This window comes from Lactuca serriola, chromosome 7, assembly GCF_051521515.1.
Source record: "Lactuca serriola cultivar US96UC23 chromosome 7, Lser_US96UC23_V15, whole genome shotgun sequence".
Taxonomy (NCBI): domain Eukaryota; kingdom Viridiplantae; phylum Streptophyta; class Magnoliopsida; order Asterales; family Asteraceae; genus Lactuca; species Lactuca serriola.
In genome coordinates, this window is record NC_136414.1 from 81,335,463 (window position 1) to 81,479,641 (window position 144,179).

The 144,179-nt window shown below is 35.4% G+C and overlaps 6 protein-coding genes across 7 annotated transcripts; 1 reads left to right on the plus strand and 5 right to left on the minus strand.

The window, feature by feature from the left end:
- Positions 1-18,751: 18,751 nt before the first annotated feature.
- LOC145062646 (oxidoreductase, zinc-binding dehydrogenase family protein) lies at positions 18,752-22,856 on the plus strand. The gene is made up of 11 exons (XM_079010227.1): positions 18,752-18,885; positions 18,977-19,201; positions 19,585-19,680; positions 19,993-20,081; positions 20,751-20,879; positions 21,121-21,241; positions 21,482-21,569; positions 21,657-21,766; positions 21,844-21,989; positions 22,174-22,270; positions 22,372-22,856. Exons 1-11 carry the CDS (start codon positions 18,805-18,807, stop codon positions 22,687-22,689), a joined length of 1,500 nt encoding a protein of 499 aa, XP_078866353.1. The 5' UTR covers positions 18,752-18,804; the 3' UTR covers positions 22,690-22,856.
- Positions 22,857-23,173: 317 nt separating this feature from the next.
- On the minus strand, positions 23,174-25,731 carry LOC145062287 (4/1 protein short form protein). Its single transcript, XM_079009912.1, has 8 exons — positions 25,508-25,731; positions 25,304-25,409; positions 24,769-24,824; positions 24,567-24,644; positions 24,200-24,273; positions 23,985-24,118; positions 23,642-23,737; positions 23,174-23,441 (listed from the first exon to the last, which is right to left on the minus strand). Exons 1-8 carry the CDS (start codon positions 25,565-25,567, stop codon positions 23,302-23,304), a joined length of 744 nt encoding a protein of 247 aa, XP_078866038.1. The 5' UTR covers positions 25,568-25,731; the 3' UTR covers positions 23,174-23,301.
- Positions 25,732-37,170: 11,439 nt separating this feature from the next.
- On the minus strand, positions 37,171-39,432 carry PAP28 (purple acid phosphatase 28). Its single transcript, XM_079010333.1, has 4 exons — positions 39,187-39,432; positions 38,966-39,110; positions 37,850-38,253; positions 37,171-37,723 (listed from the first exon to the last, which is right to left on the minus strand). Exons 1-4 carry the CDS (start codon positions 39,370-39,372, stop codon positions 37,262-37,264), a joined length of 1,197 nt encoding a protein of 398 aa, XP_078866459.1. The 5' UTR covers positions 39,373-39,432; the 3' UTR covers positions 37,171-37,261.
- A 23,073-nt stretch (positions 39,433-62,505) lies between these two features.
- On the minus strand, positions 62,506-72,219 carry LOC145061816 (uncharacterized). The gene is made up of 15 exons (XM_079009390.1): positions 71,595-72,219; positions 70,437-70,683; positions 69,745-69,896; positions 69,267-69,311; positions 68,644-68,844; positions 68,252-68,423; positions 67,778-68,106; positions 67,591-67,702; positions 67,122-67,469; positions 66,206-66,537; positions 65,849-66,133; positions 64,657-65,509; positions 64,119-64,453; positions 63,842-64,019; positions 62,506-63,041 (listed from the first exon to the last, which is right to left on the minus strand). The coding sequence occupies exons 1-15, from the start codon at positions 72,072-72,074 to the stop codon at positions 62,662-62,664; spliced, it is 4,449 nt and encodes a 1,482-aa protein (XP_078865516.1). The 5' UTR covers positions 72,075-72,219; the 3' UTR covers positions 62,506-62,661.
- Positions 72,220-97,141: 24,922 nt separating this feature from the next.
- LOC145063295 (uncharacterized) lies at positions 97,142-99,815 on the minus strand. Its single transcript, XM_079010883.1, has 5 exons — positions 99,235-99,815; positions 98,771-99,017; positions 98,186-98,337; positions 97,835-98,075; positions 97,142-97,701 (listed from the first exon to the last, which is right to left on the minus strand). Exons 1-5 carry the CDS (start codon positions 99,574-99,576, stop codon positions 97,226-97,228), a joined length of 1,458 nt encoding a protein of 485 aa, XP_078867009.1. The 5' UTR covers positions 99,577-99,815; the 3' UTR covers positions 97,142-97,225.
- Positions 99,816-126,748: 26,933 nt separating this feature from the next.
- LOC145061621 (protein SHOU4-like) lies at positions 126,749-131,074 on the minus strand. Of its 2 annotated transcripts, none has more exons than XM_079009155.1 (5): positions 130,925-131,074; positions 129,290-130,233; positions 128,001-128,156; positions 127,604-127,815; positions 126,749-127,172 (listed from the first exon to the last, which is right to left on the minus strand). In XM_079009155.1, exons 2-5 carry the CDS (start codon positions 130,160-130,162, stop codon positions 126,980-126,982), a joined length of 1,434 nt encoding a protein of 477 aa, XP_078865281.1. In that variant the 5' UTR covers positions 130,163-130,233; positions 130,925-131,074; the 3' UTR covers positions 126,749-126,979. The 2 variants fall into 2 exon arrangements, with proteins under 2 accessions (XP_078865281.1, XP_078865282.1); XM_079009156.1 differs by having other exon boundaries at positions 130,811-131,061.
- Between the last annotated feature and the right edge of the window lie 13,105 nt (positions 131,075-144,179).

Here is a 144,179-nt window from a genome sequence, read left to right on the forward strand (position 1 = left end):
GGTAGTGGGTGGTGCCCTGCTAGCAAACCCTAATGGGCTTAGAGATTTATTTTGGGCCTATTGGGTCGCGTTTGGATGAGGAACCCTAATTAGGGTTTAGAAAACCCTAATTGTGAGTGTTTGGGCCTTAGACTTATTGGACCCACTTTTGGGCCATTGAGATGGGATTATGTATTAAGCCCAATCACTCCATCTCACTTATCTAGTAGAGTAAAGAACTTAATGGACCAAGTCCTTAATGAGCTAATTGAGAAAATACTAATATTTGAGAGATTATCAGCACACACACGAGAATTATTTAATAAGTGAATATTAAATAATAATCATTGGCAGGAATTAATGTAAGCAATAATGGACTTAATGGATTAAGTCCCTAGTGTGTTAAGTCCTTAGTGGGTTAAGTAAGAAACACTTAACCCTAGTTATCATTTGATGTGAAACCCTAATTTCACTTGGGCTTTGTGTTGGGCCATCCGAGAATAATCAAATGGGCTAGAGTAATTAGTTGGGCTTTAGGGTAAGGCCCATATGAAGGATTGGGCCCAATTTGGAAAATTGGGCCATAGTTGGGGCCTAGATGGTTGTATGATATTGGGCCCTAGAATGATACATGTTGGACTGGACTGATCAATTGGGCCTTAAGGGATATCCATGTAGAGGTTTGGGCCCAATTTGGAAAATTGGGCCATATGTTGGGCTTTGATCCCTAGTTGAATTTGGGCCTATGGATTGGGCCTTGGGCTTGGGTAAGCCAAGCTAGGGGTAATGTAGTAATTATCCAAAGCATGTATTTTTGGTTATGTGTTAGAATCCAATTATTAATTGGGTGTTAATTGGTGTTGACAGTTCGGGAATCTGTCAGCCAGCAGCTGGGGTGGAGTCTGCGGGACTTCAGCAGTGTGGGATTGTGTCTACGGGACTTCAGCAGTGTGAGGTGAGTTTCCTTCCAGTAGGAACGGGTCTACGGCCACAATGCCGGCCCGTTTAGTTAGCAGTAGTTCCGGACTTCAGTCCGATGCAGTAGTTCAGTATGCTTGGTGTCTTTGTGATACAGACAGGGTATGAGTTATGTGTTCCGGACTATGGTCCGATGCAGTATGCGGTATATGTGTTTAGATTATATGCTATGATTATGTTATGCTATGTTCAGTTAGTTTTGGACTTCGGTCCGATGCAGTAGTTAGAGTGCTTGATGTCTTTGTGATTCAAGCATGTTTTGTGTTATGTGTTCCGGACTCTGTTCCGATGCAGTATGCAGTATATGTATTCATGCTAGTTGATATGTTTATGCTATGTTATGTTCAGTCAGTTCCGGACTTCGGTCCGATGCAGGGGACAAGGTCCCAATCAGTTCCGGACTTCGGTCCGATGCAGTTAGTTCCGGACTTCGGTCCGATGCAGAGGGCAAGGCCCTGGTTAGTTCCGGACTCCGGTCCAATGCAGTTTCCGGACTTCGGTCCGATGCAGAGGGCAAGGCCCTGGTTAGTTCCGGACTCCGGTCCGATGCAGTTTCCGGACTTCGGTCCGATGCAGTGGGCAAGGCCCAGTAGATGCTTTATATGTTATGGTATGGTATTTGGTGGTTTGGTGGAGCTCACTAAGCTTCGTGCTTACGCTTTTCAGTTTTGTTTAAGGTACTCAGTTTTTCAAAGGAGGAGCTCGGGAAGATTGCAGTGCACACACCATTTGTTCAGCCTGGGATGTTTATACTCTGATATATTTGACAGTTGTTTGGATAATTTGAGATAAATTCTTTATGACTCTTATATGACGTTTGATGAATATGGTTTTATTTTTATTTTTTAAAGAAATTTTCAGACTGTATTTTTGGGATGTTACAAGTTGGTATCAGAGCTTTGGTTTGAGGGATTCAGACATACTTGAGAGTGTGTCTGGACTCAAACTAAGGAAGTGGTATAGAGTTTTCAAAGAAAAACCATGGTTACAAAAGGATTTTGAGAAAAGAAAACAATTTTAGAAAAGTATAAAGAAAAGAGTTTTAGAAAAAGCAAAAAGAGTTTTGAAAAGATAAAAGGGTGTGGTGTATGCAATCAACCGAGCTCAAGTAAGTACTCCCAAATTACCCATACAAGTTATGTTATGATTATCAGTTCCAGTTTCAGTTTCAGTTTCAGCTCCAGTTTCAGTAGAACAGCATGCTAGAATAGGACTAAGGATCTAGGATGATGCCTTATGTGCCTGCTTTATGTGTTTCAGCTTGATAAGAATTTCATGCTAGTAATGAGTAGACAGTAGTAGGATAGCCTGTGTAGGTTATGCCTAATAGTATGAGCTTAGCATTGTATGCTAGTACAGTTTCTCGTTATGAGAATAGTTTTGCCTGAGTATGTTTCCTTTATCCGAATGCTGCTTGCTTTGTGCTTTGTGGGACTCTGAGTGATGGGCGTTAGCCATTAGGTGAATACGTCACACCACATGTGATCAGGGTTGAATAATCTCAGAGTGTTGGATTTGGCCCTATTGCGCAGCTCTTGTTTAAGTCCAACCGTTGTAGGGACGAGACTTTTACTCGAAGGATTATCCGAGCCTCATTGAATGTGATGGTATTCAGGTGGTGGCTAATTGGCATTACAAGGAGGCCTTCAGCAGCTGAGGACTGGTTTAGGTGGAGTCAGAAGTTCCCTTAGGAAAGCCTAGGAAGATAGTAGCAGAGATCAGTAGCAGTAGAGTGACTTGGTGGAGTCTGAGGAAAGTACGGATAGATGTGGAAGGTAGTATGGGCTCGTACTATTGAAAGCAGAGGATCTGTACTCGAATCAAGGAAGGCTGAGATGAATCCAGGGAACTTGTAGTGTGTGAGATCCCTCGAGATTGGGTGAGTATTGTGATGTTAGTGATGGCAGGTTGCCGAGTATAGTGACGCTACGTGGTAGACCAGATGGTAGTTCTGGTGTCGACAGGGGATCAGGCTCGGACTCTGGAGCCGGGCAGATTGATGATCAGATGAGAGAGTTCATTTCATTTGAGAATTTTGCGCAGTATCACTGACCAGACTCCTGTGATCCTCAGTGTGATCAAGGAGGGCATTATAGAGATTTGTGATGAAAGGATGAGTGCATTTTGCACTGAGATAGTAGTCATGATAGAAACCCATACGTTGATGTTTCGAGAATTCAGAGTTTGTGAGGCTTTAGATTGTCATGGGGGTTAGGGACCCCGTTGTTAGCAGTAGATGGTTGGTAGATGTTGCCAACACTTTTTGTACCAGACGTTGTCTCGAAAGGAGACAAGATCTGACTTACTTCCTATCTCCTGAGGGTTAGAGCACGAGATTGATAGGAAGTGGTTGGTAGTGAGTTGAGTGATGACGTGGTTGATGTTATGCCATGAGATGACTTCCAGACCAGATTATGGGCAGAGTGTGCCCAGGCGATTAAGGCGCAGCAGTTGGCACAAGAGTTGTTAGATCTCCACTAGACGACTAAGATTGTGGTAGAGGTCACTACCAAGTCTCAGGAAAGAGCTTATATGGTACCACAGTATGTAGCAGATGAGGAAACGAAGAAGGTAAGTTATCAGAACATATTGTAGAATGATAGCAGGGAGATTGTGAGTATCTCGAGGTGCAAGACCCTGAATGATATGACTTCTAGAGCTCGAGAGTGGGATATTGACTTAGAGCACATTGTTAAGAGGGAACCAGATCAGTTGCTTATAGTAAAGGGTCTCGGGAGGAGACCGTAGATTTTAGATCAGCTTCTGAGAGGCCAGCGGGGTCATAATCGGTGCAGCACTTGTGGGAAACTGCACAAGGGAGCCTTTTGTTCCAAGGGTTGAGTAAGTGTAACCCTGTGTTATCCTCGGTTTGTGTCTGAATTACATTTTCAAGCGATGTCATATGCCAATTGCATACCGAGAAGCATTAGTGAATAGTGATAGAGCAATCCCCTAGATTATGGGATTGGGAAAGTACAACGTCATCTTGGTTTATTCCAAGACTGAGGAGCAGCACAAGAAGCACCTGCGGGAGGTGCTAGAGACTTTGAGGAGGAAGATAATTTTCGCAAGGTTCTTTAATCGTGAGTTCTGGTTGCACGGGGTGCAATTTCTTGGGGTACCTCGTCAATCGGAAGGATATTCTAGTCAATCCGGCCAAGATAGAGGCCGTGATAAAGTGGGGGATTCCGATGGTCTCCAATTGAGATTCGGAGTTTCCTGGGTTTAGCGGGTTATTACCGGAGATTTATTCGAATTTTTAGAGTTATGTGATCTTTTGGATTAGCTAGTGTTGAAACACTAGCAATGGTAAGCGTGGTTTCTAGCAGATTGGTCATGGGTGGTGAGAAGGAGTGGGAATTCTTCCAGTTTTGTGTGTTGTAGGGCATTAGCTGAATCAAAGTGGGGAAGAATCACCCAAGGATTCAGAAGCGAGGCAGTTTTGAGACTAGGATAAGTTTCGCATCCTTATTGGGAAGGAAGATAGCCCAAGTGGTTGTATGGTTTGAGGATAGTGTGAGATGGAAGTCAGAAAAGTGTGTGATCGATCCAGTATCAGAGTGTTGTAAGCCTGCGGGTGTAGCCGTAGCATTCACTAGTAGTCAGATAGCATCAGAGTGTTGTAAGCCTGCGGGTGTAGCCGTAGCATTCACTAGTAGTCAGATAGCATCAGAGTGTTGTAAGCCTGTGGGTTTAGCCGTAGCATTCACAAGATTAGCAGATAGTACTAGAGTGATGTGAGTCTGTGGGTGTAGTCGCAGCCCTCACTAGGTTGGTAGATAGCGTGAGTGCGTTGTTAGGACGTAGAAAGATCAGTAGTACTCACCATTTCAGGTATAGCAGTAAGGATATGGAAATCCATGGATTGGATTTCGGAGTTTCCCAGACGGATTAGACATGGTTAAGCCAGTGATAAGACTGTAGAAGCGCCACTACAGAGAAGAAAGCAGAGAAGCAGTGGACTGCTTGAGGTCATTTATGACATAAGGCTACCAATGATCATGTAGCAATCGCGTTTAGCGTTCGGGCAGTTCAGTGTTTAGGCAGTTCAGTGTTTCAGGCAGTTTAGCGTTCGGGCAGTTCAGTGTTCAGGCAGTTAGAGTTTCAGGCAGTTTAGTGTTTTCAGGCAGATCAGGGATTCAGACAGTTTTGGGTCTCCATCAGTGATGGTATTTGAGGATCTCACGTATGATAACCGTAAGAGATTGCTAAGTAATTCTCAGACACCCACTGCGGGGTTCAGTTATAATGATTCAGTATGAGTGGTCTGTTAGGGATTCAGATCATCAAGAGATAGCAAACGTCAGACAGAGTACATGAGAGCTTGTTGCAAGGGATTAGTTCGCCTGCAGATGTTAGGGCTTTGTGATGATTGGTCATAGCTACCCTGAGAAGCTAGGGTGTGCCTAGGATGGTGATCAGGTTACTAAAGTGGTTTGAAGTGAAAGGAACGATAATGAATGATTTCGAGGACGAAATCTAATTTAAGTGGGGGAGAGTTGTAACGCCCTGTTTATTTAAATAAATTAATAAATGAAAGTTTGGGACTAAATTAAAAAGGATTTCGGAAGTCAGGGTTTGTTTGGTAGTTAATGGACTTAAATTGAAAATATTTGAAAGATTAAGGGTTTATTGGTAATTTAGGGATTTATTATATAAGGAAATTATGGGATCAGGGTTTAAAAGGTAAGCTTTGGATTTATGTTGAAAATAATATGGGGAGGAGGGACCAAAAGTGTATTTCTGGTGGTGTAGTTTGGTTGGAGTCACAGGATGAATCTGATCCCTTCATCCTCTCGTCAAATGGATGCAGCCAAAGATCTCGATACCCCTCCCTCCCTCTCGTTTAATGAAACAGCAAACCCTAACCCTACTATGAAGCATCAACCGCCTCCACCTTATTTCCCCACTCCAGCGCCACCGTCCCCTTCGCTGAGTCGCCACTGCCGCTACTCCTCTTCCGACGATGACCAACGCTGCTAGGGAGGTCTCCGAGGCTGGAGCACCTATCGTATCTGTTCCATCGCGTTTTGTTGAAGATATTGTCGGCATGCGAGCTCGTTGTGACGAAGGTTCTCTCCGGCAGCCGTTTCTCGTCTTGAGGCTGCCGTGTGGGTTACAGTTTAAGTCGACGCCATTGAGTGACTATTTTTTTTTATGGCTCGCGAGGTGGTTTCACCTAGTGGACGGTCCAGTCGAGATGGGGTTGTGAAGAACCACCATGGCGGCCGGCCATGGTGGTTATCGTCGTCAATGCCACCGCAGACGATGCTGTTCCCGTTGAAGTCGGTTCGTTCCCGGTCATGGGTTGTATGCTCGTGTGTTGTGTTGTTGCTTTCCGGTGAACCAACAAGAGGACCGCCACCACCTCACGGTGGTGGCTGTCACCGCAAGAGGTCGTTGCTGCCGTCGCCTTGTGTCACCACCGCCATCGTATGCCGCCAAGTGGGTGGTTGGTTTCCTTTTTCTGATATGAGTGAAGATATATGTGTTGCAGTTAATGTATGATGGGTGTGTTTTGGGTTGGCCGGAAAAGTTGAGGAGAGGCCACCACCACCACCACCGTGAGGTGGTGGCTGCCGCCTTGTATCGCCGCCAACCACCATGGTGTGGTTGTGTGTGTGTATTAGTTAGTGTGTGTGTTAGTGAGTGTGGATTATTTTGGGTAAAGTTTGTAATTGTAATTAGCATTGAATAATAAAAAAATAATAACCACCACCGTAAGGTGGTGGCCGCCGCCGTGAGCCGCCATGGACCACCACTACCCGAGGTGGTAGTGGGTGGTGCCCTGCTAGCAAACCCTAATGGGCTTAGAGATTTATTTTGGGCCTATTGGGTCGCGTTTGGATGAGGAACCCTAATTAGGGTTTAGAAAACCCTAATTGTGAGTGTTTGGGCCTTAGACTTATTGGACCCACTTTTGGGCCATTGAGATGGGATTATGTATTAAGCCCAATCACTCCATCTCACTTATCTAGTAGAGTAAAGAACTTAATGGACCAAGTCCTTAATGAGCTAATTGAGAAAATACTAATATTTGAGAGATTATCAGCACACACACGAGAATTATTTAATAAGTGAATATTAAATAATAATCATTGGCAGGAATTAATGTAAGCAATAATGGACTTAATGGATTAAGTCCCTAGTGTGTTAAGTCCTTAGTGGGTTAAGTAAGAAACACTTAACCCTAGTTATCATTTGATGTGAAACCCTAATTTCACTTGGGCTTTGTGTTGGGCCATCCGAGAATAATCAAATGGGCTAGAGTAATTAGTTGGGCTTTAGGGTAAGGCCCATATGAAGGATTGGGCCCAATTTGGAAAATTGGGCCATAGTTGGGGCCTAGATGGTTGTATGATATTGGGCCCTAGAATGATACATGTTGGACTGGACTGATCAATTGGGCCTTAAGGGATATCCATGTAGAGGTTTGGGCCCAATTTGGAAAATTGGGCCATATGTTGGGCTTTGATCCCTAGTTGAATTTGGGCCTATGGATTGGGCCTTGGGCTTGGGTAAGCCAAGCTAGGGGTAATGTAGTAATTATCCAAAGCATGTATTTTTGGTTATGTGTTAGAATCCAATTATTAATTGGGTGTTAATTGGTGTTGACAGTTCGGGAATCTGTCAGCCAGCAGCTGGGGTGGAGTCTGCGGGACTTCAGCAGTGTGGGATTGTGTCTACGGGACTTCAGCAGTGTGAGGTGAGTTTCCTTCCAGTAGGAACGGGTCTACGGCCACAATGCCGGCCCGTTTAGTTAGCAGTAGTTCCGGACTTCAGTCCGATGCAGTAGTTCAGTATGCTTGGTGTCTTTGTGATACAGACAGGGTATGAGTTATGTGTTCCGGACTATGGTCCGATGCAGTATGCGGTATATGTGTTTAGATTATATGCTATGATTATGTTATGCTATGTTCAGTTAGTTTTGGACTTCGGTCCGATGCAGTAGTTAGAGTGCTTGATGTCTTTGTGATTCAAGCATGTTTTGTGTTATGTGTTCCGGACTCTGTTCCGATGCAGTATGCAGTATATGTATTCATGCTAGTTGATATGTTTATGCTATGTTATGTTCAGTCAGTTCCGGACTTCGGTCCGATGCAGGGGACAAGGTCCCAATCAGTTCCGGACTTCGGTCCGATGCAGTTAGTTCCGGACTTCGGTCCGATGCAGAGGGCAAGGCCCTGGTTAGTTCCGGACTCCGGTCCAATGCAGTTTCCGGACTTCGGTCCGATGCAGAGGGCAAGGCCCTGGTTAGTTCCGGACTCCGGTCCGATGCAGTTTCCGGACTTCGGTCCGATGCAGTGGGCAAGGCCCAGTAGATGCTTTATATGTTATGGTATGGTATTTGGTGGTTTGGTGGAGCTCACTAAGCTTCGTGCTTACGCTTTTCAGTTTTGTTTAAGGTACTCAGTTTTTCAAAGGAGGAGCTCGGGAAGATTGCAGTGCACACACCATTTGTTCAGCCTGGGATGTTTATACTCTGATATATTTGACAGTTGTTTGGATAATTTGAGATAAATTCTTTATGACTCTTATATGACGTTTGATGAATATGGTTTTATTTTTATTTTTTAAAGAAATTTTCAGACTGTATTTTTGGGATGTTACAAGTTGGTATCAGAGCTTTGGTTTGAGGGATTCAGACATACTTGAGAGTGTGTCTGGACTCAAACTAAGGAAGTGGTATAGAGTTTTCAAAGAAAAACCATGGTTACAAAAGGATTTTGAGAAAAGAAAACAATTTTAGAAAAGTATAAAGAAAAGAGTTTTAGAAAAAGCAAAAAGAGTTTTGAAAAGATAAAAGGGTGTGGTGTATGCAATCAACCGAGCTCAAGTAAGTACTCCCAAATTACCCATACAAGTTATGTTATGATTATCAGTTCCAGTTTCAGTTTCAGTTTCAGCTCCAGTTTCAGTAGAACAGCATGCTAGAATAGGACTAAGGATCTAGGATGATGCCTTATGTGCCTGCTTTATGTGTTTCAGCTTGATAAGAATTTCATGCTAGTAATGAGTAGACAGTAGTAGGATAGCCTGTGTAGGTTATGCCTAATAGTATGAGCTTAGCATTGTATGCTAGTACAGTTTCTCGTTATGAGAATAGTTTTGCCTGAGTATGTTTCCTTTATCCGAATGCTGCTTGCTTTGTGCTTTGTGGGACTCTGAGTGATGGGCGTTAGCCATTAGGTGAATACGTCACACCACATGTGATCAGGGTTGAATAATCTCAGAGTGTTGGATTTGGCCCTATTGCGCAGCTCTTGTTTAAGTCCAACCGTTGTAGGGACGAGACTTTTACTCGAAGGATTATCCGAGCCTCATTGAATGTGATGGTATTCAGGTGGTGGCTAATTGGCATTACAAGGAGGCCTTCAGCAGCTGAGGACTGGTTTAGGTGGAGTCAGAAGTTCCCTTAGGAAAGCCTAGGAAGATAGTAGCAGAGATCAGTAGCAGTAGAGTGACTTGGTGGAGTCTGAGGAAAGTACGGATAGATGTGGAAGGTAGTATGGGCTCGTACTATTGAAAGCAGAGGATCTGTACTCGAATCAAGGAAGGCTGAGATGAATCCAGGGAACTTGTAGTGTGTGAGATCCCTCGAGATTGGGTGAGTATTGTGATGTTAGTGATGGCAGGTTGCCGAGTATAGTGACGCTACGTGGTAGACCAGATGGTAGTTCTGGTGTCGACAGGGGATCAGGCTCGGACTCTGGAGCCGGGCAGATTGATGATCAGATGAGAGAGTTCATTTCATTTGAGAATTTTGCGCAGTATCACTGACCAGACTCCTGTGATCCTCAGTGTGATCAAGGAGGGCATTATAGAGATTTGTGATGAAAGGATGAGTGCATTTTGCACTGAGATAGTAGTCATGATAGAAACCCATACGTTGATGTTTCGAGAATTCAGAGTTTGTGAGGCTTTAGATTGTCATGGGGGTTAGGGACCCCGTTGTTAGCAGTAGATGGTTGGTAGATGTTGCCAACACTTTTTGTACCAGACGTTGTCTCGAAAGGAGACAAGATCTGACTTACTTCCTATCTCCTGAGGGTTAGAGCACGAGATTGATAGGAAGTGGTTGGTAGTGAGTTGAGTGATGACGTGGTTGATGTTATGCCATGAGATGACTTCCAGACCAGATTATGGGCAGAGTGTGCCCAGGCGATTAAGGCGCAGCAGTTGGCACAAGAGTTGTTAGATCTCCACTAGACGACTAAGATTGTGGTAGAGGTCACTACCAAGTCTCAGGAAAGAGCTTATATGGTACCACAGTATGTAGCAGATGAGGAAACGAAGAAGGTAAGTTATCAGAACATATTGTAGAATGATAGCAGGGAGATTGTGAGTATCTCGAGGTGCAAGACCCTGAATGATATGACTTCTAGAGCTCGAGAGTGGGATATTGACTTAGAGCACATTGTTAAGAGGGAACCAGATCAGTTGCTTATAGTAAAGGGTCTCGGGAGGAGACCGTAGATTTTAGATCAGCTTCTGAGAGGCCAGCGGGGTCATAATCGGTGCAGCACTTGTGGGAAACTGCACAAGGGAGCCTTTTGTTCCAAGGGTTGAGTAAGTGTAACCCTGTGTTATCCTCGGTTTGTGTCTGAATTACATTTTCAAGCGATGTCATATGCCAATTGCATACCGAGAAGCATTAGTGAATAGTGATAGAGCAATCCCCTAGATTATGGGATTGGGAAAGTACAACGTCATCTTGGTTTATTCCAAGACTGAGGAGCAGCACAAGAAGCACCTGCGGGAGGTGCTAGAGACTTTGAGGAGGAAGATAATTTTCGCAAGGTTCTTTAATCGTGAGTTCTGGTTGCACGGGGTGCAATTTCTTGGGGTACCTCGTCAATCGGAAGGATATTCTAGTCAATCCGGCCAAGATAGAGGCCGTGATAAAGTGGGGGATTCCGATGGTCTCCAATTGAGATTCGGAGTTTCCTGGGTTTAGCGGGTTATTACCGGAGATTTATTCGAATTTTTAGAGTTATGTGATCTTTTGGATTAGCTAGTGTTGAAACACTAGCAATGGTAAGCGTGGTTTCTAGCAGATTGGTCATGGGTGGTGAGAAGGAGTGGGAATTCTTCCAGTTTTGTGTGTTGTAGGGCATTAGCTGAATCAAAGTGGGGAAGAATCACCCAAGGATTCAGAAGCGAGGCAGTTTTGAGACTAGGATAAGTTTCGCATCCTTATTGGGAAGGAAGATAGCCCAAGTGGTTGTATGGTTTGAGGATAGTGTGAGATGGAAGTTAGAAAAGTGTGTGATCGATCCAGTATCAGAGTGTTGTAAGCCTGCGGGTGTAGCCGTAGCATTCACTAGTAGTCAGATAGCATCAGAGTGTTGTAAGCCTGCGGGTGTAGCCGTAGCATTCACTAGTAGTCAGATAGCATCAGAGTGTTGTAAGCCTGTGGGTTTAGCCGTAGCATTCACAAGATTAGCAGATAGTACTAGAGTGATGTGAGTCTGTGGGTGTAGTCGCAGCCCTCACTAGGTTGGTAGATAGCGTGAGTGCGTTGTTAGGACGTAGAAAGATCAGTAGTACTCACCATTTCAGGTATAGCAGTAAGGATATGGAAATCCATGGATTGGATTTCGGAGTTTCCCAGACGGATTAGACATGGTTAAGCCAGTGATAAGACTGTAGAAGCGCCACTACAGAGAAGAAAGCAGAGAAGCAGTGGACTGCTTGAGGTCATTTATGACATAAGGCTACCAATGATCATGTAGCAATCGCGTTTAGCGTTCGGGCAGTTCAGTGTTTAGGCAGTTCAGTGTTTCAGGCAGTTTAGCGTTCGGGCAGTTCAGTGTTCAGGCAGTTAGAGTTTCAGGCAGTTTAGTGTTTTCAGGCAGATCAGGGATTCAGACAGTTTTGGGTCTCCATCAGTGATGGTATTTGAGGATCTCACGTATGATAACCGTAAGAGATTGCTAAGTAATTCTCAGACACCCACTGCGGGGTTCAGTTATAATGATTCAGTATGAGTGGTCTGTTAGGGATTCAGATCATCAAGAGATAGCAAACGTCAGACAGAGTACATGAGAGCTTGTTGCAAGGGATTAGTTCGCCTGCAGATGTTAGGGCTTTGTGATGATTGGTCATAGCTACCCTGAGAAGCTAGGGTGTGCCTAGGATGGTGATCAGGTTACTAAAGTGGTTTGAAGTGAAAGGAACGATAATGAATGATTTCGAGGACGAAATCTAATTTAAGTGGGGGAGAGTTGTAACGCCCTGTTTATTTAAATAAATTAATAAATGAAAGTTTGGGACTAAATTAAAAAGGATTTCGGAAGTCAGGGTTTGTTTGGTAGTTAATGGACTTAAATTGAAAATATTTGAAAGATTAAGGGTTTATTGGTAATTTAGGGATTTATTATATAAGGAAATTATGGGATCAGGGTTTAAAAGGTAAGCTTTGGATTTATGTTGAAAATAATATGGGGAGGAGGGACCAAAAGTGTATTTCTGGTGGTGTAGTTTGGTTGGAGTCACGGGATGAATCTGATCCCTTCATCCTCTCGTCAAATGGATGCAGCCAAAGATCTCGATACCCCTCCCTCCCTCTCGTTTAATGAAACAGCAAACCCTAACCCTACTATGAAGCATCAACCGCCTCCACCTTATTTCCCCACTCCAGCGCCACCGTCCCCTTCGCTGAGTCGCCACTGCCGCTACTCCTCTTCCGACGATGACCAACGCTGCTAGGGAGGTCTCCGAGGCTGGAGCACCTATCGTATCTGTTCCATCGCGTTTTGTTGAAGATATTGTCGGCATGCGAGCTCGTTGTGACGAAGGTTCTCTCCGGCAGCCGTTTCTCGTCTTGAGGCTGCCGTGTGGGTTACAGTTTAAGTCGACGCCATTGAGTGACTATTTTTTTTTATGGCTCGCGAGGTGGTTTCACCTAGTGGACGGTCCAGTCGAGATGGGGTTGTGAAGAACCACCATGGCGGCCGGCCATGGTGGTTATCGTCGTCAATGCCACCGCAGACGATGCTGTTCCCGTTGAAGTCGGTTCGTTCCCGGTCATGGGTTGTATGCTCGTGTGTTGTGTTGTTGCTTTCCGGTGAACCAACAAGAGGACCGCCACCACCTCACGGTGGTGGCTGTCACCGCAAGAGGTCGTTGCTGCCGTCGCCTTGTGTCACCACCGCCATCGTATGCCGCCAAGTGGGTGGTTGGTTTCCTTTTTCTGATATGAGTGAAGATATATGTGTTGCAGTTAATGTATGATGGGTGTGTTTTGGGTTGGCCGGAAAAGTTGAGGAGAGGCCACCACCACCACCACCGTGAGGTGGTGGCTGCCGCCTTGTATCGCCGCCAACCACCATGGTGTGGTTGTGTGTGTGTATTAGTTAGTGTGTGTGTTAGTGAGTGTGGATTATTTTGGGTAAAGTTTGTAATTGTAATTAGCATTGAATAATAAAAAAATAATAACCACCACCGTAAGGTGGTGGCCGCCGCCGTGAGCCGCCATGGACCACCACTACCCGAGGTGGTAGTGGGTGGTGCCCCGCTAGCAAACCCTAATGGGCTTAGAGATTTATTTTGGGCCTATTGGGTCGCGTTTGGATGAGGAACCCTAATTAGGGTTTAGAAAACCCTAATTGTGAGTGTTTGGGCCTTAGACTTATTGGACCCACTTTTGGGCCATTGAGATGGGATTATGTATTAAGCCCAATCACTCCATCTCACTTATCTAGTAGAGTAAAGAACTTAATGGACCAAGTCCTTAATGAGCTAATTGAGAAAATACTAATATTTGAGAGATTATCAGCACACACACGAGAATTATTTAATAAGTGAATATTAAATAATAATCATTGGCAGGAATTAATGTAAGCAATAATGGACTTAATGGATTAAGTCCCTAGTGTGTTAAGTCCTTAGTGGGTTAAGTAAGAAACACTTAACCCTAGTTATCATTTGATGTGAAACCCTAATTTCACTTGGGCTTTGTGTTGGGCCATCCGAGAATAATCAAATGGGCTAGAGTAATTAGTTGGGCTTTAGGGTAAGGCCCATATGAAGGATTGGGCCCAATTTGGAAAATTGGGCCATAGTTGGGGCCTAGATGGTTGTATGATATTGGGCCCTAGAATGATACATGTTGGACTGGACTGATCAATTGGGCCTTAAGGGATATCCATGTAGAGGTTTGGGCCCAATTTGGAAAATTGGGCCATATGTTGGGCTTTGATCCCTAGTTGAATTTGGGCCTATGGATTGGGCCTTGGGCTTGGGTAAGCCAAGCTAGGGGTAATGTAGTAATTATCCAAAGCATGTATTTTTGGTTATGTGTTAGAATCCAATTATTAATTGGGTGTTAATTGGTGTTGACAGTTCGGGAATCTGTCAGCCAGCAGCTGGGGTGGAGTCTGCGGGACTTCAGCAGTGTGGGATTGTGTCTACGGGACTTCAGCAGTGTGAGGTGAGTTTCCTTCCAGTAGGAACGGGTCTACGGCCACAATGTCGGCCCGTTTAGTTAGCAGTAGTTCCGGACTTCAGTCCGATGCAGTAGTTCAGTATGCTTGGTGTCTTTGTGATACAGACAGGGTATGAGTTATGTGTTCCGGACTATGGTCCGATGCAGTATGCGGTATATGTGTTTAGATTATATGTTATGATTATGTTATGCTATGTTCAGTTAGTTTTGGACTTCGGTCCGATGCAGTAGTTAGAGTGCTTGATGTCTTTGTGATTCAAGCATGTTTTGTGTTATGTGTTCCGGACTCTGTTCCGATGCAGTATGCAGTATATGTATTCATGCTAGTTGATATGTTTATGCTATGTTATGTTCAGTCAGTTCCGGACTTCGGTCCGATGCAGGGGACAAGGTCCCAATCAGTTCCGGACTTCGATCCGATGCAGTTAGTTCCGGACTTCGGTCCGATGCAGAGGGCAAGGCCCTGGTTAGTTCCGGACTCCGGTCCGATGCAGTTTCCGGACTTCGGTCCGATGCAGAGGGCAAGGCCCTGGTTAGTTCCGGACTCCGGTCCGATGCAGTTTCCGGACTTCGGTCCGATGCAGTGGGCAAGGCCGAGTAGATGCTTTATATGTTATGGTATGGTATGTGGTGGTTTGGGGGAGCTCACTAAGCTTCGTGCTTACGGTTTTCAGTTTTGTTGTAGGTACTCAGCTTTTCAAAGGAGGAGCTCGGGAAGATTGCAGTGCACACACCATTTATTCAGCCTGGGATGTTTATACTCTGATATATTTGACAGTTGTTTGGATAATTTGAGATAAATTCTTTATGACTCTTATATGACGTTTGATGAATATGGTTTTATTTTTATTTTTTAAAGAAAATTTCAGACTGTATTTTTGGGGTGTTACATTGGGAGCCTGGTGAGCATATAGGGTTTTCGACCCACAATAATATAATTATTATATTCAACCATTAAACAATCAACCCAATTACCCATCACCATTATCTTCTTTATTTCTTAAGGTTTTACCCTATTAATCAACTATCCTTCCTTCATTCATTCCTAAGGATTGACCTAAGGAATTAGCACAAGCTTCCATTTCTACATAAGGCGCGTCTGCCAATATTATCCTTTAAGCGCCTCTGCCAGGATTACGTCATACACTATGAGGCGCGACTGCCAGGTTTATGACATTCTCTTTTAGGCGCATCTGCCGACATTATCTTATAAGCGCATCTGCCAAGATTATCCTATAAGCGCATCTGCCAAGATTACCCTATAAGCGCATCTACTATTGTTACGACAATCTCTATTTGGCGCGTCTGCCAAGATCACGACATTTACTACTTGGTGCATCTATCGATATTATTCTCAAGCGCATCTCTACCAATATCATTCTTAATCATCATTCATACCTCATCATTTTATCACATACCAACTATCTCATCTACCCATGTTCTACCCAACATATTTGTAGATATAAAATACATATACAGTTTAACTCATTTAAAAACTATATAAAACATTCATTCCATACTCATCTCAAATAAACAACAATATATAAACACATAGCACGTATTTTATAACAAATACTTCATATTTATGTGTTAGAAGAAAGTAACCACACACTCTCCCAAACATATATACTTAATACATTCAAACAATACTTGTATTATACCCGTGTTTATGAAAGGGACTATACACCCACACGTATAAACAACTTTATATTATACACATAGCACGTATTTTATAGAAAATACTTAATATTTATGTGTTAGAAGAAAGTAACTACACACTCACTTGATCAGAAGATGATCGGACAGCACTACGGCTTGTAGAAGTAGTATCTCTCCGCAGATCTGGAAGATCTTCACAAAAATCGAACTTCTCGCGGGCAGAGCTTCGGCTCGGGAATCACGCTCTTTAGGATTCTCGGGGCTTCGGATCTTGCTTCGGGACTCGGGAATGATACCGGGGCTTCGGGGTACTTCTGGCATGCAAATCGAGGTAAAACGGGAGAGATAAGAGAGAAAATAGCAACCCTAAACGGCTGGCCCTTCAAATCTTATTATAAGGCAAATTTGGCCCTTGCCACGTCGTGGCAACCTTTTTCCACGTCGTGGGCTTGGTCGTCACTGCATGCGTTATCCCAAGTTGCATTTGGGGGACTCCCGGAGGTGTCAGGAGACTTGCCACGTCGTGGCACTGCTTGCCACGTCGTGGTCTCTGACAGTTTTGGGGTTTCGCGCCCCGAACTTCAGAAATTCATAACTTTCGCATACAAACTCCGTTTTCGACGTTCTTTATATCGACGCGAAGGTGAGATTATGCTCTACAACTCTCGTTTAGACTCCATTGGCTAATTTTGACTTTATTTTTAATAGATTATAAGTATATTACTTATATATTATCTTTAGTAGGCCGGGACAGGAAAACTCCGTTATAAACTCATAACTCCTTCATCTGAACTCCATTTTCGTCTGTCTTTTTATCGTTGGACTACTATCGAAGAAATCTTCGACTCTCGTTTAGATCACTAAGGATAGATATCTATCTACCTTAAATTCACTATTTACGTCGCGCTGGGTCGCGCTTGGTCGTGCCGGTTCTGTCGCGAAACTTCGACAAGTCATAACTTCTTCGTTATAACTCGGATTTCAGCGTTCTTTATATGCACGGAAACCTTGTGACATATACTACAACTTGGTTAAGATTAATCCTTATAAATAATCTTCCATCAAAAAGTCATTTTTGATGCTTATCGTCTCTAAATTGACTAGCCCTAATCTACGGGCGTTACAACGGCCCAAGCATAGTCTTGGCCGTAAACTCCCCTTTTAGGCTCTAAAATGTGTTGCTTAATGGCCTTAAGCATTTCCTAAGATCATATCTAAATTCCAACATGCCTTAGATGAGTTTTTGGGGCCATTTAACATTGAAATTGGGTGTTTACGGCCTAAGCACAAGCTTGGGCCGTAAACCCTCTTTTAGACCTTAAAAGCTTGTGTTTTCATGTCCAAACTCATCTAGGCTATTTCCTTAATTAGTATACAAGCCTAAGGGAAGGAAAATGAGACTTTTAACATGGAAAAAGGGTGTTTACGGCCTAAGCATGTGCTTGGGCCGTAAACCCTTTTTAGTGCTCTAAAACTTATGGTTTTGATGATCAAAGGCTCCTAGGTATAACCCCTAACTAGTATCCAAGCTTAAAAGAAGAAAAATGGGGACTTTTGGCCATCTTTAGGGTGTTTACGGCCTAAGGAGCTTCTTAGGCCGTAAACTCCTTGATCATGACTCATTCACACGATTTTTGAGCTATAAACAAATTGATGCATGTTTAGAATAAGTTAGGGAAGAAACTCTTACGTTTGGAAGCCGAAATTCGCGGTTTTGGAGTCGGAATCGGGTCTAGAGAGAGAAAGTAGTGAGAGAGTGTATGTTTGGGGTGGTAAAAGGGTGTAGAGTGGCATTCAATTTCCTTAAGTATGCCTTGGGTATTGCACCCGGTACACGGCTACCCGATGCTAAAGTTTAACGGGGTTAAAACTTTTTACCCGGGTGAAGTGGTTGAAAGATAATATAACTTTATTTGGTTAAACGGGGTTAACACTTACAAGTTATATTTACTTATACTAAAATGATACTGCCAAGAAAATATAAGTAAACAGATATTTATTTATTGACGACTCCAAATATTTCGGAAATTAATACATAACGACGAATTCCGTTAGTGAAAACGGGATTATGTAACGACAATAAATTTGGGTTGTCACAAATATAATATGTGACAAGTGTTATTATTTTTTTTAGTTGGACTGAACTTAATTTTTTCACATACATAATCCACTTTACCCAAATGTCTGGCCATAAAGTTTTGGTTTCTTTAGAGTACCAAACTACCTTGGTATTCTTGGTAGGGGTGAACAAACCGGTTTTTTTTTTCAAACCGAACCGGTTCAGTAAACCGGTTCGGTTCACTCTCTAGCCAAGCAAAACCGGTTCAGCCTCAAACCGGTTCGGTTCAAATCGGTTCACTCAAAAAATTAGTCGAACCTATCTAAACCGGTTACACCGGGTCTAAACCGGTTCGGTTCGGTTCTATACCGGTTCACACGATATAAACCGGTTCTAAACCGGTTTCAACGACTAAAATCTCGAACGGATGTAAACCAGTGGTTCGGTTCTCAAACCGGTTCGGTTTCACTGTGGACCGGTTTACCGGTTCTTTGACCGGTTCGGATCTTGAACCGGTTTTTTTGTACATGCCTAATTCTTGGTATTCTTCGATCATTGGGCCTAATCAAAAGCCCACTACCTACTTTAGGTGAAGTTCAATATATGAGCCCAATTAATTTCGTTTCGAACAAAACCGAACAGATTGGTATTTGATCAAGTGCAGAGGACGACGGCGACGATGGTGAAAGCGGTGGTCGGAGAAGAAATCCAGCTCAAATCCGTTGAAGACCGCCTCAGCCATTCCCGTCTCTCCTGCCAGGTAATCCTATCTTCTTCTCTGTCATTGTGTATGTGTTGACTGACGCACACATATACACGTAGTTTGTTAACAATTTTGGTGATTTTGACAGGTAGGGCTGGTGATTGGGAAGATAAGTACAAGTTTGGATAGAGGTTTTGTGTTTGATTTAGTCCCCACGCCGTTAAACGATGCCGGAGAAGCAGCTTCTTGGATCATCGAGAGCAAAGATGATAATAACAACAAGAAGAAAGGAGGATCAAAATCCAAAACGCAATCGGATTCTTCTTCGTCTTTGTCCATTGATAAGGATTGGGTCGCTGAACATGCTCGTCAGGTTTGGTTCGATATCTTCAACTTAATTCTTAGCTTTGATCGGTTTCTTATTTTGGGCAGCTACAAGTATAGTGCTTGAAACACAATTATATGAATCACAGTGTTAGAACAATATGAGAAAGGTCACATGCATTTTGAAGAATGAAATGTAGATATACTAGATTGACTCAATTGTGAAACTAACAATTCAACTCAAGCATCTGACTACTAATATAAAGCAGCTAAAGATCCATGATTTACTTGGATTTTGTGAATTGGATGTATGCTTGAATTTTGTATCATACATGTTTTCATTTCTGTTATAAAATTGAGTGGTCTAAATCTGTTTATTCTACTTGAGCTTTTATGTTTGACTGTTTGAGTTGCCTTTGGAATTGTGAACAGGTTTCAAAAATGCTAGTTGGTGGCATGAAGGTGGTTGGCATCTACATATGGATGAATGAAAGTTTGTTCAAGAATTCGACTTTAGTGCTCTGCCAGGTTTAATTTCATTCTATTAAAAACTAAACTTTGTGTCTACTCATGTTCTTTCCTTCAAGTCACAGTTCTTAGTATCTTTTTGACTTGATGAAGAAAGAACGACTTAACAGAGAAAGTCAGAGAAATGAGGATCATTCCCATTAAGTTCTAACTGTTTACAAACTTTCCCTTAACTTGTAATATCTTTTTCTAAAATGATTTTTACATGTCATTTATCGAGAACATAGAAACAGGGCCTATATGTATATGTGTGTGTGTTTGGTATGTATATATAGATGCATATACCTGTTGTTGATGTAATTTCTATTGCAGACTGTTAAAGGAGTTGCAGATGCAGCACCGATAAGAGATATTGGTTGGGATGAGAGACTGCTTATTCACATAAGCTATAGTCCAAGCAGGTAACTGAAAATTTTAGAAACAATTTGGGAAAAAAATATGTTTTCTCTTTGAGATGAGTCCTTGTTATATCTAATTAGCAGCCTATAATTGCAGATTCTTAGGGGTCATTTCTTCTTTTTCCCATTAAGTCTTGTATGGATAAAGTAGCTAAAGTGTTGTATACATGAGGTCTGTTACTCTGTTTCTTTTCCAGACTAATGAGACTAATGACCACACATTCCAACAAACAATATTGATCAGTTTTAATGTGAGAGTAGTTGGGACTAGGGAAAAAGAAGGACAAATAAGTAAAAGGGTTGTTGGCTGAATACATTAAGTCAGGGTTTTTTTGGCTTAACCAATAAAGTTATTCTGTCCAGATCAAGTTAAATAGAAATGTTCTGATTAAGTGTTTAACTCATTAAGTCAAAAAGAAACAGCCTTGCCTATAAAAAAATCTTACATATCCTAATATATGAAAGCTAAATATTTAAAAATAATGATAATGGAAACATAGCATTTCTTGCTGATTTGATTTTATTCATATTATCTGGTGGGGATTGATTTGCAAATTTCAATTTTAAATCTGATAAACTAATAGTAACTTCATACATTCTTTTTTTACACAATTATGAATGTATATAAACAAAGTTGTTGTATTGAGATTGTAGCATTGTAATGTTGGTTAGGTGGACATGTCGAAATTGCTCTTTGTCTTCAAATATAACCTCAAGCAGCCTACGCCCATGCGACTTCAAAATGGGAAGAGTTTTTTCCACTCTTCAGAAGTTTAGATGCATTTACAACTTTGATATAAGGTATGAATTTAGACCTATTGTTTGTCATATAAAAAGTCAGTTTTCTTGCATTGACTTCTCAAATCTGATTGTTTGGCCTTAAAAATTCGATAAATCAGCATCAATATCAAATCTTTCAAACATTGCAAAACTGAGCAACTAGGTTTGGAGCACTTGCTTAGGGTCTGTTTCGTTGGATGGTCTTATATTTGTGTGTTTTATTTTAATAATTCACGAATAACAAAAAGTTGTCTTTTCCCAGGTTTCCAATATTTCATGAGAGCATTTCAAATCCCAAAAAATTTGCTGGAATTGTTCGTGATGTAATATCAAGTCATGCTGAAGAACTGAAGGGGGCAAAGGCTTTGATTAATGGGAATTTGGTATGCATCTATCTGTTACTTACCATTCAAACTCAACACCTCTGTTTTTGCCTATTAACACCTTACTATAGTTTGTTTAATCATTGATAGAATACGGATGATTTTTTTGCATTCACTACCATTTATAAAAATTTTAAGGGTAAAATTGTCTTCTAGAAATAAATGAAAATATATTGCTTTGTTTCTATTTCATGCATTTAGCCCAATAAAATATGACCATAATTTTTTCTATTTGTGAAGGTGAATGCGGATGAGCAATGTTCGTTTGATGGTGTGTTGCATGAAGTTGAATTTCTTATACCTTTCATGCAGCATACATCTTTTCAAGGTATTTATCTGACCTTCCCTAAGGCCTAATCACCTTGTTGTGAAATTATTGTTAACATATGTGATATGTCACTCTTGTTTTCTTAAGCATACAGTGAAGAGGAGGTTGTGGGTATTTTGGTCTTTACTGGTTCAGTCTGTTCTTATGCATACTCTAATTCCAAAGAATCCATTTCACAAGCTTTGGCTGATTTAAAGGTATGAGAAAATCAAAATATCAATCTACTTACTTTTTACTTATTTTGGTTTTATTAAGGGTGTTGTTTGTTGTTTAGGGGGATATCGTTTCAAGCCTACATAGTAGATTAGATATCATCTGTGATGAGGCTGATGGACAATTGGATTCGGATTCTGTTGCAGATGTTGGTGGGGAGGTTTCAACTCAGACACCTATTCCGCACCTTCAACTTCAGTCATTAAGGTCAGCTAGTATAAATAAGTATGTTATGGTTTTATAAAAAGACCAAAATACCCTCGTTATATACTAATCAAAGGCTCCCTAAGTGTGGTGTTATTTTCTTAAATTGTCTTTTTAAACCTGGTTTATCAGGAGATGACATAATGTTGGTTGATTAATATTGTTTTGTTTTGTTTAACTAAAACAGGAAAGGATGCAGTCTTTGTTTCCCTCGAAGAGTTTTTGTCCCTTGGCTGGGTGACACGTATATATGTGACTACCTACAGCCTTCTGAAACACTTGAGGTTTTTCCTTTTTTTTATGAATAAGCCCCCTTCCCCCTTTTTCTTTTTTAAAGTTCAAACAAAACAGGTCTAACTAAATTGTGGAATATTCTGTTTATTAGGTTGTTAAAGACCATTGTGTTGAATTGATGTCTATGGAAGCTCTAACCGACACATCCATGGTTTTGGAGCCAGAAGCAGAATCAGCAACTTCCATGAAATTCTCCACCAATTCCAATTCAAATTCCTTCTGGGAAACAGCAATGCCAGTGTCCCCAGAATTGAGATCATTATCCTTGAACAACAACAGTGGTGACAAAGGCTCAGTTTCTGGGAAACAGTTAGAAAAATCCCGTAGTAATATTAGCATCATAGCTGCACTGTTGGTTCTTTTTATCTCTGTTTTAGTAGGTCTTTTCCTTTTTGCTTTCAGGACATGACAGGGTCAGGGTCAACTGTTTTTTTTCTTCTTTTCTTGGTGTGAATTAGAAATGTTGTGTTGGTAGAGTCCAAGTATTAACAAAAATGCAGCGGATTATATTTATATGTAGACTATGTGCTATTATAATGATCGGAAATCAAGCTTAGCTTTTTTGTTTGGTGAGAAGGGTATGTTTCTAGTGGCTATGATTTTTTGGTAGAATGGAATCAGGGAGGGAATGGAAAAAAAAAACATGTTGGGTTTGCTAATGCTAGATGGAATTAAATGGACCATTTATTACGATTTCTTTCAATTTTGTTCATTCGTTAGTCATGGGGTGTATTTTTCCTTCCATGGGATCTAATGAAGAATTTTATATATAACCCATTTTGTTTATGTTTATAAAATTGAATTTGTAAAAAACAGCTGGTTAATCGTAACTTAAAATAATTTATAGAATAAGTTAAAATTATATATTTACAAATAATAATAAAAAAAATCCATTTTATTGAAGCATGGCATGTTCTATATTCACACACTTAGTAGATTTTAGTAATTGAAAATTTGATAATGGACTTATTTTGTATATGAGCAGATATAAACGGAAGATGAGCCAGAGTCTTGTTTAGAATCAAGTAGTTAGTTGTCTTTTAAGAACCTCATTCTCCTTCCTTAGTTTCATTACCTTCTGCTTCAGAGTTTCAACGTGCCTATTTGAACTCATTTCCTGTTTGTTTTCAGCTTCACCCAATTTTGTTCTGCTAATCAGTACTGCAACACACACACACACACATTAACCAAGTATATCATTGCCATTATTGTATATGATCAAATGTGTGAAATAGCAACCTACTTTTATTGAAAGTACAGTATTGTAACAGAAAAAAAATGAAAGTAAGATGTTATAATAGAAAGTATGTTGCTATTGTTTTTTGAATTTAGCCCTTATCATATATGAAATATGAACATACATTCTTTTTCTAGACTCTGGAGCTTCCTGTTCAACCCGTTCTTCTCTTCCTGCTCCATCATAAGACAATCCTTCAAATCCTGTATCTCATTTTGATCTAGGAACAGCAGCAACATCACACTTTTTAGTTTTTAGGTGTTGTTTCTTCTTTTTTACTTAATAAACTTAATGGGGACATGACTTGATCTGGTAAGCTATATATTAGTGTTTCTTTTACTAAATACATAAAGAATGACTTAATAGAAAAAAGTGAATTTTCTATTAATTCAACTTTTACAAATTGCACTTGCATTTTTGCAAGTTTGTCGTTATTTTCTCAGATATCTTTTAAATGTCAAACTCACATGTCATTTCCACATCGGAATGGACTCGATCCAATCTTTTTGATAAAGCTTCAACATGGTTTCTATGTGCACCTAAATCTTGGTGGAGTTGATTAATGGTCGATTCGTTTGCTGTTTTCTGAGCTATGGAATCTCTGGTCAACAATAAATTTTAAAAAATTCAAATAAGATGTCAATATGGTTAAGAAAAATAGTCTTTATGAGTGAAAACTCACTTGATTTGAATCTCTAGCTCTTTTATTCTCTTCTCATAATCATGCTTAAGCAGACTCATTGCATTTCTTAACTCCTGCTTGCAAAACCAAAGCTTAACTTTCAAGGTCAAAGAAATCAACTTTCCACTTAGAAATTTAAAGCTAAATGCAAGAAATAGCAACCTAATTTTACAAAATGTTGTAAAACTGGATACCCCATAGCTATGATTGGGTAGATTTCTCAAAGCACTATGCTTAATAAGACCTTGGCCCTTTACTTATGTAAAGGCCAAGAAATAGGGGACTTGCAACAGAATTGCATGCAATAACACAATGTTACACCTAGCTATATGTCAAAATAACATGTGGTTATCAAATGCTCACTTACATTCTCTTTCCTGATATATTCATCATTCACCCTCTTCAGTTCCTCTTTCAAGCTGCGACAGTTATTCCTACATTCAAGCTGTCTCATTGAATAAAAATTGTAAGATGCAAAAGAAGTTCAGAATTAAAGCGGTCATTCTCACTTAAGCCTCAAATTATACTACAAGCAGAAGTTATCTGACTCAGCAATTAACATTGTTCACCTGATTAGCCAGTTTGTTGATGGATTCTGTATACAGCTTCATCACTCTCTCATTTTCTAAAAGGAGTAGATATTAGTCAAATAGGTCGTTTACAAGTTCAAATCTAGACAAGTAACTTTTCAAATAGCACAAGAAGATTGCAATATACATGAGCTATAAACAATGGAAGCTCAAAGATCGGTGGTGTTTAATAACAGATGGATAGAGTAATCTCACTCCTCCTTAAAATACAATTGAGAAAATTAATGGCTCTTATGCCATTAGATTTTCATTTCGTTAGTTTTGAACTCCCCTTCAAATTTGGAGTATGGCATATCCCTCACGTAAAGTAGAATCACAATTTAAGTAATTTTTGTACGCCTAAATAACAGAGTTCATATTTAGAAATAGAAAACGAAAACAAAAAGTAACATCCACAAACTTTCATTAAATTTCGTAAATTTGATGATTCATGATAGTAATCGAATAATTACCTTCTAATGTGCGGAGAATATAGTAAATTAAAAGTGATGTTGCTTTTGATCATAATACACACCTGATTTGAGAGCGTTGGCGGTGAATTCAAGCGCTTCTCGCTTTTTGATTTCGGATTTGCAGCTTGATTGAAGAGATTGAATCTTAACGATCCCCTCGCAGAAATCCTACGTAACACGATGATGAAATTTAGGTTATGATAAGCTGTGAATCGATTTGATCCGAAAAAAAAAATTACAAGGTGAAGATTAAACGTAGTAAGTACATTGTGTATCTCATCGAAATCGGATAGAAGTGACTCCAATGCTTCATCAGTTGCCGCCATCTTGAAACTACCTCCTCTTCTTGGGTTCTTCTTACCGTTTGGTTTGTTTTCAATTTTCAAAGAACCAGGGAAAAAGGGAGGGTAACGCAACGTTGGGTGTTAATTGAATGTATTTTGCACTGCTATTTTGGATTTTGATTTTGGATTCATAATACGGACGTATGCTGCAGGTTATGATTTCTTGGAGCTTTTATTAAATCTCCGCTCTAATAAATGAATCTATCATAAATGAAAATATTTTTTTATTTTACCATTTCTTAAGTTTTTATTTATTTTGAATTAACTTTCTTTCAAAAAATCTTTATGAGTTTTTTATTTTATTAAATTTTAAACAATATTTTAATGTAATAATTGTAATAAATATAATAATAAATGGATATAAATTTCATTAATGAACTTTTTTTTAATTTTAAAATTCTTAAAATTAAAGCTCATTAGTTTATTTTATTTATTTAAATTATTTTTTTAAATTTAAATGATAAAAACATTTACATTATAATAATTCATAATTTTTCTTATTTTCTTATAAATTTAAAGTTTTCAAATATTTATACTTCTATATCTATTTTTTTTTTAAATTAACTCATTTAAACATAAGTTTCACAACTAGTTAGCATAATATTACATAAACTAAGTTTAAACCTATTCAAATCGAAAGAGACAACCAATATTTGCAAAGAAAAAATTTTAAATTTACAAATTTAAAGTTTTGCAAGTAAATTTATAATTTTTTTTAAAATAAATATACATATTGTTATTAATATTGAATTACTTTTTGTAAGTTCAGATATTTGGTAGAGTAAATTATATGAATCGTCGCTTGCTTGCATGTGTCAAAATAAATGTTTAGTTTTTATTTTCAAAAATTAATTCGGACCATCTCTGGTTTGTTTAAAAATTACACACTTCATCTCTCCAGACATATTTTAATTTTTCTCTTATTTGTTTATTATTTTTAGATTAATAAAAAAAAGAAAAAAATATGTCCACCCTCCCTTTTCTTTCCCAAGTTTGTTTCGTTCTCCATAACCTTTCAACTACAACCAAAAATCACCGCCACCACCGTATATTCATATCTAGAAACTTGTAAAAAGTAAATCACATAATCAAATTACAATTTAGAACTGTTTCTACCGACCATTTTTTAAAATTTATACTTTTAGCCATTTTATTTAACATAGATTTTCATTTTTTTATTCTTGTCAGTTTAAAAAAATTACTTTTACTCCCTGTTATATATATATATATATATATATATATATATATATATATATATATATATATATATATATATATATATATATATATATATGTTTTTTATAAACCAATTTCTATTTTAACCTAAAACTATTTTTCTTTCAAGCCAATATATATATATATATATATATATATATATATATATATATATATATATAAAATCCATGTTAAAGAAGAAAAATGTGAATAATATATCAACTCTTCAAACTATATACAACGCATACCAAAAAATTCGGAGGACGGAGAGTGCAGGTAAGACTAAAATGCAAGTTCTGCTCTCATGGATGAAAGATAATGCTTATATTTATGAGAGTTGTGCAAATACATTAACGAACGAGCTAGAAGATTTGTTTTCTGCCCACCCACTTTCAGTTAAATTATGACATGGATTTCCACACGCGATGTTGATAGAGACAACATATAAAACAAATAGGTATGATATGTTAGAGAAAAAGGGGATGAATAGATTGCCTGGAATCTCTGAAAGTTGTGATTCACTATCAAATTGAAGTATTTCGATGGTACAGATCGAACACTCAATTGGATAAAATTCAGAGAATGAAATCTGAGAATGTATATGAAAATGTTCTTTAAGATGTACCAGAAAAATGACCAAAAAACGGATATATAATTCCTGTCTGAAAACTGTCAACCGACAGTTACAAACTGTCATAAAACTACCAAACTGTCATTAAACGGATCTCAAGGAAAAAAGGGTCAACTTTCGATCCTAGCCAGGGGCTCTGCCCCTTGGACCCCGCCAGGGGCGCTGCCCCCGGACCCTCGTTCGTTTAGGGACTTCGCCCCTAAATAACAATGTACTTTGAATCTTGAAAAACTTGAACAAGTGTGCACTCTTACACCATCCTAACTTGTTTAATATTCAACAATATCACTTTTTGTCAACAAATTTAATCCTATTACCCTTAAATAATATTTGATGACATAAAATCACCAACAACCCTCCCCATTTAAGTGTAATCCTTCTTAAACTTAAAACAAACACAAACAACAACAAACTGATGCATAAATGAAATGTCGTAACGATTGAATTTCATATTAGTATATTACTCAATCTAAATATTCGAATATCAGGGTGTCTCTAAGGATTGAACCCTTTCTATTCAAAGTGAATACATGAAGATAATACACAAAAGTTTACATTCTCATAATTTCTAACTTGACACTATATTTTACTAGCTTGTGTCCCATCCTTCAATAAGCATATCAAAGCCAATTCCCAACTTTTTGAAGTAGCTAAACTTCATGCTTATATAAGTAGTTCTTTTATTCTTGCACCTGCAAATGCAATTTTTCGAAGAACTATTAAGAAATAAATTTTCAACCTCCTTAACTTGCAGTACTGAACACATACCTTAGGATGATCATAAAATTGTGTTCCAATCTTCAAGTATCAAGCTTTCCACATTGAATTCAACATCTAATATTGCATTAGATGGGAATTGGGTATCTTAATATAAAAAAGTGGACTTTAAACCCATCCCTATAGCCGCCTTGTGCACAAGATCTCTTGATAACCCTTTGGTTAGATGATCGGCTAAATTCAACTGAGTTCTTACAAACTCCACAGATATCACACCAGTCATGATTAGCTCACGAATCATGCTATGTCTAACACCTAAATGTCTAGACTTTCCATTGTACACTTGACTATAAGCCTTAGCCAAGGTTGCGGCACTATCACATCTGATAGAAATGGTAGATATCGGTTTGGGCCACAATGGAATTTCATAAATCAAATTCCTTAACCACTCAACTTCTTTACCAACAGTAGACAATGCAACAAACTCAGACTCCATGGTTGAGTTAGTAATACAAGTTTGTTTCTTAGATGCCCAAGAAATGACACCTCCTCCAAGAAGAAACACCCAACCACTTGTAGAGGAGTGATCCTCTAAGTTGTTAATCCAGCTGGCATCTGAATAACCTTCCAAACAAAAGGATATCCACTATAAGTTAAACCATAATTAATGGTCCCTTTCAAGTACTTGAATACTCTACTCACAGCTTGCCAATGATGTGAACTATGATTACTAGTATATCTACTAAGCCTTCCCACAGCATATGCTATATCAGGCCTAGTACTAATCATGGCATACATTAGACAACCAATAGCCCTAGAATATTCAAGTTGAGATACTAGAGATCCTTTATTTGGCAAAAGCTTGAGACTAGGATCTATAGGAGTGCTAACAGGAGAACAATTCTCAAAGTTAAACTTTTTCAATATCTTCTCAATGTAATGAGATTGAGAAATTGAAATCCCATTGTTTCCTTGTTTAATTCTTATACCAAGAATTACCTCAGCCTCCCCCAGGTCTTTCATTTCAAAACTGGATGATAAGAATTTCTTGGTTTTATTAACTTCTTCTAAATCAATACCAAAAATTAACATATCATCCACATATAAACAAATCATGACTCCTTTACTAGAAGTATCAAATTTGCTATATACACACACTTGTCAGCTTGGTTTAATGCAAAACCATTAGACAAGACAACATCATCAAAATTTTGATGCCATTATTTTGGTGCTTGTTTCAAACCATATAATGATTTCTTCAACTTGCACACTTTGTGTTCATTTCCAGGCATCACAAACCCTTCAGGTTGTTTCATGTATATTTCTCATCCAAGTCACCATTCAAGAATGCAATTTTCACATCCATTTGGTGAATCACAAGATTATGTATAGCTGCAAGAGCTAATAATAATCTAATAGTATAAATTCTGGCAACAGGAGCATAAGTATCAAAGAAATCAAGGCCTTCCTTTTGTCTAAAGCCTTGGATAACCAATCTGGCTTTATACTTATCAATTATGCCATCCACCTTCATTTTTATTTTGAGGATCCATTTACATCCTAATGCCTTGCAACCAGGAGGTAAATCAGCCAATACCCAAATATTGTTATGCATAATAGAATCAATCTCATCATGAATTGCCTCTTTCCAGAAATGAACATCCCTAGAAGCCATAGCTTCACTGAAAGTCTTTGGATCCTCTTCAATAGTAAAACAATATTGATGTTGAGAAATAGTTTCATTCCTTGTTCCTTCAACTAAATATAGTTGAAAATCATATCCAAAAGACTTAGCTTTTCTAGCTCTGGTGCTTTTCCTAGGTTCAGGTACAGAAGTTGCACCACTAGAAACATCTTCATCTTGAGTAATACTCTTGTTGGAAGATTGATGAATCATGTCCCTTGGTCTAGGTATAGATGTAAATCTTTCTTCATCAAAGATAGCATCTCTTGACTCTATCACTGTGTTTATAGACACAGAGTCATTAGATTCTAAAACATAGAATCTATAAGCTTTGGAATGCTCAGCATATCCAATAAAGATACAATCTATACCTCTCTCACCCAATGTTTTCCTTTTGGGTTTAGTGAGCCTTACAACTTGCTCTACAACCCCAAATTTTGAGATAACTCAAATTTGGTACCTTTTTACACCAAAGTTCATAAGGAGTATTCTTACTCCTTTTATTTGGAGTTCTATTCAAGATGTAACATGCAGTTAACATTGCCTCACCCCAAAACCCTTCACTTAAACCAGAATATGACAACATGGAATTAACCATTTCTTTCAAAGTCCTATTCTTCCTTTCAGCTACACCATTTTGTTGTGGTGTATATGGAGCTGTGGTTTGATGTATTATTCCAGTTGATTCAAAATAAACTGGATCATAATACTCACCACCTCTATCAGTACGCAATACTTTTATTAATTCATTTTTATGAAGCTCAACTTGTTGTTTATAAATTTTAAATTTATCAAGTGCTTCATCCTTAGAATGTAGCAAATAGATATAAAAATATCTAAATGCATCATCAATAAAAGTAACAACATACTTCTTGTTTCCAAGGGAAGGTGTTGCATGGAAATCACATAAATCACTATGTATAAGATCCAACACCTTGCTTTCCCTAACAACATCTTTGAAAGGTTGTCTAGTGATTTTAGTTAGCATGCATGTTTTACATTTTTCATTATTTTGCATATCAAAAGCAGGAATTAAACTCATTTTAGACATGTCTTTTAATCTCTTATAATTAATGTGTCGATAGATTGACCAAGTCTGCACACTTCCTGCCTATCAAAGAAACCGACAAAATGGAGAAACTTACGAGAACATACATTAAGGAAATCGTACGGCTACATGGTGTACCTATGTCCATTATCTCCGATAGAGATAGTAGGTTCACCTCAAGATTCTGGCAATCACTACAACATTCCTTGGGAACAAGGTTGGACATGAGCACAACCTACCATCCACAGACCGACGGACAGAGTGAGAGGACCATCCAAACACTGGAAGATATGTTGCGAGCCTGCGTGATTGACTTTGGGAAGGCATGGGATACTCATTTACCCCTTGTCGAGTTTTCCTATAATAACAGTTATCACACGAGCATCAAGGCTGCTCCATTTGAAGCTCTCTACGGCCGAAAGTGCAGGTCTCCTCTGTGCTGGGCTGAGGTGGGTGATACCCAATTAGCCAGGGGCAAGCTTCCGACAGTACTCTCACCGGTCCGGAGATCATTCGGGAAACGACAAAGAAAATCGTTCAGATCCGTGAACGATTAAAAGCCTCTAGAGACCGACAGAAGAGCTACGCTGATAAACGAAGAAGACCTTTGGAATTTCAGGTGGGAGACCGAGTCCTTCTCAAAGTCTCACCCTGGAAAGGCTTGATACGCTTCGGCAAGCGTGGGAAGCTTAATCCGAGGTACATAGGGCCTTTCGAGATTCTTGCAAGAGTCGGCCTCGTAGCTTACAAACTCGACCTACCTGACGCACTTCATAACGTACATTCTACATTCCACGTATCTAACTTGAAAAAGTGTCTGTCCAACGAGACTCTTGTAATCCCACTCGACGAGATCGAGATCAACGAGAGCCTCAACTTCGTGGAAGAACCAGTAGAGATCATGGACCGTGAGGTCAAGCAGACGAAGCAAAGCCGTATCCCTATCGTGAAGGTTCGCTGGAACGCCAAGCGAGGACCGGAATTCACTTGGGAACGCGAGGATCAGATGAAACTGAAATACCCTCATCTTTTCGCTTAATTATTTGTAACATCTTGTTTGCTTAAATTCTAATTTCAGGATGAAATTCCTTCTAACGGGGGGATGATGTGACAACCCGAAATTTCCACTTTGTACGAACATTAACTATTCAATAGAAGCTAGTCCAGTTTCAATGAACTTAAGACTTTTCCGAATAAGTTTGTGTACGCTAGGGTTTACATTTAAGGAGGTATCAGGAGAGTGGATGCTCTTGGGTTTGTGAAACTTGAGCATTTCAACACTTCATAATGTTAGAGTCCAATTCCAGAATAAAAGTATTTTCTGCCAAAATATTTCAGGACTATAAATAGATTTTTGAACTAAATTCATTCATTATTCACATTTCCAACTAGAGAAAAGCCATATTCTCTCTCACGGATCTTCGGGTTTTCATCCCAAATCGTGAGTACACTTCTCTAGTTGTGTTATAACATTTGTTTTATGCTTATTAACATAGATTATATGTCTAATATATGAGATCCGGGAGTTTACCGCCCAAGAACGTTCTTGGGGAGTAAACTCCAAAAAGGAGCTTTAAGGCTATCTAGTCCCAATTCCGTGTTAGGCAACTAGTTTAGCATAATATGTAGGATCATTTGAGGCTATAAATCAATCAAGAACACCAAGTTTTAGGAGTTTACGGCCCAAGAAATTCTTGGACCGTAAACACCATTTTCAAGGGCAAAATGAGCCCTAATCACCCCCTAAGGCTTTAGACTATTACCCTCAAATACTTGTAGCTAAAATGGGGACTAAAACACATCAAAATCATCCCTAAAAGGGAGTTTACGGCCAAGAAATGCTCTTGGGCCGTAAACTCCAAGTAAAGGCACCAAAGTGTGCCTAAAGTCCCCCTTAGCCTAAATCAAAAGCCTAGAAATTATCCTACTTGTGCAAGAGACTTAAAAGAATTAAAACATCCACCCCATGAGAGTTTACGGCCGTAAACTCTAAGGGGTATGGTCTTTAGGCCGTAAACTCCTCAAAGGAGTGTTATCTATGCCCTAAACTACCCAAAGGATTAAACCACCAAGCTAGGCTTATTCTAGAATTCATTTAGCACCTTAAAACACCCAAAACCACCAAGAGTGGAGTTCACGGCCGTAAACTCAAGGGTTTACGACCGTAAACTCCTTGGGTGGGGTTTATTGGGTAGTAAACTCTTATACAAGGTCCTTGGAAGCTTTAAACCCCTTTAGCTTGTCCCATAACAACTGAGATGCAACCATTAGGACCTATAACAATTATACAAAGTGTTTACATGTTCCTAAGTGTCCCAACTTATTTCATTAAGTTATTATTTGGCTAATTAGTTATATATATGCTTATTATATGATAACTAGGCTCGTGCGTGTGAACAAGTCTCCGTTTGCCACCTAGCACGGTATCCGACACTACAATCCAAACCACTCACCACAAGTGAGTTCATACCCCTTTAATTAACCTTTGAAATGCTTTTAAATGTTTTAAATACTTTATGGGGGGGGGGGGATACAAGTTCAATGCTTATAGTTATTGAAATCAATCACATGTGATTGCATTAATCACATGTGATTAATAACTAGAAAACCAATGATTTTATCACTGTTCAAACTGTTTATCAAACTGCTTTACTTCGAAATGTTTTACAAACTCTTTTACTTATCAAATACTTTTATTTAAACCTTGTTATACTTCTTATAAATTGCATGCCCATATATGTATAGATATATAAGAAATGTTTAAAGGGCTTAGGAAGGCCATCCGCCCCATTTCCTTTTTCTCGATTTGGATGTGGTCTGGTGGGATTTCGGGTGACCATCCGAAGGTCGTTTCAATATTAATTATATATCAAATATACATATATAGACATAAAAGTACTTCCATATTCATGCGTACTATTCACATCACTAGTAAGTTACCATCGGGGTAACACAGGATCATACTACTACAACTTCTAGATCAATGAGTCAGTTCATTCATGAGTCTATACATTACATTACTACGAGAACATATACAGCTATACTAGAAAGAGAACATATACAACTATACTAGGAAGAGAACACATACAACTATACTAGAAAGAGAACATATACAACTATACTAGGAGGAGAACATATACAACTATACTAGAACGAGAAACATTACACTACATATACAAGAATACGTTATTAATTGTGATCCACTGGATCGGAGCATGCCTTAAATGTCATGGCCCGAGTTGTAGCCATAATTCTCTTGGAGGGAGAGCGTGAGTTTGCGTATAGATCTATACTGGATTGACTATCCTACACCTTGCTGCTAGCTACAGCCGGACCTGCAGTTCTGCGGGTGCCAAACGTCATTCCGTTATTACGACCATTCGTATGTCGTTACCAGTCGATAGTATGGTGCAATTATCACATTATACCTTAATATAAATCCGGTTTAAGGTAGTTAGTACAACAGTAGTTCCTATAATACAAAACTACAGTACTACAATGATTTACCCATTACATATTTTTAGTGATAACCTCACTTAAACATTAATGTACAAACTATATTCGTTAAATGATAGTTACACTTTTACAACAAACGAGCATACAAAACAGTTAAGCCTTGGTAGAAGGCTACTTTAATAAAAAATATAGGTTTTTTTGAGAGATTCAAACTTTTACAAACATTTACATACATTTTACAAACTTATACTTGAGACACGTTCAAACGTTTTGATAACAAACACCGACACTAAAATACTTATGAACTCACCAGCTTAATGCTGATAAACTCTTTCAAAATAACTTGTATTCTCAGGTCATCAGTAGACAGGTACCGATGCCAGCTTTTGAGAAGATGGAGTGCATTCAAGAATCATCATATTATTTTGATTTACATTATATTTTTGGTGTCTAAAACTGTACAGAACACGCTTGTATTAAAATTATATATTTAATGCAATGGATGATGTTGTTTGCTTATTTACATTTACTGTGTTGTGATACTATACATGACATCCTCCGCCCCAGAACGTTTCCGCCGTTCTTGGTTTTGGGGTGTGACACGCTGCCCCCGGACCCCCGTTCGTTTAGGGGCTTCGCCCCTAAATAACAATGTACTTTGAATCTTGAAAAACTTGAACAAGGGTGCACTCCGACACCATCCTAACTTGTTCAATATTCAACAAGATCACTTTTGGTCAACAAATTTAATCCTATTACATTTAAATAATATTTGATGACATAAAATCACCAACATGATATGCCTCTACTAGAGATTGTTGGTGTAACTCCAACAAATATGACATTTGCAATTGCATTTGTTTATATGCATAAGAAAAGGGAATGCAACTATACTTGGGTATTAAATTGTCTAAAATCGATTATGGACAACTGTTTGACACCATGTGTTATTGTAACAAATAGGGAAATGACTCTCATTAAAGCAGACAAAATTGTGTTTTCAGAGGCTAAATGTTTACTTTGTAGATGTCATATATATACAAGTATTATGAAGAAATGGAAACAAAATTTAAGTTTGAAGAAAATTTCTGATGCTTTTTACAAATTGTGGACTATATTGATTCAATTGGACACAAAGGAAGCATACAAGATCAACTTGGCCTAGATGGAAACATTGATGCTCGATTGTCCATGCATCTTTAATATATTTGAAAACATCAATGTTTTATATATCTTTACTAAAAAAGTAATTTGTATCTTGTTTTAGACGTCTTGAGATATTTAAAGAAAGTGTGGTTGAAACCATATAATGAAATGTATGTATCTGTTTTGATTGATAAATTTCTTAACTTTGACAATCACACAACTAATAGAGTGGAAAATCAACATGCCAAATGAAAACAATATGTCATCGCATCAAAATTCGATTTCATGAAATCTTTGTTGCGTATTCATGACATGGTTCAATCGCAAGAAATAGGTACCAATGCAAGTATTGAGGAAAGTAGAATTCATATTAAGCATTGGTTCGTCATGTTAACATTTTCAGAAACTCAACACTTTTGTTTCAATTTAAGCACTTATATAATTTTCAAAGAATATAAGCGCTCCAAAGATGCTGGGTTACTTGCTAAAAAGTGTGGTTTCCAAGTACGTATAAGTTATGTATTGTCTTGTGTGCATGAACAAGCCATACTTCTTAATAAAGGTATTCCTATACATCTTAATTCAATTGACAAGTTTTGGAGGAAGCTTGATTTTTTTTTCGTGCACATCATTGGAAGATGATGATTTTGGTTGTGAAGCCAAGGTAAACATGCATAAGGAACAATTCAAAACACAACCAACTGGTAAGTTTAGTTATATACGACAATTAAAGAACATAATCACGCTATTAACAACATCGTTACACGAAGCTGTTGTTACCAAAATACTTGTGGCCGTCCTTCTTCAAAGAATAAGCTTTTTAGAAAAAGTCATGCCGATCCACTTTCAAAACCTAACAAACAACGTATGCGTTATTGTTCGCCGCTTAATTGAAAATGTCGACCGAGATATTCCCAAGTACCAACAACCAACTAGACATAGTACTCATGCATACGATAAACACCCTAAAATAAGTTATTAATCATGTTGTAAAATTTATAATTTTATGTTTTCTTAATTAAATTATATAAGTGACATGCATATATTAAAAAAATATTTGTAAATTCAAACAAGCACATGACAAGTTTTGTTTGATGAAATTAGATAAGAATCTAAGAGTATCTACAACAGTAAGTTCAATGAGAGAGTTGAATGATGTGACAAATCTAGATGTCATTTAATGGATGAAACTCTATAAATATTCCATTAAACTTTATCTCATTCGGTCCAACTGGGATCGTGTTAATCACTTAATCCCAGCTGATTGTTTACATGGGTTTTGTACTCTTGTAAACTTGTTTATCATTTCGTGTATTTTCACTTGATATTTATTTATTGTAAGAAAGAAAAAATGGGTTCAATAAACTCATTAAATTGATACAAGGATAATTGAAATGCTTAGGGAGTAGAGATATCTTTTCCTGATTTCTTGTACTTGTTAGCCTATATAAAGCTCTCTATCTATCTTGGAATAATAATATTCCATCGAAAGAAAACCATTTTGAGTGCAAGACGTACAAGGTGTAACCTTCTTTTTCCTCTTTTATTTTTCTTTTGTGAGTACCATGCATTAGTCAGTTGTACATTCCTTCACAAGTGGATTGTACACCCAACTACAAAGAGTAATACTTCCTCTGTATTTCTTACTTGTATCTACTAGCAGTTCGTATTTTTTTTTCTTTTGGAAATTTGGTTTTGTAATGGTGACCATGTCATTCACATTAAATGTCTCAAGCAAACGTGTCATTATACAAACATTGTTCATCTACAAAATCCATATCAAAATGGATGTCCACTTGATGTCCACAAGATCTGCTCATCAAATTTCGTCAACTTTTTGTCATCAATACGTTTCCATGTCTTAATACTTCCAACTCCCATCCATTCACTCTTCCCCTTTTTCAATTCAGCAAGTATAACCCTACCTCTTCTAGGCCACCCGGCCCTACCATAACCATGATACCCAAACCCACCACCATAACAAAACCATACACCATCTAAATTCCCACAAAAATCATTCAAATGGTCATGGCCTATAAAAACCGCCTTCACATCTCCCATTGACACAAGTGTCTTCAATACTCCAGAGTTCACCATAGAACAGGCTACGTGTTCAGAATACTGCCCGAAAATTTCCCGGAACTGCCCGGAACGGATTTCAGGGATGGGGATATGGAAGAATGCTAGTGATGGAATTGGAGATGTTGAAACTTCTGATTCATGGTTTTCTTGATTATGTTCCTGTTAGCGACACCTGCAACAAGTTAATCAAATCTAAATCTAACAGTGAAAATCCACTCGATCTCAATGAGATTGTTATATTTGGGTTTTGTAATACGAGAAATCAAAGTATGTTGTTATAAATACCTTAGAAGCACCACGTAGCCAACTAAGTTGAGACTCCTTGATCCATCCATAAGTTTTAAAACCATCAACCACAGCTCGGTCTCCACTGTCTAAAAAGAAGAGATTGAGGATGGTTTGGTTGGCTAGGTGGGACCCGGGTGGACCCCGTACTCTCAGATCATAATTCCCGAACCCATCGATGTTTGTTGTAACTTGTTGTTTAGTGGGGTCCAATGGGTTTGGTTGTGAAAGGGAATAGTCCATGAGGGAGATGAATGACATTAATTCTTCACGAGTCATAGTTGACTCCTGATCATGGTTGCCCAAAACTGCAGCCCATGGAAGTCGGGCAGCCATGGCTGGACCAAAAGCTTTGAATAAAGATTCTGCTGCATCGTTTGTACTTGACCCGAATATGTTGTCCCCTAGTTTCCAAAACTACACAAAATCAGCTGAAGATATCTGTGTATATAACTATATATAATAGGAATAAAAGAAAGCTAAATTTAGTTATATACATCACTCTCTGAAGTCTGATCAACATTTATTTTGGTAATTGGCATTTGGGGAAAAGCTAAATTTAGCCATATAAATTCAATCCCTTTTTTGTGTTTGCATCAGACTGTGCGCTAAATTACACATGAAAAATGACATATATTTTAAGTAAAATATTTCTATATTTGTCAACTATCTGAGCTATGAATCTTGTAGACTGCGTCAATAGCATCAATTATGATTCTTGATACTAGGAAAAACAAGTAAATCTAACTCAATCTTTCCAAACAAGAAAGTGTTATAATTTCATAACTGCATTTGAATGTGAACAATAAGCAGAAACCATTTGTGATGATCTTAAAATTAATATTTCACTATAACAAACCAGACTATGTTGCCAAATTTCTACTTATTACAAGGGCTTTCTAAAGTCAACGTGTAGATTCTTTCTCATGGAAAAGGGTGTAAAAACTAAAGCAAATTTCTTCAGTTATGCAGAGTTTATCCTATCTGAGATCATAAGTTCACTAACTCACGAGATTAACAGTCTATTTTGCATTGATAAACGATGTAATTTTAATTCTTCCAAATTAAAACCTCACAAGAAAATGATAAAAACATAATCTCGAAAACGAAATCCACCTGTAAAAGCAATAAAATCAGGCTTCTCGGCATCAATCATCCGCTTTAGAAATAAAGTAGTGTTAAGATCAGAGCACCATTCAAACTCGGAGGTCAAAACATCTCTACACCGAGTCAATCCAGTTCCATAATGCATATCAGCAACCTAATCAACACATACGGCCAATTATTTTCATTCCCTAACAGAACTTTAAAACTCTGACTTGAATTTGAAAGTTAACCTGAAGGATCTTAAAAGTGCCGTCGGAATTGAACCTTAGAGGGAGATTAGGATGTTTCTTGAGAGTAACTTTGTGATGCGACACTATTAATCTATCCGATAGAATATAAAACTGAAGAAAATATAGTGAAACTGTGATGAGAGCAAGGTAGAACAAGGCTTGAATCCATGTTTGGCTCGATTGCATCGTTTGTGTGCGTGTCTGGAAAAGTCAGAGTGGGAGAGTGTTCATGGGGACTTTTGCTTTGTCAGAAGGGCGAAAATAGAATTAGCATTTTTGGTCAATCAAATTAAGGAAACTTCATCTAAGTCCTCTGACTAATGAACAAGACAAAATGAGTCCCTTAAAGCTAGGATCCATTTAATTTTAATTAGTCATATACTCGTACATATGGAAAGATCGCTTATATATAAACAATATATTTTGATTAATTAAACAAACAAAGACGAACAATAGTTATTTGCCTTCATTTATATGTGTTCATTAACGATTATTATCAATATTCGTTTATTTTCGTTCATTTATGTTCAATTATTATATTGTATTTTAGCATTTGGAGATAATGTTTGGAAAATGACGATAACACTTAAACTTTATTTTTTAAAGTATTTATGCATTTTTGAATGTTTTGTATTGTAGGATTTTATGTATAATCATATTTTTATTTACATACAGTGTTGGATATGGATGCTTATATACATACATGTTCATTATGTGTGTTTGGTTATCATCATAGTCAACAAACACAGACAAGAATATTAGATCGTTTATGTATTCACATTCATTTGTTTGATTAAACTTAACAAAGGAACATAAATAAGCCATTGTTCATGTTTAGTCAATTCATTTGACCTTACTCGGAACAAAACTAACAAAGGCTTAGAAAAACGATAACATTAATATTTTATTACAATATCATGCCTATTGAATAGCATGTTTATAACCACGGACAAGAACAACATGTATTTATTTTAAGTATCATGTTCATATGCATATAACTTGCCTGAAATACTACACGCGTCACTGCGTTGCCTTCATTAATGATTTGGCGAATGAGTTTTGACAATGGGGGTAATTCATTTACTTTTCAAATTAGTTCAAGTCATGATCATGCATATCCATTCATTGGGTATAATTGGAGACTTGTGAGATTCAAACACTTCATGAAATGATTTTGCAAATTAGTTTTTATAACTTTTGAGGTTTTATTTCTGAAAATAATTGTTTTATGTAACTTTACGGTCAAAGGTTTTAATTTGATAACAGTTGGTTTTTTTTATTACTTTCTAATCAAGATTTTAATCTTACATTAAGATTATATAATACATTAATACCCTTTGTCATACATAGAAAATATAATAAGATGACAATAATATAATACTAGATTATGACTTCGCGTAAAACGCGGGGGAACATATAAAAATGTACATGTAAATGTATAAAAAGGTTGGCACTATAAAAAAATAAAGTAACATAAACAGACTTAGCGTTACTGCTAACATTTAAATGTTTGAAAAAAACAAAGAAACACTTGAATATCTATAATAGTTGAAGGACCTCTTTTGTAAACATAACTTTTTGTTTTATTAGTTGGACAACCTTCCTTGTAATATATGAGTACCTTCAATCCCTTTTCACCTGTGACGCGAGACACAAAAAATATATAATTGAAAATGAGTGAAGACAAGCTTATGCAAGTATAATCCAACATTTGATAATTATTGTCATTGACTTTTGTTAGTGGCCATAACAAAATAAACTACTATAGGGAATTGCCTCCGCTGAAAACAGAATGAGATTCTTTCATTAGACGGAGTTAAATTCATGCAAGGTATATAAGTAGTCTCCATAAAGAATCTATCATATATGATTCAGGCTTCAATGACGTTTCTTCCAAGCCTAACAATCTATAATCTAGTACAATTTCATAGTCCTTTGGTTTGGTCGATATTACAAAGTAATATGACTGGAACACCTATTTTTAGTGTAAGTTTATGGTTGGTGTGACATCCCCAAAATCACGGCCAGAAAAGACCGGTTTGTTTATGCTTTGTAAAAATCAGAGTACTTCTTTTAATGAAAGTGTTGCGGAATTTGATCCCAGAAAAACACGATAAATACGTTATTAAAACATTTTCGAAGAAACGTATTTTATTCACCTTAAAACATTTGGGATGTCATCGTTAATACAGAAACATAAGCATAAACATAACTTACTTTTGTTTACACTAGTGATCTACATCTCTTTAAATCTCTCAGTGTAAAGTGACTTCATATCAACACCTGTGATATAAATAAACTGAGTGGGTCAGGTTGGGAAACCTGGTGAGTACATAGGTTTTTCAACCCACAATAATATAATTATTATGTTAAACAATCAAACAATCCACCCAATTACCCATCCCCATTATCTTCTTTACTCTTAAGGATTTAACATCTATCCTGCATTCGTTCATTCCGAAGTTCCTTACTTCCAGGGTTATAGGATTGGCACTAAATCCACAGCTGCCAATGTTCGTTCGTAAAGCACTAATTCCATAGCTGCTATAGTCTACTCATCGGGTACTAAATCCATAGCTACCAGTGTTCATCCAATAGGTACTAAGTCCATAGCTACCAATTCCTAACAGGTACTAAATCCATAGCTACCAACGTCCAACTAATAGGTACTAAGTCCATAGCTACCAATTCCTAATAGGTACTAAATCCAACGTCCAACTAATAGGTACTAAGTCCATAGCTACCAATTCCTAACAGGTACTAAATCCATAGCTACCAGTGTCCAACTAATAGGTACTAAGTCCATAGCTACTGGTGTTCGTCCCATAGGCACTAAGTCTATAGCTGCCAATGTATACTCACATCATCTTCTATCTCTCATCATTCATCTACCCATCTCATACCCAACATATTCGTATATATAAAATACGTATACAGTTTAAATCCTTTAAAACATGTATAAAACGTTCATCCAGCATAGACAACAAATATTCAGATAATATGCACACATAGCACATAGTTCATATAAAATACTTCATATCTATGTGTAAGATGAAAGTGACTATGCACTCACTTGAAAGGTGGTGACTCAGCACTCGGACAGCGCTTCGATACTCTCAAAACGATTTTCCTTCGATAAAACCTAGTACCAACACCACTAGGGTTTAGTCTAACGATAACCGCGACAAATTAATAGTCTAGCTATTATTATTATTATTATTATTATTATTATTATTATTATTATATAGGCGTTAAATAACACTCAATATACTCATAATAATAGCCCAAATACTCATTATAAGTTCCTAATAACGTTACTATATTAAAACATAAGCTATACTAAAGATAGGGTAGGTACAACTCACTTACAGCGGGTTTTTCGCAAAACCAGGCTTCGCTGGAGCAGCGTTCCAGAGCCAAAAGGCTCTTTTCTCGAGGCTCTGGGAGCCTCGGGGCTTCCTTCGGTGCTAGGGGGTTTACCCTAGGCTTTAGGGGGTTAGGGAGGCTTAGAGAGAGAGTTTAGAGAGAGAAAGAAGAGGGTTGAGGGGTGAGGAAGTTGGAATGCCCGGCACCTCTATTTATAGTGAAAATATCTGATGGACTCGCCGAGTAGGGGGACCTATTCGCCGAGTTGGTCCATGTGGTGGCCTTCTAGTGGTGCCACGTGTCCAATTCTGGTGGTGCCACGTCACCCCCTATCGCGTATCAGCCTTCGAACTTAGAAAAATCATAACTCTCGCATACGAGCTCCGTTTTCGACGTTATTTATATCCATGCGTAGGTAAAATCAAAATATACAACTTTCATTTAGACTTCGTCGGCTAACTATCGACCGGTCTCAAATTTAACAGTAGGAGGCGTTTAGACTGTTAAATGACCGGCAAGAATTCGTAACTCCTTCATACGAACTCCGTTTTCGTCCATATTTTTACCGTTGAGTTCCTATTAATGAGATCTTCAACTCTCATTTAGGTCGCGTAAGCCAAAAACCGCTCGAACTAAAATTCGAGTTTCGGGTCGTGCACTGCTAAGCCGAATCTTAGAAAAATCATAACTTCCTCATACGAAGTCAGATTTGGGCGTTCTTTTTATGGATTTTCTCGGTTTAACATATTCTACGACTTTCGTTTAGATCACTAAGGCTAAAAAGTCATTCATCGTAAATTCACTATTTACGTCTCCCGGTGTCGTGCCGATTTTGCCATAAAACTTTGGCGGGTCATAACTTCTTCGTTATAACTTGGATTTAGGTGTTCTTTATATGTACGGAAACCTTGTGACATATTCTACAACTTGGTTAAGATTATTTATTCTAAATAATCTTTTGTCGAAAATTCGTTTTCGACCCCTATTGCCTCTAAATTGACTAGCCCGGATCTGCGGGCGTTACAGTTGGAAATTATAGATGCCTTAAAATCATTCAACACAACTGAAGAGTAAATTGATTCCTCAAAAAAACCTGGTAAATATGTATCACGTAAAGAATTTGAACTCATATGTTTTCCCTTAATCTTTCATCAATCCTAAAATGTAGTCATTGGTAGCATCAAATTCTTCATTTGTAGGGACCAAAATAGCTTTATCTTGAAAATATGATTGATCATCAAGATGATTTTCAAAGGATAGATAAATGATGGATACAATTGAATGAATATGGTCACCTATAGAGCGAACAACAACGTCTTCTGAAAATTCAATTTCAGTTTCACCATCATTAGGGCCGCCAATATTACCATCACCAATTTAAACAATCCACTCATCAAATGCTTTTTTCTCATCCAAATCTTAGTTATACAACCAAAATAAATCTCATGTTTATGGTTAAACGTAAAACTGTACATCACGCCGTAATTTGGACGAATATGATACATGCATAGTATCTGAACAATTGCCTCTTTGTATTGCTAGAAGAATTTGTCTAAAGCCATCTCCATATAAAATGGTCTTTCCTCCAAACGATTCTTAAAGATAAATACCTACAGAGCAATGATATCCTCTTTGTTGACCATATTTGATGTATAAACTTCATTGTCGTTGAATTGTTCGTCAGAGTTCACTAATACTTTTGTATTGGCACGCGATATCCCTCTAAACAATGCCACATAAAGTTGGCCATGCGTGAAACCGATTTTGGGAGATAAATACCTACATTTGGAATTTTTTCTCCGTAAGTTTTATTGATTGTCATCGCAAAACATGATTTGATTAGAAATTGTTTTCTTATCAGCTTGAATGGTAACATGTCATCTTCATGTGGACATAGAAGAAACCTTGGACCAAATCTCTAGATAGTTTATTTTGACTATTAGTGATGCAACGATACCAAATAGTTTCTTTTGATGATAAGTTTCAGACGACTATTTAGGGGCTTAAGGTTTACAGGGAGGGTGTGTTGCAATAAATATTAGCAAATTGGTTAAAAAAATGAGACTTATTTATGAATGCAAATTTTCATATGTTCTTAGCAGGAACATGCTATACTTTAAAGAACACGTAATATATTGTTCTTGTATTATCTCTTATTCATATATAAGTATACATTAATCCTAAAAAAATAGTTATTTTGTCAAAATATCTGTTTAAAAACTAAAATAATATGTGAAATTCATTTTAAAACGAGTAGGTGCTAACACTCTTTTTCGTAATATGATTTTCATATATGAAAAACATAAACCATGATTACTTTTATAATTTGAAAAATTAAAACATGATTACATTTATATATCTGACAAAATTTTCGTATAACAAAATTTTAGAACATAATTAATCATTTAAAGATAATAATGAAATATTTAAATAAAGAATCAATTAACTGGAACTATCTTATTTTTAATTTTATAAGGTGATAATCTCGTTATGTCTTATTTAAAAATTTATATTATAATATAACTTTTATATATATATATATATATATATATATATATATATATATATATATACACAAAATAAATTAATATATTGTTATCATTCTACTTTTTCTTTTTTTACAAACTTCAATACTAAAAACAAATTTTTCCTAGAAAATTGTCATATTAAAGACCTACTAATTAATGATTAAATTTATATATTACATAAATGGTTCACATGTGAACAAAAGTACACAAATGGTCCATATTTGAAATGTTTTTCTTACATAAATGGTCTATTACGCGAAAGAAAATGAAAATGTACTTTCCATTAATAAAATGTTTTCAAAAACATCCTATTAATTAGCTCTAATGTAGAAAAAAAAATTGTTCTAGATTAGCCAAAAAGAATATGTAAAAGTCATTTTTTGAAACTACGATGCTATTAATGAACTTTTTTGCAAAGTTTAATGCTATTAATGATTTTCTTTTCCAGAAAACAATCGTTTAAATGAGCTTCAATATACAAAAAATATAACTTTCCATATCAACTAAAAAAATCCAAAAAAGTCATTTTTTTAAGAGTATGATGCTATACATGAACTTTTTTTTTTCAAAGTTTAATATTAAAAGCAATTTTTTTTTCCAAAAAAGGTTCTAATATAAGGTTAAAAGAACATATTGTAAAATATTTATCGATCTACATAAGCAAGAATTAAACGTTTCCATCAATTCCCAATAAAGTATATAAATCATGTCTCCTTCTGTAATAAATTCCAATGCCCCACAATGTGAAATCCTCTCAGTCGCAGCATTCCATAACTCAAACCACATCCGATAATCAATATGAAGAGAAGCCGCAATAAAAAATAATAATTGTCACCATCTTATACAAATATTAGAGATTATTGGGGTATTAGATAGTGTAATAACTTGCAATTAAATATAATTTTCAAATAAAACTTAGTATGAGAAACTAACCAATGTGATCAAGGGTCAAAGAAGGCATTATAACTAAAACATAAACAAAGAACTATTAGGGATGAAACATGAAACTTTAAAGAGAAACATACAAATTTAAACCGTGAAGGATAACAAAAATCGACAAGTATATTTTTTAAGTAATTTAAACCAATATATTTTTAAAGTAATTTAAACCGGGCTGCAAGTTTATCCCAATATTGTTCCCTTAAGCATTTCATCGAACAGGTAGTAGACAGGTAGACCAAACAAAATTTCCAAGTATCCAAATCAAGGTCTCAAATCCTAACACATAAAAAAAAAAAAAAAAAAAAAAAAAAAAAAAAAAAAAAACCAAATTTGTGATTTTAACAACCAAAAGCAAAGGATATGACATACATTGTGTATGAGTCTATCGTTTATAATTTGATTGCTCAACTTATTGAACAATTCGTCAAAAGTATGAAAAAAATGGGAAATCCCATAGAAAGATCCGTTTCAAATTTCTAAATAACACAACTGTGACAATTAATTTTCAAACCACAAAATTTGACACCCTCATAACATAAAAATCAAAATATATTTTACTTACGTTCACAAGAACCCAGATGAATTCGACCATTTCTGTTGTTTGTCAACTCCAATTACGACCTACAAGAAATCTAAAAAAAATCAAGCAACTTGAATAACAATCATTTTAATGTTGTCACAACTTTAGCATAAATATCGATAAATAGTAAAAATATTAGTTATCAAGAAATAAGCATATATGAGATGACTAAAAAGTTGTCAAGTGGAATTTGAGTTACTTGTTTTCTTACCTTTATTTGATGTATTTATAATTCCAGTCGTTCGACTACAAATCTAAATCGTTAAGTAAAAATCAAAACAACATGTTTTCCTCCATTTTCTTCTCCACTACAAAACTTAGGTTAGATATATTATGTAAAGAATTGAGGGAGGCGGGGTATTTTTGTATTTTATTTTTTTGTGAGATTTAATTGTTATTAATAGAATTCCTAATTTAATTCATTTTATTTTTGGTGATATTTAATTGTCATTAGTAGAATTCCTAATTTAATTCATTTTATTTTTGGTGAGATTTAAGTGTCATTAGTGAAAGTCTAATTTAAAACGTAATGTACGTTTTATAAAATCTATTGACAAAAATAAATGGGTTGACAAAGATGATGTCATCAAATAATCCAAAGGTGGAAAATATATGATTGGAATGCAATCAATGGTTCTGATTTCTTCAGTTTAGAATTAAAGGTTTTCTTTTAATAATATTTAGAGATTATATATCAGATAAAGAGGTTTTAGTAAAATAATAATAAGAATAATACTCTTTGTATTTTTTTTTATTAATAAACATGGTTATATTGTTAATAAGTCTAAAATATAAGGAATTTGAAGATTACTTGCTAAAATTAAAGATTATCGACTAAAATCTCAAATGTGTATTACTGACTAAAATCTTAAATGTGTAATTTTGTCATTTACTTTAAATAATTGTTGGTTTTGTTATATTTTGGTAAAAGAAAAAGTCATGAATTTATCTTGAATAAGCCTAAAATGTAGCGATTTTTTTTAAGATAAGTTTCAGCTGTAAAGTCTATGTTACTTCAAAAATAAGGAAAAAGAAATTGTTTATATCCTTATAATCTTTCATAATTACGTCTATATCTTTGAATAAATTATTACTAAATTACTAAAATACCCATTTCGAATCCCTCCCATAAACAATTTCTTTATTCACAATATGATTCTTTGTCACTTCATATGCTACATAATAAATTAACAGAACCCAATGATTGCATATTACTAATTGTTTGGTAAACAATATATTTCTACAATCGGCTTATGAGACCTGCAATTATTCTCTTCTAAATAATTTTGTTTTTCCTTTAGTTCTTCAGTTACAAGTAAAATTATGGAAAAACTAATTTCAATGTGGATGTCAATATTATTAAAGTACAACACCTCTCACGTGTTAGTGGTTAGTTCTCTTTTTATCCTTATGTCAGATGTTAGTGGGACAATTCTCTGTTTGCAGTTCGTTTATATGTAAGCTTTATGGGTTCCTAGTTTCCATGTTCATGTAATTTGCTTTTTTAAGAATATATAAAATACACAACCTTTGTGTTATTGTTCTCCGCAAATACTTCATTTAGGTTAACAAATATTTTGTAAGGATTTATAAAATAAATATGTCGAGAATAGCAATGTGTGAGAAATGTAATATTGTAATGTTAAAAGTTAATTATTTTCTTAATAACAAAAAGTCAGTATAAATATAAAGTTTTTATTTTTTTAATATATCAAATAATGATTAAATTAAGTGTTATATATATATATATATATATATATATATATATGAGTTTATAGGTTTTATAAGGATATATATGTAATTTGAAATTATACTGTAACATCCCAAAAATACAGTCTAAAATTTTCGTTTTAATTTAATAATAAAACCATAGTCATCAAACATCATATAAAAATCATAAACAGTGTATCTCAAGATATCGTAACAATTGTCAAAATATCAGAGTATAAACATCCCAGGCTGAACAGATGGTGTGTGCATTGCAATCTTCCCAAGCTCCTCTTTTGAAACCTGAGTACCTGAAACCAAAACTGAAACTGTAAGCACGAAGCTTAGTGAGCTCCCCCAAACTATCACATACCATACAATAGCACATAAAGCAAATACTGGGCCTTGCCCACTACATCGGACCGAAGTCCGGTATAACTTGGCCCTCGCCCACTGCATCAGACCGAAGTCCGGATGTAGCACCTGGTTCCTGGTATGTGAAATTTATCTAAGTGTTTTGCATTATTAGTCTTGGAATCGACGAGTTGTAGGCCCGACTCGCCGAGTAGGGATGGGATATGGAGCACGTTTAAGTTGGCGACTCGGCGAGTCCATATTCTGGACTCGGCGAGTCCCCGCTATCTGATGAAACCCTAATTCCAAGGGCTTGCACCCTATTTAAACCAACCTTATGCGCCCCAAGCTCGCCCCCTTCACCCTCAGAGCTCCCTATGTCGTCCAAACCTTGTTTCTTGTGAGATTGAAGTGCTTTGGTATGTTTTCTTGAAGATCTTGAGAGAAAAAGGAGAGTAGATCAAGAAGAGAAGAAGGAGGCCAGACATCTTGGTGTTATTTCAGTGATTCCTTGAGGTATAACTCAGTTTCCCTCTGTTTTCATGCTTATAGTCCCTTAAAGCTCCATTAAAGTCCTTCTTGAGCCATTTCCCAAGCTTAGGTATGATTTTGGGTCCGTAATAAGCTGATTAACCTTTAGATCTAGGCATGATTGAGCTCCAGGAGCTCGGATCCACTGCCTTTATGAAGCCATATTGCATGAAAGCCCTAGATCTACTCTTTTAGTGCATTTTGAGCCCTAAAACCTTCATTGGTATTTATTTACACGTAAAGTTGGAAACTTTACGTGTTAATCAAGCCCTAGAAACCCAGATCTAGGTATGGCATGAGATGGATTCAAGCAAAATCGAGTATATAGTATTTGCATGTGAAAGACTCGGCGAGTCGGGTCGCGAGTCCCCGAGTTTTCCCCCTTTTCGTGTTTGTTGGGTGGAGTAGTGAGTCATAGGGTGTGACTCAGTGGGTCGGAAGCCAGACTCACTCATGAAGGAACTCGGCGAGTCAATACCCTGACTCAGCGACTTCAAGGAAATCTTTTTGCCTCAAGAACAGACTCGGCGAGTTGTTCATACAACTCGGCGAGTCTCAACATAGAATATTCTTCGGATGAAGATGAACTCGACGAGTTGTTTGTACAACTCGGCGAGTAGGATGAAGGACTATTGGTCATCAGTTAGAAGAAAACTCGTCGAGTCAATGCCTAACTCGATGAGTAGAGACAAGATTATGGTCAATCGAATGAATAGGGACTCGGCGAGTTGGCAAGCCAACTCGGCGAGTCGGGTCAACTGGAAGTTGACTTTGACTTTGACTCTTGGCTTGATTAGGGATAAATAGTCATTTTACCCCGAGGTCGGTTGGCCGTATTTGACTGAGTGTTTTGTGGGAATTATAGCCGGAGGATTTCCGGGGCAGCAGCAGCAAAAGATAGTCAGTTCCCACGTAGATCAACAACTACTTTGAGGTGAGTTACCTTCCAGTAGCGGTGGGTCTACGGTCACAATGCCGGCCCACCAGTAGGAGTTGAATGATAGATGATTGTCTCTGTGATATTCATCTAAGGTTGCTACTACCTGTGTTATGTTTATGTGCTAGTATGATATGATGCTATGTGTTACGTGGTAGCTGTAGGGGGTGAAATAGTCCCCAGTATCTAGTCGTGAGGACCGAAGGGGAGGCCAGCACCCAGATATGCTAGGCAGTATCCGGTCGTGAGGACCAAAAGGGAGGCCAACACCCAGATATGCTAGACAGTATCCGGTCGTAAGGACCAAAGGGTAGGCCAGCACCCAGATATGCTAGGCAGTATCCGATCGTAAGGACCGAAGGGGAGACCAACACCCAGATATGTTAGTCAGTATCCGGTCGTGAGGACCGAAGGAGAGCCCAGCACCCAGATATGCTAGGCAATATCCGGTCGAGAGGACCGAAGGGGTAGGTCGGGCACCCAGATATGCCTGGCAATATATGCATGTTATGTAATTATATGGTATGTGGTACAGTGGGGGAACTCGCTAAGCTTTGTGCTTATAGATTTCAGTTTTGGTTTCAGGTACCTTTTCGTCGAAGGGGAAGGAGCTGGCGCGGTAGCGGCACATCACATACATGCTTTGTATTCCGCACTATGAGATCTTCCTGAGGATTTGTTCTCTGACATTATTATGTTTTATAAAATGTTTTTCTAGACACGCGATATCTTTTATGAAAGGACATGTTCGGTGAATGTTTTATTTCCAACGTTTTGCTAAGTATATGTTTTAAAAATGAAATTTTTGGCTCGTATTTTTGGGACGTTACACCGGAACTAACTTACGCCTCGCCCACTACATCGGACCGAAGTCCAGAACTAACTAGTACCTTGCCCACTGCATCGGACCGAAGTCCGGAACTAACTAGGGCCTTGCCCACTGCATCGGACCGAAGTCTGGAACTGACTGAACATAGCATAACATAATCATAACATATAACAATAACACATATACTGCATACTGCATCGGACCGCAGTCCGGAACACATAACACATAGACATGCCTGAATCATAAAGACATCAAGCATACTGAACTACTTCTCAGGACCACTCCAGCATCGGACCCCAGTCCGGAACTACTGCTATCTAAACAGGCCGGCATTGTGGTCGTAGACCCTTTTCTACTGGAAGGAAAACTCACCTCACACTGCTGAAGTCCCGCTGACAAAACCCTAGCTGTTGGATGACAGATTCCCGAATCTGTCAATTATCAAAATAACACCCAATTAATAATTGGTTTCACTACATAACTATAAATACATGCTTTGGATAATTACTACTTTACCCCTAGCTTAGCTTACCCAAGCCCAAGGCCCAATCCATAGGCCTAAAGTCAACTAGGGATCAAAGCCCAACATATGGCCCAACTTTCCAAATTGGGCCCAAACCTCTACATGGACTTCCCTTAAGGCCCAATTCAGTCCATTCCAACATGTCTCATTCTAAGGGCCCAATATCATACAACCATCTAGGCCCAATCTATGGCCCAATTTTCTAAATTGGGCCCAACTCCTCATATGGGCCTTACCTCAAAGCCCATTAATTATTCTAGTCCATTTGCATGATCTTGGATGGCCCATTGATACTCAAACATCAAGGCCCACTAAAAAGGCCTAACTTAAGGCCCAAGTGAAATTAGGTTTTACGTAAAATGATGATTAGGGTTAAGTTTCCTACTTAACCCATTAAGGACTTAATCCACTAAGTACTTAATTTATTAAGTTCAATATTGCTTAGATTAATTTCTGCCAATGATTATTATTTAATATCTTCAGTTATTAAATAATTTCCGTGTGTCCCGATTAATTCCCCAAATTAGGGTTTTATTGGCATTATGGTTTTTCCAACCCAAATACTAGCCCATTTATCAATTTGTTGGGCTTTTAGGTCAATTAGGGCTTTATTGGGCCTATTAGGCCCACTAGAATATCATTAAGCCCATTAGGGTTTTATTGGGTCAATTAGGGTCCATTAAGCTTCATTGGGCCTATTAGGGCTTACAAGGCCCACTAGGGTTTCAAGAACCCCAAATGAATCGATCATAACGAGGCAAAACACACCGCCACCCGACACGGCAGTCGGTGGCGGCAGGAGGCGGCAGCCACCACCTTAAGGTGGTGGTTTTCAATTTCTTTTCATTATACTTTAGCTAATTACACTTTACAATGCCTTAACCAAAAATAAACACACACTAACTACATTAAACACACACAATGGTGGTTCATGGCGGCAGCCACCACTTCGCGATGGTGGTTATGTTCTTGGGCCAACACAACACCAAAAGCACTCCAAACATCAATCCAAACGTACCCGAAAGCCCACAGCCACCCGAGATGGTGGCCAACAGTGGCGGATCAGCGGCAGCAGGTGGTGGTGATGAGTTTTCTTCATTTTTTTCCTGTCCAAATATCCATACAACATTAAATTTACAAACTATACCTACACACACACACCATCACGCACACAGCCACCTCCTCTCGGTGGCTGGTGGCAGCAGGAAGGGATGCTATGGCGGCAGCCACCATGGTTGGCAGCCATGGTGGGTTTTTCTCAGGTTTCTATGGCCAAACAAGCACCCACAACCACCTCGTTGTTCTAACAACAGCTTAATCTCTTCCAGGTACAAGACAAACAGCTCCCAACCACCAAGTAGGTGGCTGAGGAGGCTGGGATCAAGCAAAATGGCGACCACGGTGCTTCCGGCGGCAACAACGACTCACATGGCGTCAAACCACTTGAGGGAAACGAAAATATGAGGCGAGGTTGATCTTACCAGGGGATTATGGTTGCTCGCAACCATCTCTTCATTGTTCACGACTCCAACTCCTATCTCGGTCGTCCTCTTGGCCGTTCACGGTGTCACCGATAGCGGAGTTGTGGTGGTCGGCTCGGGCTCGCAACCCCTTGGCTTCGCCGGCAAGGAGATTGACGGCGGCTGGAAGGTCTCCTCATGGCGGCGGCTAGCGATGCATTAGGTTTAGGGTTAAGATGTTGCCACAGGAGGAAATGTAACGCCCGTAGATCCGGGCTAGTCAATTTAGAGACGATAAGCATCAAAAATGACTTTTTGATGGAAGATTATTTAGAAGGATTAATCTTAACCAAGTTTTAGTATATGTCACAAGGTTTCCGTGCATATAAAGAACGCAAAAATCCGAGTTATAACGAAGAAGTTATGACCTGTCGAAGTTTCGTGTCAGAACCGACACGACCTAGCGCGACCCAACGCGACGTAGATAGTGAATTTAAGGTAGATAGATATCTATCCTTAGTGATATAAATGAGAATTGAAGATCTCATAGATAGTAGTGCAACGACGGAAAGACGGACGGAATCGGAGTTCAGATGAAGGAGTTATGAATTTCGAACGGAGTTTTCCTGTCCCGGCCTACTAAAGATAATATATAAGTAATATACTTATAATATATTAAAAAATAAAGTCAAAATTAGCCAATGGAGTCTAAATGAGAGTTGTAGAGCATAATCTCACCTTCGCGGCGATATAAAGAACGTCGAAAATGGAGTTCGTATGCGAAAGTTATGAATTTCTGAAGTTCGGGGCGCGAAACCCCAAAACTATCAGAGCCCACGACGTGGAACAAGGTTGCCACGACGTGGCAAGTGTCCTGACACCTCCGGAAGGCCCCCAGATGCAACTTGGGATGACGCATGCAGTGACGACCAAGCCCACGACGTGGAACAAGGTTGCCACGACGTGGCAAGGGCCAAATTTGCCCTATAAATAGAGGGATTAAATAGGGTGCAAACCCCTGAAACTTAGGGTTTCATCAAACAGCGGTGACTCGCCGAGTCGCCAACTTAAAACATGTCCCGGGTCTCGTCCCTACTCGGCGAGTCGGACCTATAACTCGCCATGTCCAAGGCTAAAAATGAAAATACTCAAGGAAATTTATGTACCCGGAACCAGGTGCTACAAGTTGTTTAACCAACAAACAAGTATATATGTTGATCATTCTATGTATAGGTTCTTCTATTTGTTCAAAAAAGAAACGAGAGACAAGAAAACATCTTTGATTACGATTAAAAGGAACAATCTAAAATAGACCAAGATCTATCTAATTTCAGGTCATTTCTTGGTGAACATGATCTGCCATAATCTTTTCGATCACTTCATTTATGTGCCAGAATAAAGAGAGATTTGGTAGGAAAGTGGAAGATACTTTTTTTTATATGATAATCAAAGGGAGTGGGAAAGCTGGTATTTCAATTTCATAGTTTTTTTTCTATTTAGATTGTTAGATTTTTTTTAATGCATCTTAATGTCGATCATTCTACTAGAATGGAATTTCGAATTCTAATATTGTCTGAATAGAATCTTGAATTCCTTGTCACCTTAAGCAGTGAATTAACGTAACCAATTCTGTCAGAATAAAATTGGTTTCTATTCTTGTTATTGGTCTTGATTCTTATAAAATGACATCCTAAATAATGAAACTTTACATTCTTTCAGAATAATATACATTGCAAGTTTACGGATGATTGTTAATGTTGGCTTGTAGAAATTATAGTTATATTCTATTTGAATGTATATCACATTCTATTAGAATTTATTGTTTTATTCTATTTAATGCACTCAAAAATTTAATATTTTGAAAGTTGATTATGTTTCCTTGTGAATTTTAGGTTTCAAAGAGGTTGTCACTAATGTGGAAAATGAAGAAAACAGGAAGAACGATATTTGTATTATAACAATATGTAGAACTTGACATTATACACTTTGCTCAACATAATACAAAGTGTTATAAAAATTATAAGCTGTTAACAAGTTTTCAGCCTTTCTACACTGTTTTTGAAAATTCATAGAAAAATCATACGAAGTCGAAAACTAAATCCGTAAATTCTGGGAGTTCCCAAAATGTGTCTAGTTTACTCATAATTTTTATCATGATTTTTAATGACCTGAAACTTAGGTGGAAAAGTCCATAATCACAGACTGGTCCGGATTGGTGTTTGAAATGATAGGCAGTTTTGTAAAAATCACCATAAATTGTAGAAAAATCGTATGGAGGTGTGCAAGTAGTCATTTTAAAGCTAAGAAGTGGAACTACATGCACCTAAAACAGTTTTGAAAACTAAAATGTTTAAGAGGTCCAAAACAGTCCGTGAATGGAGTCCAACTTTTCTGATGAAAGCTGTTAGAAGAATTTATTTATGTTCTTGGTGTTTTAACTTGTATTCCCCCCCTAAAAACTTGAGAAAACATGAAAATGTAGGGGTATGAACTCACCTTAAGTGTTTTCAGTAGATGATTGTTGAATAATGGAGGTGCTTAACTCAAGGACACTTAGAAATGTCTTGAAGATTTTCGAGAATCTAGCATGATAGTTATGGAGTTTGTATGAGCTATCGGTGATTTGAGTGGAAATAATTGAGATAATCTTAAAGGAAATGGATTATGCTTACCAAAGGTGGAGGAAACTCTCAAGATCAGCCCTTGAATCTCGGATTTCTAGAGAGAGAAAGTGAGAGAGAAAGGAGTTTGATCTTCTTGTAAAATGAGAACAAATGAGAGAAAATGAGGAGAGAGGATGAATATCCAGCTCTCAAAACATGGAGATGGCTTGTGAGGGAGGTAAAAAGTACAAGGTATGGTGGGGAGGAGTGTGGGTTAATCATGGAGTGGGTGTGGGGGTTGCTTGCGTCATAAACTAAGGTAAGGTCAACACTCTTCTTTTGTACTTTACCAACTCCTTTTTAGATAAGATTTTATCCTTAAAATGTGATTAAATCATTAATTTAGGGGTCTTATAATTAAAAATAAAGTTTTGGGTGAAAATCCTATGTTAAAATAATTAAAAATGGGTTTAAAACGCAAAAATACGCAAAAACAGGTGAAAAATGGGCTTTCCCAGCGAGACTCCTCGGATCTCGGCCGAGGTTCGGTCTCTGGGCCGAAGTTCGGTCAGAAGAGGCATGGTTCGGACGCGAGAGGCTGAATCCGGAGGCGGGAGGCGAAGCGAAGGCTCGGTCTGATGAGAAGCAGTCCGAAGCGAAGGCGAGAAGCGACGTTAGGAGGTTCGGTCCGAAGGGGAGCCAGAACCGAAGGAACTGTTGTGAACAGTAATGAACAGTAACTTCGGGTCGGACCTTCCTTCTATGCGAGGCTCGGTTCGGACCTTCCTTCTATGCGCGATTCGGCTCGGATGAACAGTGATCTCGGTTCGGTTGATGAACAGTACTCTCGGTTCGGTTTATGAACAGTACTCTCGGTTCGGTTGATGAATAGTACTTTCGGTTCGGAGGGTTCGTTTCCTTAAGTCCGTTTTTCGCGTAGACTTTCGATTTTGGGCTATTTTTCGCCAAATTCGAGGGTCGGGATGCCCCGAGTGATTATAGAAAGTTGGGAGAGATTTCGAGAGAGATTTGAGAGAGATTCCTCGTTCTCAGAGAGATTTGGGAGAGATTTGACATACTTGGAGAGATTTCACATACAAAGAGATATTTGAGAGAGATTTCACATACTTAGAGAGATTTGGGAGAGATTTGACATACTTGGAGAGATTTCACATACAAAGAGATATGTGGGAGAGATTTCACATACTTAGAGAGATTTGGGAGAGATTTGACATACTTGGAGAGATTTCACATACAAAGAGATATGTGGGAGAGATTTCACATACTTAGAGAGATTTGGGAGGGATTTGACATACTTGGAGAGATTTCACATACAAAGATATATGTGGGAGAGATTTCACATACTTAGAGAGATTTGGGAGAGATTTGGGAGAGATTTGACATACTTGGAGAGATTTCACATACAAAGAGATATGTGGGAGAGATTTCACATACTTAGAGAGATTTGGGAGGGATTTGACATACTTGGAGAGATTTCACATACAAAGATATATGTGGGAGAGATTTCACATACTTAGAGAGATTTGGGAGGGATTTGACATACTTGGAGAGATTTCACATACAAAGATATATGTGGGAGAGATTTCACATACTTAGAGAGATTTGGGAGAGATTTGACATACTTGGAGAGATTTCACATACAAAGAGATATGTGGGAGAGATTTCACATACTTAGAGAGATTTGGGAGAGATTTGACATACTTGGAGAGATTTCACATACAAAGAGATATGTGGGAGAGATTTGACATACTTAGAGAGATTTGGGAGAGATTTGACATACTTGGAGAGATTTCACATACAAAGAGATACGTGGGAGAGATTTCACATACTTAGAGAGATTTGGGAGAGATTTGACATACTTGGAGAGATTTCACATACAAAGAGATATGTGGGAGAGATTTCACATACTTAGAGAGATTTGGGAGAGATTCGACATAAGAAGAGATAGAGTGAAAACGATTGAGAGAGGTTTCATTGGTGACCTTTTTGAGTGTTCGGCTTTGCAATGCAGGGTCCGTAAACCCCATTAAGCCTTGTTTAAGGATCTTGCATACTCCCGATGAGTATGCACATTGTTTTATCGGTTTGGCTCGCCACGTACCACTGTTTTAGGTTAAGGAGATCTAGATGTACGCACTTTTCGATTTACGATCTCTCATTAGAATTGAGAGTTGTTTAGAAATTACATAACGTAAACTCTAATACTCATGGCAAATTGAGTTGACCGGTTTGACTTGTTGACTTTAGTTGACTTTGACTTGATTGAAAATTGACGGTTGTCACATCGCCGAGTTGTATGAACAACTCGCCGAGTTCATCTTCATCTGATGAACATTTTATGCTGTGACTCGCCGAGTTGTATGAACAACTCGCCGAGTTTGTTCTTGATCTAAGAAGATTGCCTTGAACTCGCCGAGTCAGGGCGTTGACTCGCCGAGTTCCTTCATGGGTGAGTTCGGCTACCAACTCACCGAGTCCACCCAGGACCCACTACCCAACTCGACACAACGAAAAGGGGACAAACTCGGAGACTCGCGACTAGACTTGACGAGTCAGACGAGCGACTCGCCGAGTCTGCTTCATGCAAAAGCCATATACGCGATTTTGCTCGAATCCAGTCCATGCCATACATAGATCTGGGCTCCTAGGGCCTGGTTTACACGTAAAGTTTCCAACTTTACGTGTAGATCATCACCAATAAAGGTTTTAAGGCTCAAAGTGCACCAAAAGGAGTAGATCTAGGGCTTGTGTGCAATATGACTCCATAAAGGCAGTAGATCCAGGCTCCAGGGACTGAATAGGGCCTAGATCTAAAGGCTAACAACTTAAATCAACCAACAATGCACAACCAAACTTGGGAAATGGTTCAAGAAGGGTCTTTGTGAAGCTATTAGGGACTATAAGCTCAAAAACAGAGGGGAAACGAGCTATACCTCAAGGAAAACGTTGGGATGACACAGAGATGCTTGGCCTCATTCTCCTCTTCTTGATCTCCTCTTCTTTCTCCTCAACAACTTCAAAAACACACCCAAATTACTTCAATCTCTCAAGGAAAAAGGGAAAGAACGATGTTGGGGCTCTGAGGGTGAATGGGGGCGAGTTTGGGGCGGAATGAGGGATTAAATAGGGTGCAAACCCCTGAAACTTAGGGTTTCATCAAACAGCGGTGACTCGCCGAGTCGCCAACTTAAAACATGTCCCGGGTCTCGTCCCTACTCGGCGAGTCGGACCTATAACTCGCCATGTCCAAGGCTAAAAATGAAAATACTCAAGGAAATTTATGTACCCGGAACCAGGTGCTACAAGTTGTTTAACCAACAAACAAGTATATATGTTGATCATTCTATGTATAGGTTCTTCTATTTGTTCAAAAAAGAAACGAGAGACAAGAAAACATCTTTGATTACGATTAAAAGGAACAATCTAAAATAGACCAAGATCTATCTAATTTCAGGTCATTTCTTGGTGAACATGATCTGCCATAATCTTTTCGATCACTTCATTTATGTGCCAGAATAAAGAGAGATTTGGTAGGAAAGTGGAAGATACTTTTTTTTATATGATAATCAAAGGGAGTGGGAAAGCTGGTATTTCAATTTCATAGTTTTTTTTCTATTTAGATTGTTAGATTTTTTTTAATGCATCTTAATGTCGATCATTCTACTAGAATGGAATTTCGAATTCTAATATTGTCTGAATAGAATCTTGAATTCCTTGTCACCTTAAGCAGTGAATTAACGTAACCAATTCTGTCAGAATAAAATTGGTTTCTATTCTTGTTATTGGTCTTGATTCTTATAAAATGACATCCTAAATAATGAAACTTTACATTCTTTCAGAATAATATACATTGCAAGTTTACGGATGATTGTTAATGTTGGCTTGTAGAAATTATAGTTATATTCTATTTGAATGTATATCACATTCTATTAGAATTTATTGTTTTATTCTATTTAATGCACTCAAAAATTTAATATTTTGAAAGTTGATTATGTTTCCTTGTGAATTTTAGGTTTCAAAGAGGTTGTCACTAATGTGGAAAATGAAGAAAACAGGAAGAACGATATTTGTATTATAACATAACGATATTTGACTTTTTGTCATTCTGACAGAATAAAATCGGTTATTATTAAAAGTAATATTAAAATTTAATTAGAATTAATTTAAAAATTCAGATTTTTTAAAAATAAGGGTATTAATGATCCCTTAAAATCCAAAAATTTCCTTTTTTAAAATAGGTTAATTGACCAAAATACCCTTTTGCTGATATTTGTGTGATTATATGATACATGCTACCCTATTGTAATATCTTAGACCCTCAGATCATGATTGTTGATTCTATTCATCTGATGGTCCAAATCTGTGCATTCTGGCACACAATATATATATATATATATATATATATATATATATATATATATATATATATATATATATATAATGAAGGCCCCAAATTTTTTCCCCGGGCCCCAAATTGTCTAGGATCAGCCCTGAGTGTGTCAGGTAAGATGATTAATTAAAAACAAACACTCAGGCCTTTTTATCAATATTTTATTTGGACTATGCAATCTCATTTAGAAAGTTTAGACAATGTTAGACAATCAGCGTGAGGGGGTGACTCAATGTTCTCAGTAGATGGTCTCGATGATGAGAGACTCATAGAGATTTTAGTCGCATACATCAACATGCTTCTAGGGACGATGATTTGTCAAAAGTTGCATACTAGGCTTATAATTGCCACCGTGAGATCCTTTTTAAAAGAAATGGTACAAAGTAATAAATAAGATTAAAAAATTAGTCAAACAAGAAAATAGTTTAAACAGCAAAATATGTGCAGCTTTTTCATAAATGGTACAAAATATGATTGCATCGCATCCACCGGTGTTCCACATTTTATGACTTGATTTGTACTCTGATAACTATTAATACTATTTTATTGATGGATTTTGGAAATAAATGAATGAATGGTTGATATTGTCGATTTAAAAATAAAACTTTTACTTAGACTTTTTTGGACGTTACAAGTTTGGAGGTGCAGAGTGTACACTTGTATAAAATGAGTTTAATATTGGTTTGACCAAAATGGAGGGATCAAGAGTTGCGAGTTCCAAACAAAATCAACATTTAATACTGATTGATCTTATCTTCAGTAATCAGAAGAATTTGAATTATATATAAATCCCTATTTTGTGATTTCTAATCAGTGCCTTGATCTGAAGTTGTTCCTTGAAGGATTATCCCTGTAATTTGGACTTCGTGATACCCAGGCATAAGGTCGAAGTATTAGATTCAAAAAGAGATCACACCATCCTTCAAGTAGATTTATGATACCTTTCGATTTCATAAACATTCTTGTCCTACCAACCCCAACACCCCCTCAAGGGGAAGCTCTTAAGTTAGAATCGCCAAAGGATTTGTTGCCCACCCCCTCACTCCTTCCAGAGGGAATGCTCACACCACTATGGCTCTCGTGCTTTTCCACGAGAACCACTCACCCCACTTGAGATCTCTTAAGTTAGTCTCTTCAAGGTTGTGTCTTGCTCCAAACAAGGTTGGGCAAAGTAAAACTTCAAACTTTGTTCAAAAAATTCACGTACACCGGAGTGGAGTCCAGTTAAGCTTGAACTACTTCCTTTATCCACTCTTTGTCCACTAGATTGACTTTCAAAGTTCGGTTGTATAGGGAAGAAACCCTAACATGCCAGCTCGATCTAAGGTTGGACGGGATTGAGACATTTCTCGCGGAGATAGTCTTCTAAAGTTTGAAAATCTCGACTTTAAGACAAAACTACTTTTTTTCCTCCATGGTGTCATCGAAGGCCATGACTTGGGACTTGCAGCACAAGAAAGATAGTAGTATTCAAACCTACACTATAAGTTTATAACCATGTCTCATCAACTACAACCCATTAGTCTCTATTACAAGGTGAGGTCGAGGGCTTCAACTCAGTTTGGAACCAAATCCGAAGCAAAACCAAACCTCTGAGGCAAAAAAAAAGTTGGGACCCAACATTTAGATTACACCAAACCATAAGGACCATTTATGTAATTTAGTCTATCTACTATAATAAATAACTTTTTTTCACATGTCATATTTTCATTTATTTTGCCACATGTCATTCTATGGATATTTTAAATTAATTTTTATTCCACATGTTATTTTATGGTTTTTCTATTTTTATAAAATTCAACATAGTATTTAAATATAATAATAAATGCATATAAATTTCATTAATGGACTTTTCTTTTAATTCAAAAATTACTAAATTAAAGTCTCAATAATTTGTTTTGTTTATTTATCTAAATTATTTGTTTAAATTTAGAAAGAAAAAAAAACACTTTAATTTTAATAATTCGATATTTTTCTCAATGTTCTTATAAATTCAAACTTCTCAAATATTTAGAATTTCATATTTAATTTTTCTTTTACATAAACTCATATAATAGTCTCACACATACTATTATATCATCTTATGTTTGTATCTAAATCAATTATTAGATTTAAAGTGGAGCCAATATTTTACAAGGGCAAAGCATCAAACAATGGACCCTACAACTGTTTATCTACATTTAAAAGATATAGACTGCTCAAAGTGGAGCTTGTCATGCCTACTTAGAATGATTTTGCCGAGTGTAACATTGGGCCTTGTCAACGGCATCGAGCAGCAATGATACCCACTCTCACCGGTCTTAGAAGCTTGTTTTCATAAATCAAAATACTTGGAGCAATAAAAATTGCAAAGACAAACTGACGTTGTTCTTCATTTCGTGTTTCTTTGTCTTCCTTGTATTGCTCTTTCTGCATCTCAATTCCCTCTCAACTCGATATATATTTGTCTCACGTACTTCCACCACCTCTAGTTTTTGTTTTATTTATTAATATATTTATTTACGTTTTTATTTTAGCTATCGATTATTGTAACAAATCACATCACCCGAATCACTAAAATACCAACCAAAATGGTGGATCCATTTAATAAAGTGGTATTGTTTTGAAGTTTTAAGAAAATGGCTATATATACCAATTGATATTCACATTTATACAATCCCAGCAACAAACTATACCGTAAAATAAAACCCATCAAACTTAACTACTAAAGGAAGTTTTTACTACGTCCAATCATTCTAACCCAATTAGCACACCTTTTTGGGTCTAACTTCATCCATAATTCCCTATACTTATCGTTTTCCTCACAAAAAATTGCATATGCAACTTCATGTAGTGGATCATCTTTGCGCCAACCAAGCTGGTTCAACTTCTTTTCACAATCTTCAAATGTCGGTTTTGAAGGTGGTTCAGGTTTGTTCATCTTTTCAGCTATCATCTTCAAGACACCCAATATTTCTTCTTCAAAAACTGACATTGTCCTTTTAGTCTCTATTGTCACAGACGCAGTTGCAGGTTGTACTTGAGGCAATTCTGGTGGTACTTCAACCATCGCTTCTTTCTGTGGTACTTCAAGGGATGCTTCACCTGAAGGATCCATGAATATAATTTTCTTCTACAAATCAAAAGGCTTAAATGCAAGGAATAGCAAGGTAGTTTAGTCAAGTTTCTTATTATAGCATCCTACCTACTTTCATTTCTTCTTATTAATTATAGCACCCATGTACTTTATAAAATAAATCTACCTCAAATTATAGCAATGTCTCGTCCAAATACAATACAAATTTTCACTCCTATAATAATTGGGTAAACTTAGTTTTTTAAAGTATAATGTGGTAATAATTAAAAGTGCAAAGCTATAATTAGTTAGCTTTATAAAAGCATAATAAGAAAAACAACACTGCTGTCACAAAAAGAAATGAAAGGAAAATGCGCTATAATAAATAAATAAATGAAAGCACAATGCTATTTCCTGCATAAAGTTGCAAACATATAGTCTGCAGATTTGATTTGTTCATAGAATCATAGCTAATATATTTGACCAGATTTTTAGTTACTGTTTTCCTAGGATGCAGTGCTCTCATAAGGGATTGTAATTGTATGAACAGAACTTACTTGTAGATTATGATGCTTGTTATTTAAAGTTGGGTTAAAGGCAATAAATAGCAATGTAGTTCAATTGTGTTGTTTATTATTGCATCTTATTTTCATTACTTACATCATACTTTGAAAATTCTACCCAATTCTAGCAATGTCATCCACATAGAAAGCAAATTAAAATAAGTAGGTATAATGCTATATCTAAAATAGATTATCAAAGTACAATGCCTTAATGAGAAAAAATTAAAAGTAAAACGTTCTTACAGAAAATGAAAGCAAGAAGTTACCTGATGGGCCTCCAGCAACCTTACAGTGGCGCTTCTTAGGGTGAAAGGCCGGTCCAGTCAAAACCTGGTCAACACCGGTTTGAAAATAACCCGCAGATAAAGCACCGTAAAAAAGTTGTGCACAAAGATCTGGAAAAGGTAGGGGTGCATCCCTCAATGTTCCTATGCACTTATTTTTCTGTGTGAAATAGTTTAACAAATTAGCAACTAACACAAATATATGTGAAATATATACGTACACTTACTTTAGCAAACGAATATGATTTATGAAATTTACCATCAATTCAGTCTTCCATTCCTTGTCCGTCAAATTAAACATGTTGGTGGATGGATCATATTTGTTGCCAGCCTTGTTTCTTAGTGATACCCATGCTATGTACTTGGTCTTGAGTCCATCAAAATAGTTATCCATTTGTTTAGTATCAACAGAAAAGTTATGTCTAGCTTTAAGCATCTCCCCAACTTTCTTCCATGACATTGGTTTTAAAGTTAAATTACAACCATCCCAACCGTTGATGGTGATTTCGTGAATGCATGCATCAAGAAATGTTTTAACTATGTTTACATTCCAATAAACCATATTTTGTTTTGATTCCTTGTTACTTTCCGTACCTACACAAGAACAGATGAATACAAGATCATGGCATGCCATTGCTCCTCTAGCATAAAGCACGTAAACATCCCAACAATTCAAGACTTTACTAATTACAAATCATTTTTATATGCAATGGTTCAAGGATCATATATAATGGAAACTGTCAACTTCAAATCACAAAGACAAACCAAAAAAGATGTATTTATACCAACAAACTCACCAGTAGCACACAAAGATGAAGCAGCTGTAGATTGTGGTGTGGTAGCAGCTACAGTTTTAGACCCCAAAAAGGAACTTGATGTTCCAGTAGTAGTAGTAGTAGGGTTTGCGAATTGAGGAACAGATCCAGTAGCAGTTGTAGTAATAGATGAAGATGTTACTCCAAATGCTGGGAATAACAGAGTCTTACTAGCAGTATTCGTTGTAGTTGCTGCCGTAAAAATGGGATTTGGTGATGATGATCCAAATAAACCTGAAGAAAAAGGCCAACTAACCACAGTAGATGTGGTCGAAATGGAAGCCCCAAAATTGCTACTAGTTCCAAAAGTAGAAGTCGAACTGAATAAAGTTGCACCTCTGGAAGTAGAACTAGAGCTGAAACCAAAAGTGGGTGATGGAACAGAAAATGGCGAAGATGTTGTAGCAATAGACAAAGATGTTACACCAAATGCAGTAGCAGCAGTTGTAGCAATAGATGAACGTGTTACACCAAATGAAGGGAGTGACAGAGTCTTAGTAGCAGTATTCATTGTAGTTGGTGATGATAATCCAAAGTAGCTTGTAGAAAAAGACGAACTAACCCCAGTAGTTGCATTCCAAATCGAAGGTGAAGTTGAAGAAGCCCCAAAAATGCTACTACTTCCAAAAGTATAAGGCAAACCAAATAAACTTGTAGCACTAGAACGAGAGGAGGAGGTGGAGGTGGATCCAAACAAACCAGATCCACTAAACACCGATGCTGCACTGAAACCAATAGTGGGTGATGGAATGGAAGAAGATGCAAATGCAAATCCAAGCAAAGAAGATGATGGTGTGGTCAGGTCTGAAAAAGCCCCATCAGCTGCAGTCTTGGCCTGGTAGGAAAAAAGGTCTTAACTTGTGAACGTTTAAGAATACTTAAATAACTATTTTGTAAAATAAAAGGTAACATTCTTAGGCTATTCCAGCATTGTACTTTGAAGAAATCTACCTACCCATTTACGGCAATATGAACCAAATACAAAGCAAAGTGGATAAAACTTTTGTTCTGATAAGAAAATATAAATCAACAATACAATGCTATAATTGGGTAAAGTTTTTAAAGTACAATGCCTTGATAAAAAAAAACAAATAAATATCTTGCATTTAGCCCTACAAACTATCTTCCTAATCCTAGGCCTAGCTATGAGAAAGTTATAATTAGGAGCACTGACCTGAGTTACAAAAGGAACAGTAGGACATTTTGTAGATAACCCCGGATAAAATCCAAAACACGGAAGCCCAGATGAAGAAAACTGTGAATCTTTTTGTTTGTTTTTAATAATAATGGATGAGGATGGAGATGCTAAAGACATGGTGTCCTTTTGGATGTTGGTCTCTGGTATATGTTGAGAAAAACTCAGTCCCCGACTTCCAATGCCCATGGATCCAAAAACTTGTGCACAAAGATCTGGAAACGGTAGGGGTGCATCCCTCAATGTTTCTATGCACTTATTTTTCTGTTTAAAATAAAAGGTTAGTAACTAAAACAATAACAAAAAGATACTTTAGCAAATGAATACGAAACTCACCTTGATTTCAGTCTCCCATTCATTGTCTGTCAGATTAAACATGTTGGTGGACAGATCATAACCATTGTGGATCTTGCTTTTGAGTATGAGCCAAGCTCTGTACTTGATCTTGAGGCCATCAAAATAGTTTTTCATTTGTTTACTATCAGCAGAAAAGTTATGTCTAGCTTTAAGTATTTCCCCGACTTTCTTCCATGACATTGCTTTTAAACTACCATTTTCTTGGCCATTGATGGTGATCTCATGAATACATGCATCAAGAAATGTTTTAACTACATTTATGTTTTCCCAACTAACCCTAATTCGTTTTGGTTCCTCGATACTTTCCACACCTACACTCAAACAGATGAACATGAGCATAAACAAATCGTATGGTACCATTTACAAGATTAATAATGCCATCTTGTGCTTGTGCTTTGACCCTAAATACAACCCATAAACAAAAATCTAACACTTTACAAGACAGAGAACACCTACTAAATCCTAAAACAAATGCATGTCAATTTTGGTATTTATGGAAAGTTTACCATCATGGAACAAAAGGTATAAAAACTGAAGAAAACTTCTTCAATAATGCAAAGTTTACCATTATCAGTGATTAAAAGTTCACTTGGGACAAAATTGATAGTCTATTTTGCATTAATCTTTTCTTCATATCAAATACGTTTTGTCAACTTACTTGGGTCAATCCCATAGCAAATGTTATACTTACACTGCAAAATTAATTTTACTCCATGAATGTAGCATACAGTAATTGCATTTTCACAATAACTAGGTTGTTGCCAATGGAGATAGAAAACTCTTGAATTTCAATCAATAGGTCCCAGTTTATATTGTGATAAGCAATGGATATGATAACCATAATCACTTATGGAGATGAGAAATGGACAAATAAAGGAGGGACACAAACGTTTACCTGATTGGGTGGCAGTGACTTGGGGTGGCAGTGACAGCAACAGGGGTTCCATCTTCATTGCCTCCTCAACCACATTCGAATCACCAGTAGAAACAGGCACCACGGGTCCCTCAGCTTTAGTCTCTATTGACTCAAGTGCACTTGCAAGTTGTACGTGAGGCAATTCTGGTGGTACCTCTACTGCCTTGGATTCACTTGCAGGTTGTACTTGAGGCAACTCTGATGGTACTTTAGCCAAAGAGCTACACACCATCGGTTCTTCCTGTGGTATTTCAGTAGCGGCTAACAGCGGTGATGTTTCGGATCCGGATGATGGTGGAATGACAGGTACCGCTGCTTGAGGTTCACCTGAAAGATCATCCATGTAAAACAATACAATTTTCTTTTACAAATCAAAAGCTTATAATTCTATTGTCTTACTGCAAAATTAAATTTACTCCATGAATTAGGACGAAAAATGGACACAAACCTGATGGGCCGGTTTGAAAAAAGCCCGTGGATATAGCACCGTCAAAAAGTTGTGCACAAAGATCCGGAAACCGTAGGGGAGCCTTTCTCAATGTTTCTATGCATTTATTTTTCTGTGTGAAATGGTTTAACACATTAGTAACTAGAAACAACAAAAAATTACTTTAGCAAATGTATATGAAATTTACCTTGATTTCAGTCTCCCATTCTTTGTCCGTCAAATTAAACGTGTTAGTGGACGGATTATAAATGTTGGGGGTTTTGTTTTTTAGTGATACCCATGCTGTGTACTTCCTCTTGAGACCATAAAAATAATTAATCATTTGTATATGATCAACAGAAAAGTTATGTGTAGCTTTGAGCATCTCCCCGACTTTCTTCCATGACACTGCTTTTAAACCACCATTTTCCCAGCCATTGATGGTGATCTCGTGAATACACGCATCAAGAAATGTTTTAACTATGTTTACATTCCATCGAACCATAGTTTGTTTTGATTCTTTGTTTCTTTCCGTACCTACAGACGAACAACATAAACAAATCAAACCATTTGCAAAATTACTAATGCCAACTTGTAGTTTCAATTCTTAGGTCCTATTATATATGGTGATGGAAACCACAAAAATATCCGAATAAATGATGAACATGACACAACTGGTTACCTGGTGGCAGCAATTGGTGACTTGCAGGTTGTACTTGAGGCAACTCTGGTGGTACTTCTTTCTGTGGTTCCACTTCCACGGGTGTTTTAGTAGCGGCTGTGATTCCGACTTGCGGGTGAGAATTCCGCTTGTTGAGGACTGCTGGTCTATCTCGGTCCTTTACACTCTTGACCTGGTAAACAAACAAAAAATGTATCCTTTTAAACTTAAATTTACACATGCATCACATACTTAAATAATAAACTAAAAGAAACAACCTTATATATCAGTCCACATTAACTCCATAATAAAATCAAAAAGAAACAGCCACCAAACCAAGTCTAATCCCCATCATGTGATGTCCATCAACACCCCCAAGTTGTAAAAAAGAGGGAAAGAAAAGAGTCTCTTGCCTGAATATGTAAAAGTTGTCCAGCAGTCTTAACTTGTGAGTGGGTCCCTTTTATTACAACTGCAATTTCCTTGTGTAAACCTTTTCTCTCCTGAACTGTAAGAATTGCACCACTCCTAAGACCAATATTTGCAATATTCATCCCTCCAATGCCAATGATATCTACCACTTTACGTATTGATATCGCTATCTTTTGAGTAACCTACTCAGACACGATCAAAATGACAGACGTCTAATAAGAATCTTAACAACGTATACTGCAAATGCTTGAGTAATTACTGGAGTATATTCCTCAACTTTCATTTGGGTTAAATACAAGAAATACCAATATACTTTCATTGGTTTGTTTGATATAGCATCCTATTTTCATTTTTCTTCATATCACAGCATTTGAACTTTGAAAAATCTGCCCAGATAAAGCAATCTTATCCAAATTCAAAGTATAATGTTCTAATAAGAAAAAGGTTTTCAAAGTACAATGCCTTGAAAAGAAAAAGAACAAAATTTTGAAAGCATATGTTGCTATTTCCTGCATTTAACCCTGTTCATTTCATACTTCCAAGAAAGTGAAATACACAAAACTACCTTCCTACATTTTTGAAAGTTAGGATTAGGACAACTCACCTGAGTCAGCACTTGATGTTTTTCTAGTGTGGATGTGGCATTGTGCTGTATAAGGCAGCAAAATATTAGTCACATAACCTTATGATGTGGTGTTACAGTAGAGTGTCAAATGAAAGAAAATGTACTTTCATTGATTTTTTTATCGTACCATTCTACTTTGATTTCTTCTAAACTTCTTATTATAATATTGTAGTTAAAAATTTTGCCCAATTATAAGAGTGTCATCCAAATACAAAGCAACTTTCGCTGCTGTAATCAGGTAGATATTTCTAACAATAATGTTTGAATAAGAAAGAAAAAGATTGAAAACGTGATGCTATAATTGGGTATATTTTTCATAGTACAATGTCTTATTGTGAAAATTTTGGTGATGGAAATAAATGTATGTAAGGTGCTAATAATAAACAAATGAATGAAAGTAGGTTGCTATTTCTTGCATTCAGCCCTCCAATAAAATGATGAAATGAGAATAACATACGGTCGCTATAAAGAGAGGAGGGATGCTATGATCAACCAAAAACATGCGCAGGTGTTTGAGAACAGCTTCTAAAGCTTGCAGAACCTTGAGACCTTCTCCCTTTAAATCGACAACTCTATCATCTGAGTTGGCAGATAATGTTGACACTTCATCTGGCAGAAAAAAAAAAGTAATGTGGAAATAATAAATATTTGAAAGTTGAAACCAATACAAATATAAAAGGAAAACAGATTCTTGACGACAAAGGGAGAGTGAGTTAAGAAGCAACCACAAAAAATCATAGATATCAAAATGTTTCTAAAAAGTTGAAGCATATATATCAAATCTGTTATGGAGCTAAATGCACAAACTTTTTAGAGTTTAGTGTTAAATGCAAAAAATAGCAATGTACTTTCATTAATTTGTTTATTATGGAGCTAAATGCAAAAACTGGTAATGCACTTCCATTTATTTGTTTTAGTATAGCATCCTACTTTCATTACTCTAAAAAAAACATCTTATTAAGGGATTGCACTCTGATTAAAGCAATCTACTTTCAAAAATCTAGCAAATTATATATAGCAGTGAAAAATTCTTTATACTCGGATGACATTGCTCTAACTAAGTAGAATTCACAAAGTACAATGTTTTAAATTTGTCAGCTATAATACACAATTAATGAATAATCATTCGATTTAGAAAAGAATTTATACCACTAGGTAGGATACGAACAGAACAACCTATGTTCTGTTGTATTGTATTGACTGAGGATCCTTGATTCCCAATCAGACTCGTGGCTTGCATTGATGTTAACAGTAGTCGAATTGAGGAAAATGGAATGGATGCTAAACCATCACTCTCATTTTCTGGAAACCCATTAACAACTTTGAATACTCTTATCACAGCATCCATTGCAGGCGACAAGGGTGCCTCTATTTCTTCCTTGCCAGATATTAGGACCTAAAAACATTACAAAAATAGTAAGTTTGTCACATTAAATGGTTAAGAAGTATGTTGCATGAATTGGTAAAACAAAAACATATTTTGCATGGATTAAAGGGGTAACTAATTGGCAGAAAATGAAGTAATGGAATAAAGTAATAAACATCAATTGGTAACTACTTCCAAGTATTGAAAAGAAACCATAGTTAAACTATGCTCCAAAACAAGTAATAAGCCTAAAGCACTTACCAAAACCATACAAAAGAAAAAAGACTAGAGGCCAAACTTCACTGAACCATAATAGAATTTAGGCAAAATTCGATGTCCTCAACAAACTAACACGAAAAAGCATAAATTGCCATGATACAACTCTCGCATGCATGCGAGTTTACAGAAATGCTGATACATCAACAATATGAACAAGGCTATATGGTATCTTTTTTAAAAGAAGGAAGATAAAAAAAGGACGATGTCATAAATAACAACATACTTTTTTATTTTTCCAGCTTGGTTGCTATTTTTCTAAGTACCTAGTCCTCTACTTTCAAAAACTGTTAAACTCAAGTCATCTAGTAACGTGTTTATGTGACCTTTTCAGCTTGTGATTGTGCTCATGGGTTGACATGTATGGGTGCACAATCAGTCAATTTTGGTCGAATGCAAGTGATTATGAACATGGAACATCACTTTATTTGAAGCAATGGAAATCTAAGATTGGGTTATTACATGATCTCCGTTCATGTTTGTCGTTGATATTTTGTTCATGTATGACGGATACCATTAAGGCTAAATCCATGGTCAATAAACATGTTACTAAATTACCATATGAACAAGGTACGGAGAAAAAGTATGAAAAAACCACAATGACCTGAATCGAAAATACTTTATCCAAAACAAAAAGAAGCAGAATCTCAAAAGGAACAACTTACAATGCGGTCAGGATGCCAAACAGGTCCTTCCAATACAATAATGTGAGCTTTAGTCTCTTCGCACATCTTCTTGATGAGATTTCCATTCCGTCCAGTTATATTCTTAGCTTTAAGCGCGGGCACTATAACACGAAACAGGCAATCTTCCTTCTTAGGAACTGTCGTTTCCGCAGCCGGAGCTGGGCGATCAGCTGTTGGTTTCACCTCCTTCTCCGGGGCCACTTCCACGGCGGTGGCGGGAATCTCGGTTTCAGGGGATCCGGCTGCGGTCCCGTTCCCTGGATGTATCTTAGAAGCCATTGGTGAATGTACCTTCTCATGTATCGTCGTAGCCGGAGCAAAATCCGTACGTGTTGAATGATCAGCTACTGGCTCCGCTTGCGCTTCCACCGTCTGCTCTGTTTCTACAGCGGCAGTGGCGGGAAGCTCAGTTTCGACAGCAGTTCCGTTCGATGAATGTACCTTAGAATACATTAACATATGATGTGTGAATTAGGGTTTTACAATATAAGAGGGTTTAACGACCCGATAAACCACCGTGCACATCAATTATCCTTTTCCTTTTACAGGAATCTGCATATTCCGCACCTCGCACACATCCCCTCGCCAACCGCCTAAATCACTTTTCTTTCTCGGTAATCAAAATTCGATTTTAATATTCTATTTCAGTTAATTAATCATGCTTATGAGCTTAATACAACGCAAATGGAGTAATCTATCCACTTTGGTGAACTATTGAAAAAAATAATTTGTATAGTTTTTTTTTTTTTCAAAATAACCATTTTTTCGGAATGGAGTCTATTTCGAAATAAGTATATGGTTGGCCTATCAAAGACCGTCTGGAATATACATCCCAGACTAAAACGGCTTATTCTGAAGTTCAATTTTGAAAATCACTTTTCGGATTATATCTCGACACATTTTGGATCTCCATTTACAAACACATTCCGACTCATTATGGGCACTAACACTAATACACATTTCAGACTTAAGATATGGAACATGATCATAGAGACATCGTTGTTTTACAGGTAAGTTCTTTGCTCTTACACTTTTAGTAGTTTAATTTAAACATTTGTATACTTAGTAAGTTAGTCTGGAATATGAAGAGCGTCTCTGAAATGCATAGAATACGTTCCGGAGTCACATTACATTAGGAATAACACAAAAACTAGTTTAATTATGTGTGTTCGGGTATTATATGTCCTAAATTAGTAATTCGAAACAAAAAACAATTGTTCCGCAATGTAATGATCTTGCTCGGAACACAAAGAACAGCCTGGAATGCGAAGAACATGTCTGGAATGTTCTTTGATTTCTTTACGGAATACGATTTTAACTTGCTTTGTATTTGCAGCACAACAAGATTTTTAATGTATCATTTACACTTTCTTGCAAACCCCAAACTCGGTTTTCGATATTCGTGAAAAACTTGAAGGAAAACTGATATGTAAGACTATGTTCCAGAATTCATGTTTTGGGAAGTGGTTAAATATTCATGCGGTATATGGAGATCCTTTACTTTTACATTATATGTTTTGCCACGAATTTATCACAAACCCTCAAAGTAAAGTAAAGGAAATGGTTTTTAAGATTGGGATTATGACCTGTCTTTCATAAAAAAGAATTTTGTCTTCGAACCGGCTTCCACTTTTGGGACTATTTTCTTGCCTCCGTTTTCAGAGTCACCTTCCCATCCCTTGTATTTCCTATGGTTTCGAGCAATGTCTTCATGAAATTAGACGATGTGGTTAATGTGTTTAAACATTAGCTTAATGAGTTATTAGACGAGGATACGGTCCATGTATGTCTTTTATATCTATTAGAGAAGGCTTTCAATGGGCGGTTGTCTTGTCAGCCTGTCATAGAGGAGTATTTTGTTTTGCTATCCAACCTTAATGAATTCAACAAATATCATGTCACTAATCTATAATTAAATTATTATTATTAATATTTCTTAAAAAATTAATTTGTAAAAAAAATTATGTCATAGATATCTATCATAACGTCCGAGTCACTAGGTATTTCCCTTCGATTTATTTAAGTGTTTAATACATTGTAATATTGAGAAAAGGGCGTACGTTGGGCGTACATAGTGTACGCACGGCGTACATGATTAAGGCGCGAAGCGGGGTGAAGCCTTGCGTACGTTGGGCGTAACCTGTCCATTTGCAAACCCAAAATTTTAGGGTTTGCACCCTATATAAAGACATTAACTCTGTCCCAAAACTCATTCCCTCAACCTCCATTGTCCCTAAAGAGTATAAATCGAACCCTAAACCTCTTGCATGCTTTATGAGCTAATTTGGTGCGCTTTTGGGTGATTTTGGTGGTTTTGAATAAGAAGAAGTTAGAAGAAGGAGAAAGAATGTGAAAGGGGCTTGTAGATCCAGGAGTTTGGCATCTTTTTCTGAATCATTTGAGGTATCAAGCTTCAAACTTGACTTTCACATCTATCCATACTTTCCTCAAGAACTGCCTTGACTTCCACCAAGTCACTTCTACTGTTATTGATCTCTGATACTCTCATCCTAGGCTTGCCCTAGGGAAATCTCTGACTCCACCCAAACCAGTACGCAGCTGCTAAAGGCCTCCTTGTAATGCCAATTAGCCATTACCTGAATATCATCACATGTGACGAGGCTCAGATAATCCTTCGAGTAAAAGACTTGTCCCTACAATGGTTAGACTCAGACGAGAGCTGTGCAATAGGGCCAAACCCAACACTCCGAGATTATTCAACCCTGATCACATGTGGCGTGACGTATTCACCTAATGGCTAACTCCCATCACTCGGAGTCCCACAAGGCACAAAGCAAGCAACATTCGGACACAGGAAACTACTCAAGCAAATCTATCCTCATAACGAGAAACTATACTAGCATACCATGCTGAGCTCATACTGTCAGGCATAACCCAAATAGGCTATCCTACTAATGTCTACTCAATACTAGCATGTAATTCTCATAAAGTTGGAACACATATAGCAGGCACATAAGGCATTCTCCTAGATCCTTAGCCCTATTCTAGCATGTTGTTCTACTGAAACTGAAACTGATAATCATAACATAAACTTGTATGGGTAGTTTGGGAGTACTTACTTGAGCTCGGCTAATCGCATGCACCACACCTTTTTCTTTGCTTTTTCCAAAAACTCTTTTCTTTTTAAGTTTCTTTTTCAAAATTTTCTTTCAAAAATGTTTTTCTTTTGAAAACCTTATACCAATTCCTTAGTTTGAGTTCAGACACACCCGAGAGTGTGCTCAAATCCCTCAAACCAAGGCTCTGATACCAACTTGAAACATCCCAAAAATACAACCCAAAATTTTTTGTTTTAACATTATTAAAACCCACAACATCGAATGTTATATAATAAGACCATGCAACGTATGTCTCAAAATGCCATAATAATGTATCAAATCAAAAACTGAAGTTAATATCATATCGAAACATCTAAATAAACTCCCAGGATAAAACTGTAACTATAGTGTGTGTCATGCCATCAACCCGAGCTCTTCCCTTTACTTGCGGAAGTACCTGAAACCAAAAACTGAAACTATAAGCACAAAGCTTAGTGAGCTCCCCCAATCTACCACATACCATACAATAACATATAAACACATATTGGGCCTTGCCCACTACATCAGACTGAAGTCCGGAAACTGCATCGGACTGAAGTCCGGAACTAACCAAGTCCTTGCCCTCTGCATCGGACCGAAGTCCGGAAACTACATCGGACCAAAGTCCGGAACTAACCAGGGACTTGCCCTCTGCATCAGACCAGAGTCTGGAAACTGCATCGGACCGTAGTCTGGAAACTGACCGAACATAGCATAGCATAATCATAACTACTAGCATAAATACATATACTGCAAACTGCATCGAACTGAAGTCTGGAACACATAACACAAAGACATGCTTGAATCACAAAGACATCAAGCACACTAAACTACTACATCGGATCGAAGTCCGGAACTACTGCTGACTAAACGGGCCAATATTGTGGTCGTAGACCCGTTCCTACTAGAAGGAAAACTCACCTCGTGACGCTAGCTGCTGAGACGCTAAATTTGAAACTACCTGACCGTTGCTCCAAAACTCCCCGGCTACAAATCCCATAAACACTAAATCAAATATTGATAACTATTCACAGGGTAAAATGACTATTTTACCCCTGGTCAAAGTCAGCATCCAGGTCAAAGTCAACTTTCAGTTGACCGTACTCGCCGAGTTTGACCGCCAACTCGCCGAGTCCCTATCATCCATTCTAATCCTCTATCCGTTTCTACTCGTCGAGTTTGGCAAAGACTCGACGAGTTCTTCTTCGATACTAACATTGAGTCGAACTTCATCCGACTCGCCGAGTTGTATAAACAACTCGTCGAGTTCTCCTTCATCATATGAACACGCTCAGTCTGTGACTCCCCGAGTTGTATGTACAACTCGTCGAGTCTGTTCTTGAGCATGAACCGACTCACCGAGTCCTAAGGACGACTCGTCGAGTCTCATGCATGCTAATACTATACAGTCAATTCTAGTCGATTTCGGTGCTTCCAAATCATAGATCTAAGCTTCTAGGGCTGGTTTTACACGTAAAATTTCCAAATTTACATGCATGCACAAGACAATGGGGCTTAAACACCAAAATCCTCCAACAATAAACACGTAGGGTTTGGAACAAGGCTATGTTTGCATAAAGGTGGCTATATTCAGCTCATAGAGCTCAATAACGTCCCGATCTATGGTTTCCATCCAAAGGAGAGTTCAAATTCGAGTTTGACTCAAACCAACATTCCAAGAGAAGCATAAAAGAGGGTTTAATGGAATAATAAGAAAGGTGTTAACTTTATTACCAAAGTATGCAGCAAATGGAGACTAGAATCTGAACCTCCTTTCTATTCTCTTGATCTTCTTTCCTTCCTTTTCTTCCAAAGCTTCCAAGCTAGCACAAACACACTCAAGCTCAACAATGGGGGCTAGGGTTTACAGGGGAAATGCTCTAAAGGTGTTGGAGGCTGGAATGGGAGGCTATAATGACGTTTAAATATGATACAAACCCTGGGATTTAGGGTTTCATCCAGACCAGCGGACTCGCCGAGTCCGGAATATGGACTCGTCGAGTCGCTCGCTAAAAACGCGAGCAAATCGTGTCTCTACTCAACGATTCGGGCCACTAACTCGTCAAGTACCTCTTTAGGAAGGGAAAAACTATATTTAAATTACATACCAGAAATTGGGGCGTTACATTTTCATATTAATATAACCATTTATTTCAAGGGTTAAATACTTATAAATATAATAAAAACATTAATAATTAAAGTACATTGATATTTAACTATATTCAGGAAAAGGAGGCCACAGTTGGAAGGAGATGATAATGGACTGCAGACTGAACCTGCTATTTTGTCTGTAGATGTATATTATAATATTATATTAATATATTATAAAAAATAAAACATAAATGATTATTTTTTATTCACTTATCTTTAAAATATATTATTTCAGAGTAGAGGCTTTAATGTACAAATTTTTTACATTGGGGAACCTGTTTCAGACTACCTTCAAGCTACTGTTTCAACAGTAATGTCAATTCATGATAAGGTACACTACACCAGTTATTATTTTATACAACATTTGAAACAAAATATATAATAATTCATTTCTTTTAATTATTTTATATACATTTTTTTTGTTTGTAGGAGCCAATGGGGGATATTCTTGTCTTTTTAACAGGGCAAGATGATATTGACACTACAGTTCAAAAATGGAATATATAATGATATAATGATATATGCATGAGAACTCAACTGTAAAAAATGGAAGAACAAGACTCGGAAGATGAACAAGGATCTTCATGTGGATATGATTCAAAGTGTCATCCAAGAGCTCTTCTATTAGGTCAATCATAATTGATAATGGTTCATGTTCGAATTTTCTTGAATTTTTGTATTTGTCTGAATCATGGTGTGACGGTTATAAGTAAATCACATGTAATACATATGTGAATTACATGTGATTCACATGTAAATCACATGTAATTCACACATGATGCATATGTAAATCACATGTAATTCACACATGATGCATATGTAATTCACATATGAATTACGTGTGATTCACATGTAAATCACAAGTGATTCACATATGAATTACATGTAATTCACATATGATTCACTTGTGATTCACATGTAAATCATAAGTGAATCACATATGAATTACATGTGATTCACATGTAAATCACTAGTGAATCACATATGAATTACATGTGATTTACATGTATATAATATTTAATTCACATATGAATTACATGTGATTCACATGTGAATCACATGTAATTCATATATGATTCACATATAAATTACATGTAATTCACATATTAATCACATGTAAATCACAAGTGAATGACATATCAATTACATGTGATTCACATATAAATCACAAGTGAATAACATATGAATTACATGTGATTCACATGTAAATCACTAGGGAATCACATATGAATTACGTGAATATGCACACATGCATTTTCTGTGAGTGGTTTTTGTTAATTTTTTTTTAATTTTCTTGTGATTTTGCATTTGAATCTTAAAAGATACAATCACATGTGAATATCATATTATATAATCACATTTGAATCTTACATGATATAATCACATGTGAATCTTATATGATATATATACTTGCGCATTTTTCTGAGTGTTCTTGCATTAATCATTTTTTTAATTTTCTGGTAGGTTTTGAAGAATTTGTTGAAAATATTGAAGAGGTGAAAAGTGATAAATTGAAGAAAATATGGAAATCTTGATATGAAGAAATGATAACACTGTGAATCTTTGTAGTTTTTTTATATTTTATTTTGTATCGAATAAAATACTTGTATTATGTTTATAGATTGATTAATGAAAATGAGATTTTTTATAATTTACTTACGAATATTATAGTATAAAAAGTATGCATATATGCATTTGAAAAAATATAAATATATGCACCTAAAACATTGATTTTTTAGTTAAAAAAATGCAGTTTCGAAAAACAATTGCACTTTTTTATAAAAATTGTAGTTTTTTTTTATTGAAAAAAATTGCAGTTTTTCTGAAAAGAAAAATGCAGTTTTTTTTTGAAAAAAAAATACAGTTTTTTTCTAGAAAAAATGCAGTTTTTTTTTCTAGAAAAAACGCAGTTTTTTTTAAAAAAATGCAGTTTTTTAAAAATACATTTTTCATTTTTTTTTGAAAAATTCATGTTTTTTGAAAAAAATTAAAAAATCTCCATTTTTTTAAAAAATCAAAAATTATTTTTTTTTTAAAATAAATCCGAAATTTTGAGTTATTTTGTTAATTTTTAGACATTTATATCAATATATTAAATAACACAAAAAAATTAAACATTAAATGAGATTGGTAAGATGACGATCATCTCTTTAACGAATTATTTTTGATCCAACGCTCCACTTTTAGTTCTCGGGAAACTTTGAGTTCTCAACCGATCTCAACCATATATATATATATATATATATATATATTATTTTAGTTGAATTATAAGAAAAATGTAAATATTGTCTATATAGTTTGAAAAAAAAAGTTTAGGTTTAGGAAAAAAAAAGTTTAGCTTTAAAAATAAAAAATGTGAAATTGTAATCTTCGACATTTTCACTTGTTTAACTCCTTCAGTTTTTGGATGGAATTTAACTCATTTAAGTATCCAAATCCTTTTAAAAGTTGGAACCAAACATACAAGGTGCTGGAATTGGATTATAATTCTTTCTAATTTCAATGGATTTCAGCGAACCATACGATACCCATGTGTCTTCAAATTCAATTTTGGTTAAATCGATATTGATAACTTTACGGATCAATAACACATGATGTATAAACTATAAGAATATGAATTACCTAATAACTCTTATAAACTAGAACTTTGAATAAATATTCATAAACATACACACTAACATACGGGAAAATAAACATGAGAAATTTACAAAAATAGTCATTTACACTAATGACATTACAAAAATAGCCAAAAAAAAAATCGAAATTACAAAAATAGCCAACGATTTCGCAGATGGAGATGCCCCATCTGCGAAATGAGCTTCTCATCTGCGAAAGTACAAGCACCTAAAGCACAGTTATGCTTTAGGTGCTTGTACTTTCGCAGATGAGAAGCTCCATCTGCGAAATGGAGGCTCATCTGCGAAATACCCTCGTTTTTTACTATATAAACGTTTTTTTCTCCATTTTTCACCCTTCTCTACACAAAAACTCTCTCTATCTTTGGGCTTCTCTCGGAATTTTGGCTTAGTTTTTGAAGAAAATGGAGGATTATGTCAACAATCCCGCAAATATGGTTAGATTTTAACTCTTTTAATGTTTAAAGTTATTTTTTATTTTATCATTTGTTGTATTATTTAGTGTTAAAAAAGGATAATTTTGTTGTGTTTGATAGTTTTAATATTTCTTTAGTATACTTGAAGTTTAAATGTTATTTTGTTAGTGTTTGTTTGAATGTACAAGTAGAGACTGCGTAGATAATGTTTACAATTTGTTATTTTAGTTGTTTGTTTAGTTGTTGTATAACCTAAAAACTTGTATATTCTTATCGTATAATTGTTTATATAAAGCGAAAAATAGTTAAATTATAGTATGTGCAAAATAGTCGTTTGTATATATATTTGTCGTATAAGTATAACATTTGTATAAGTTGAAAATTTGTCGTATATATATTGTTAGAAATTGTTTGTGTTTGTCGTATAAGTTGAAAATTTGTATAAAGTTGTTGTCGTATAACTTGCGAAATTGTTAATTTGGTTGTCGTTTTATTTGAAAAATTGTTTGTTTATATGGTTATAAAATGTTAGTTTTAATTAGAAAGATAAAAATTGTTTATATATTTGTCGTTTAAGTTGAAAAATTGTTTAATAAAATGTTTTTATAATTATGTATGATATTGTTTTTTATCGTAAACATATTTGTTGTATAACTTGGAAAATTGTTTATATATGTGTATGTTATTGTTTTTTATCGGAAATATATATATATATATATATATATATATATATATATATATATATATATATATATATATATATATATATATTAGTAATTAAGAACTTGTATTTGCATTACTAATTGTTTATGTACTTATTGCAGTTCGTAATCATATATTTTAAAAAGAAAATATTTTTTAGTTCTCTAATTTGTTTTTGTGTTTTTTTTGCAGCATGATTTAAGTTTTATCAATACGAAAGCCTTTGCGAACTTAAAAGGCTCGGGCGGTAACATATGGGAAGTATTTGAAGTTTTAGATGATGCCAGACGTGTCATTTTCAGAGATATTGTCTTTGGTTATTTTATTGATGTCCCTCGTTTACAAGGGGACGCATTATTGTTTCATAAAATGTTCCTTCATCAGATCCGGTCGGACCCTGTTTTATCTCCAGATGGAATAAAACGATTATATTTTCGAGTAGGCAATACGAAAATGGTTTATGGGCCGGAAGAGTTTTGTTTGATTACCGGCTTCAATTTTGGGGAGTATCCAAAAAACATTAGGAGAAAAGGGTCGGAAAAATTATTAAGCAGTAAAAAAAGGTGTTTATTGCGTGAACGGCTATTTCCGGACCATACTAATAGTTCGGTGAAAATCGGCGACCTGAAACGTTTAATTTTAAATCGAACATTCCTAGCTCTTGACGACGTTGATGCAGTTAGAGTATGTTTGATATACATTTTGTGTGAAGGTTTTTTGGGTAAAGAAGTTAATGATCGGGTGCCACAAGATTGGTTTTTTTTGGCTGAGAATTTGGATCTCTGGAACAGATATTTTTTGTTTACGTTAAAAGTTCTATTTTATTAAAGTTATAATTTATATAATAATCATTTTTGTTTTTTTGTTTTGTTAGCTTCGCTTGGGGTAGCTATCTCTGGGATTTTACTTATGTTGACCTTGAGGATACATGGAACAAAATACATAATTATTTATCACTTTTTGAGCGTGGTCAAACTTTAAAGTACTCCGTCTCAGGATTTACGGCTCCAATAAGGGTATAAAAATTTTCTTATATTTAAATTGTTTTATTGTTATGTTTTTTATTTTAATTTTAACTTTTATTATTGTAATTGTAAAAAATTATAGATATGAATATATGAGATGATTCCGGCTGTTCGTGCATGTGGATTTGCATCGAGAAAAAATAAAGACTTGCCTCGGATGAAACGATGGAGTGGAACAAAAAAATTGAAATGGGTTGATGTGAACAAGATTTGGTCAAAGATGCAGGTTTAAAAATATTTCGTTTATTATTAATAAACTTGATTATTATACTTTTATATGCATTTTTAATATGTTTAATTTTTTAGGAGGGGCACCCACCAAGACAAAACATGTTACCGGGTGATGGTGAGATGACATCTTGTTATTATATGTCATTTCAAGAGTATGTATATGGTGAAGGGAAAGCAGTTCCATCCCCAGTACAGGACCATTTTAGGAGACAAGACGAATCTTAGTCTAGTATGTCGTCCAGTGGTCGCTCTCATGGTAGAGGTCGGGGCAGTGGGAAACACAACCTAGACGAGGTGTTGAAACGGCTACATGCACCGGAGCAGCATGTGTTTATGAACCGACAACCTACAAAGGTTTTTGTTGAAGAAGTGAATACTGAACAATTTTGGAACGACATTAGTTTTGATGATCCGATAGTGTCACAAAGAAATTATGATGAACAGGTTAGTTACACGCTACATTATTTTTTAAATTTTATTAACATATATGAATACCCGTGTTCATATTTTATATTTGAAAATATAGGTTGTGCAAGATGAAGTGATGAATAAAAACAATACAACTGAAAATGTTTTTGGTGATATTCAAGACGACAAGGTTGTTATAGATATTACCTTTACGATTTTAATAATTACTTTTTAATAAAGTGTCTTTCGTTATTAAGTAAAAAGTTATATTTTTAATGTAGGTGTTGGAGGAGAGGAATGAGTATGCGGGGAACAAATTTGATGATGATGTGTTTGATGTAAATGATTATTGTGAAGTTAAATAGGTTCTTATAGTTACATTAATATAAATATTTTGTTTAATTAGATATTATTGCTTATTAAATTATGTGTATTTCGTTATTAAGTATAAAGTATTATTTTTAATGTAGGAGTGGGAGGAGAGGAATGACAATGCGGGGAACAAATTTCATGATGATGTGCCGGACGAAGACGAACTAATAATAACGGGAATTGTAGATTATTTTGATGATGATGATGGCAAAGAAGTTACACCCGATAAACCGAGGACTCGAAAACCATCACAATATTTGTGTCCTCCTTACACCGAGGTATTCGTTTTATTTATAAACTGATGATTTTATGTTTATGTGAATTATCTGAAAGATATAGATTTAAACATTTGAATATTGTTTTTAGTTGCACACGACACCGAAGCAAAAAAGAAGAACAAAAAAGAAGGTTGATATCAAATCAACAAGCCCCGTTCCTCCTCCAGTTTTTGGTGTTGCTCATGACTTCTCCATGTTGCGCCTGCAACCTTACGTAGCAGGCGGTGAGGTTGTCATCCAAAATTATATATTTCATTCATATGATGTCCATCATCGTTTGTTTAATTTCGTGTTAGATAGAGATTTTTTGAGCTCATTGTTTGGGCATACACACGACGGATGGTTGGAGTCAGCGGTAAATTAATTGTTAATTAATTATTTTAAAAGTTAATTGTTTTTTAGTCAATAACAAAACTATCATGTGTGCAGCATATAACCATTTGGTACCGACTATTGATGGAGAGACGGTTTGAGAGTGACCGACATACAATAATGCCTCCAAATTTTTTTGTTTCTCATGCTTTGGAAGAAGGACAGGACTGGAGGGCGTTTATGGCTGGTATTGCTACGTACCCCAACTTCATGGTTGCTTGGTGGAATGTTGATACGGTAAACTTAATTGTTTATATTGAAAATAATATCGTTTTTTTGTTATGTTTTTGTATTGTGATGTAAATAAACATAATTTTATTTTCTGATCCTTATACAGGTCTTATTGCCGATTCATTCATCCCCTAATCATTGGCTATTTGGGGAACTACGATTAGCGTCAATGGAAGTGCATATTTATGACAGTCTTGGTAGAGGGGCTTATGAAAAATTCAAATCTGAAGGAATCTTTTCCAAATTTGAACGTCGGGTGGCAAATTATTTGGACAAGATTAAGTATTGGGCCCGGAGGAACATCCAAAGGATTCCATTGAATATGAAATTCATTTATGAAGAAAATTTTCCCCAACAAAGTAGTCATTTGGGAGATTGCGGTGTTTTTGTTTGTATGTTTATGGAGCAATTGGTTTCAGGTCAACCAATATGTGTTCTTATTGACCCAAAGAACGCAGCTTTAGAGTTCCGTCTACGGATGGCAAAAATTATTTGGGGGTCTAGTCTTGGTCCTATGTAGTTGGATTATATAATTGTATATATAAATTAATGTTGGATTTGATTATCAGTTTATTTTTACAGTTTACTCAACGGATGGCAAAAAATATAACGTTACGACAATTACAACAAATTAATGACCTACTAATTACTTATCAATACATACAACATAAGAACGACTACAACATTTGTTTTAACGTTACAAATACAACAATTTATTGACCTAACAACTTCAAAACCATAAAAACAATATTGAAAAGCTTACAACTTGTAAACAAGAACTGTGACATCCCCAAAATCTCGGCCAGAAAAGACCGTTTTTCATTTATGCTTTAAAAATATTTTCAGAGTAAATCCCTTTGATTTGAAAGAGTTGCGGAATTTGTTCCAAAAAACAAAACATGATAAAACAATGTTTACCAAAGCATTTCATAAAAAAAATGTATTTTTCATTATATAATCAAAACTCGGGGTGTCATGTTCCGATACAGACCAATAAGCATAAACGATAACATTACAAGTCATTCAACAAATATATACATATACAGACTTGTAAACAAAACAACTGATGGTTCATCCATCTCATGCCTTCGCGCCACTTCCTGTAATACAAATAAAACTGAATGGGTCAGGCTTGGGAGCCTGGTAAGCATATAGGGTTTTCAACCCACAATAAATAATCATATTTAATTTTCACCAACCAACAATAACCCAATTACCCATTCCCGTTATTCTCACTTTATGTCCCTAAAACAACTAACACAAGGGACCTAGTCTAAGAATATTTCATCGGGGCGACAACACATGCTTCGGGGGTACCTCAGCAATATAAGTCAAATAAGGCAACCATGAGGGGGATGGAGTACAGCGAATGAACACCCAAGTTCATTAACACCTACAGGTGGCGAACCTGCTAATGTTTCCACAAAACTGTCTAGAATAGCCAGTGGTCGTCATCTAAACTCCGCTAGATGACTAAATCAAACAACAACGAGGCCTCTCATCTGTTTATTACACACCAACTATCTACCCATGTTCTACCCAACATATTAGTAGATAAAATATACATTTTGTATACATAGTTTAAAAAACCTGTATCGCATGCTTTAATCAACACATAATCCACATAACAGATGAGGCACACACACACATAACACATATCTCATAGAGAATAAATCATATCTATGAGTTAGAAGAAAGTGAATACACATTCACACACATAACCACAAAATTATACACATAATACGTATTCCGTATAAAATACTTCATAATTATGCGTTAGAAGAAAGTAACCACATACTCACTTGATCAGAAGATGATCGGACAGCACTACGACTTGCAAAAGTAGTAATCCTCAGCAGATCTGGAAGATCTCTTCAAAAATCGAACTTCTCACGGGCAGAGCTTCGGCTCGGGAACCGCACTTCTCGGGATCTTCGGGATCTCGGGACTTGCCTCGGGGCTCGGGAACAATACCGGGGTTTCGGGGTACTTCTGGCACGCAAATCGATGCAAAACGGGAGAGAGGAAAGAGAAAAATAGCAACCCTAAACGGCTGTCCCTTCAAATCTATTTATAGGGCAAATTTGGCCCTTGCCACGTCGTGGCAACCTTTTTCCACGTCGTGGGCTTGGTCGTCACTGCATGCGTCATCCCAAGTTGCATCTGGGGGCCTCCCGGAGGTGTCAGGACACTTGCCACGTCGTGGCACTGCTGGCCACGTCGTGGTCTCTGACAGTTTTGGGGTTTCGCGCCCCGAACTTCAGAAATTCATAACTTTCGCATACGAACTCCGTTTTCGACGTTCTTTATATCGCCGCGAAGGTGAGATTATGCTCTACAACTCTCGTTTAGACTCCATTGGATAATTTTGACTTTATTTTTAATATATTATAAGTATATTACTTATATATTATCTTTAGTAGGCCGGGATAGGAAAACTTCGTTCGAAATTCATAACTCCTTCATCTGAACTTCGATTCCGTCCGTCTTTCCGTCGTTGCACTACTATCGATGAGATCTTCAATTCTCATTTAGGTCACTAAGGATAGATATCTATCTACCTTAAATTCACTATTTACGTCGCGCTGGGTCGCGTTGGGTCGTGCCGGTTCTGTCGCGAAACTTCGACAGGTCATAACTTCTTCGTTATAACTCGGATTTCGGCATTCCTTATATCTCCGGAATCCTTGTTTCGACCACTACAACTTTATGAAAAGATATCGGGCTTATCTCACACTTTAATTTTGACGCTTATTTTTATTCTTAATTAATCAAACCACATAATTAAGCAATTAAGCACAAAACACATAATACTCAAATAATACACTTTTATTATTTCAAAACGGGTTACAAAGGTTAACCTAGACTATTACATCAACGAAAATGCCTAGCCTGGAAACGCGGGCGTTACAAGAACTGCCAAGAACAACACCCAACTACAAACCAACGCTATCTTTAACTTCTTATTTTCTGATTGAAAGAGCTTATTAGAGTTAGCTACTTTAGCTATTACCATAGATGATTGGTCCTTCTCTTCATCAACCCAACTGATAAACCTGCATTTTGGTCCCTGTTAAATTTAATATTGACAGTAAGAAAATAAATTTTTGTGATCTAAACACGAGGGTTTAAATTTGAATGACGTTAACAACATGATACCAAATATGGGCAAGCATAAAACAATCTTCCTGGGTTTTTAGCTGTACCCGAAATCCTAACGATACGTTCTCCTCCGCAATTGCAGTATGCCATTAGCCTTCTTTTTCTTTTAAATCGGAGTTACTTTCTCAGTTAAAATTTTCATACTGAGTGACACCCATTTATAGAAGAAATCATATTACAGACAATTCTTTTTTACTATGAAATGAACTGGTTTGACTATGAATTCAAAAAGTTGAACTACGAAATGCAGACAAGTACATTCTGTAGTATTGTCATGTCGGTCAGTGAAATTTGACTATGAAATGAACTAGTTTGACTATGAATTCAAAAAGTTGAACTACGAAATGCAGACAAGTACATTCTGTAGTATTGTCATGTCGGTCGGTGAAATTTGACTATGAAATGAACTGGTTTGACTATGAGTTTAAAAGGTTAAACTATGAATTTTGATCAGTAGAGATACAATATTTTCTATTTATAATTGCATTTGTTTCATATTGCATTTGTGTGATGATTGTAGAGCACTATCATCGGTATTGAAAATGAGTAGTTACAGCGAAAGAACCTTTTCTCAACTACCAGTTTTCTTGCATAACCTCCAAAGAACAAATCCTAATACCTTCACAGCCATTAAGAAAACCGATACCAACCGCTTTCAATTCTGTTTTGTGGCTTTAGGTTGCGTGGTATAACATACTTCTTTTATTGAGTTATATAATATTTCATGGTAATGTATCTCGATTAGTTTTTACTTATCACTAATATGTGTTCGTTTTAACGTAGATTCGTACCTTCCTTAGGTGCATGATACCGCTGATATATGTGGGTTATTTACCCCTTCTTGGGAGCTTTCTGACAACAATGTACTTCGCACGCCATGCCTGATGGTATGAGATATTGATATTCAATTGAGCATTCATATCATTAACAATTTTTTTCCCCGATAAACTCTACTATAGTCTTCAGCCAAAACATCAGCAACATATTCACCCAAAACATATTTGTTTCCTTGTCGATGATTAGGTTGCAACAATGTTGAAGAACATGTGTGTACATCAACAAATTTATTCACTTGGAAAAGTCTATCAGAATTTTTAATTGCTTTTGCTCTTAGTAACCAAGAACAATTTTTCGAAACGCACACAGCTTCATACCTTGATTTGGTGGATCTACTTGTCCTCGTCTGGAAACCTTCTTGAAGACATTTTTTACCAATACACCGCTTTAAAAGTTCTTTGTTCTTAAATATACTCTCACATTGAATCTTTTGAAGATTCATGCCTACCATCTGTGTTGGGATATCTTCATTAATATCAACTGGTCATGCTGGTACAGGGGGCATACCGTGAAAAAGGTTATCGGGAAACTTAGCTTTAACTTCATCACCCAACTCATCTCTATCGGAATTGCTTTGTAGCTCGGTTATATCTAAACATACATCACCAACATCAACATAATGCCCGTAAACATGATTTTTTTCATTTTTTTGACTTGAATTTTTTTTTTTAGTTTTATCTACCACACGCCTATTCATAAGTTTAACTTCTTGTTCGGCAACATCATCACAACGACCACCCACATGATTAAGATATGTACCAACATCATCATCACCAACAGACTTGTAATTCTCGGGATCCACATCGTGAATAGGTGAATAACTAACATTAACATTTTCAGCAACACTGTGAAACTGAGGTACACTAGGAGTATTGAAAGTACCTATCGGATCGTTGCTCCCTTTATAACTGCATAAATTACCAACAAGTTGGTTTCCAATTTCACCACCCCCATTAACCTCCTCAACTTCATCAACCACCACAAACACTTTCACAGCCCTTCCTCCACTACATTTGATTACGTTTATCAACATTCTAACATCCATGTCTTCAACTATAGCTATATAATAATTTAATTCTGGATGGTGGAAACGAAGACTAATTCTATATTTGTCTAACAAACCAATTTTGCTTCTTACCAAAGATACAAAATCACTACAACTAATATACTCAGAAAATATCAAAGCAAGTTCAGAAATACCTCCCTGTGGACATATGTATTCCATATTAGTTCCATTAACTTGCCATCTCCCACCGCTTACAAGACAAACCAAATATTCAATCATTTTTTGAGCAAATTGTAGAGAGAGTTCCTAAACAAATAACAACCAAAATGATATTTTTTCTACAAAACTATTTATATAGCAACATGATTTCGTAGTCAAACCAATTCATTTCATAGTCAAACTTAAAAAAAAATACAAAAAATACCACGATTTCGCAGATAGAGTGAGAGTAAATCGCAGATGGACCTATTCCATCTGCGAAATTACCCCTATATATACAGCAAAAATATTAAAAAAAAAAAATTAAAACCACCTGCGAAAGTACAAGCACCTAAAGCACAGCTGTGCTTTAGGTGCTTGTACTTTCGCAGATGAGAAGCTCATTTCGCAGATGGGGCATCTCCATCTGCGAAATCGTTGGCTAATTTTGTAATTTCGATTTTTTTTTGGCTATTTTTGTAATCCCATTAGTGTAAATGGTTATTTTTGTCATTTTCTCTATAAACATAACATTACTGCATTAGTGAACAATATGACAATATTAATTCATATTCACATAAACTAACTCATCAAACAACTAACTGAATCTTTTACTACGACCAATCATTCTAACCCAATTAGCACACACATCCGGGTCTAATTTCATCCATAATTCCCTATAGTTATCATTTTCGTCACAAAAAATGGTGAGTGCAACTAGGTGTAGCGGATCATCTTTGGGCCACCCAAGCTCATTCAACTTCTTTTCACAGTCTTCAAATGTCGGTTTTGGAGGTGGTTCTGGTTTTTTGTTAATGTTATGGGCTATCATCTTCAAGACTCCCAATATTTCTTCTTCAAAAACCGACATTGGTCGTTTCGTCTCTATTACCACGACTTCACTTGTAGGATGTACTTGAGGCATTTCTGGTGGTACTTCAACCATTGGTTCTTTTTGTGGTTCCGCTGGTGTTTCAGTAGTGGGTAATGGTGGTAATGTTTGGGTAGATGGTGGAACGAGAGCATCTGCCGCTTGAGGTTCAAGGGATGCTTCACCTGAACATGAAAAAACAATATAATTTTCTTCCACAAAAAAAAATGTTATATATATTCTGCAGAAACTGATCGGGACAAAATCCATTACCTGATGGGGTGGTAGTGACGTGGGACGGCGACAATGTAGGGAGGCTCAGTCCCGGTTCGGTCAAAGCCTAGTCAACACCGCCGTCAAAAAGTTGTGCACAAAGATCCGGAAACCGTAGGGGGGAATCCCTCAATTCTTCTATGCATTTATTTTTCTGTATGAAATACTTTAACAAATTCATAACCAAAACAACAACAAAAAAAATTACTTTAGCAAAAGGATATGAAATGTACCTTGATTTCAGTCTCCCATTCCTTGTCCATCAAATTAAACATGTTGGTGGATTGATCATATTTGTTGCCAGCCTTGTTTCTTAGTGATACCCATGCTATGTACTTGGTCTTGAGTCCATCAAAATAGTTATTCATTTGTTTAGTATCAACAGGAAAGTTATGTCTATCTTTAAGCATCTCCCCGACTTTCTTCCATGAAACTGCTTTTAAACTACCACCTTCTCGGCCATTGATGGTGATCTCGTGAATACATGCATCAAGAAACGTTTTAACTATGTCATCCTTCCAAAGATACCTAGTTCGTTTTGGTTCCTTCATACTTACCATACCTACACAAAAAAAAAAAATAAACAAATCATTTACAAAATTACTAAATGATGAGCAATGGAGATGGAAGCCACAAATAGAGATGAGAAATGGGAAAAATATATATATTCCAAAAATAAACAAATGATTACCTGATGGCGGCGGCAAAATTGGGCGCCGTTGACAGCGACAACGTCTGCGACAATGATGAGGAGGGGGCGGTACGTACATGGGGTAAAAGGTTGGCATGAGCGCCGACCCGAAAAAATCCCGGTCTAGCCTGTAAAAAGCACGGCCCGCTCCGGAAATAGCCCGACTTGACCCGGTCCATCTAACGGGTTACTCAGCTGCCATCTTCATTGCCACTTCAACCATGTTTGAATCAAAGAGAGGAGGGATGCTATGATCAACCGAAAACATGTGCAGGTGTCTATGAACAACTTCTAAAGCTTGCCGAACCTTGAGAGCTTCTCCCTTTAACTTGACAATTCTATCATCTGAGTTGGCAGATAATGTTGATACTTCATCTGCCAGAAAAAAGAAAAGTAATGTGGAAATAAAAACTAAAAATATTTGAAACCAATACAAAAATGGATAAAAATAAACAGAGAAAATCTTGCAGACAAAGGGAGAGTGAATGCAAGAAATAGCAATGTAATTCAATTAATTTGTTTAGTATAGGCTAAATGAAAATATAGTAACTTACTTCCATTTATTTGTTTATTACTTCAGCTATAATACACAAATAACTGCAAGTATGTCGCTATTTCCCACATTAAGCCCTGAATTTTATCAATGATAACTAAGTTCTCACATATAATAATAATAATGATAATAAGATTCTAATTTTATCTATAGAAGCAGTCTATCTACCTTTGGGTGGAGGTAAAATTGTCTGCAGCTAACCTCTCCCTAGCCCCATTCCTATTGGATTTAGGTTTTGTTGTTATAAAGACAGCATAGAAAATTGTGTCATATTAAAGGAAACATCCTAATATACTATATGCATATATGAATAAATAATAATAATTCGATTTAGAGAATGAATCAACCTCTAAACTTGAAATAGACGAACCACCCCCCAAATCAGCTTGAGATTGAATTATAGAATTCAACTTCTGATTCAAAATTTTAAATTGCTTCATTGTCATCAACATATGGTCTGGAAACTCCTCTTCGTCTTCATGAAACACTAATTCTTCAAACGTACCTCCAAAACCTTCATTATCAGTTTCTGTTTCCATAAAAACAGTTTCTTGAATGGTGGAATTAGGTTTGGGTGTATCAGTGGATTGAGAAGAAAAAATAGAAGTGAAGGGTTGATTGATTATGTTTTCGAATGTAGGAGAATCAGTGGTGGAAGTAATTGGAATAATTGGTGGAGGTAAAGAAACAGTATGTTCGAAAGTTAAAGAAGTTGAATGAATTTGATCTTCTTTATTCGAATCTCCTTCACCCATATTGACATTTGCATCCGTATCAGATACGTTTGCAGGGATGCCTAAAGTTCGTACCTCCTCAGAAACTGATTTGGAAACGAAATCTTCGGGTGGTATGACTATTGTCTGCTCAGGAGTTGAACTTTCTACATGAAGAGTTACTACTGGTGTTTCAGGAATTCTTTCATCATCATCTTCTGTAGACTTGGTAGAGAGCATAAGCTTTCGTGTCTTCTTCTTCTTCTTCTTCTTCGACAAATTTTTGGCCATATCCTCAACCCTTCGTTTCTTGGATAATGGAGAAACATGTGCTGGCACTTCTCGAATTAAAACACCTTGATGAGTGATGTGATGTTTTCGAACCACTTTTTTTGTTGGAGACTTGCTTTTATGTGTTGACTTCATTTTGATTCTTTGAAACATACCAGTCTTCGAAGGAATGATCATGTGTTCTTGAGTTTCTTCAGCAACAGGCTCAATCACTTGTGTCTCAGCAACAGACACTTCAACTGTTAGAGACTTATTCTTTGGAGATTTCGAAGAAGTCAACTCTGTGATTTTGTCTTCTTGAGAAGTAGTTTCAGTCTTCTTTGACCGCTTGGATTTCTTACCTTCCCTGTCTAATAGTTTCCCAATTTCGATAGTAGAATCAATAGTCTTCAAATATGCCACTAAAACAGAATTCGAAGGATCAACTCTTTTGAGCATTGCATCTGGAATACGAGCAACAAAGGGAAAAACCTCAGCACTATCTGTGACATCCTTCGGATAGTGGTATGGTTGAAAAACAGCTTTTTCTTCACCATTGGGTACCAAAATCCCTTCCTTGTTGTAAAAATGTTGTAAAATCAAGCTCCAATATCTTGCACACGAAATACCATGAATAGCATTCGTGTGTTCTACACTCTTTTGGAATTCCTTCCACAATTGTGTAGAATAATCCACTTGAAGATCATAGTATAGCCCAACAACCATGGCATATACTTCCATTCTTCCTTTGTCAAGACCAACTGTTCTCCCAGTTAAACATCTTAGAAAAATACCAAATAAGAAATTCCAGATATTTGGAAGACCAGATTTCTTAAAATCACTGATCTTGGATAACTGAGGCTGATATCCCATCTCATTAAACATATGAACTACTTGAGGAAATGTGAAAGCAACATACGGAGGTGAATTTGGAATTTCAAGAATTTGACAAAAAAGTTTCATTGATAATCTGACCTTTTTGTCATTCACCAGTTGGAAAGTAATTGTATCAGAAGCTTTATTGTAAGTAGCAGTTGATCCGGCTTGAGAAAGCCATGACATTGGAACAGAGAATGAACTGAACATCGCCTTAGACAAAACAGAGCTCTTTAAGGCAACAATTAACATCTTCAATTCTTCCGGGTATTTATAAACATCACCCTCCAAGTAATAGTTAGTTGCTTGGATCTTCATAATTGGCAATGAAGATACATCTTCAGTGGTATGAGAAGGATCAGCATCAACATGAACAGAAGTCGCCATTGTTAGGGTTTGAAAACTTTGAAGATCAGAAAATTTGGGAATTTGTTCTTTTTGATCGCGTAAACTGATAATGAACCCTTGAATCCCTTTTTATATGTAACCCTGAAGTTTGAATTTGAAGCGGGATGTATATTTAATGATATCTAACGTGGCACCTTGAAAATCGGATCATTACTGCGTAAAAGTAGCCATGCGTCAAAAAGTATCTGTCACATCACCTTGAAATCTGGACAGAATACCATACGTCATTAAAAACCAGCCTGTATTGTTATCCCCAAGAAGATTGTAACCATCAGAACCCTTCGTATGGAAGCAAGACTCTTTCGCTTTTGGGATGAAAAGCGAAGTCATATGCCAGATGTTTGAAATCATCAGTCTGAGTTGGTATTACTCAGAACCTCAAGGATTTCGTGAGTGCAGTGTTCCAAAGAATTTAGACGAGAAACAAAGATAATAAAAATTTGGGATATTGTGATGTCAAAATATTAATTTGACACAAAGGCAGATTAAATCCCGGGCAAAGATTGCTTCATTAATCATTAAGAGAAATGATCAACAGCTTGTGTAAGTTCCCGTGAAATACAATCGAATACTTGTAAATAAGTATCAAAGGGCTTCTTTTATACTGCATCGTGGGTAGTTTAAAAAATTTCGTTACATGTCAACCTAAACATAAGGTGATAAATTGTAACAAAAATTACTTGTTTGACCAGTGTAGTCAGGGACAAGTTTGTTTTGATAAATTTGAAGTGACATTGAAGTTCAAATGAAACTCACACGAAAATCATTTTCAAGAAAAAAATTTGTGTTGGATCTTGTTGGGTAACAAACATCGTGGGTTTCGAATGTTTGACCAAGACCACGCATACGAATTGAATATGATTTGGAGTTTCGAATGTTGGTACTAAACCAAATGTTTCATGAAAATCTGGAACATAGTTCCCCGTCAATTCCTTAAAAGTTTATAAAATTAGGTTTCTCTTTCATCACGGTCTCATGATGTCAGATCATAAACACCAATTGATGAATCAAAGAATCGAGTTTAAAATGAGTCAGAGTATCGACTCAAGTAAGAATGCGAAATTGAACACCGGATGTAAATATGATCTTGTTTCAGCTCTATTACGCTTTCGAATGTTTACAGAGTATAAAGACAGGTCTGTAAAAACTCTTATCTAACTCTAGTAAATATCCCTATTTATAGGGAATAGAAAGCGTACAAAAAATATACTAAGGCATAGACACTTAAGTTTCGAATAAAAGCACCTTAGTAAAATACATTACAAAACATTCGAAGAGGCAAAATATATTTCGACTAATTACAACATTTTAACCCTTACAGTTGATACAACAAAGTTGTAATCATAAAGCATGGGTAATTCTAGGTCCAAGTCTTGCATGAATGTTAGTCAAACACGTAATCATCAATATTTTACGTTTGATTTAGATAACTCTTAAACCATTCATTATACCCACCACTAACCACTATAGTGGTGGGTGCCACATCATTACCACACTCCCTACTACTAACTATGGGATACCTACCACTAAACACACCACTCTACCTCATTTTTTTAATTAAATTTTAATCAAAAATACATAAAAATCATATAATTTTTTTTAAATATTAGTTTTCATTAATTTAAAATACCAAATTTCATTAATTAAAATAAAAAAAATAAAAATAACATTAGAAATAAATATTACATCAATTAAAATAAAAAAAATAAAAATAACATTACAAATAAAAATTACATTAATTAAAATAAAAAAATAAAAATAACATTAGAAATAAAAATTACATTAATTAAAATAAAAATAACATTAGAAATAAAAATAACATTAGAAATAAAAAAACTAAAATTATCAATATTTTTGCGTCGGACTCGAACAGACTCCTTCATCGTGAGAAATAGCTCCAAATTGTCACCTTCGTGTTCGTCCGCTTTCATTTTCAAAATTTCCATATCGGTTTTTGTTTGAATCACCGATTGTGTTTCTATCATTTTTTGTTCTACCCGACTCAACATCTCCACCTTCATTTCTTGAATGTGCACATAACGATCAAATTTCTCTCCAAATTGATCCATAACACTAGATACCGAAGACGTTGAAGCCACTTTTTTTGCTTTATTTCTTCCAACGGGCCGACAAAGAGGTTGCTCGACTTCAAGATCGAGCGGTTCGTCGTTGATGTCGAAATGTGTTCGGTCGTCCGATTGTTGAGACGTTCCGTCGGAGTTTCTTGAACGCTTTGAACCGGAAGATTGTGAACTTCCTTCCGTTTGCTCTTTCCATTTCAGAGCATCTTTCAACTTTAGCCAAGGTTTCACATACGGAAAAGCTTTGTGGTTTGTCGTTGTTTTTTCAAATTGGTCCAAAGCCGCCTTGAAAACATCAAAATCATTTGACCCGTTTTTTCGTATGTTTAGGAGGTTGTTGTAAATTCCTCAAAATTCGGTGCATTTTAGTCGAATATCGCGCCACTTGAAGCTAATTTGATTGGCATTTCGACTTTCATTTCCTGTTAACTCATAAAACATCGCGCAAACTTTCTTCCAAAAACAATCGAACGTTTGATTATTGCCTTCAATCGGGTCTTGGGAAGCCGAAATCCATGCCTCGGTGAGCTTTTCTTCTTCGTCTTTTGTCCATGGGACCCTTTCTTGGGTGGTGTTGGGTCTGGCCAGTTTTTTCCTTTTTATAGGTTGAGGCGGCGGTGAAGGTTGAGTTTCCAAAACAAAATCCGGCGAATGAGGGGGTTGTGATGGTTGTGGTTGAAATTGTGGTTGTTGGAGTTGTCGGAATTGTTGGAAAGCTTGATATTGTTGAAGTTGTTGTTTGAAGGTCGGAAAAGGTTGATATTGTTGTTGGAAAAGTGTTGTTTGTTGGACAGGGAACCGGTTTGAAGCAAATTGACAAAAAACCACCTTGAGGTGATTCCATGGTCGGGAATTGGCGAGGGGTTATGTCTAACGCAAAAACGTTATCGGGTTTGTGATTTCTAAAGTTTGAGGGGTGTTTTGGTTGGGATCCATTTTTGATTGATATGAAATTGTTGTGTGTGTATTGTGTATAGAAAAAGAAAAGAATGGTATAAAAATTGAGTGCAAAAATATGGTATTTATAGGTAAAAATAGAAGTTGTTTAAAAAAAATTGTTTAAAAAATGTAACCGTTCAACGGCTAAAATGTTTCCTCTTCCCCTATCCCGTCATTAATCCTACAACCAATAAAATTTGTCCGTTTCAATTCATGATACATACGACGACCAGCAACGAGCACGATGAAGCACGAAGGTCCGGGCTAGTGTGCACGATCCACGGTCGTGGCCACCTAGACCACAGAACCCTTCGTGGTATACATTCCGGAAGGCCTTAGAATTATATGTTTGTCAATTGCACTGTTATTTGTCATTCACAAAACTAATATGTTGCGTCATTCCTTTAAATATATATTATACCTAAAGTCTAAGTTGAATTATATGTTAGTCAGACTTCCTCTTTCCTGTTTCTACCATCTCTTCAATCTCCCTCTCCCTCGAGCAAGTTTTTTGTCCTTAACTGGGCAGGCGATGAACGAGAGGCCAACTCCAGCACTAAACCTCACATGGCAGTTTACTTTTATTTTTCAGTCCTTTAGCGATGATCGACCTTGGAGGTGGAGACAACATAATGTATTTAATTAATTAATATTAGTAATATCAATGATATGAAAATACATAGAATAAGAGGGTAAAATATCATTTTCCAAAGCTTAACAAACAAAAATAACAAATATTAACTTTACTACTCCACTGATTCATATTCACATTTATACAAATCCCAACAAAACCATAACATAAAATAATTCAATTAAGTGAATCTTTTACTACGTCCAATAATTCTAACCCAATTAGCACACCTCTCCGGGTTTAATTTCATCCATAATTCCCTATAGTTCTCTTTTTCGTCACAAAAAATGGTGAGTGCAACTAAGTGTAACGGATCATCTTTCGCCCACCCAAGCTCATTCAACTTCTTCTCACAATCTTCAAATGTTGGTTTTGGAGGAGGTTCTGGTTTGTTGTTGATGTTATGGGCTATCATCTTCAAGACACTCAATATTTCTTCTTCAAAAACCGACATCCTCCTTTTAGTCTCTATTGCCACTACACTTGCAGGTTGTACTTTAGGCAATTCTGGTGGTACTTCAACTTCAACCAGAGAGTTGCACATTATCGGTTCTTTCTGTGGTTCCACTGGTGCTTCAGTAGCGGCTGAGGGCGGTGACTTTTTGGATGATGGCGGAACAAGAGGTACCCTTGCTTGAGGTTCTTCAGTTATTTCGCCTAAAAGATCACACATGAAAAACAGAATAATTCCACTTTGGATGTATTTCAACTTCAACAAGAGAGTTAGTTACACATCATCAATATGAGAAATGAACACAAATCCTTTCAAATAAGAAAAACAAATTATTACCCGGTTCCAGTCCGGTCAAAGCCTGGTCTTCAACCATGTTCGAATCATCAACAGAAACCAGCACCTCGGTTTTAGTCTCTATAGGTTCACATGCAGTTGCGGGTTGTACTTGAGGCAACTCTGGTGGTACTTTAACCAAAGAGCTACACACCATCCCTTCTTTATGTGGTGCTTCAGCAGCAACGATTCGGCGGCGCTTCTTACTATGATGCGTGTTTAAGACTACTTGGCCCGGTCTTAACTTGTGAACATTAAAATTAAAATTAAAAAAAAAAAAAACAATAAATGAAAGTATGTTGCTAATTCTTGCATTTAGCCCAAAATAAACTGCCCAAAATCTGAACAACTTACAGTCTTCTCATAGAGAGGAAGAATGGTATGATCAACCAAAAACATGCATAGGTGTTTGAGAACAGCTTCTAAAGCTTGCAGAACCTTGAGACCTTCTCCCTTTAAATTGACAACTCTATCATCTGAGTTGGTGGATAATTTTGATACTTCATCTGGCAGAAAAAAAAATGTGGAAATAGTAAGTACTTGAAACCAATAAAAAACCGTAAAAACAAAAAGAGAAAATATTGCAGACAAACATATATTGAAAAGGAGATGCTTCTAAAAATTTGAAGCATATATATCAGACATGTCAAAATAACTCATAAATGCTATTATCAAAGAATCAGCTTATCAGATTCAATCGCTGAGTTGTCACAAATGATGATAATGATGATAATTTTATCTATAGAAGCAGTCTCTCCACCTTTGGGTGGAGATACAACTGTCTGCATCTAACCTCCCCTAACTGTATTCCAGTGGGATTTGGGTTTTGTTATTTTAAACTTTAAAGACAGCATAGAAATTGTGTGTCATGTGAAAAAAAATAAAAAATCCTATAGACATATAAATAGATAATCATTAGATTTAGAATAGAATCTATACCACTAGATAAAATGCGAATATAACAACCCGTGTTCTCCTGTATTCTCTTTAAAAGAGATCCTTGCTTCTCAAGCAAACTCGTGGCTTGCATTGATGTTAGCAATAGTCGAATTGAACAAAATGGAATGGAGGCAACACCATCACTCTCATTTTCTGGAAATCCATTAACACATTTAAATACTCTTATCACAGCATCCATTGCAGGTGACAAAGGTGCCTCTATATCTTCCTTGCTAGATATTTCTACCTAAAAATGTTAGGTAAATTGTAAACATGAGGTTAGTTTTTATTTCATGTATCATGTAAGGCCTAATCCATGGTCAATAAAACTATTAAAACATGTTGCTCAATTACCAAACGACATAGGTACTAAAAAGTATGAAAAAGCAACAGTGACACAAATTGAAAACTAACTTGTTTATCCAAAACAAAAAGAACCAGAAATCTCAAAAGGAACAACTTACAATGCGGTTAGGGTCAGAAACAGGGCCTTTCAGTACACGAATATTAGCTTTAGTCTCTTCGCACATCTTCTTGATTAGATCTCCATTCCGTCCTATAATACTCTCAACTTTATGCACAGGCACTATAACCCGAAACACACAGTATCCAGGTCGTTTCTTCTTAGGAATCGTCGTTTCTGCAGCCGGAGCTACCTCCGTAACCGTTGGATGATCAGCTACTGGCTTCTCCTCTTTCACTTCCGCTTCCACCTTCCGCTCGGTTTCTACGGTGGCAATGAGGGGAATCTCGGTTTCGGAGGTTCCGGCAGCGGTTACATTCCGAGAATGTACGTTAGAAGCCATTGTTGTATGTTTTGGTTAGGGTTTTTCAATACAAAGGGTTTAACGACTTGAAAATGTTTCGATATTGGCATTTGTTGTAAGGGTTTAACGACTCGAAGAATTCGTAAAGACGCCAACGGATATTTTTTTTTTCTCACGTTCATCAAACAATCAGTTGCGAGTTGAGAACCCTTCACTCGAAAGTCGAAACAACTATAGCCTTCGAGTTAAAAATTGTTTTTGATTTAGGTGCTAGTATAGCCCTTCATTCCAACCTATATTTATTTTTTCCTTCAAAAGGACAAAGAGTGTTTAGCTCCAATCATACTTCTCTTTTATCTCATTTTTATCTTCAAAAAATATATTCTTGGTATATATTATTATTTCAACTTATATAGAGTATATTTATAATAAACTTATAAATAAATATTATACATGCATTTATAAAAAAATATTACACGTATACATTTTTAAATAAATAATATACATACATTTATATAAATATTAGACATGCACACTTTTAATTATAAGTTTTTGTAAAATACCTTAACGTGTTATAAAATTTCAATATGTATTTAAATTTTTATATGAATTTGATGAAAAAAAACAAACTTTATATTTATAATTAATTAATATAATTTAATATATAACAAAATATTATATGTATTAAATATTATATTTAAATTATAGTTAGTAAATAAAAATGAACTAGAAATGTATAAATATATAAACAGAAGGACTAAAACCGGCAACGCAAAGTTCATCCTCATTTCGGAAGAAATGAATACTATAACACCATATTTGGTGTAATACTATTCATATCCCTCAAAATGGGGGAATAAACGTGGGAGGATTGGAGAAGAATGAAGGAAGACATTGGGGAAAAAATGAAGAATGGGTGTGGGTTGAAAATGTTATTAGGAATACATATAAAATTTCTCTTAGTTTATATCCTTATATTTTTAAAATTTATTTGTAATGGTTATAGATCTAAATATCTAAATTAAATCTTAATCATTCAACATGAACATATGAGTGCATAGAGGGTATGAATGCGTAAAGGCTTTGAAAACCATGCATTTGAATGAAAACATGTCTTTTGGTAAGATATTTAAATGTTTATGTTTAATGATACCATTTTGTCTCTGAGAATTATTCTCTATTGAATTAAATGTTCATGATTTATAAACATACCAAATAATTATATATATATATATATATATATATATATATATATATATATATATATATATATATATATATATATAAAGAGAGAGAGAGAGAGAGATAGAGCTAGGTTCAGATGTTTAAAGTAATTATTGTGTTATTGTATGCATAAATGTGGACCAATCATTTTAAAAACCTGGATATGGCTAAAATTGTAATCTTAGCTTTTAATTAATTTTGGTAATTAATTATTCAAATCATAAACCCTTTATTTTAGGCAAAATCGTTTACATTTACAGCTTTAAATCCCTAGACAGAAACGAAGGAACAAGGCATGTCAACGGAGCTTCTGTGATAGTTAGGAAATCGCAAGGAGGTGCAGAGGGAAGAAGCATCGGGACAGCACCGATCCAGGGGGCGATCATGGCGGAAGAGGTCGATGTCTGCGACGGACATCACCAGCGAGCTTCCCATCTACAATCCTGCTTCCACCATTGGCCGGAGAGAGAGTCAGAGATGGAGCACAAGATCAGTAGTTAAATACAAACGAATTCATCTCATTCCTCTTGTCGTTATGTTGTGCTTCTTCATCCTCTGGTGCTTCAGTACTTCCGGTATCTCTATCTTATCTGTATCCTTTCATTACCTTAACATCAATCGTAATTTTAAATCTCAGTTTACTTTTCTTCCTCTTAATTGTCGTTGTTGATGTAATCTATCTATCAACATGCATGTGTTTCATTTCACTATAGTTTATTTGTTGAGGAAATACGGTCCTGATAATGACTAATTGATTTTGTAATATTAAATAATGGCAAATGTGAAGATCAATTTGATTATGCAACGATTTCAAAACCCTAGGAAACTGTGACCATATGTTAATGATGAGAAAGTTCGAGTGAATCGATGTTTGGTTAGATTTGATTTTTGATATAATGAAGTAACATGAAGCTTTGTTCGAGTTAATTTTCACTTAGGGTTTTTTCCTTCCATTTTTGTTTGTTACAGGAATCGATAACTCGGTTTTATAATTCAAATTCAAGTGGAATTTGGGGGTTTTGAGTGATATGGAGATCAACTGTGTTTCTTTCAAATGGTCTGATTAATGCAACAAAGGGATTGATTCAAATGGTCTGATTCATATTTCAATTTATGTTTTTTTTTTTTTTTTTTTTTTTTTTTTTTTTTCTGATTTAACACTTCATTTATGTGGACAGTACAAGATCTTGAAAAGGTTGAATTCTGAAAAGGTATCAAGTATTTTTATGTAGATGATTCAATGAATGATATTGGTGAGATTCCAATTCTATTAGAATGGAATCACGTATTCTAATTCTGTTGGAATGGAATAATGAAGTCCAATTCTGTAGGAATCACAAAAGTTGATGCTTGAAGAACGGACCACAAAATTGAAACGGACCACATTATTCTTTTAGAATGTATTAGTCGTTGTAATTCTTAACAATTGTTACCCGTATTCTATAAGAAATAATGTATTTTTTGTTTTTATTCTTCAATTGATTGTTCAAGAATTTGTTATTCTACAAGAAGTTCTTAAAGTCATGATCAAGAAATAGGTTCAAGAATATTTTTATTTTTGAGTAAATAATTAAATAAATAAACATATTCTATCAGAATGTCCGAATTAAAATAGTTATAATTCGTAAAATCGGATTTTTAAAATTAATAAAATCTATGATCCCTTCAAATATGCAATTTTCCTTTATTAAATCTATATCAATTGACTAAAATACCCCTGTAATTAAATTAGATGATATTTTTCAATTACATTTAATTCAATAATATATATTAATCACTTTCTTAAAATTGATTGGCCCATATTTATGCATACAATAACACAATAATTACTTTGAATAGAATAACCTAGGCATATATATATATATATATATATATATATATATATATATATATATATATATATATATAACATCAAACAACATCCAAATTAAACATAAATCTATCTAAAATCCAAATTAAACATAAATCTTTTGGAATCCATGACAACATTCTAAAATCCAAATGAAATCCTACAAATTTATTAATTTAAAGTAGCTTAAAATGATTCGTTTGCAATCTCGCGACACAAATTAGTCATATATTCATTGTCTTGTGATCTCAATGGTGTTTATGTTTTGGCCTTATACTTCACTTTCCCCTCCTTATACTTCACTTTCTCCCCCCTTGTACTTCCTTGTAATCATATTGTTTTATTCGAAATTCATAAATATTGTATTTCCTTATGAAATCATGAACTACAAAACAAACAATGACTATAATGCTATTTGTTTTTTCGAAACTAAAATGTTTGAAGTCTGCGGACCATATCTGCAACCCTTTACAACAAAAGAGGTAGATCAAACGTCTACAAACTGTCATAAGAAGTTTGTTTTTTAATGTCTACAGATTGTTAAAACAAACTGAAATTAACCATAAAATAGTTACAAAAATAATTCTAAATCAAAAGTTTATTTAGTTTTAGTCATACGTAAATCGAATATAAAGATTATTGTGATGATATGACTTTTAAAGACGTTTATATAAAATAATTAAACATAATAATTTCTAAATAACATTAAATAAAATTGTTAATTTAGCGAACAATATGTTCATTTTTTTTATTTTCCAAAACGATGATTATTTCTTTGGTTAACTTAAATATATTTGGTAATTTTAGTGATTGACTTTATAATTTATTAATATTTGGTTATAGACAATGTAACATAAAAAATTATTTATATGAAATTTGCCAAATAGTTTTGAAATTATGTGAAGTATACTTGAATTGTTTATAATACCTTTCATAATATTATTAAAATAATAAACACATTGTTGAACAATAAAAATAAATCCATATTGAATAATATAACTTAAAGTATGTTGAAATTTCCTAGACTCCACTACGATTTTTTTCATGCGTATCTTCAACTGCAATTTTATTTTTCCAACATTTGGTATGAATTCTTTCTCGTGTAGTGTCATGCTTACATGCACATTATACAATAATTTATTCTTAACCAAAAATTTCCTAGACTCTATTATGATTATTTTCATGCGTATCTTCACCCGTAATTTTATTTTCCAACCTTTTGTATAAATTATTTTTCTGTAGTGTCCTCCTTACAAGCACACTATATCATAACTTATTCTTAACCAAACCATTATATTGAAATCATAATTTATTAATGTCACATAGGGATGTAACGTAACTAGAAATTTATAACTTTCGAAAATTATTACAACATTTATTCATACATTATGCCCCTTATATTGGGTTTCACGTCCTATTACTATCTATATATGACAATTAGTCATATATCAATCTTCGAACAAGCAGTTTCCTACTCTTGATTTCCTGCAACAACATCCGCTTCATCAAGGATGATTTGGTAGCTTCTATCCTTGGGCTTTGTTGGTAGGATCCTTAGGGTTTGCTTCTTAGCTTTTGGTTACTCTACCTTTATGTGCCCTTATTCTCCTCAAGTGAAGCAAGCTTTTCCTTTTATTGGGCAGTTTGTAGAGATATGTCCTGACTTCTTGCATTTTTAGAAGAGGACATAGTTTCCATAATGCCTCTTATTTCACTGGTCGCACTACTTCCCTTCCTAGTTTCTCCCATACTCGTTGCTTCGCTTCGAATACTTCTTTTTCTTGTCGTCGTTGTTGTTATTGCTTCTTTCAACTCCCCTCTTCCCATCGGCTTCAACTTTGTCGGTTGTCCTTTTCTTCATCATCTCTTCGATAGACTTTATAGCCCAGCCGATCGCCTCAAATGTACGTGTCTGGTTAACCGGAACAATGTACTCCCAAGATATACCCTTGACATACCTATCAATCTTGGTCAATTTGTCCAAAACAAGTCGTTGGGCAAACTTCATTTTATCAGTGAAGGCGTTGGTATACTCATCTGCTGACATGCTTCCCTTCGTCAAAGACAACAATTGATTCTCCAATTCCAACATTTTTCTCAGTTGAACAGAACTTCCTATTGAAATGGGTTAAAAATTCGTCCCATGTCAGTTGCAGTGGCTTGTTGGAGCTCACAATATTCCCTAACGTGTTCTACCAATGAAGTGATGTGCCCTTGAACTACCTCACAATATAGGCGGTTTGTAGCTTTCCCATGCATCCACATGTTATGAAGGCCGACTCCATCTCTGATCTCCAATTCATGACCCCTAAGGGATCTTCTTTCTCGTTAAATGATGATGGCTTGCAAGTCATGAAATCCTTATACTTGTAGTAGCATATGGGTTCATCATTCTCTCTGGAACTCTAGTTTTCCGGTGCTTGATAACTTTTTGAGTCATCATTATTTCCTTCTTGGACCGTTCTAGCATGTGAGGGAATCGATCCATTGTTGACTTCTTTGAACACAAATATAAGAATAAACATGAAATTCCTCTTTTGTTTCTCTTCTAGAACACGATTCAAGAACAAATAAGATGAAATAATGAGTAGAAGATAACAAATTAGAACAAGATTTTGCAATAAAACGAGGTATTAGACTTTTTCTTTTTAGAAAACTTACAAAACTTGAAGAACAAGGTGAGATTCATGATAAAATATTGTCATAAACAATATTGATTCTTGCAATAATCGCTGAGATCTACAAGCTTCAAAAAAAATCTTCAAATTTGAAAAGTCACAATCAAAATTCGAATGGCCATATCAAATTCTCCCCTATTTATAATAAAAAAACGTGATGATAAAACTTTCAGCTGGTCATGAGAATGATCTTGAATGGATAAACAAATACTATGCTCCCCCCCAAAAAAAATGATATAAACAATGAATTTTAACATCCTAAACAGTCGAAAAAATTTGAAGTTATCGCGATAAACGACTTTCCGAACCACCAAGACTTGTTGGAATCCATAATTTTCTATTCACAAAAAAATATGTGCATTAAAAATCCAAATTTATTCATCAGCCTTTAAATTTGTAAACATTTCTGAAAATTAGGCAGAAACTATCACTTTGTTGGAAGTTAGGGACTGAAAAAGTAATTTGCATCATTTTCCCTTTGATTTGTAACAATTTCTGAATTTGATCCAAAACTGCCAAGTTGTGAAAGTAACAGGGACCAAAAGTGAAACTTTAAGTCATCTTCCCTATTTCCCTTTGATAAACGAACAAACAGTAACCATCGACTCAAAACCACTCTTGAAACACAACATGAGTTCCAATCTAAACAACACAGATCGATCATTTATTTCGAGCACATAGAGGGTGTTTGGCATTTCTTTTTAATCATCTTTTTGACTTTTAACTTTTTCAAATAGTTAAAAATTACTAAAAGTTCTTTGGCAAATTAAAAAGATCTTTTAAAATCAACTTTTAGTCAAGAAGAAAAAGTTGGTTGGAGAAAAGATAGGAATTCCTATCTTTTTGTGACTTTTAGCTTTTATCACTTAAAAGTCATAAAAGACAAGCCAAACACATTTTAAACACCATCTTTTAGACAAAGTTCTTTTACAAAAATTCCTTTTACAAAAAGGACTTTTATGTTCAAAAAGCAATCCCAAACACACCCATAGTTACGAACCCGAGTCCAGTCTTATTTCCGATTGCGAGCCAACTGGAACTCCGAATCCAAGTTCTTTTCGACTCAAGCAATTGCTGTGCGAATCAAAGCCAACCCATGAATTCAAGCATACTCCGAACAATCGGTTCCGAACGTTCATGGTAAAAACGAGTGTGAGCCCAAATTATCAAGCTCCGATCATTCGCAAGTGAGACCTTCGCAATATCTTAATTTTGAATTTTCTGTTTGACCATTGTTCATCCTTAAATCATTACAGTTAAGATTCAATCTTTATTTCATTTGTTCCAAACATCACACTTCCGATTGCGAATCCAATATCATTCGTTTTGATTGTATTGAGTTTCGATGTGAGACCCATATGGAGATTGCAAACAGGTACAACCTTTTCGATTTGATTGTAATTCCAAAATAGATATCAAGAAAAGATATTGTTTTTTATTCCGAGTGGTAATTCCGAAACACCAAATACTACCACATCGAATATATATCATCCCGATTTCAAATGGTTTTGAATTTTGACTTTTCGAGTTTGACCATCCAAATCGAGATGCAATGATGTTCATCCCATCTTCATCATAAATCGACTATATTCAACAAGCACCCAATCGCTACTTCCAAAAATCGATTTCCAGATTAAACTGATCAAATAATGATTACAGAACAAATCGACAACAAAGAACACACTATAACAAGAAATCTATTAACATGAGGATTAAATTGATTGAAAGTGAAACTTATGGAAAACGTAAACCTAATTCTGAATTGATTAAAGTATGGGAACATATGATCATCATATAGATGAACGCATCATTTGAGTGAAGAATTTGATTTGTGAATCCAGAATATGCGATATTGACACAGATGTAATTTCTAGATGATGAACAATGGACGAAAAATTAAGCTCAAGCATGGACAATAAACATTGCTTGTTGGGCTCAAGAATAATATAGAAGACTAAATCAAGAGACTTAGATCCATTAACATCAACCGAATGATCAGATCAAATCCAAAAAAAATATGAACAGAAAAACAAATCAGATTGAAATAATACCAGATGAACAGTAACATAATACATAAGTCTCCATGAATAGTTACTTGAACAGAAAGCTTGATTCCAAATTGCCAAAACACCAAAAATCTTCAATAACTTGTGCAGAAAATCATCAAATCAAGAACCGATACTTCAAAAATCAAAAGATCTTCAAAGATCCGCTCTGATACCACTCGTTTGGGAATAAATCTGAGATGAAGAATGCGAAATATCAAGAATAATCAGGAATCAATCACCATAATATGCAAGTAATATGATAAAGGTTTTGTGTATATTGATTTTGATATGAACGTACAAGGAGAACCCTAATCAGGAAATTTTTTGCCACAAAAACTAACCTAATGATTATTTATAAGGAACATAAACTATTTACCAAAAATATAAAACCAATGCCTTTGAAGAGCTCGATGAAGAACTTCTACTGTAAAGGCACTGTAGGTAATCATAAAACGATTAACCCTAAAAAGGCTTCCCTAAATAACCAAACATGTCAAATCAGTTTCAATATCTCAAATACTAAACAAAAATGAGACTTAGAAGGGTAAAGTTTCCATCTTTACCCATAAGGACTACCAAATGGTCCAAAAACCCAACCCACAAAGGTTGATTATGCAAAGTCATAACCAATAAGCACTTGATCCTTGAATACATAACCCCAAAACATAGATCTAACTTCCTTGAGTTGTAAAACCACGTAAAGTTGCCAACTTTACGATTATGCATGCCTAAATGAAGCTCTCAAGCTTAAAAGGGACTTAATAATTGACTTAATGCATGCATGACACCTAAAATCTCATAAAGCTTGCACATTTATGCTCAAAGGGATCGAAACAAACTCAGATCTGGAATAACAAGCCCTTAAACAACTTCACTATCTCATCAACCCCAAAAGGGACCAAAAGCACAACAAAGCATAAAAGAAGAGATCTAAACATATACAAGAAAAGATGCAAACTTGATACCTCAGAAAGCTCCCTCACAAGTGATGATTCTTGATCTAAGGCATTTCCCCCAAACAAAGCAACTTCAATATCTCTTCTTCATTCACAAAGACCAACAATGAGCACCAATAACTTCTTACTAGCTCAAGAACACCAACAAGAGACTTAAGGATCGATTTTAGGGTTTTAGTGACAATGGAGGCTGGTAAGGAGACCAACCATTAGGGCTTAAGGAGACAATATAGGGTGCAACATCCTAAAAATTAGGTTTTCCTTTACAGCTTCCAGCACGTCGTGTTCAGACATCAACACGCCGTATTGACCTTAATGAGAACCACACTTTTCCTCAACCAGACATGCTGTGTTGGTTCCTCCAAGACATCGTGTCCAGTCCTCAAAATGGGATTCATTCCTTAAAATTGCTCCACAAGTTTTCAGGTGTTACAGACATATGAAACCCAACACATCAAAATTTATTCCAAAACATCTTAAAAAAATGAAAATGAAAATCCAACATATAAAAATTTTTGGCAACATAAAGTCTGATCAGGAAACCACATTTTTGTAGCACTTTAGCCAACTTCATGTGTTTGTAGTAGTGTTGGTATATAGTATGGATCGATGGATGATCAGGGTGTTGGATTAATGTCTAAGTCCATAACTATAATTGGTAAGACTTGACTCGACCCGGCATGGTCCATTTGGGTTGCATGGCATCATGCATTTGGATAGACTAAAATGAGAGAAATAACACTTAAGGTTTATTAATATATTATAAGTTCTAATATATTAATAAGATTCTTTAATTAGTATTGATCAAGAATTAATTAAGTGATCAAAAGAAGACTAATTAAATATATGGGTTGATTTTGTAAATCATCCATACTTGTATAGTGGGCTAAGACTCCATGGATTATCAAGTTAGGCTAAAACCCATAGGATACTCCATGGTGTATTTAAACCCATGGATCCAAGGAAATGTAAAGTCATGACAATTAGGGTTTACCTTAATTGTAACAACTATATAAGCATCCTATTATTGACAAAATCGGCCACTAGTGAAGAAGTGAGGGCAAGCCGATTTTTGAAGTGTTCTATTTTCTCTCTAAGTTATTCCAAATGCATTTGATGTTGTGTGAACCATTTGAGGTGTCACACTTGGGGCACTAGGCTCTCAAGCTACATGGAATCAAGCACCAACAAAGAGGTATGTCATTCTACTAGATTTTATATTATTCGTACTTCATAATATGCTAGTTAGGATAAATACCTTGGGAATTGATATTTGCATGTGTAATAGAGAAAACATAGATCCAAGGTATTTAGGGTTGCATGTACACCATAGGAGTGTTAGAATGCTCAAAACCCAATAGTGGTATCAGAGCTTAAGCTTGTTTTCACTTATACTTGATGCAAATTGGCTGAAAATCATATTTTGGTGCTGTCTGCATAGCAGACTCGACGAGTACAAGTGTAAACTCATCCAACTCGCCGAGTTGGTTCATGCACTCGACGAGTTGGAACCCCAAACATCATATCTTTGAATTTTGGTGCTGGAATTGGTCTAGAATCATTACCTTTGATTGTTTTGGACTTATAAAACCTATTTTTTAAGTCGTAATGATTATGCTTAACCAATTTCAATGCTATAATCCAAGTTTCAAGTTTTATATGTGTTTATTTAATTCTTGAAAAATGTTGATTATGAATGTTCATGCTTATGAGTTTTGGTAGATCATAGGAATTATGTGCAAATTGTTTGTTAGTATAATTCTTGGTCTCAATGAAATTGTATGAAGTTCATAACTTGTCCTCAAATTATGGATTACCAAGAGTTTTATGTTTCCTTGATTTATGAGTTAGTTTAGATTAATGAAAAAAAATTGTGTTTTAGTTGTTTTCAATCCAAATTAATCTAAGAGTTAGTTCATAAAATATGTTTTTGTAACTTGTCTTCAAGTTATATGAAAAGTCATATTTATGAATCTTAAAACTCATAAATGTGTCATAGGTTACATAAAAGATGAAGAGTCTTTTTCATTAAATGGTTTTATGACTCCATAACTTGTCCTCAAGTTATGGATGTTGAAAAGTCACTTCCTTAAAATTGTTATTAAAAGATAAGGAGTTACATAAAAATGAAGAGTCTTCATTTTAATGTACATTAAACTCATAAGTTATGAAATGAAAAGTCTTGAATAGTTTCAAAACTTGCCCTTAAGTTTTGGAATTTGTAAAGTCTTACACTCTAATACTTTAATTCCAAATTAAACCTTAGACTTTTAAAAGTTTAAAATTCAACCCTTATACTATTATTATAATTTTAATTATATAGATATGTATAAGATAAAGTCAATCTTACCATTAGTAGGCCTCATTCACAAAGCCGGTCTATAAGGGGGGGTATAAGGTTACTGCCTGTAAAATGACAGTTTAATGGGTGTCAACTCTCACCCACCGCTTCCTTGACTGGTGGAGGGTCGTTAGCTGAATGGGTAGGAAAATACTATTATTCTCCCTTCATTAAAAGTATAATGATAAATACTAAGTAACTAAACACTTATAAATTCCCAATCTTAGTTACTTAGGAAAATGTGAAATAGGTGCTAACCCATGAAATTACACTTTGCACCTTACCAAGTCGTTAGTGGAGCGTGTGTAGTTAACCGGCACACTAATAAGGAGTAGTAAGAGTGGAAAAGGGTAACTTGACTTTATTATAGATTGGTAGAGCGTGTGTGGTTAACCGGCACATCGATTAAGTGATAAAGTTAAGGGTACCAAGTCAATTTGCATGGTTATTCACACCTTGTTTGTGATCCTCGGCATCCCGGTCACAAACTTGAGAGGACACAATCGAGATTCAAACATGCCATTGAAAGTTCAATGTATCTCAAAAGATCTAGGAGTTTCAATGTAACGCCCGTAGATCCGGGCTAGTCAATTTAGAGACGATAGGCGTCAAAAATGACTTTTTGATGGAAGATTATTTAGAAGGATTAATCTTAACCAAGTTGTAGTATATGTCACAAGGTTTCCGTGCATATAAAGAACGCCAAAATCTGAGTTATAACGAAGAAAAGTTATGACCTGTCGAAGTTTCGCGACAGAACCGACACGACACAACGTGACGTAAATAGTGAATTTACGTTAGAGCGATATTTATCCAAAACAATCTAAATGAGAATTGAAGATCTCATCGATAGTAGTCCAACAATAAAAAGACAGACGAAAACGGAGTTCAGATGAAGGAGTTATGAGTTTATAACGGAGTTTTCCTGTCCCGGCCTACTAAAAATAATATATAAGTAATATAATTATAATATAATAAAAATAAAGTCAAAATTAGCCAATGGAGTTTAAACAAGAGTTGTAGAGCATAATCTTACCTTCGCGTCGATATAAAGAACGTCGAAAACGGAGTTCGTATGCAAAAGTTATGAATTTATGAAGTTCGGGGCGCGAACCCCAAAGCTGTGTCAGAGACCACGACGTGGCAAGCAGTGCCACGACGTGGCAAGTCTCCTGATACCTCCGGGAGTCCCCCAGATGCAACTTGCGATGACGTATGTAGTGACGACCAAGCCCACGACGTGGAAAAAGGGTGCCACGACGTGGCAAGGGCCAAATTTGCCCTATAAATAGATTTGAAGGGCCAGCCGACTATGATTGCTCCATCCCTTCTCTCCCACTCTCGATACACCCTCTAAGACCTATTTTAACCCCTCGAAGCCCCGGTATCAACCCCGAGAGCCGAAGCAAGTTCCGAAACCCGAAGATCCCAAGAAGAAAAGAGTTTTCGAGCCGAAGCTCTGCCCACGAGAAACCCGGTGTGTGAAGTGATCCCGGTTTCACCGAAGAATACTACTTCTACAAGCCGTAGTGCTGTCCGATCATCTTATGATCAAGTGAGTGTATAGTCCCTTTCATAAACACGATTATAATACAAGTATTGTTTGAATGTATTAAGTATATATGTTTGGTGTGAGTGTATAGTCACTTTCGTCTTACACATAGATATGAAGTATTTTATAAAATACGTGCTATGTGTATATATATTGTTGTTTATATGAGTGAGTGTGTGGTCACTTTCTTCTAACACATAAATATTAAGTATTTGCTATGAAATATGTGCTATGTGTGTAATATAAAGTTGTTTATATGTGTGAGTGTGTGGTTACTTTCTTCTAACGCATATATATGAAGTATTTGCTAAGAAATACGTGTTATGTGTTTATACATTGTTTGCTTATTTGAGATGAGTGTGGAATGGACGTTTTATATAGTTTTTAAATGAGTTAAACTGTATATGTATTTTATATTTGCGAATATGTTGGGTAACATGGGTAGATGAGATAGTTGGTATGCGATAAAATTGATGGGTTTTGGCCATATGAACATTCCTATATGCACATGCAAACCCTAATTCTTGGATCTAGGTTTCTCTAATTAAACATGCATTGAATCCAAGACTTCTAAGGGCTGATAGAGTATAAGAACAATACAAAATCAGAGTTAGAAGCTTACCTTGAAACACTTGTTTGATCCTCTTGTTCTTGGAGCTTTAGAGTCACAAATGTCACTCCTCTAATGGCTTACAAACACCAACTAGAAAGAGGATGATTTGAGAGAGAGGAGAGGGAAGAAATCGTCCATGCCGATTTCCCTTGCCCCAAGGGTCTATTTATACTTGTAAGGCTCCTAGGGTTTCACCCTTAAACCCTAGTTGGATAATCTTTACTCAAAGCAATCCAAATTTTTTCCATGATAAGCCCTTGGACGATTTGTGGCTTATCCCAAGCCCTAGAAATCGTCCAACCATATCCAAGAAGGATTTACAACCCAAAGTGTAACTATCAAACAATTGACAGTTTATACCCTCTTATTTAATTAATCTCTTTAAGTCACCAAATTAATTCTAATTAATTTATGACTTATATTAATCAAATAACAATATTATTATTACTTATATTATTCTCATAATATATTAATAATATTTATTCTCTCATAATAAATCATCCTGTCAAGTTGCTATGGTGAAGGCAACCCAAAAGGACCATGCACAATCGGGTCAAATACTTGTCTAATATAGCTGCAGCCTTAGATACTATTCCAACAAAAATGAGGAGGTATGAAAGATGCTTAATAATAATATCGGTAGATTCACCAAGTAGTGAACGTCGTAATCTTAGCAGATGCGCTTATAGGATAATGTCGGCAGATGCGCCAAATAGAGATGTCATAATACTAGCAGATGCGCTTAAGAATAATATTGGTAGATGCACCAAATAGAGAATGTCATAATACTAGCAGATGCACTTAAGAATAATATTGGTAGATGCACCAAATAGAGATGTCATAATACTAGCAGATGCGCTTAAGAATAATATTGGTAGATGCACCAAATAGAGAATGTCATAATACTAGCAGATGCGCTTAAGAATAATATTGGTAGATGCACCAAATAGAGAATGTCATAATACTAGAGGATGCGCTTAAGAATAATATTGGTAGATGCACCAAATAGAGAATGTCATAATACTAGCAGATGCGCTTATAGGATAATCCTGGCAGATGCGCTTATAGGATAAGGTCGGCAGATGCGCCTAATAGTGAATGTCGTAATCATGGCAAAGGCGCTTAAATGATAAAGTTGGTAGATGCGCCTTAAATAATAGTAGAATTTGAGTCTATTCCTTAAAGTCAAATTTTAGGAATGAATGAATAAAGGATAGGTGATTCTTAGGGTAAAACCTTAAGAAATAAAGAAGATAACGGGGATGGGTAATTGGGTTGATTGTTTGATGATTAAATATAATAATTATATTATTGTGGGTTGAAAACCCTATATGCTCACCAGACTCCCAAGCCTGACCCACTCAGTTTAATTGTATCACAGGTATCGATACGAAGTTGCTTTGCACTGAGAGATTAAAGGAGATGTAAATCACTAGAGTAAACGAATGTATGTTTTGTTTATGCTTATGTGTCTGTATCGGAACATGACATCCCGAGGTTTTAATATTTAATGAAAATACATTATCTTTGAGAAATGTTTTGATAAGTTTTTATCATATCTTGTTTTGGGAACAAATTCCGCAACCGTTTTCTTTAAACGATTACTCTGATTTATAAAACAAAGCATAAACAAATCGGTCTTTTTTGGCCGAGAAATTGGGGATGTCACATTCAAATCCAATTAAAACTTAATTATATTTCGGTTTTCATGGTGGAAATTGGTAAACCGTCATTTACCTACATTCAACTATTTTATAGCTTGGATTACGACATCCCTCTTCCGATTATAAATAGGTTGTTGGATCCTAGCCTTAATATTTCATATTAGGTGTTATATTAAGGACTTTAAATCAACTAAACTTGAATTTCTCCCATTATAGATGTCTCCTTCAGACAACTATGGTCTTCCTAGATCTTTAGGAACAAGCTTCCTAATGAAGATGATATCCCAAATGGCAATCAAGGTGAAAGATCAATCCCTTTGTTGTGCATTAATCAGACTTGAAATCATACTTCACTTCCTCCACATCCTCCAATAAATCTCCCTATCCCACAAGGTGAAAGATCAATCCATTTAATGATCTTATCTATTTGCTTGGTGTTGCTGAATCAACAATGATTTAGAACACTGGTAAAGCAAATTTGATTAGAAGACCAACTTCCCAAAACTTCATGGACATTGACAATAGTGACACTGGAAATCCAGAAAAACTTTCTCTTCCCAATGGAAAGGGATCGACCATAGTCAACTCGGTTGAGAAAATGGTAAAGAGAAAGGCTAAGTCTGAGATAGTCCCATGTACCATTCCCAAAGAGTCCATATGTCCCTATTGCCAAAGGAAAGGGGCATTGGTTATGAAGCTGCCGAATTTACCTGAAACCTCATAAGGATGGCAAAGTCAAAAGTTTGAGTCTACTTTAGGTAAAGTCCGTTATCTAACTCTATTAAGTCTCTTTTGTATATTCTTAATACATGATGTAATGTAATTACATTTTGATGTTTTTGAAGAATCAAAGGAAGCTTAAAGAAAAAAAGTGTGCTGATTCTGATCGCACGGTTCGATGACCAGAATTTTGAGCCACTGTATAAGAGTTATGATATATTGTTTTGGAATAGATAACAACAAGTTTTCTATATGGATTGTAAGGATAAGTTTTTCCTCAAGTTTTAAAATAAAAGAAAAGTTTTTATTTTATTTGTTTTAAGTATCCTTACAAAGGCGTTTGTGAAAAATTGTTGTTTATATGTTTCCATTGATAAGTAATATTGGAAAATGAATTTGATTGTTTTGTTTGTGGTAGTGTCATAATTTATCAAATAAGGAAAGATTCTCATCACCCAAGTTTCAGTTGGATAGAAACTTGGAATCATGCAAGTTGTATTGTGTGATGAATAAGAATTTTCATCTTTGGTAAATTAAGACTAATTCCTTGTTCACATTCGCATGTGAGTCAAGCGAAGGACTAAAGGATCGGGTACATTAGGTTCTGCACTAGTCAGGTCCACCACAAAGGTTGATAAGATTATTCGTTAAGATTTACTAAAGTTTAGTAAATATGATTATTCTTACAAGTTTAAGTGTAATTTTGAAACATTGGAAAATTTTCAATGTATGGCAGAATGAATAAGAAGAATCAAATAAGGCAGAAAGATAAAAGTTTCTCTAATCTGAAGAGATGGGAGGGTACTTGTGTATCTTGTTTTATGATTATCTTAGTGATTATGGAACCATATCACAATTGATCCTCTAAGGACACCTTAGTGCATTTGTTTGCCTAAGGAGAGGAATCGTGAATTGTTGAAATGGTTAAATCAAAAGATAAATCATACTTCGTTCCAAAATTCAAATCTTAGAGTCATACTCCAAGATTGAGCTTCGAGTGACATAATCTTTAGAAAGTTCATAACACTTGTTAAATGTAGAGTAAGATGTTTCCTATTCTTGTACATTTGAGATTGGTAAGTTGTGATGTTTTGGATAAAACAAAGACCAACTAAGACCAATTGTGAGAAGTGTTTAACTTGATAAGAATCCGCACTAACTCTTGAATATTTGTTTTGTCAAGGAATGGTTCTTGACAAAGAGAATCTTATATGTCAATAGGACAATGGGAGCATTGAGATAGTTTCAAGAACTAGTCAAGAGTATTGTTAATCACTAGCCCACGACTTGAGGTTTGTAACCTGGAAGCAATGGTAGGTCCTTGTGCTGTCGGGTTGCAAGAAATTAAGATTGAACTAGTATAGTCCATATGCGTTTGGATTTGTCACTGACCGAGTCTTGTGATTATGGTTATGACAAATTCACATGGATAGGAACACATACACCATAAAAATCTAAGTGTCATAAGGTTTCTCTTCGATTCATGAAAATGATGGTGAGGAAAGGCTTTCACTAAATGGATTTTAAGTAGATAGCAGTTGTGATATTTGCATTCTCATGTCGTTAGTGGATCGTGTGTGGTTAACCGACACACTAACTAGTGAGAATGGCAAAAGGTCTAGACAAACATGTGAGCTATCTAAGGAAAGGTGTATGATTTTGATAAAGTCTTGTCAAACCATCTCGTATCAGAAATCTGAACTTTGGTAAGAAAGTCAATAAAACATTGTTTTTTCTAGAGTCCAACTGATTTCTGAGTACATGTCAAAGTTAGTGGGAGCATAAGTGTTATGCTAGTAAGATAATAATCATTATGCTAGTGGGAGCATGATGATTATGTTGCAAGTTAGCAATGTTAATTATAGAAAACAAAAGTTTCAATTCATTTTGAAAAGTTGTCTTCCTATAATTAAGGGAGAGGATTTTGTCACACCCCAAAACCAAGAACGACGGAAACGTTCCGGGGTGGAGGACGTCATGTACAGTATCACAACAGTGTAAAGTAGTAAACAAGCAACAACATCATCCATTGCATTAAAAGTAAAGTTTTAATACATGTGTGTTCTTTCAATGTAATAAGACACCAAAATATACAATCAAAATAAAAGACGAGTCTTGTCTGTGCTCCGTCTTCTCAAAACCTGGCCATCGTACCTGTCTACCGGTGACCTGAGAATACAAGTTATTTTGAAAGCGAGTATCAGCCTAAAGCTGGTGAATTCATAAGTATTTAAGTGTCATTGTCTTGTTTTGGAAAGCTGTTATGAATTCCCTGTAAATCTTTAAATGAAACAGTTGATGTAAGTAATGAAAGCCCTAGAAAATCCCTTATTTCCTACTAGTATGAAATGTAGTCTTCTACCAAGACCCGAATGTTTTGTAAGTGAAAATGATAGTTTTTGCTTTCTTTTGACTATTACTAACAGTACTTAGTCTAACTCATCGTTTATGTGAATGTATCACAAAATAAAGTAATAGGAAAATGTACTAATGTAATTGTTATCCTTTTGTATTAGGATTAACATGACATCGCGATTAGCGAAATGTATAACCTTTGAACATCTGTAGATTGTTCAATTGTCCTCTGTAGCTGCAGCAGGTGGGAGGAAGGGTTAGTCCCGTAAAGGTACTCCTAGTATAAGTATTAACTGTAGGCATCCGTAGATGTTCATCAACCTCTGTAGCGAACAGTAGGCCCAAGGAATGGTTAGTCCCGTAAAGGTACCCCTAATATAAGTAATAACCGTAGGCATCCGTAGATGTTCATCTACCACTGTTGCTAACAAGTGGGATTCGGAATGGTTAGTCCCGTCTAGATATCCCGTTGAACTAGGATAGGCACAACAATTTACACAGAAGGTACTAATAAATCATCCTCGTAATTCTAGGTACAAGTATCCATGTAAGTATATACAGGAAAATGTATCTATGTAAAGGTACTCATGTAAGCGTCTCCATGTAAACGTATTCATGTATCATGTAAGAATATGTAAACGTACTCATGTATCATGTAAGCATATGTAAACGTACTCATGTAAGCATATCTATGTAAACGTACTCATGTAAGCGTAATGTACTGGTATAGACTCATGAATGAACTGACTCTTGTGTGATTCCTTGTAATAGGAATAATGTTTTGTATCTCCTAACTATCCCTATAATAGTTAACTAGAAGGTAATTGATTGTCCAAATAGGTTTATACGACATTGCTATATAAGGGTGAGGGAAATTGAATGAAGGATGAAAACTATAACATCAATACATATATAAGAACATAAGTGTATAGATATAGTTTTGTTCAAGAATGTAAAAATGGTTTTGTAAGATATCTATGAGTTTTGAGCAATAATTAACAATGACTTGATATCATTTTAATAAACATTTCAAATGTAATACTTTTGCTACCAAAGTATTTTTAAGATAGAAAACCATTTCATGCATCACATTTTGAAGTATGTGAAATCTATTGGATGAAAACACAGTTATAAATATCTATGATTGATTTAAGAACATGTTGTTTTCTACTTGTATTCCCCCCCCATTTAAAGCATTTAAAATCATTTAAACATTGATTAAGGGGTATGAACTCACCTGAAGATGGTGGTTTGGATGAACTGAACGGTGTAGGATTGTTAGGTGTCAAGTGAGGACTTGTACACACACTATGATCCTAATGAACATATAATCACACATATATGCACCCAATTAGTCTTAAACTACTAATTGTAAATGTTAAGACATCCTAGAACATAATAAACACTTTATATAAGTGTTATAAGCCCTAAGGATTGTATCTAAGTTGTTGCGGGACAAGGCTAATGGGTTTAGGGTTCCAAAGGACCCTATACACGAGTTTACTCTCCAATAAACCTCACACAAGGAGTTTACGGTCGTAAACCCTTGAGTTTACGGCTGTAAGCTCCTAAGCTTCATGTCATTTTGTGTTTTGAAGTTCTAAATGATCCCTAGAAGCAATTCTACTTGATGGTTTAATCCTTGGAAGGGTTTAGGGCATAGATACACTCCTTTGAGGAGTTTACGGCCCCAAGGCCATTTCCTTTTGAGTTTACTGCCATAAAATCATATGGAAAGGGGTATTTTTGTGTTTTCAAGTCTCATGCTCATCTAGGATAGGTTTTCGGCAATTATCTAAGGCTAATGAAGGCCTTAGGCACACTTTGGTACCCTTGATTGATGTTCACGACCCAAAGACCATTTCCATAAGAGATTACAACTGTAATCTCTCTTTGGGATGGGTCTTTGATGTTTTAAGGTGCCTAATTTAACCAGGAGTAAATCTAGGTAATTGTCCAAGGATTTAGGAGTGGTTAAGGCACTCTTTGGCCGTTGAGTTTGGAGTTCACGGTCCAAGAACTTCTTGGGCGGTGAACACCTTACTCTTGGTGTTCATGGATGATTTCTAGTCTTTTAAACACTAACATACAAGTCTAAGGTGGTTACTTATCAAGGGGGAGAGACTAGGCATCAATTTACCCTCATAAAAGAGTTTACTCCCCAAGGTGTTCTTGGGCGGTAAACTCTCGAATCTAGCTGCTTCGTTATGAAATCGATGTTATTAAGCACATTATAAGCCATATAGTATAACTAGAGAGAGGTACTCACGTTTTGGGATGAAAACCCGAAGATCCGTGAGAGAGAAAATGGCTTTTCTCTAGTTGGAAATGTAACTAATGAATGAAAATGGCTCAGATTTCTATATATAGTCCTGAGATTTTTGGCAGAAAATATTTTATTCACGAAATGAACTCTAATATAATAGAGTTTTGGAATAACAGAGTTGCACAAAACCCTAGTGCATCCACTCTCCTGATATCTCCTTAAGTGTAAACCCTGAAATACTCAAACTTATACGGAAAAGTCTGAAAATTTACTGCGATTGTTCTGACTTCTATTGAAGTGATATTGTTTGTACAGACTAGAATTTCGGGTTGTCACAGATTTTATACTTCATTCCAATTCTACAAGATTAGATTGAGATTTTAATCAACTTTAGTCAAGGATATATATGAATGTTATGTTGAAATGGTTCAACATAAGGAAATTATATATATGTTGCGTTCTCAAAATTTGATTATGATTACGACATACCTCTTCATAGTTCGAATTATGAGAACATGGCAAATAATATATATGAATGATATGTTGGAATGGTTCAACATAAGGAAATTCTATATATGTTGCGTTCTCAAAATTTGATTATGATTACGATACCTCTTCATAGTTCGAATTATGAGAACATGACAAATAAATTTTTTTATAGCATGAATCATGTCCCATATGCTTCGGATATAGGATCGATTTCATGTGCTATAATATTCATCCATTCTAAATTTTACTAATGCTTAGGGCATTAAGAAGGGAAAAGGGAATAGAACTGGATATGACTAAAATGATTAAGCAATTGTCGAGAACAATTTGAGGTTTTCCAAAGTTTGGTTACTCATGGACAATTGGAAGTATAAAGTAAGGACCATATTGACATATTTTAAAAAGAGGCAACTCTTGTTCAAAAGGTAATGATCAAAATGGGAATATGGAATTGTCTCCATAGGTGGAAGATTAAAGAACTTAATGCAAAGAAGGATGTTCAAAGGTATGTACTTTGAATTTGAGACTTCATTTCCATGGAATTGCTTTCCATTGGAATAATTTGTAATGTCTGTTTCCAAGTCTTTGTGACTTGTGTGCATATTCATTACAAGAGGATCATTGTATATAAGTTTAGAATCTAACAAGATTACGGTAAATGACAAGAATTTGGTGTTCTTACATTTATTGTAAAGGATTTGGGATTATGAAATGAGCATCATTGAAATGTTGTCAATCGATATGTTTCACAAAGAGAGGACCACATGTAAACATAGTGTGCATACTTGGAGTATTGCATAACTATTGTTTGGATGAACATAGTGTGCATGCTTGGAGCATGGCATGACTATTGTTTCGATTCAAGTATTAAGTTGATTAATCGAAACATGAATAATGAGTAATCAATATGGTGCTTAGATAAAAGGTGTTTTTATTTACACTCAAAGTGTTGGGGCCATACAGGATTAGTATTATTTTTGTGTTTCACTTTGCATGCTTTGACTTCCAGAATAACTAGGTCATTCTTCCCGAATGACTAAGTTATTCAAATCATCTGCAGTCGGTCATATGTTGGAAGTACATATGAATCAAGACTGTCATGAATTTGGCTCGTATGATTTGTCTAATGTGCATTAGACATAGCAACGGTTGTTGCAACATTCATGAGTACTCATAAGGCCTGAGTATTGGATTCAACCCACGCTCATTTGGATTCACTTCATGGATTTTATCACGAGTGAATCGTGAGACGATAATATCTTATATTCTTCAAACCTAGAGATATGAGTTGTTGACTACGAGTTGGTTATACATTGATTGCACGAAAACGCATTGGTAACTTGATGTTATAAAACGTGTTTTTGTGTATGATTCAATAAGTAGTCAGTATAAGCATATGAGTCAAAGTTTATCCATTCCTTTTACCCTCAAAGGTATAAAAGTGATATCTGTGGGCCCCTCGATTATTTAGTGATGACAAAATGTAAGTGCTCGGCTGGGCCTGGACTGATTTGATTTGTTCAATTAGTCAGTCGTCATAAATCGGAAGTCGGGAAACAACAAATGGATAGAGAGAATGATTATAATCCATGTCTCAGTCCATATGATATCTAGAATGGAGGAATATATAATCACTTATCAAATGGACGCGTCATTGATTTATTCAGAGTTCGACAACGGCTTTTGAGAGCTACAATTGATAGTCGGATTATGAAGTCGTACTTTCAATAATAGTTTTAGACTTATCCAAGTGGGAGACTGTTGGATTAATGTATAAGTCCATAACTATAATTGGTAAGACTTGACCCGACCCGGCATGGTCCATTTGGGTTGCATAGCATCATGCATTTGGATAGACTAAAATGAGAGAAATAACACTTAAGGTTTATTAATATATTATAAGTTCTAATATATTAATAAGATTATTTCATTAGTATTGATCAAGAATTAATCTAGAATTAATTAAGTGATCAAAAGAAGACTAATTAAATATATGGGTTGATTTTGTAAATCATCCATACTTGTATAGTGGGCTAAGACTTCATGGATTATCAAGTTGGGCTAAAATCCATAGGATACTCCATGGATGCTCCATGGTGTATTTGAACCCATGGATCTAAGGAAATGGAAAGCCATGACAATTAGGGTTTACCTTAATTGTAACAACTATATAAGCATCCTATTATTGACAAAATCGGCCACTAGTGAAGAAGTGAGGGTAAGCTGATTCTTGAAGTGTTCTATTTTCTCTCTAAGTTATTCCAAATGCATTTGATGTTGTGTGAACCATTTGAGGTGTCACACTTGGTGCACTAGGCTCTCAAGCTACATGGAATCAAGCACCAACAAAGAGGTATGTCATTCTACTAGATTTTATATTATTTGTACTTCATAATATGCTAGTTAGGATAAATACATTAGGAATTGATATTTGCATGTATAATAGAGAAAACATAGATCCAAGGTATTTAGGGTTGCATGTACACCATATGAGTGTTAGAATGCTCAAAACCCAACACAAGGGCCTATGTATAAAACAATAGAAAACTTGATACCCGCTCAACGTGACATACACTTAACATCCTATTTACAATTTTTGTATATGAGTAACCCTTTTCATCTAGATTCCACCTTCACATATTCGGGTTAGATGTAATCATTTACATATAGGAAGAACATTTTATGGTGACTTTTGTTTTTTGCTGCATCTTTCTAGCAATAGTTTTCCTATTAAACCTGGTGGTTAGTTGAAAAACAAGCATATGTAAGCCCCTAACATCATAAAATGAAATATACAATTGAAAGGATCGAATAATATTTATGTTTTTTTCTTTCAAAAAAAAACATATAGATCTTAAGGATCTCATACCATTAAATTACAAACCAATCGACCAAAGCTAAATAATTTTACCCATCTATTATTTTAAATTTCAGCATGCCGAGAGAATGTTGCAACCTGTAGATGGATCCAACCTCCATATCAAGCTTAGGGTAATCTGATCGGGTGAGTATACTTTCAAATTCATAAAATTATCTATATTTTGAATTAAAACCTGACATCATTGTATAAGTATTGTTTCATATTAATAGTACTTGAATGTCATTTTGGACTATAGACATGGAATTTTACAATATACGACTTGTTTTTAGAATTCCGTGGAGAAATGGTAAAAGAAACACTAGTGTCTTTTGAGTCATTCTTAGAGTCAGTAGATTATTGGATACTAAGTGGACAAACTTACTCCCTTGTGAAGTTACTATTTATTTTTCTAAAGGTATACCTCATCAACAAAACAACAAAGATTGTAAGGCATTTGTTTGTATATGATTAAAGTATATAAGTAGTGATAAGGAGTTGAAAATTAAAGAAGATAATACCATAATCTTTGTAAGAAAGTATTGTAAGAGTATGACATCATGGATTATTCAGGCATTTCGTGATGTACATGATGAGTTTTATAGGTTATAAGTACACGTACAATGCGGAAAAATACATAACAGTTAAGAGGGAACATGCAACATATAAGGATCTATGTCATAACACTTTGAAGGAAACATACTATGAACAACAAAACTAGATGAACCCTAATATAATCGAAATCATGAAATTAGGGTTACATACCTTTGATTTATTGTAGCAAACAAATTACTTCAATCCCTTGTGGTTGTTGGTATAGGAAAGCTTAGCACCAAAAGGATGATGCATCTAATGACTTGTATCCAAATCCTAGAACTAGAAGACTTTTGATGGGAGAGAAGGGAGAGGCAAAATCCGGCTATCCTTTTGGAATAATGAGTGGCTGAAAATAGGAGATCCAAGGGTCCTATTTATGCATGCTTAGAAAACCTTAGAAACCCTAATTTGAATATATAATAATAATATTTTAAATCCAGATTGTTATCAAATTTCCTTATTCCAGAGTGGCCTATTAAGGTATCCCAAAACCGTCCATAAATGAAGGTTCTGGAACCCTTCCATTGTTCAACTTTTGAATAATTACAGCTCAACCCTTGTACTCTCAATTAATTCTAATTAATCCAAAAATTAATTCCAATTAATTTCTAATTAATTATTAATTAATTATTACTATTTCCAATTAATATATCAATCACATAATATACAAACAAATCATTTATTACAATTTATTTATCATATAATAAAACTAATAAATCATTTTCACTCTATAAATGACATTCTAACCAAGTTCTAGTTATTAGGACAACCTAAAAAAGACTTTGTTTTTAATTACAAATATATAACAATTTAGTTATGAGCTTAGACACCTTAATCCAATAGTACACACATTTACATAGTATTTTTTTATAAAAACAAAAAAAAATCAATTAAATAATATATAGTGAAATAGATGTTACATTAGTTAACAAATAACTAAATGACCAACTATTTTTTATTTACATAGTTCTGAAAATTGAATGGGTAGTGTGTTATTTTGCTATCAATAATTTCTTTTCTAATTTGATTTTTTTTAATATGGTGAAACTCTTGAAGAAATCGATAAATGTTCATACTGACATAAGATAATCATTTTCCATACCTTTTATTTCTTTTTAATATCAGTAGTTCTTTTCTTTTGTTTTAGCCCTCTACTACAAGACCATCTCTACATGCCATAATTTCCCTGCACCATGATAAAAAAAGCTAGGCCTATACCATGAATGAGTTGAGCATTGAAGAATAACATTATTTGTCAGTGTCCAATGTCATTACTTTTTAATATTTCTAAATAATAACATGATCTATTTGAGTTTGCCTCATGACACAGATAGCATTAAGGAAATGGAAAAAAATAAGTTCTTAATTTATTAATTCATAAGTTAATTAGAAATTATTTTGGTGATATATTCTAGAACTCTACCGAACGAGGAGGTGGACTATTTATGCTTATCTTGATAAAGATAAGGTAGGTTTTGAATATGGAAGGATAATCCCTAAAAGTTTTAAACACTAAAGGATTTATTTGATTCCTATAAATAGGATGCTAGGGATAAAACTCAACCTATGGGAGAGTTATGAGTTTCATCAATATTGAGAGAAAGGAAGAGAGGAACGAAAATTTACGGCAAAGATGAGCTAGAGTTTTATCTCTAGCATCCTATTTATAGGAATCAAATAAATCCTTTAGTATTTAAAACTTTTAGGGATTATCCTTACCATATTCAAACTCATTTACGGTAAATCATTTAGAGGGTGTTTGACATTATTTCTAAAATGACTTTTAAAATTATAATTTTTTTAAAAAGTCAAAAATGTCTAAAAAGATGTTTAGTAAGTATAAAAGTTACTTTTTTTTAAAAACAACCTTTTGCCAATAACAAAAAAATAACATTTCAAAAGTCATGAAATGTTGTCACTTAAAAATGTTAAAATTCAAAACAAACACATTTTAAAAACTTTTTTTTAGAAAAAGTTATCTTACAAAAAATCCTTTTATAAAAAACACTTTTAAGTTTAAAAAATAATCCCAAACACACCAGCTTTTAAAAAGTAATCCCAAACGTAATGAACGTCTCATTATGGTTTTATATAATCTAAGTTATCACTCCGTTGTTGATCCCCAGTCAACTTCTTTTGTATAAAGGGTCAACTAACAATGACGAGAAAACAAAGACAAAAAAAACCCTCCAGGAGACACGAGAATTCGGTTAATTGCCAACCAAATTCCATAAAGGAAACAATGGTTGATGACAACTCCCAAGATATGAAGGGTGCATAAAAAAATAATATTGTTCTGTTTTTTTTTAAACGGTGTATTGATTAACCATTATTTAAATAAATAAACTTGAAGAAGTAATTTAAGAAAAAAGAGCAGAAATTAACAAAAATTAGTATTACATGACTTAATGGTTAATCTCAAAAGTGACTTTTTATTGTATTTTTTCGGATTAAACCTCAAATTTATTTTTTATCTGAAAAAAACCATGTATTTTTTTTCAATTTTCCAAAACACCCCTCATCTTTGTATTTTTTTTTTCCAAAAAAACTTTCAATTTTCTAAATGCTTCCAAACAAACCCTCAACTCTTTCAGTTTTTCTCAAAAAAACCCTCATATTTTACAATATTTTTGAAAAAAAAACGACTAAAATGGTCAGATTCAAAAAATATATATATACAAGGTTATTTCAGACAAAAAATAAATTTGAAGTTTAATAAAAAAAACACAAAATATAAGTTTTTTTTTTAGATTAACCCCGACTTAATTATATGAAAATAACCTTATTTCCTTGATTTTCTCAATTTTCTCAATTAGATGGTTCTTCCTAAATTATTAAAAAAAACATATACACTTAAAAAATCAAGACATATCATTAATAAATCTTTTATGTAAAAAAACAAACCAGATGCCCCAAGCAATCCAATCGACCAATCCACATTATAATCAAAACTCTCGCCCAAAACCTTTTTCTTGCTCATGCAAACAAAAAATAACATGGCATAATAAATGTGAACCATATAATACCATCAAAATCTCAAATTCTTCAAACATTTCTCATGAAAAAAAAAACCAAGAAAATTGTAAAACTCCTTCAAGTATCAAGTTTCCCCCAAAAGCTCCATAATCACACAACACCATTAACAAAACACACTCCCAAACAAGATCATGGGGTGAAGTGAAAGTGAAACAAAAACCAGACTATACACCTATCATCTTTAGCTCAAACTCGACTTACACAGGAATCACATCATGATTTGAGGAGTCTTCACATCTCAAAATGACCCCATCTAGGCTTGAAGGAAGCATGCATCTATTCCATAGGCATCCAGTTGGAATTGGATCGGGTGGAGGCACTATCATTAATACATTATCGTTTCTTTGGACAACTCCCATCACGCTCACACTGCTTCCTTCTTTAATGTACCTATGTTACATGAAATTGATTTAGCAATTTTGGTCTTTTGATAAAAAAGGAATAATGAAATTGATTTCGATCAGTACTTTAACAAATAGTTTGAATTATCATATTTGATATTTAATTATTAATGAAATAAAAAAAAATGGACAAAGAAAGTGTTGGCAGGTCAACCTACCCAACTGACCCCTTTTGACATGACATAAGATTTAAGAAATTAACCATTTTGACCTTTTACCCAACTCACACATTATACTAAAACCCTAATAAAATATAAAAGATGGACAAAAAAAGTGTTGGCAGGTCAACCCTACCTAAGTGACCCTTTTGACCTACCCTAAGAATTCACTCATTTTGACATGTTACCCACCTAATCTCTGACATCATATAAAAAACGTAACGAAATATTAATAAATAAATTAGAGATTAGGGTTTCATACCCTTCTTTGAGTCGCATTACACGATCATCACTCGAGAGGTTTCTTTCAGCCAACCATCTTATGAATTGTGGGGACATATCTTTGTTGGATTGATCAATATCAATAACAGCAGATTCCTCCACATATGGAGTCACTCGGGCCCCATAACCAGTCTTCACTAATGCCCTTAACCCAGATTGGAAATCAGATATATAAAAATCCACCACATGCCTCTGCATATATATTCACAAAAGATTAAAATCAAAATTTTTTACACTATGGAAAAACAGCTATATGCTTATTTTAGCTACTTAACCATGTTCTATAGTGATTAAATTTAGCTATTGAGCTATTACATTTTAAGTATTTTGCTTTTAAGAAAATCTAAAAATGACTATTTTGACCCTTACTAACTAACCTCCATGGATCGGAGACCCCATGTGAAGCGACGATGTGTGGAGTTGGCAGCTTTTGAATCCCAGCCTCGGTATTCATATAAACTTGTGGATGTATAAACACATCTAGGAACCCTTTGAAATGATGACTCCAAAGGAACATTTCCACATGTAACAACCTTCAACAAATCAAGATTTTCTTAATCATGAAAAAGCATCTTTATGTTGGTGTCAAAATGCATTTCAAGAATATATAAATATAAAAAAACGAAGATACTATATTTAATCGACACATGTAGGAATGATGAAATGTATGCTAAATCGGAAGTCTAAGCAAAACAAATATTTGTATTATTCGAACCCTATTATTTAGTTCCATAACACAAATACATTTAGCAAATTTTATTGGAAAAAGAATCATGATAGTTTCCCATATTTAGTGTATTCTTCGTGACGGAAACAATTAGGTTGAACTTATTTAGTGTTAAAAATTACCTAATTTTATGATTACCTAATATTTATGGTATTTAGAAGACTAGAAATATTAACATACTACAGTAACGGAATACGCATATCATGTATATATGAAATGATAAGCTTACAACTTACATCATTGAAGTCTATTTATAGAAGTTAAATTACCAATATTTTTTTCAACATAAGGCATGCATGGATGGATATCATACATTAATAAAGTATGATATGTAAAGTAAAAATACCAAAATAAGACAAATAAATCTGCGTATGCATGTTGTTGAAAGCATAGACATCATAAGTTCTCCAGAAGCGAAAATTACAAAACTAACAACAAATGTTGAACATATGTGTGTTGTTGATAAACAACTAAACGTGAAAAACAACGATATATTTTCATTTATTCCTGTATTATAGCATCCTACTTTCATTTTCTTATTACGACATTGTACTTTCAATTTATTTTCTTATTAAGCCATGAACTTTGGAAAATCTACCCAATTATAGCACTGTACTTTCAAATTTCCTATATTAGGACATTATTCATTCAAAAATATCCCCAATTATAGGAATGAAAACTGTTTGTATTCAAATAATGTTCCTATATTCTGTAGATTTCTCAATGAACAATTTTGTAACTTGTAATAAGAACACATGAATGTAGGATGCTATAATAAACAAATCAACATTTCTATTTCTTGCATTTAACCCTAAAGTAAAATATACCAAAATAAAAAATGTAGAGTGTATGTATCATGTATGCATGCATGTGTTATATAACACACGCATACATAGATAATTATGTGTGTGTGTGAGAGAGAGAGAGAGAGAGGCATACCCCAGAAACCTTGACAAACTGTCCATCTTTTGCAGTTCTAAGCTCAGCATCCGGATACTCAGAAATAAACTTAATAACAGCTTTTCTACCAAAACAAGCATTCCATGCAAAACCCAAACTCACAATAGCAAAAAGAACAACAACAACCACCAAAAGAATCGGATTACCAACAGCTGCAAGTATAAAAACTGCAGCAATAAACCCCATCACAAACAGCAAAACAATCGACCAAAAAACCAACTTTGGAAAACTCCTAAAGAATGAATGTCCATCATCCTGGCTCAAATGAGTAACAGCTTGATTCTTAACCATTGATGTGCTCCTTGACTTAATCGACCCTGAAACATCCAATGGGCCCGATGACTTCCGGGGCCCACCCGATGAGTTAAGCGGGCCGGACAAAATCGGCCCGGAAGTCAACAGCCCGGTGGCAGGGAGAACCGGAGGGAGAGGACCGGAATTTTGCCTGGAGGCGGAAGTCAACCCGGTCAACCCTACGCCCTGTGGCCCGGATGATTTTCTTATCGGTTCTCCATGTTTGTTTAATGGGCCGGAGCTTGTTTTTTTTAAAGATGCTCCGGGGACATTTCCCGATAATGAACTCATTCTGTTGGTGTTTCCACCACCACCACCACCACCACCCATGGATCCTGTTCTTAATGGAGGATTGGCTAAATGGCCGGATTTTCTTGGCCTGGAACTGCCATGGTCGACATCGAACATCTTTCCGAGTTCGCCGGATTTTTTGATGTCACCGCCGGTGTAGGGGACGGCGGTGGAGGACATTGGCGGCGCTTTTTCTTTTGGTGGCTCCGGCCGCCCTGATACGTATAAACCATTGTTCAGTTGATGCGACGGGAATCGGGAACTCATTGGTGGAGATTTTGGGGGAAAAAAGCGGATTGGGATTTGAGAGTAGAAAGGGTGTTAAATGTTAATTAAACCTGCAAAACAATATATCACATTATATGCAATTGAAGAAGCATACGAAGCACTACATTACGATTGTGGGTTTACGCTTTATTAATAGAATCATATTACAAAATCAAGGTTATAAATAGATATGAGTCTTAATAATGAAGATTTTAATAAAAATGGAAATGATATGAGATCAGAAAACTTCTGATTTTCTTAGCACGTCTGCGCTGGAAAAACGATATCTTCATCAAATTAGGTGAATCTAACACAAATCAAGATCCAATTTGGAGTAAAACTATAATGAGTAGTATGAAATCAGAATCAATTAAAACAGGAAGATATATTTTCTATATTTAAATGCAATCTGTAACATTTTTTGGATCCCAAATCAGGTACCCCAAATTGTAAGGCTACCTAATGTGGAGATCGGAGCTGTTGTGCAAAAACACAAGCACATATACAGCAAGATACACCATTTTCAAATAATCAAAAGGTACAGCCAAATTGAGTTTCAAAATCGAGTTTTGGCAATTGGGTATTCTTCTACATTGAAATCCAAGTACGCAAAAAACACTAGATTTACCAAACGAAAAGATAATGTACCATCATTCTCGAATTGAAATCAAAAGCCCTAAGAACTTGTACCAAATTGAAAAGAGTAAGAATCAAGGGGCATGTACATGGAGCAGCGAGTGAGAAAATAGTATCTTTGCATACCTGGAGTGACGAAGTGTAAACATGGTTGATCATATGAGAGAGAGAGAGAGAGAGAGAGAGAGAGAGAGAGAGAGATTAAAAGTTAGTATAAAATGAGGTGTTTGTTTGTTTGCAAGGGCAACCAGAACGAAACTGCACTCTACTATAGTGGTGGTGTATAGTATATATGTATGCTCGTAATAACCCTGGCTTTTCTCTCACTTTGCTTTCTAACCGCTCCTTCTTACAAGATTGACATTTATGGCCCTTAATTAAATTTCATATCAGTTCAATTTCTTCATTTTTTTTTAAATCATCATTTAAAAATTTATTTTTCTACAGTAATGACATTTATGGTTTTTTTTTTTTTATACTGGTGTAAGGATATGGAACATACCGTGGATTAGATAGAGTGTGGTTTTTTTTTTCTTTGGATATGTCTTTGATCAATTTCATTTCAATATATTTTATACCAATTGATCACTACTATGACATATTAATTGATAGTGGTAAGTATATAATATGATTGGCAAAATCATTATATATGTTGCCTAGGGGTATAATATATATATATATATATATATATATATATATATATATATATATATATATATCCCTAATAAATAAAGATTTTTTTGCCACATGTCATATTCTTACTCATTTTGTCACATGTAATTTTATAGTTATTTTAGATTAATTTTTATTATGGTTTTTCTATTTTTATTAAATTCCACATATTATTTAAATCTAATAATAAATGCATATCAATTTCATTAATGGACTTTTCTTCTAATTTCAAAATTGCTAAATTTAAGTTTTATTAATTTCTTTTATTTATTTATTTAAATTATTTGTGTAAATTGAAAAAAAACACTTTAATTTTTATAATTTAATATTTTTTTTACTTTTTTTTTTTTATAAATTTCAACTTCTCAAATATTTTAAATTTTATATTTAAATTTTCTTTTAAATGAACTCATATAATACATGGGTCTCACACCTAATATTATATACACGTACAATGTAACCATGTTAATTATATATGTAATTTTGATAGGATTTTCAAAATTGTATTTATTAAAGAATCATCAACATATTTTTGTTTCCATTGGTAATAGTAAAGTCATTAGGCATGATCAAAGATTGAAACTGACCACCTCATCACAAAATCATTCTATCATTTTCTAAGTTAATGTTTACACAAGAAGAAGAGAAAAATGGGGGAAAGAGAGAAATGGATAATTTATTCTCTCTCCCTTGTGAAGCTCCTTAACCGGCCATTACCCTACTCCACACCCCGTACATTCTTACTAGCAATGGGGATGGTGCTACTATGACGTAGCAATGCCACATCAGCTATAACATAAGAATCTTCACGTATGTACCGTTTAACCTAAAGAGTACCCAAAGAAGTATGCAAAAAAGCAAGATGATAAATAAAATATGTTATGTTTCTAAATTCATGGCCAAAAAACATTTTTTTATGGTTATATGACTTAGTCATTCGCATGAAAAAGAACCATGTCTTCACAAATATCTTTTTTTTTTTTTTTTTTTTTTTTTTTATTTTATTTTATTTTTAAATTTGAAGTCTATGCCAACCAAAAAAACATGAATTTAATAATTGTCTCGCATGTCGTTGATTTTATTAAAAAAATGTTTCATGCATAAGATCTAATGATTCTTTTGTGTAGTAATGCCTCCACAATATATAGCCAAATTATTCAAAAAACGTGTCGGTTTATATCCTTGCAAGCTTGAGCAACTTTTTATTTTCACCACATAAGAACCTCCTACCTCGTCTTGATTTGGAAGTTGGAATCGCTTCAAAAAGCATACACATGTTCTATTTATAATTACAAGTTAAATATTACATAAAAAATCTTATAATTTTTAGCATGTCATGGCTCATATGAAAATACCTAGATCTAATTTATGCTTTACATGATGTGATACCTTGATTGTTATTTATTTACAAATACATACTAAAACAATAAAACAAATACATTTTTTGCAGTTTTTGCATTATAAAATAACCATAATCACCTAAGAAATAAGTATTTTTAAATATGGCATTAGAAAATGGATTACAAGAAAATAGTAATTGGCTGATTATACAAGTATTAAGATATTGATAGGCTGAGTGCCAAAAAGTAAAAACTTAAACTATAAGAGATTAAGAGTGGCATAATATAATAAATCGATTAACATAACTACACAGCTCATTTTAGTAAAAACTTAAACGAATAGTGGTATAATGTAATAATGAGAGTGGTCTAGTGGCATTAAGAATAAATCTTCTAAAAAAGTTAGAAGATCTTGAATGTCGTCAAATGATGGATATCGCTCAAAAATCTAGAATTTGTTGGGACGTTGAATGGGACGAAAACTCAAAACTTTTTCATGGTATGTTGAGATGGAGGAGACGGAAACAAGCAATTAAAGGTATCATGTTTGAAGGGAATTGGTGTTGAGATCCGGTGAAGGAAATTTTTTATAATTTTTGTAAGGAAAAATATCAACTTCATCGTAGAGGTGATATTGGGACTGCTAACAATCGCTTCACAAGTCTTTCAAATGAGAACCGAATGTCCATATAAACTGAGATTATTTTCAAGGAAATAAAGAATGCAACATGGTTGTGTGCAGGAGATAAAGCTCCAGACCCGGATGGCTTCTCGTTTACATTCATTAAACGTTATTGGTCGGTATTAGCTGATGATATAGTTACGTACGTGAAAGGGTTTTTTCTCAAAGGAGTTATACCTCACGGGTGTAGTGCGTCATTTATAACGTTAATTCCGAACTTGCAAAATCATCTATTTGTAAAATATTTTCGCCCAATTTCTTTAATATCTGCTCGGGCCTCTATTCTTGTAAATAGAAGTCCCACTTTGGATTTCTCGCTACATAGAGGACTAAGACAATGAGATCCTTTATCATCATTTCTTTTAATATTAGCTATGGAAGGTCTTCATGTTGCAATAGAAGACGCAGTGTAAAGAAAGATGATTCAGGGCATTTATGTGGGAGTACCAGCGTTTCGTTTATCATATTTACTATATGCAGATGATGTTGTTTTTCTTATAGAGTAGGATCAAGTGCAAATCAGTAATATCTGTCAGATTCTTCGTGAGTTTTATATGATATCAGATTTAAAAATAAATATGAATAAATCACATTTTTATAGGGTTAATGTCGAGTGATCGGATGTCCAACGAGTTGCCAAATCCAATGGGTGTAGTTGCGGGAAATTACAATTTACTTATCTTGGTCTTCCTATTGGATCAAGTATAAGTAAAAAGTCTACCTCGAAGCCTGTTATTGAAAAGTTTAAGAAGCGCTTATCGATTTGGAAGGTAAAATGTTTGTCTGCATGGGGGAGACTTACAATGATTAATGCACGGGGGGACTTACAATGATTAAGTCGATACTTGGAAGTATAAGCATTTATTACATGTCGGTTTTCAAAACTCCAACCAGAGTTTTACAGATTTAGAGAATCTTCGTAGATTTTTTTTTTGGGTGATGATGGTCCTAGACGCCAAATTGCCTAAACGCCGAATTGCTTGGATTAGATGGGATCAACGACGGTTTTTCAATCGGTAGCTTCTCGGCTTTTAATAATGCTTTATATGGTGTTGGCGTTTTTTTTTAATGAAAATGAGACTGTTTGGGTTAAGCTTATACAAGCTATACATGGAGGTACCGTGGGTTTGGATGTCGTTAATGGAGATAGTTACGAATGGTGTTTGGGAAAAACTATTACGATCTATTCAAAAGATGCATGATACAGTTGTTATCTCGTTATCCACTTTACAAAAAAAATGTGAAAGCGAAATTCCATTATGTTCTGGAAGGATATTTGGGTTGGTCATCAACCTTTTGCTATTAGATTTGACCGTTTATACATACTTAATATTAGTCTTGATTGTTTTGTGTCTGATCGGTTTTATAATGACATTTGGAATTAGACATGGATAAGGTCAACTAGGGTAAGGACGGAAGAAGAGCAACTTCAGAGGACGCTGGAGGTGTTACAGGGTGTTCAAGTTGTTGATTATCCTGATACGTATTGGTGGGGATTATATTCGTTATGGAATTTCACTATGCAGTTGACTAGATGCCACATTGATGATTGCATGTTGGTTAGTGGGGACTATCAAACATGGTGGTGTAAATGTAACGTCCCAAAATTTAAAACCAAAAATTTCGTTTTCATAATAATAAAACCATCAACCAAACGTGTTCATAAAACCATAAAGGAAAATCAGAGTATGTCAATTAATCATCCCAATACATAAAAGTCAAATAAGGCGGAAATCATGGTGTGTGCGATGAAATCACCCCGAGATCTTCCCCTTCAATCTGGAAGTACCTGAAACATAAACGGAAAACCATGAGCACGATGCTTAGTGAGTCCCCCAAAATACATTATACCATACATACAATGGTCCATGCTCGGCAGCCATCGGGCCCCGCCCGATATCAAGCCCCGCTCGGAATAAATCTGTCTGTAGCATGTGATGGGCCTCGCCGAACACACCCATCAAGCCCTGCCTGACATACATACAATACATATACACATGCAAGGTTACACAAACAACTATCATATAGATAACCATAATCCATGGGTTGACATTGGTGCCTTCGACCTGCTAAACGCTGAGAGAAGACTCACCTCAAACTGTTGAAAAATCAGATAAATGCTCGGACTGTTGTTTCGGGAAATCGCCGCACTAAATAGCATCAGATGATACCCTAATTAATAATTAGGTTATAAACGATAACCAAGGTCCCAACTCATCATCCTCAACCTCTAGGAAAAGACTAATTTACCTTTTCCCTTATTGGGCCTAACTAACTTGGCCCAATAAAAATATAGTGGCCCAAGGCCCAAAAATGGCCTAACCCATAAACCTAAAGTCCAACTAAGGCCCAACAAATACAAATCCCAAAATCCAGCTAAGGCCTAAAGCCCAAAAGAAGTCCAAGACCAAAAGGGCCCATAACAATAAAAGCCCAATTCACAGCGTACGCCCTGCGTACTTCCTCATATGTGTAACATATGAGTGTTGACTCGAAAAACTGGCGTTTGACCTATTATGCCCGACGTCCTAGAAAGTATGCCCAACATACTAGCCAGAGGGCTAATTCTTAATTTTTGACTTAACCACTTAAGTTCCTAACGTCCAAACTTCAGATCCACATCATTCTAAGGTCCTATCACGTAAAGTTGGCAACTTTACAGTTTTGCATGACTCAATGGGACCCAATACTCGTTTTTTACCATTAGGACCCATAATAAGAGCTCGAACTCATGCATGGTCCTATATAACACATCAAGATAGCATTTTTATGCACAAGGAACCTTAGAGAGGCTAAGATCTAGCATTCATAGCTCCTGGAGTGGCTTAAACTCACAATGAGGAATCATGGGGCCAAAATATACCAAAACAAAGCCCTAAACTAGATCTATCATAAAGATCCGTGAAGTTAAGAGCTTTATACCTCCAAAGGCTTTCTAAGTTGGTGATGGTTATGGATCCACAAGCTTCAACTACACTAATGCAACTTCCAAGAGTTCTCTTTCCTTTAAGATCACCAAAACAATCCTCAAAGGTCACTCCCAAGCTCAAAACACTCAAATGGCAATTAGGGTTTTGTTCTCATGTTTTGGAGAGGTGGAGGCTGGTCATATGAAGGTCCAATAGCAACTTAAGGTGTTTAAATAGGGCCCAACCCCTAAAAATTAGGGTTTATCCCAAGTGGTTGTACGCCCAGCATACGTGGAGCCCATGACACTTGGATGTAAGACCATGTGGGGAGCCCATGCCTATCTTATTAAAGATCATGGGGGAGCCCATGACACATAGGTGTAAGCCCATGTGGGGAGCCCATGACATCCTGGAGTAAGACCCTGGGGGAGCCCACGACATCCCTACATGTTGTATGCATGACTTATGTGGTTTATGTAGCTTTTATAGCTAATATGGTATATGTGATTATGTGGGCTTTGTGGGGTATGCTCTGGGGAACTCACTACGCATTAGCTTACAATTTTTTGATTTGTTTCATGTACTTCTGAGCCTAAGGGCAAGGACAAGGCTTGATGGCGCGACATGCACTCTTCGACATTTGATTTGATGAGACACTCTGATATTTGAAATAAAATGTTGATGTTATGGATTTGAAAACAATTGACATTGATATTTCACATTTTATGGGGATGTTTGATTGATTAAAAATGAAAATTTTGTTTGGAAATTTGGGTCGTTACAAGTTGGTATCAGAGCCTTGGTTTGAGGAATTCAGGCACACTCTCATGTGTGTTAGGATTCAAACTAAGGAAATGGTAAAATTGCTTTCAAAAATCAAAAGTCGGGTGGATTTTGATAATATGTTAGCCATGTTATACTGATATTTTGATTATGATAGTCGGGTGGATTTTGATATGTGTATGCTTTAAAAATTGTATACGGTTAGGAGCTTATAGCCTTAGAATGATTGATTTGGCCTTATTTCCTGTTCCTTGTCTGGTTGTGGTCCCATGGTAGAATCTATTATTCAAAAGTCTATTTGATCTTGTTATGTGTATAATTTGCATGCATAAAGGCAACCTGTTATGATTGATTTGAGATCTGGTTTGATGGGATTGAGCAAATCTTAGGATAGCCTAGATCAGCCTCTCATGGCTATACTCAGATAAGACCCTCTGGTCAATGTGTCTCAGTAGAACCCTCCGGTCCCACAACTCGGATGGACCCTCCGGTCCTAACTCGGTAAGCTCAGAACAATACACAACATAAATCACAAAGACATAATGCAGGATATCACAATACTCAATATAAGCACATAAGACCCTCCAATCACACAAATGTTACCACTCTAGGTAAGTATAGTGAGAAGACTTGCCTCGTAAGCAAGCAAGGAACCTGAATACCCCTCGAATAGTCTAACCCCCTCCTACATGTAATAAACATATCTAATTAACACTTAAAGATCACAACTCTAAATAAACTCATGATAGTCCCTCTCTAACTCCTGGGATGGGTAAAAGACCATTTTACCCCTCTATGGTCCCCATAATCCCTGCCTTGACCAAACCCTAAAGTCAACACTCGAGTCAATTGCCATGTTGACCCGACACGCTGAGTGCAGTTATGTGACTCGCCGAGTCCCCATTGTTCCTCAGAACATCGCGAAAACCCAAATTAACTCGTCGAGTTGTCTCATCAACTCGCCGAGTTACCTTTGTCCAGACTCATCGAGGGAAACCCTAGCCAACTCGTCGAGTCCATTCAGTCTATATTCTCATTCAGACGTTTTAAGGCAGATCCACCACTCCAAACTCTAGATCTAGACTCCTAAGGCTTGAATGTCACGTAAAGCTTCGATCTTTACGTCCATGCATGGCATATTTGCTCCATAGTGCCAATACAAGCTCCAACAAGGGTTAGATGCACAAGATCTTGTCTCTAGCTCAATAAAGTTTGGGTCTTTAGACTCACAAGACCTCCCACAATCCAGATCTGAGGTTTCAACCTCAAATCATGCTCAAGGGACTCAATGATACAAAAAGGATGGGAGAAAACCCTAGAAACTCCATAAACCAAGATCTCATAAGGAAATGATCAAGTTAGCATCTTTTTACCTCCAATTGAAGGAAAACCCTGATGAACCTCTAGATCCAAAGCCTCATCTTTATCCAAGCTTTGATGCTCTCCACTTCTCCTTCAAAAGTGCACTAATAATCACAAGATTAGCTTCTCTCTCACTCTCTAGCTCAAGTGGATGATTAGGGTTTTTCTCAAGGATGTAAGGTGGCTGGTGAGGCGGAAATGAGGGCTTAAGGCCCTTTAAATAGGACACAAACCCGAGGATTTAGGGTTTCCTCACACATCGCCAACTCGGCGAGTCGGCTCTCTGACTCGTCGAGTTGATCATTAAACCCACGTGACCAAACCAACCCTACTCAACGATTCGGGCACACAACTCGTCGAGTCACTCACTCAATCCCAAAATAAAATATATAAATATTATATCTGAGAGTCGGGATGTTACACTTTACCTTGAGTTGCTTGACTTCTCATCCCAACTCCCAATCATGGCAAGCTAAAAGGCTCAAAAGTTCATAACCTTTACATTGATTTGCTTGGCTTCTCAGCACAAATCCTAACCATGGAAGGCTATTCAACCCCGTCTAGCAAAAAGTTCAAGGGTTCATAACCTTTATCTCGAGTTGTTTGGCTTCTCAGCCTAACTCCTAATCACGACAGACTATTCAACCTGATGCCGCAAAAGAGTCAAATGTTCATAACCTTTACCTCAAGTTACTTGGCTTTTTAGCCTAACACCTAACCACAAAAGGCTATCCAACCCAATCCTATAAAGGCCTAAAAATGATTATAGATGTGGGACATAGTAGAAGATCGATCATTTTTTTGTTGGTCAATATACATATTGCCCTATTGTGTTCCATGGTTTTAGATGAGACTAAAATTTTAAAGATTTAGTCCCACTGGACTTGGTCAAAGTTCTACCGTGTCCTAGTTCTATCCTTGCTAAACACTACTCTAACAAAAGTTTGTTCCGTTTTATCTTGTGTACACCTAACAAACGCTACCTTAATGACCTGAAAATCTAGCCAATACTTAATTTAGAAGGACATTAAATGTTTATAGACTTGAATATACAAAAAAATAAATTAAATATCATTTACAACCAAAATAAATAGTTTGTTTGCATAAAATCATCCCATACATCAACTCGTCTGTATCATACTTATTTTAATGCCACACTAAGGGGGTGTTAGGGATTGCTTTTTGAACCTTAATTTTTTTTTTGTTAAAAACTAGGTGTGAGACCCGTCTACTACACGAGTTTATTAAAAATAAAAGTTTAATAACAGTGTGTAAAAATTAAATATTTTTTAAAGTAAATATTTTTACATAAATACAAATGATAAAATGAATAAGTAAATAAGTTGATCTATATTAATAAAAAAACCATGACATATTTTAAACATAGATATTATAGATAGACCCGTATATAATAATTGGCCAACGATAAACTTTTACTCATGTCTATATCATCTCAAATTCTAACAATATTAAAAGCGAATTAGCTACAAAAAATTTAAAATCTTAGACCCACCACTAAAGTTATTATATCTCATTTTAACAATATTATTTATAACATTTCATTAGTTTTATTGGTGTAATAAAAAAAAATTATAATAAATGTTTGTAGTGTTCAAAAAACACAACTTGTTTATTATTGTATTTATTTTTTTGGAGAAAAATATTGTTATGTTAAATAATAAATGTTTCAATAATTATTGTGTTGATTTACATATTTACTACAATGAATATTTTGCATATATAATAGATATATTAATTAGTGGAATTAATTAACTTTTTATTAATAAAAAAAATACCACATAATGACATGTGAAATTTTAATAAAAATATATTTATGTTAAATAATAAATGTTTCAATAATTATAGTGTTGATCTACACATTTATTACAATGAATAATTTACATATATAATAGATGCATTAATTAGTGAAATTGATTATTTTTTATTAATAAAAAAAGATAAAAATACCATATAATGACATGTGAAATTTAAATAATTCAAAAAATCTAACATAATGACATGTGACAAAAGTTTTGAGAAAGAGACATGTGTCAAAAAGATTTTTATTTATGAAGGTAGATTCTTGTTGGCTTATGACTTTTGCACAATGAATTTTTTTAAAAAGTGTTTGGATTAGTTTTTTCAATAAGTTGTTTTTAAAAAAATGTTGGGTGGGTATAGGTTAAATGAGGGTATTGTAATAGTTTTTGGGATCAAACAACCAAAAACATTTCAAAAAGTTAGGTTCTACATATTTTATCAAAATTCTTTTATGAAGTTTATAGAAAAATTATTTTAAAAAATGCGTTTTATTTATGTAAACATTTCTTAACTTGTTCGCTTTTCAAAAAATAAAAAAATAAAAAAATGTTTTAAAAGCAAAATTCCAAATGCCCCTAAAACCCTAATTTCTCTTTTTCATTTTTTTTCTCTTCTATCCCTACCTTTCACCTTAGTTTTTCTACGTAATTTATCTTATATATAGTTACTAGGCGAATGCCCGTTCATTGCGTAGAAACACCAATATAGTTGAAGTCTTTACAAATATATGTTTTTTTTAATATAGCAATAACGTTGTTGTTAAATTTTATATAATAAATTGATATAATATATTGATTATTTTGAATATATGATAATATATACATCTATTATAATTGCATAATCTCAATCGTTTGAATGACTTCTACATGTAAATTACTCATGAATAAAATTAAATATAATATATGATTTAATGTTATTTATAGTTGTTGTTATTGTTAATTAATTTTTTAAAATTTATTTACTTAATATTTTAATTTCTATCATTATAATTAATTAAAACATCAAACATTGTTTTTTGATTTTAAAGGTAACAATATAATCATTTATATATAATTATTTTTAACTATAGTTATTGTAAGTTATTTTATGCTACTTATTTGAAACTTTTAATGATTATAAAAATATATTTATGATATATTTTAGTTAGACTGAGATTACAATTTAGTAAAAAAAATGATAACATTAAATTATTATAGTATATTACAATTTAGTCTTTTGCATTTATCACTATAATTTATCACTTTTAATTATTTACAAAATATTCTTTGGTTTTTTAAGTGGAACCGAAATTTATATTTAAGTTAACATTGTTATATTTAAAATAACAATTTAAGTATTTTGTCCAAACTGTTAAAAAGTTGTAGTTTTAAACTGATAATGGTTTACATACAACAACATATTAAATTTAATAAATTTAGTATAATATGTTAAAAGTTGAAGACAAAACTTTATAAGTAGAAATCAATATATTATTTTAAAATTGAAATTTAGTATATTTATGTTTATACTTTAGGTTTGATATTTATTTAACCTTATTAACCAACTTATAATCATTATTAGAAAAGCACTACAATTAATCACTTTTAACTATTTACAAAATATTCTTTGGTTTGTTTAAGATAAACTAAAATTTATATTTAAGTTGACCATGTAATGTTATATTCAAATTAATAATTTATGTATTTTATATAAATTGTTCCAAAATTGTATCTTTAAAATGATAATGGTTTACATCCAAAAATATATTAAAACTAATAAATTAAGCATAATATGTTAAAAGTTCAAAAACATCACTTAATATGTAGAAGTAAAAATATTATTTTAATATTAACATTTAGTTTATATATGATTACACTTTAGGTTTGATATTTATTGAACCTTATTAACCAACTTATAATTATTATTAGAAAGAAATTGAAAATTCATGGAAGTTTCAAATGAACATTGTGAAAGAAAAAATGTTTCCTTTATAATATAGTATGATTATAGCTTCCCCTATGGCGACAACAGACGATGAAAGTGCTATCTACAAAAGCACTGGATTCGGAGGAAAAGCTCGTTAAAATATCTTTAAGAGTGGATGGAATATGTGTATACAAACTTTTTTTTGGATGAAATAATTTCATTTGATCTATCTTTTGTCTTCAATATACTATCTCATTGGTAGTATTTTTAATTGATTGCTTCTTGCAATAATATTCTTAAACATTTCATTCATTTTTGCTCCTATATTTCAAAAATGTGGAAAATGGAATAGCTATTTATGTGCTAATTTGGATTCTTGAACTTTCGTGGCATGCTAAATATATTTAAATTGTTAGTTTTGATCAACGTTAGTCCATGGGCTTGGACAAGCTGAGCGATCGTCTCATATCCCAAAAATACCAAAGGGACCATTTTATAATTGTTATTAGGTTATATTAGTGACAACTCCTTTATTATAAGGTTATAAGGAGTGGGAGGTGCTAAGGATGTTACACTACCACCTACTTTGTGCTAAAGAGGATGTTAAGAAAAAAAGGCATTATAGATGTAGCAAGAGGAGAGAGGTGAGAGAAAATATGAAGGAATGTTGTAATTGGTTGATTTATATTTTAATTTTTTTTTCTTTAAAATTAAACCTATTAAATTTTCACACTATCACTTCCTACTTTTTTTATGCTAAACTTATGTGCCATCAAAAAAAAATTAAGAGGTTGATTTATATTTTATGTTTTTTTTTTTAAATTAAACCTATTAAATTTCTCATTATCACTTTTTATTTTTATTTTTTTTAAGGCTAAACATGCTAAACTTATGTGCCCATAAAATACAAAATTGCAAAAATGGTCCCTATGGTTGGTGTAACACCGTAAATTTTCAAACAAAATTTTAAAATTTTAAAACTCGTAATCACATAAATAATTTTGAAAATCACAAGTGTCGATGTCATAACTGATGGGTTTTAGCCATAAGAACATCCTATTTACTCATGCAACCCTAATGCTTGGATCTAGGTTTCTCTATTGTACATGCAATTCATCCAAGTCTTTAAACCCTAGATCTAGTATATGATAATCAATATTAACATAATAATGGGTTTAAGATATTACCTTGATTGTTATGTAGTAATAACAATCTCAAATCCTCCTTGTAATGACTTTAGAAAGCTTAGAGTCACAATTGTCACTCCTTTAATGGTTCACAAACACCAAGAGCAAGAGGATGAAGAATAAGGAGAGTGGAGGCTGCCCAAAACGTGTGGAAACCCTAATCAACAAGTTCACCACGTTTTTGAGCCTCAAGGGTCCTTTAAATAGTGAGGCTATTAGGGTTATCTAACAAGGAAACCCTAATTTGGATGCTTAAGCCCTAAGCAACCCATGGACTCCTTCCTTAAAGGCCTAGGACGATTTCTAATGGGTTTCCCCATAGAATTCGTCCACCCCTTTAATATGGAGTCCATTAGCTCAATATTCAACTATCATACAATTGACAGTTCTAGTCCCTTAAGTTTAATTAATGTCTTTTAGCCACAAACTTAATTCTTATTAATTCTTGACTAATATTAATTAAACAATATGATTTCTCCTTTAATATATTATTCTCATAATATATTAATAAATCATAATTAATCTTTTCTCTCCATAATTCATCCTATCAAGTTGTTTTGGTGAAGGCAACCCAAAAGGACCATGCACCATCGGGTCAAGTACATACCAAAATATTTATGGACTTAGACACTAATCCAACAGTCTCCCACTTGGATAAGTCTAATAACTATTCTGCGTATGACTTCAGATCCTGATCTGCAATCGTAGCTTTCCAAAGCC

Coding starts and splice junctions, on each gene's coding strand:
- LOC145062646 (XM_079010227.1), top strand. CDS start 18,805: ATGGTGAAAGCGGTGGTCGGAGAAGAAATCCAGCTCAAATCCGTTGAA. Junction 19,681..19,992: donor CGACTTTAGTGCTCTGCCAG/GTTTAATTTCAT, acceptor TTTCTATTGCAG/ACTGTTAAAGGAGTTGCAGA. Junction 21,767..21,843: donor AAGCTTTGGCTGATTTAAAG/GTATGAGAAAAT, acceptor TTTGTTGTTTAG/GGGGATATCGTTTCAAGCCT.
- LOC145062287 (XM_079009912.1), bottom strand. CDS start 25,567: ATGGCGGCAACTGATGAAGCATTGGAGTCACTTCTATCCGATTTCGAT. Junction 23,738..23,984: donor TTCCGATGTGGAAATGACAT/GTGAGTTTGACA, acceptor TGCTGTTCCTAG/ATCAAAATGAGATACAGGAT. Junction 23,442..23,641: donor CCAGAGTCTAGAAAAAGAAT/GTATGTTCATAT, acceptor TGTGTGTTGCAG/TACTGATTAGCAGAACAAAA.
- PAP28 (XM_079010333.1), bottom strand. CDS start 39,372: ATGCAATCGAGCCAAACATGGATTCAAGCCTTGTTCTACCTTGCTCTC. Junction 39,111..39,186: donor GCACTTTTAAGATCCTTCAG/GTTAACTTTCAA, acceptor TGTGTTGATTAG/GTTGCTGATATGCATTATGG. Junction 38,254..38,965: donor TGATTTTATTGCTTTTACAG/GTGGATTTCGTT, acceptor TTTGGAAACTAG/GGGACAACATATTCGGGTCA.
- LOC145061816 (XM_079009390.1), bottom strand. CDS start 72,074: ATGTTAATGTATTCTAAGGTACATTCATCGAACGGAACTGCTGTCGAA. Junction 68,845..69,266: donor AACATCAAGTGCTGACTCAG/GTGAGTTGTCCT, acceptor GTGTCTGAGTAG/GTTACTCAAAAGATAGCGAT. Junction 68,107..68,251: donor TCACCAATTGCTGCCACCAG/GTAACCAGTTGT, acceptor GTTCGTCTGTAG/GTACGGAAAGAAACAAAGAA.
- LOC145063295 (XM_079010883.1), bottom strand. CDS start 99,576: ATGGCTTCTAACGTACATTCTCGGAATGTAACCGCTGCCGGAACCTCC. Junction 98,338..98,770: donor TATTCGCATTTTATCTAGTG/GTATAGATTCTA, acceptor TTTTTCTGCCAG/ATGAAGTATCAAAATTATCC. Junction 98,076..98,185: donor TTCCTCTCTATGAGAAGACT/GTAAGTTGTTCA, acceptor AATGTTCACAAG/TTAAGACCGGGCCAAGTAGT.
- LOC145061621 (XM_079009155.1), bottom strand. CDS start 130,162: ATGAGTTCCCGATTCCCGTCGCATCAACTGAACAATGGTTTATACGTA. Junction 128,157..129,289: donor AGTTTGTCAAGGTTTCTGGG/GTATGCCTCTCT, acceptor GATTTGTTGAAG/GTTGTTACATGTGGAAATGT. Junction 127,173..127,603: donor GTAATGCGACTCAAAGAAGG/GTATGAAACCCT, acceptor CATGTAACATAG/GTACATTAAAGAAGGAAGCA.